The 121,451-nt window shown below is 32.9% G+C and overlaps 15 protein-coding genes, 2 long non-coding RNA genes and 1 pseudogene across 22 annotated transcripts in view; 4 read left to right on the forward strand and 14 right to left on the reverse strand.

Annotated features, from left to right (window-relative positions):
* LOC131616208 (fimbrin-2-like) overlaps positions 1 to 1,333 on the forward strand; it is a 4,505-nt gene extending 3,172 nt beyond the window's left edge. The window contains exons 10-14 of the mRNA XM_058887477.1: positions 1 to 25; positions 119 to 276; positions 388 to 484; positions 627 to 718; positions 881 to 1,333. The exon at positions 1 to 25 is cut by the window's left edge and continues 175 nt beyond it. Coding sequence (XP_058743460.1) covers positions 1 to 25; positions 119 to 276; positions 388 to 484; positions 627 to 718; positions 881 to 1,066 — 558 coding nt within the window. The 3' untranslated portion in view covers positions 1,067 to 1,333. The remainder of the gene's footprint in view (positions 26 to 118; positions 277 to 387; positions 485 to 626; positions 719 to 880) is intronic.
* Positions 1,334 to 4,234: 2,901 nt separating this feature from the next.
* On the reverse strand, positions 4,235 to 12,162 carry LOC131616209 (gamma-tubulin complex component 2-like). Of its 2 annotated transcripts, XM_058887478.1 has the most exons (19): positions 11,828 to 12,162; positions 10,340 to 10,477; positions 9,579 to 9,710; positions 8,658 to 8,741; positions 8,476 to 8,574; positions 8,263 to 8,354; positions 7,727 to 7,799; positions 7,479 to 7,631; positions 7,242 to 7,361; positions 7,073 to 7,126; positions 6,432 to 6,515; positions 6,199 to 6,273; positions 5,982 to 6,116; positions 5,775 to 5,900; positions 5,587 to 5,694; positions 5,284 to 5,346; positions 5,065 to 5,139; positions 4,659 to 4,843; positions 4,235 to 4,559 (listed from the first exon to the last, which is right to left on the reverse strand). In XM_058887478.1, the coding sequence occupies exons 1-19, from the start codon at positions 11,885 to 11,887 to the stop codon at positions 4,424 to 4,426; spliced, it is 1,992 nt and encodes a 663-aa protein (XP_058743461.1). In that variant the 5' UTR covers positions 11,888 to 12,162; the 3' UTR covers positions 4,235 to 4,423. The 2 variants fall into 2 exon arrangements, with proteins under 2 accessions (XP_058743461.1, XP_058743462.1); XM_058887479.1 differs by lacking the exons at positions 10,340 to 10,477; positions 11,828 to 12,162 and having other exon boundaries at positions 8,854 to 9,709.
* A 3,989-nt stretch (positions 12,163 to 16,151) lies between these two features.
* LOC131618067 (uncharacterized) lies at positions 16,152 to 18,291 on the reverse strand. Its single transcript, XM_058889337.1, has 4 exons — positions 18,050 to 18,291; positions 17,736 to 17,951; positions 16,683 to 16,838; positions 16,152 to 16,494 (listed from the first exon to the last, which is right to left on the reverse strand). The coding sequence occupies exons 1-4, from the start codon at positions 18,056 to 18,058 to the stop codon at positions 16,441 to 16,443; spliced, it is 435 nt and encodes a 144-aa protein (XP_058745320.1). The 5' UTR covers positions 18,059 to 18,291; the 3' UTR covers positions 16,152 to 16,440.
* A 4,842-nt stretch (positions 18,292 to 23,133) lies between these two features.
* On the reverse strand, positions 23,134 to 26,803 carry LOC131618068 (uncharacterized). Its single transcript, XM_058889338.1, has 5 exons — positions 26,382 to 26,803; positions 25,137 to 25,297; positions 24,756 to 24,786; positions 24,308 to 24,410; positions 23,134 to 23,607 (listed from the first exon to the last, which is right to left on the reverse strand). The coding sequence occupies exons 1-5, from the start codon at positions 26,694 to 26,696 to the stop codon at positions 23,483 to 23,485; spliced, it is 735 nt and encodes a 244-aa protein (XP_058745321.1). The 5' UTR covers positions 26,697 to 26,803; the 3' UTR covers positions 23,134 to 23,482.
* A 3,537-nt stretch (positions 26,804 to 30,340) lies between these two features.
* LOC131618070 (EPIDERMAL PATTERNING FACTOR-like protein 9) lies at positions 30,341 to 31,211 on the forward strand. Its single transcript, XM_058889339.1, has 3 exons — positions 30,341 to 30,509; positions 30,605 to 30,669; positions 30,771 to 31,211. Exons 1-3 carry the CDS (start codon positions 30,437 to 30,439, stop codon positions 30,960 to 30,962), a joined length of 330 nt encoding a protein of 109 aa, XP_058745322.1. The 5' UTR covers positions 30,341 to 30,436; the 3' UTR covers positions 30,963 to 31,211.
* A 1,001-nt stretch (positions 31,212 to 32,212) lies between these two features.
* On the reverse strand, positions 32,213 to 35,751 carry LOC131618071 (asparagine--tRNA ligase, cytoplasmic 2-like). Its single transcript, XM_058889340.1, has 8 exons — positions 35,120 to 35,751; positions 34,631 to 34,867; positions 33,585 to 34,172; positions 33,267 to 33,452; positions 33,086 to 33,150; positions 32,847 to 32,973; positions 32,691 to 32,749; positions 32,213 to 32,593 (listed from the first exon to the last, which is right to left on the reverse strand). The coding sequence occupies exons 1-8, from the start codon at positions 35,573 to 35,575 to the stop codon at positions 32,410 to 32,412; spliced, it is 1,902 nt and encodes a 633-aa protein (XP_058745323.1). The 5' UTR covers positions 35,576 to 35,751; the 3' UTR covers positions 32,213 to 32,409.
* Positions 35,752 to 39,926: 4,175 nt separating this feature from the next.
* On the reverse strand, positions 39,927 to 43,940 carry LOC131618072 (putative disease resistance protein RGA1). Its single transcript, XM_058889341.1, has 3 exons — positions 43,526 to 43,940; positions 40,504 to 43,383; positions 39,927 to 40,270 (listed from the first exon to the last, which is right to left on the reverse strand). Exons 1-2 carry the CDS (start codon positions 43,570 to 43,572, stop codon positions 40,518 to 40,520), a joined length of 2,913 nt encoding a protein of 970 aa, XP_058745324.1. The 5' UTR covers positions 43,573 to 43,940; the 3' UTR covers positions 39,927 to 40,270; positions 40,504 to 40,517.
* Positions 43,941 to 44,188: 248 nt separating this feature from the next.
* LOC131619857 (putative disease resistance protein RGA3) lies at positions 44,189 to 48,160 on the reverse strand. The gene is made up of 4 exons (XM_058890904.1): positions 48,156 to 48,160; positions 48,010 to 48,080; positions 44,875 to 46,611; positions 44,189 to 44,473 (listed from the first exon to the last, which is right to left on the reverse strand). The coding sequence occupies exons 1-3, from the start codon at positions 48,158 to 48,160 to the stop codon at positions 44,888 to 44,890; spliced, it is 1,800 nt and encodes a 599-aa protein (XP_058746887.1). The 3' UTR covers positions 44,189 to 44,473; positions 44,875 to 44,887.
* A 54-nt stretch (positions 48,161 to 48,214) lies between these two features.
* On the reverse strand, positions 48,215 to 51,554 carry LOC131618073 (putative disease resistance protein RGA4; annotated as a pseudogene).
* A 3,323-nt stretch (positions 51,555 to 54,877) lies between these two features.
* On the reverse strand, positions 54,878 to 58,601 carry LOC131618074 (putative disease resistance protein RGA1). Its single transcript, XM_058889342.1, has 3 exons — positions 58,425 to 58,601; positions 55,427 to 58,306; positions 54,878 to 55,193 (listed from the first exon to the last, which is right to left on the reverse strand). The coding sequence occupies exons 1-2, from the start codon at positions 58,469 to 58,471 to the stop codon at positions 55,429 to 55,431; spliced, it is 2,925 nt and encodes a 974-aa protein (XP_058745325.1). The 5' UTR covers positions 58,472 to 58,601; the 3' UTR covers positions 54,878 to 55,193; positions 55,427 to 55,428.
* A 1,469-nt stretch (positions 58,602 to 60,070) lies between these two features.
* On the reverse strand, positions 60,071 to 64,250 carry LOC131618075 (putative disease resistance protein RGA1). Of its 2 annotated transcripts, XM_058889343.1 has the most exons (3): positions 64,142 to 64,250; positions 61,120 to 63,999; positions 60,071 to 60,417 (listed from the first exon to the last, which is right to left on the reverse strand). In XM_058889343.1, exons 1-2 carry the CDS (start codon positions 64,186 to 64,188, stop codon positions 61,134 to 61,136), a joined length of 2,913 nt encoding a protein of 970 aa, XP_058745326.1. In that variant the 5' UTR covers positions 64,189 to 64,250; the 3' UTR covers positions 60,071 to 60,417; positions 61,120 to 61,133. The 2 variants fall into 2 exon arrangements, with proteins under 2 accessions (XP_058745326.1, XP_058745327.1); XM_058889344.1 differs by lacking the exon at positions 60,071 to 60,417 and having other exon boundaries at positions 60,920 to 63,999.
* A 451-nt stretch (positions 64,251 to 64,701) lies between these two features.
* On the reverse strand, positions 64,702 to 69,057 carry LOC131616217 (putative disease resistance protein RGA3). 2 transcript variants are annotated; one of them, XM_058887489.1, is made up of 3 exons: positions 68,544 to 69,057; positions 65,548 to 68,405; positions 64,702 to 65,147 (listed from the first exon to the last, which is right to left on the reverse strand). In XM_058887489.1, the coding sequence occupies exons 1-2, from the start codon at positions 68,588 to 68,590 to the stop codon at positions 65,561 to 65,563; spliced, it is 2,892 nt and encodes a 963-aa protein (XP_058743472.1). In that variant the 5' UTR covers positions 68,591 to 69,057; the 3' UTR covers positions 64,702 to 65,147; positions 65,548 to 65,560. The 2 variants fall into 2 exon arrangements, with proteins under 2 accessions (XP_058743472.1, XP_058743471.1); XM_058887488.1 differs by having other exon boundaries at positions 64,702 to 68,405.
* A 257-nt stretch (positions 69,058 to 69,314) lies between these two features.
* On the reverse strand, positions 69,315 to 79,712 carry LOC131616216 (uncharacterized). Of its 3 annotated transcripts, XM_058887485.1 has the most exons (15): positions 79,582 to 79,712; positions 79,142 to 79,432; positions 77,252 to 77,361; positions 76,160 to 76,222; positions 75,889 to 76,078; positions 75,267 to 75,371; positions 75,047 to 75,177; positions 74,331 to 74,898; positions 74,032 to 74,097; positions 73,815 to 73,891; positions 73,237 to 73,518; positions 71,781 to 72,105; positions 71,549 to 71,698; positions 70,192 to 70,728; positions 69,315 to 69,754 (listed from the first exon to the last, which is right to left on the reverse strand). In XM_058887485.1, exons 2-15 carry the CDS (start codon positions 79,397 to 79,399, stop codon positions 69,566 to 69,568), a joined length of 3,051 nt encoding a protein of 1,016 aa, XP_058743468.1. In that variant the 5' UTR covers positions 79,400 to 79,432; positions 79,582 to 79,712; the 3' UTR covers positions 69,315 to 69,565. The 3 variants fall into 3 exon arrangements, with proteins under 3 accessions (XP_058743468.1, XP_058743469.1, XP_058743470.1); XM_058887486.1 differs by lacking the exon at positions 79,582 to 79,712 and having other exon boundaries at positions 69,316 to 69,754; positions 75,889 to 76,046; positions 79,142 to 79,282; XM_058887487.1 differs by lacking the exons at positions 70,192 to 70,728; positions 79,582 to 79,712 and having other exon boundaries at positions 69,316 to 69,754; positions 79,142 to 79,515.
* Positions 79,713 to 81,333: 1,621 nt separating this feature from the next.
* LOC131619858 (uncharacterized) lies at positions 81,334 to 86,817 on the reverse strand. Its single transcript, XM_058890905.1, has 13 exons — positions 86,795 to 86,817; positions 86,537 to 86,663; positions 85,867 to 86,100; positions 85,720 to 85,770; positions 85,201 to 85,329; positions 84,647 to 84,943; positions 84,310 to 84,528; positions 83,921 to 84,190; positions 83,484 to 83,804; positions 82,998 to 83,366; positions 82,404 to 82,919; positions 82,121 to 82,289; positions 81,334 to 81,983 (listed from the first exon to the last, which is right to left on the reverse strand). Exons 1-13 carry the CDS (start codon positions 86,815 to 86,817, stop codon positions 81,334 to 81,336), a joined length of 3,375 nt encoding a protein of 1,124 aa, XP_058746888.1.
* On the reverse strand, positions 85,888 to 87,863 carry LOC131616222 (uncharacterized). Its single transcript, XM_058887495.1, has 4 exons — positions 87,573 to 87,863; positions 87,167 to 87,289; positions 86,537 to 87,075; positions 85,888 to 86,100 (listed from the first exon to the last, which is right to left on the reverse strand). The coding sequence occupies exons 1-3, from the start codon at positions 87,660 to 87,662 to the stop codon at positions 86,818 to 86,820; spliced, it is 471 nt and encodes a 156-aa protein (XP_058743478.1). The 5' UTR covers positions 87,663 to 87,863; the 3' UTR covers positions 85,888 to 86,100; positions 86,537 to 86,817.
* Positions 87,864 to 92,156: 4,293 nt separating this feature from the next.
* On the forward strand, positions 92,157 to 94,642 carry LOC131616227 (uncharacterized). Its single transcript, XR_009288071.1, has 3 exons — positions 92,157 to 92,396; positions 92,475 to 92,554; positions 94,079 to 94,642. It is a non-coding gene; the product is annotated as an uncharacterized LOC131616227 (long non-coding RNA).
* Positions 94,643 to 97,309: 2,667 nt separating this feature from the next.
* LOC131616228 (uncharacterized) lies at positions 97,310 to 99,499 on the forward strand. The gene is made up of 3 exons (XR_009288072.1): positions 97,310 to 97,426; positions 97,505 to 97,584; positions 99,167 to 99,499. It is a non-coding gene; the product is annotated as an uncharacterized LOC131616228 (long non-coding RNA).
* A 3,624-nt stretch (positions 99,500 to 103,123) lies between these two features.
* LOC131616221 (auxin-induced in root cultures protein 12-like) lies at positions 103,124 to 104,025 on the reverse strand. Its single transcript, XM_058887494.1, has one exon. It carries the CDS (start codon positions 103,953 to 103,955, stop codon positions 103,221 to 103,223), a length of 735 nt encoding a protein of 244 aa, XP_058743477.1. The 5' UTR covers positions 103,956 to 104,025; the 3' UTR covers positions 103,124 to 103,220.
* Positions 104,026 to 121,451: the final 17,426 nt, after the last annotated feature.

Raw genomic sequence — 121,451 nt, forward strand, 5'->3', positions numbered from 1 at the left:
CAGGGAAATAAAAAGTTAATACTAGGTAGGTATATGCTTTTGTTACTTGTTGTTGGTACTAATTAATCTATTGAGCATAATCAAACTGAATCATTTGGTCATATACATCAAATTTTAGCTTATCTGTGGCAATTGATGCGATACAACATCCTACAACTTCTAAAGAACTTGCGATTTCACTCTCGCGGGAAGGAAATAACCGATGCTGATATTTTGGAATGGGCTAACAGCAAAGTTAGCAGCACAGGAAGTCAAAGCAGTATGAACAGTTTTAAGGTATTGCAAATCCTTTCAATATATTCAAAGAAGCTTTAAGAATTGAAATTGTATCTATGTTACATTTTTCATTATTTGACTAGTACCGTCTACCACGGTTTCAAATTTCAGGACAAACGTTTGTCCGACGGAATATTTTTCCTTGAGCTTCTTAGCTCAGTGCAGCCAAGAGCTGTAAATTGGGGACTTGTGACAAAAGGAGTAACTGGTATGTTTTCCTGTAACTATGATTTCAACGTCGCACCCTCTGTAACAACGACACCTCTAAAGAAAGACGTGTTTGTGTCTGTGTCTGTGTCTGTAACACTCCTATAACAATTGTATAAACAAAAATCTCTTGCTCCATTCAGATGAAGAGAAAAAGATGAATGCCAGCTACATCATCAGTATTGCAAGAAAGCTAGGTTGTTCTATATTCCTGCTTCCCGAAGACATCACTGAGGTAATTTGGAAGAACCAATATTCATTAACTTGCGTCGTTTCCAACAAGGATTGTTTTTAAAAAACATGTTATAGTAAAAAGACTCAACATTTTGTTTAGCGGTTACTAATCGTTTATGTTTTTATTTTTTGGTTCTTGACAATGTTTGTTATATAATTTCAGGTGAATCAAAAGATGATTCTTACTCTAACAGCTAGTATAATGTACTGGTTCCTAAAACACCCTCATGAAGAAAGAACAATTGGAATTTCAGATAGTGAGAGTGGTAGTCAATTGGAGACTACATCAAATTCAACACTAGATGATTCTGCTTCTGATTCATCTGTTGATGAAAATGGAAATGTGTAAATATGCCAGAAGGGACCCATTTTTTATTTATCAATATGATCTTTATTTGAACTCATCATTATAGTTGATCAAAAGGTCAACGTGTAATTTATTGGTTTCAAAGAAAATTTTGTTTAAGCAACTGCTGTGTAAATATTGTTTTTTGGTTTGTTCCCTAAGTTTGGTACCTAAGTTATGTGAAGTTATGTGGTGTGCCTTGGATTAGATGTTACAGTAATCACTTCTGTCACAGATTCAAGTTGATGAATGAATATCAATCATTTCATATATGCAAGTATGTTGGTTGATCCATTCAATTGATGAGTATTTGTTAATATATCTGTTAGTTGATATCCACAAGAACTGTAGGTTGTAGTTTTCAATCCACCATTCAATTTCTTTTAAATGAAATGTCGGTCAATATGTTTAGTTATGTCGCGCTAAATAAGATAATGTACAATACTAATAGAAGATTTATTATCACAAAACAACTTAATAGGATCTTCAGATTGTATCTTTAAATCTGATAGTACATTAGTACTTATTACAACCACTACACTTTCATCTTATTCATTGAAACTATAAGGTTTCCACACAAGAAGATACAACAGTTAGAAGTATATCTTCGATCACTTACTAAACATGTGTAATCATCAATGCATGTCTTCATACTTATCCTTCCACCTCTTTTAAACAAGTCATCCCCCATAGTGCATTTGAGATATAGTAGAATTCAATATATAGTCGGCAAATGTATTGTTTATGAATCATATATGAATTGACTCATTACACCTATGAAGCACCAACACTTCTAAAATCAGGTGTGTAGGTGTCCGTGTCGATGACGGACACCTGCACCAACACTTACAATTACATTTAATTTATTTATTTTTTCAAATTATTAATGGTGTCGCCGTGTTAGTGTCGGAGTCGTTTTAGGGGTGTCCGTGCTTCATAGCATTACACTAACCACATAAACCAAACATGACCTAGTGTGTGTGACAAGTGATATCGTACCTTATTAATTTTTCATTTTTGTCTACAAAACTCATCATGTGATTTTGCTCAAATAGAATACATGTAGGTTTGCATCAAAGCTTATTTGTTTTATTCAAAAGATCAAGTACATATTTTATTTGAGATAAAAATATCTTTTTTAGTATAATACCTCAATTCCCAAAAAAAAATATTTGAGTTAACCAAAACTCTTAATCTCAAACTCTATTGTTTTTTTTTCTTATTTGGATCTTGAATTGCATATAACGTAATGTCAAACTCTTATGCGTAATCTTTACTTGATTTATGCTTCTTGAATCTTCTAGTACCGCCAATCTGCTCCAAACCTTCTTGTGCAGCAATCACCCTTTGATCCTACCGATTCTCTGAACGATGAATTGTTTTAATATTTGAGAACTCTACCTTATATGTAACCTTCGATGCAGTCATTACCAAGGTAATTTGGAGAGAAGAAGCTTCTTCTTTTCAGCACCAATGACAACAAACTCAAACTTATAAGTTTCCTGAAAATCTCAACCAAATATAAATCTCTCATTATTAAGGTCTAAAATCAAATTAGAGGTTGAAGATGAAAGAATTTTCATTGCAAGGGTTTTTTTAACTTTCAAAAATGAGAGGAAGTTGATTTCACAAAATCACAATACAAAATGATGTAAAGTTGTGTAGGGTTGTATTTGAAAAATGATGACAAAAAGATTTTATATGTGCTTGAGATTAAGCATAAAAATGAATAGAAAAAGTTAGTTAGATTCTAATCAAGAACATTTCATGATTTGAGTCAAATGAACAAGAGAAATGGAATAAGAAAGAAAAATGATTTTAACCAATTTGTTATATGATTTGAATCAAGTGTAAAGTCTTATTCGAATCAGATAGCTCGTGATTCGAATCAGATAGCTCGTGATTTGAAAAAGTGTAAATTCTTATTCAAATCAATTCAAACAGAGCCAAAAGAAAATGTGAAAAAATTGTCTAATTCGTATCAGTTGTAAAGTCTAATTCGAATCAAATCAAGCAGAGGTGACTTAGATCGGCCTGATTCGAATCAAGTGTAAATTCTGATTAAAAACAAGGTGTTTGAAAAACTTGGTTTGCCTTTGTTCAATTTAATTAAAGTCAAGATATGTGCTTAATTTGAATCAACCACACAAAATCTCAAATTTTCATATTTTTAAAATACTTTGAGATTTTTCTTTCTGCCTAACTTGAATCAATATCATCATGATTCTTATTCTACTTACTCATGCAATTGACTAAAAGCATCGTGATAAAGCTCAAATATAAATATTGATTTATGCATACTAAAAATGAATCAATTCAAACTTGATTCAAAGATGTGCAATCATAAAGAAGATTCAATAAACCAAAATGAAAAGACAAACAACAAAATAACCGTATTGGATATGTTCCCTTTGAATGTATCAGGGACATGTTACTTCGGTCTCTCTTTAGGATATGTAACTTCATAGGATGGATAAAGTTATACCCAAATAAAATTATCCTAAAATAAATGAACATTTTCAATTTTAAATATAATATTAATTGTTTTTTCTAATTCTATCATCTAATACTATTTTTATCATTTCAAATATTTGATAAAGAATACTTTAATAACATCATTCTCTCTTTCAATTATACATTTTTCTTAATTTGTATGAAATGGTTAACTAAATCGCTCATTGTAGGACAAAGTGATCACTATAAGACGGAGAGAGTATATTTATCATTATAAAGATTAATCACATAATTTTATGTTTGAATTTGTTTAGGGATTTATCTTAAAAATTACAAAATAGTTCAAGGATCTTTTTACAATGTTGTTCTGTTGAGTTTATATTCATAAATAAAATGTTTTCAATATTGAGAAAAATGAAGATGCAAATAACAATAACTCAAATGATATACATTCATCTCAAATGATTTCACTAAATAGTGTGAATTAATATTTTTTTTTTAAAACATTTGTCTAATTTTTAATTTTTCATCAGTTTTTTAAGAAACGTATTCTGTTAGAAGTTACTGTCTGTAACTTACAATTTACAATGCTGTTACTCTTGAATGCTATCCATTACAGCCACACGTAGTGTTTGCAATAGGTGAGTAGAACCACTATAAAACACAATGTATGGATGTATCAAATGAAAAATTGTTTGCTTCATTTGGAAGACCAAATCACAAATTGCCAAGGCAAAATTTGGCAAGAACATATTAGAAAAACAAATAAGAAAAAATATTCTCAATATTGTCATAAAGAAACCTAACCACAACTTCACAAGAATGTAAAATACTCACACTCCAGACATTACAATAACCTATGCACACTAAATGCTCAAGTTTAACACTGCACTCCTGAAAAACCCATCACAAACCATTATGTTCGAGTTTGACACCAAGAATCCATTTTGCAAGATGGGCCAAATATGGCTCTGCCTGGGAGCTACTACTCAAGATTGATCCAAGACTCTGAAGCTCGGTATCAAAATCCTTCTCAAATTTGCTGCAATTATTTATTTAGGTCAGAATGCTCACATGACATGAAGTCATCAGTATCTACGGACACTAATATAATTATAAATAGTTTTGTTTTTGGACTTACAGAATAGAATCAGTGACCGCTGAATTTCTGGTGGTGGACTTCAGGACCTGACCTGATTTTGATTGTTTAGTTCCGAGTGAATCAATTTTAGATTCATCTGGACTATGTAATACGATAGAAGATGATATAAGCCACTGAGTTGCAGCTGCATATTGAAGGCACATGGATTTAAGCTTCTCCACCTTCTGCAATTAAGAACCCAATAAAAACCAATCATGAGAAGTGGTCAAACTTTTCACAATTAACTGATGGCAAATGTTAAGAAGGTTTGACAAAGAAGTGAGGCAGATAATAGTTTTAATTAATAAATCTATCAAATACCATTAATGTTTCTCTTAAAAAGGTCCAATACACAACAGCATAACCATATATATTATATTTTATAAAAACAAAACAGAGAACTAACCTTCAGCAACTCAGGTAAAAGTAGTAAACACTCTCTCAGACACTTATCAAGGAAAAAATCATGATGTTGAATAACCTGTTTCAGACAGAAAATGTTACACTTTCTCAAACATCCAAGCCCCCCACCCCCTTATAAAGGAGAGAAATACTCTAGTATCATGTATGTAACATGATTTATACATCACCAGTTTTGCAATCTATGACGACAGAAATAACTTACCTCATCTATGCTATTTGCTGACTGAAGTCTAGTATACATCACGTGCCAATTGGGTTCAATAACCTAAAATACAAACCAGAGTCAGAAAACCAAGAACTAGCATAACTGCTCAGTTAAGGAACCAAATTTATGAAAAAGAAAGCGAGAAACCCAGATCCAATCCTATCCACTTTGAAAAGTCCCGACTACAATTATCCTTTTGCTATGCAAATTGGTCATAAAAATATGATTTGAGAACTGATTTGATCTGGTTTTGAGGAAGTAAAAAGACAATACATGTGTAGTCAGAAAAGAAAAACTTGCCTCAAATGTAAGATAGTGCAAAAGGCTATTGATAAATTTAAGCATACTTCGACACAGAAGAGAAGATCTAGAGATAGCAGTTCCACGTGTATTGAGAGCACGAACTCCCTACAATATGAGACCAAAGATGAAGGTAAGACGAATTAAACACAAAAGACAAAGTGAAGCAAAGGCAATCATAGCCATACTTGATGTGTTTGCCAGGCTCCACATAGCTGACGGTCAACATGTTTGCAGTGGAAAAGAAATCGAAAAATTAACTGGTAATTTGTAAGGGCTTTACGTGATAATACTATAGACAATGGCCAGTGCACCTGAAAAGAGAACCAAAAACAACAATATGATGCGACTAACTAAAAGCATACTTTCTCAGAAACTTGTAGAGAAAAAAATACCTTATAACTTAGTGAAAATGTTTCAAGTCCGGTGATGCTAACAGGCTCTTCCAGAATATCATTATTACTAGAATCTCTCTGGCTAACTTCAGTGACATTAAATGTGCCCAACCTTTTAAGCAAAGATGATCTTTCCTGAAAGTATAAAGTTCGCATCATGTGAGAATACTGAATTTTACAGCTCCAAAATTTCTTACAAGATGTATAAGTTACTTGCCACGATACAGGTTAAGCCTTCGTGATAAGGATCGACAGAAGCTGCTGTTGTACGCAGAGCAAGGTCTAGAAGAGACTGCGTCATACAGGAAGACAGCCAAAGCAAACAAAAGATAAAGGAAAGTTAGAGTAAAGCCCCCTTTCAAAATCAAAATAGGAAGGTGACGAATGAAATTTACTAGAAGAAACAAATGTATAGTAATTAGTAAAGTGAATAACATCCCATAACTATACCTGCAGCTTCTCAACTGATACTTCATCAGGTTTTTTGGCCAGCTCATCTCGAGCAATATCCATAAAATGCACTAAGAAATCCCCCTGTGTAATCATGAACATATATAAAAAAATATCAGTCAACAAAAAGTGTTTCTTAAGTGTACTTTATCAATGAGTATTTGTGTCCAAGAGGAAGGAGAAAATCACTTTGATTTGCATCTATAGATTCTATATAGCTGTATGCTCTAGGTAGGCATGTCAAACCAGCTCAACATCCTCTTACAGGGTCCCCCCTTCAATGTGATCACGTAATACAAATATTCCATGGGCATTTAGGACTGTGTTTATTATTGTTTCATTCAAAACCATCATATGCCTTCAGACTACAAACAGTAAGATCTCATGTCACATCTTTAAAGTTGCTACTAGGAAAGCAGAAGAGAGGGAATACTTAAGTTAAGGATGGGGTGCATTTGATTTGTTTATGTATTCATCAATAATTGCAAAAATACCAACTTATTTTCACGTTTCCTGTTTGTTATACCATTTTATTGGCAAATTGTTGCAAACAGGAAACAATGTAAGGTAGTGTTTTAGCTTTTCTAGTGTTGCAAGTTATTGTCTCCAAATTGAACAGTGTAAGATGAACATGACCGTACCTGATCAAGAAGAAGATAGTGTTTTATAGACCGCAATTTTCCTGTTAAATCATACTAAACATACAAACACAATTCACCATCAGAACTTGGGTTTTTAACAATAACAACTATTGCAGAAGCATTAAACTGTAAGCTGAAAATTTAAAAACCTAATCGTATTAAAAATCACCTTTTCCTTAATGAGATTCACAAGTTCGCCACTTGCGAAGTTATAAGCAGCCTTAATACATTCAAGATAATGATGATTTGAGCCAAAGCTCATTAGTTTTGAATTTTCTGATGGAGGGACCTAAAGTAACAAGTAACTGCATTTAGTGAACAATAAGTATTTCACAAGCACACTCCAACTTGAATGGCTGAGGATCATATAACTTTACTCTAAATACAAGTATAACAGTAACAACACCTGAACATTGTGTCCACATTCTCTCAGGACATTTAGATATTTTCCTGTGGTCAAAATTGTTCCCGCAGCATTGGCAAGGAAACTAGGAATTCCATCTTTGAGGCTGTAACGCTGTCGCCAATACTTAGCATCATAATCTTTAGTAAGACTCTCCTATAGAGAATATGAAACTTAGGTCATACGGAAAAAAAAAACAAGTTTTGATATTAATTTTGGGCTGTATTAAGTGACTAAATTTTATTATGTACCTTTTGAAGAGATTTGTCTTCTGCGATGAAAAATTCACCATAAGGATCATCTATTACTCCTTCATAGACCCATCTTTAGGATTGTTTGATTCCCAGATGGATAATAAAATGGAACATTAATTAGAGATAACTCAATAATAAGAGTGCACAACAATCTAAACCACCACAATATTCAAGGTTATTAAACTAGTATAATAACAATTATAACTGACAAATGTAATAGCAAAAAAATACACACTCAAAAGTAGAGATTTGTTTGAAGGTAAACAACATCGAGCACATTGTTCACATTTTTTTATGCATCCGATATCAAAAGAAATCAAGCTAGTTCTATGATTAATAATACAAACAAAAGATTATAAGATAATTGAAAAAAAGGGACTTGGATAGAGATTCTAAACCCCAAAAGAAGGGTGACAGGGCTTATAATTATTTAGTGATATATGTAAAAACCAATACAAACAGTATATTTGAATATCCATTTGATTTGGTGTATGCCTATGGACTTAATACATATTAAAGCAGAAAATAGAAACCTTTCTAGTATGCTCATGTAGGCTCTACTTGCACATTGTGTCATTTTCTCCAGCAACAACCTAACTGCATTATCTCCAGCCATAGCTTTTGCCTACATACAATGGAATCCATAGTGGAGAGAGTCAAGTGCTTGAGAAACTAAACTAAACAGAAGTTTTTAAACATTGTGCAGACTTCAGAGAATGGTGACAATCACAAGTGAGATTCATTACCTGGCTCTGTAGTAAGTTAAGAACGGCAGAACCAGAAAAACTATTGGCTGAAGCCTTCTGTATGACAGTAGACAATGCCTGCATAGACCTCAACATGGGCTGAAACACATCATTGAAGGTATTATCAGCAATGGTTAGACAAACATTTACTGATTTACATTTAATCCAAGACGAAAGCATACCTGACAGTAGAACCACAATCCTTGAAGGGAAAGTCTCCCAAGCCGGAATTGGTGCTCAAGTTGTGCCACCAAGGCCTGGTAATCCTGGTAAACATAATGACATGCCTTAATGGTAAAAAGTACATTCTTATTCAAATTGCATATTCTAATCAAAAGATACTGTAAATGCAGAACTGCAACAGAGGTGAACATTTACTTTGCTAAATAATGCCATGCTACTAGTTTTTGCTCAATAAAGTAATCGGCAAGTCAAATATTTGCATGGCTCCTGCATGAAATTCCAGCAAGGCCCAATAATATGCAGATATTGGAGAAGGAAACTGCTCAACAGAACCTGGGTTCTAAGATAAATAAGATTAGGATTTATAAGAGTGTGAAACAAACTGTTTTGCTTCAACAAGAAAGGGCTATGGTCTTTGTAGAGGGATTGCACTTACGGACACTGGCAACTGTGACCCATCGAAGTTCCACTTTTTTTATCTGGAAGATACCTTATCCTATAATACCCTTTACCAAAATATTTTGAAAATAAAAACACTATTGTAAAAACTAAACTAGGTCTGCACATCCATAACAAAATACTTCACCCTAAAATGAGTTTGAAAGTGCAAATGGGTACAATACTAAATAAAATTTTAGACTTGGCCTTATGAAGCGCAGAAACAAACACAACATAGCCACGTAAACACCAATAATGTCCAAAATATAGCACACCATGTGACACAATGTCAAAAATATAGCACACCGTGTGATCCTATATATCTATAATCTAGCAGACAGTAACATGCTACTAATAGAAGTTAAGGGGCCAACTATAAAAGTGAGTGTATATGTACACAGACAAACATCTTTTCAAGAAGCAAACAATCACTTCATGTGAAACGTAAATCAAAAACTGACTCACTATTCAGAAAAACATACGAGAAGGAATTCCCTAAGGGCAGCAGAAAAGGCATGATTAACTAGCCCATTCTGGAACTGAGACCTCGATTCCACAAATTGGTTGATCAACAGAAAACTCCTACAAAGAGGGAAAATCCGTTTTGCCAACTCCTGCAACAACAAAAACTGACTCAGACAGAACTCTATCATTGTAATGTTATATTTCATTATTGCAATGTTGCATTTCATTATATTGTCCATTATCTAAAGTTATACAGTTATAGCATAGGCCACTTTACATTCCCTGTCAGCTTATTTGGCAGAGACCTCGAAAAAACACAATTTGGCGGCAGAGTTATGGTTGAAAATCACAATTTAAAACAATGGCTGAATATCTAAACATGATTGCAGAAAATAATTTTCTTAATTTGGGTTGCTGCCAAAAGAAGAGAGAAAGTTTAAGTAAAATGCATTGTATTATTTGAATAGTAAGCTAGATGTTTCACATTCCTTTACAGAAGTTTATAAAAACGAATTAAGAATACAGAAACATTGAAAGAAAAACCTAAATGGGTTTAATGAACCCATTAAGCATTAGGTTACGATACTGAACATTTTGAACTCATAATTTTTTTTCTCAAAAAATTGTATGTAAAGCATTTCTATTGCTGATATAGCTTGGTTTTCTATCTTAACTTCCTATCATAACTATCACCATAAAGCAAAAGGTGAAGGTTTAACAGCTATAATCTTATGATTGCGGCTCAAAACATCGCAGTGAAAAATTATGCAAATCTCACCTGCAGTGCCAAATCCATAGATGGGTCCACCAGGAAATTAATAATCTCATCCTTCTTTCCTCGAAGTGTTTTGATTGAAATGTAGCGTCCTTCAACTCCAACCATAGCAGAGAGCACTTCATCAATAACAATAAGCTCCTACATTTCAGAAGAACAAGATACTAGCTGAAACCTTTAAAGCTTGTTGACACCCTAACACAAACTGGATTATGCATAGAATTGTACACATGAATACATACATACACAAAAGCCAGTCCTTAAAATCCAATACAACACCACTCATCAATAACAATAGGGAGCCAAATAGTATGGAAGCATATAGAGGATATATTACAAAGTGAAATCAAATAACTAAAAAAACCTAATCCCAATGCAGTTTTATGAACAAGGCATAGTCAGTACCTTAATTTCTTATAAATAATAATCACATAGTTCACTTTGCCTAATTTGTACAAATAAAATATCTATTCAGCCAAATGTTCAATCAGCATCATTTTAATTACAAGCTTTTATGACACCATCGTTGTAAAGCTTTTCTTTACAATGCCAATCATTCATAACTATCTTATCATTAAAAAAAACTTACGGTTAATCTTATCGGCTCCTAAAGTCAGACAACAAATAGTACATTTTCTTAGTGTAAGTTTGGTTTAGCTTTTGAGTTTAAACGCAATTTTACACTAAAATTATTGTTCAATTGACTTTTACATAAATGTATCCAAACATAAATCATTTAAGTCCAACTCACTTTAACTAAAATCAATTATAAAAAATCACTTCCCTCAAAATCAATTCTCCTCCCCGCAGAACCAAACATACACGTAATTCCGAGCAATATTCCTTAAGGCTATGTTTGGGAGTTTGGAGGGGAAGGGAGGGGAGGGCTTTAGAAAATAGAAGGAATTAAGTGAAAAGGATAAAAAGATTTTGAGTGGGAGGGTTTTGGAGGGTTTGAGTTTATTCATAACACCAAAAACCCCATAAAATGGGGGAACTCAAAAATTGTATTGAAGGAGGGTTTTGAAGGGCTTACATAAATTTTCCAAATATTTTTTAGGTTGTTATACTATTTTGAAAATTAAAAATTTAGTAATGATAATAACTCTTTTATCATTCTAAACAAATTCATTTTTTCAAAAAATGTCAAATATTTTCCTATATTTTTTTAAAATTTTGTTTTTGGAAGCCTTCCCCTCCCCTCCCTTCCAAACTCCCAAACATAGCCTAAATAAAAGCTTATATATACACGTATAGAATGCATTCTGAATTGAAATTAGGTTTTCTACCTACTATAAATCTTAGGTCAAAATTGAATAGAATAGAATAGAATAGAATAGCATCAAAAGCAATTAAACTAGTGAAGAACACTGCAGCAATCACATTAATAGAGAGAAAATGGAAATGCGGAACAAGAACCAGAGTTTAGAGAGTGAAAAAAAAGTAACAGATCTGGGAATGCTTCAACGAGAGAGAAAGAGAAGAACGTACTTGAACTGGAGGTTCGTAATAGCCGATGAGATTTTCAAAGCCCGCGGCGGTTTGAGTCATGTTGAAATAAAGCAAACGCGGATCGGGAGAAAAAGCGCTTTTGAGAATAATCGATTGTTGGAAGATGGAAGAGTGACGAGTGAGAATCTGTTGTCAACTGATAAGTGATTATGGGAAATGCATAGAGTGAGTGAGTGTCTGAAGTTGTTACTGGATGGTCTTAATTGTTTCTCCTCTCGTGTATTTTGAATTTTGTTTGCGAGGGTTTCTTTCCTTTCGGAATCTCTCCATTCTTGAAACTTTTTTTCCGTTAATGATTGATTTTTTTTAATATGTTTCTGGTTAAAGTTTGTGATAGACTAACCATGTAAAATATGTCAAATATTACAGTGATAATAATTATTCTCTAATTTTATGTTTTATATTTTTAATTGAGTTAAATAAGTTTTTTAACTTTTATAAGTATTTTTTATTTTTAATTTTAATGAAAAAAATAAAGTTGCACCAACATAAAAAATAAGACAAGGCTTTTAGTACTTTAACTTATTTTAATTTCTTGTTTTAGTTATTTAACTAAGAAAATATTGAAGGTTAGTCTCTTAACTTCATTTTCATTATTTAATAGTGTCTCTTTCATCAAATTAAGGCAAAAAAAAGTTTAAATTTTGGTGATGTGGATGTGTAATAAGACTCAAGCTCTAAATGCGACTCAACAATGGTATAATAATGCAGGGTTTCCAATCAATAAGATAAAAAAACAAGCCCTAGTTAAAGAAGATGAACAATGTTAATTTAAACAACTTAGTAGAAACTATATTTTTAGAATCCGTATAGTGCGCACGATATAATAAAAAAGATATAATAGAATATAAATTAGAATAAGAATAAGATATGATATAAACGGGATATCACTTATCCTATCATGTGTTTGATTCACACAGGATATCAACTATAATAAGGTTATATATATATATATATATATATATATATATATATATATATATATATATATATATATATATATATATATATATATATATATATATATATAATTTTGTAAAATATTTTAATATTTATGAATAGGTAAAAAAATTATAATAGAAAAAAAACTCACACTAGTGAGTAAAAAATTTAAATTTTTCTTGAAATAAATCGTGAATTCTATTATATATAATAGATAAGCAAAATAAAGTAAGCATATATAATATATAAATGATAAAATTAATTTTTCAAGAAAATATATTTAATTTTAAAAAAAATTATATTTTTAAATTTTAATAATTATTTTAATTTTAAATATTTTAATTTATTAGGCTTTAATTTTTTTATTATATAAAGTTAAAAAGTTGCCCTTATAACAAACATACATATTTTTTTTAAAAATTATTTGTTAATATTTTTAATTTAATATCAAATTAATTTATATTTATATTTTTGTCATATTTAACTTTTTATTTTAAATTATATTTTATAGGGGTAAATTAATAAATTATTTTCTTATCTTATTTTGTCGGATTTTAACCCAGCTCATATTCAGAATAACAATTTGAACTAGTGAGACAGGATAGGATAAGTTCAAGATTAACTTGTCATATCAAGTTGGTCATCAAACACTGAATTGCGATAGGATATAATACAAATATCTTATCATGTCTCTTATCCTACACATCAAACGGACCCTTATGGTGTAAATGTGGAGTCACATTTGGTAAGGGTGGCAAAACAGGCCCGACTCGTTGGGCATATTCCCATTTTACTTGCACTTTAGTGCAGAGCGGATCAAGGTTTGAGGCCTCATCCTTTAATGTGACCGTCACGCTTTTTATGCGGGCTTTTGCGGGTATGAAAATTAACATATATTTTTGCATTTTTAGGTTTAAAAGGTGTAGTGTCTGCGGGCTTAACCTGCTCCGCCCTCACTTTTTTGCAGATTGGGCCAAGATTTTAGACATACACCCTTAACTATGTCTGCCCCGTCCTATATTTTTGTTGGGTGGACATGTCTGTTTGCCACCCCTAACATTTGGAGTTTTGTTGTACATCCATGTCATCCAAACTTTACATTTTTTTCCGAATTTGATGGAAGAGACCAAATAGAATAGTATAAGTGAAGTTAAGGAGCAAACTTGTAACATTTTTAGTGAAAGGACTAAAACGAAACTTAAATTAAGTTAAGAGACTTAAGGACTAAATATACCACAAAAGAATTGTATTTCATAAAATCATTGACATATTTTAGAATTAATTATATGACATGTTATAAAGATGATTTCTTTATTCATTTACCACTATTAGTGATAGAATATGAGAGCCAATTTCTTAGTGAAGATGTCAGCTATTTGATAACAAGAAAGGACATGACGAACACGAACCTCTCCACGTGCAACTTTTTCTCTAACAAAATGAATATCCATTTCAATATGCTTTGTGCATTAGTGTTGAATTGGGTTTCCCAATAGATAAATAACACTCACATTATCACAATATACCAATGTAGCCTTTCAAACTGGACAATGCAGTTCTAAGAGAATATTGTGAATCCAATAGGAATCAAAAGCAACATTAGTCACCCCCTCTATATTTGGCCTCGGCACTAGAACGAGATAGAGTAGGTTGACGTTTGGATGACCATGAAACCAAATTGACACCCAAAAATACATAAAACACATAATATCCTAATGTGGATCGTCTAGTATCGGGACATCCTCCCCAATCTACATCAGCATAGGAGACAAGATCTGCAACCAAGGACGGATAAAGATGAAAACCAAGATGAAGAGTGCCCTGAACATTCACCACCGGACTAAAGGTTTCACCACAATCAATGTCGACATGTTGAGTTTTTCCATCACCTATAAGACGAGCTTTGTGCCTCTCAAAAGAATCACCAGACTTTTCTCTATGAGTAAAAATCCACATTGATTGAATAGCATTCACACCAAATGGACGGGGTACTAAATTCCACGTCTTATTTTTAATAAGAGCATTGAATTCATCATTCATAGCCAATTTCTATTTCGGGTCACGAAGGGCAGAAAGAGGGATATGGGAATTGGTGATCTTATATCGATTGTATAATGAGCTTGGTTTGAGGTGTATCTTGGATTGGGCTTATAAATACAATGTTGGCTTCAAGTTACTGGATGTGGTTCAATAGGGGGCTAATGTGAAATCACTGTGGACGAAATTGGTGTAAGTTGTATTTGGGTATGTGATGTGGGCTGATGTATATGGATCATGGGCGTGGAAGATATTAGGAGAATAATTATTATCAACAAGGGAAGTTGAACCAGAATCTTACTTTGCTCGCTCCAAAAGGGTGGTCTCCTCCAACGCGAGTTTGGACCGTGCCATAACAAAGGTAGATAAGGTCTTCTTGTTCATCACGGTGTCAAAATTTGAATATTGTTCCACAAGCCTTGAAGCATCTTCAAAACCACATTCTAATCACTGACTGGAGCCCTAACATTGACTAGTTTATCGCAAGACTTTTAAGACGATTGCAATAAGCATGTGTCGTCAAAAAATCAGCAAGGTTTGTATTGGTAAATTCATTATTAAGGTACATAGCCCTTGAATTTTTATTGTCTTATCCATGATCAGCAACAATTTTTAAAGCATGTTCAGCCGACTCATCGTCAATGAGAATGAAGGTGAATGTCGAAAGAGATCGTGGTATAAATCCACTGCAAGACCACTGCATCAAGCCGCCTCTAAAGAGCGAGATCAACGACTTTGGTCTTCTCATATGCAGCTTTCTCCTATGCATCCATCGGAAAGATGATATGTTCAAGCATGTCATGGACTCGCGCTTGAAGTTTGAATAACGCCGACCAAGAGCGATACTGGCCAGATTCTAAATTCAATGTGATCGGAATAAGGGATTTCACATTGATGATTGACAAGGCAGGATGTAATTTTTGAGTTTCAAACATAGTTTTCACATTAGGTGATGATGTTGCAGAGATGATTAAGTAGAAAAAAGGATTGCAGAAGCAAGAAATAGGAAAGGGTGAGGACTCGTAATAAAAGAATATAATTTCTTGATATTTCTATTCCATAATCAATCAATATAATTCCTTGATAAAAGAATATAATTCCTTGATATTGCTACTCTTATGGTTTCTTATATCTCCCATTTTTTTATTAGTTGGCTTGATTAGATAGATGACTCATTGAAGATCGCTTTGTATCTCATTGTTTATTTGGATTAATAACATATATCTTACTAAAAAATAATAATAATAATAAATAATAATAATAATAATAATAATAATAATAATAATAATAATAATAATAATAATAATAATTATAGAATGTTATAGATTAACTTTTAACTTTTTTCTCTCTTTAATTTCAGGTCACATTGCCTTTACAAACAAAGTTCAAAATCCAAGCAATGATACCCAAAAACACATCAAACACTAAAAACTTTAAAACAAAAAAAAACTTTTAGGTGGAAAGAAAAATACTATAATATGATAGATAATCTTCTTGGTCCTTAAATAATATACTATCAAATAAATATCATCCAAGAGAATATCTATCTACTAATCAACAATGTCTCCATTGAATCACTTCTATATACATTAATCTCTCAAATTTTTCTTGTCTCATGCAATGCAAGTTGGAAACAAGCAACTTGGAAAGAAACACAACCCTCTTTTCTGCAATAAAAATTAAAGTCATATTAGAAAAGGAAGTTTATAAAATAAAACTTTTGGTAAAGAAGAAAAGAGCAAAAGTATGAATAATTGAATATACACTAATAAAAAGACATTTATAAAAGCAAAGTAATAAAGTTAATGAAAATTTAATTTTTAGTGGAGAAAAAAGAAAAAGTAGTGTATAATACCTTGGTAGTTTTGACATAAAGAAGATCTGGTGAAATTTTGTACAAATCTTCATCAACTGGTTTTGGTGTTGGTCTTGACATTGGTGGCTCATTCATCACATTGTTCACCCAATTTTGCTTTTTTTCATCTTTTTCATTTTGGGAACGTAGCTTTTCCTATAATGTTAAAAACAAATTAATAATTTTGTTGGTACTTTATAAAAAAGTCTAATTAATGTCTACACTACATAGTGTGCTATGTTTCATTATGATTTAATTTTTCATGCTAGTGTCTATGTTTTTGGTGACTCATTAATATAGGTGATAAAGGCTAAAGTTAGATTCATTATTAAACAACTAAAGATAACATCATAAATTAATATGGTGTTTATGTCAGAAAGCTCTTGCTTTAATAAATTGTCACGCTAGGCGTGAATCATTAATGTCAATTAAATAGGAGGCTCAATTATAAAGTCATGTGACCTACCATAGACAAATTAATTATTTTTCATAAAAAAAGCTAAGTTGTTCTCTTTATCTCCCACCCACACTCACTCACTATCTAGAGAAAAAAAATCTATAATCACTAACTATGATGCAAATATGAAATGAATAAAACTTTGAACTTTCTACTAGTACTTCTTCTCCTAAACTCTTAATTAATTTAATAATATTTATGTTATTTATTTAATATAAACTCTTAATTATTATTCAATAAAATTTATGTTATTTATTTAATATAAACTCTTAATTAATTTGTAAAAATATTTTAAAATATTAAAATTCAAAATTAGTTAAAATACAATAAATACTCCATTATTTTTAAATATATTTATCAACTACATTTTTTAAATAAAAAAATGTGAAAAATACAATAAATACATCTTAAATATAAATTTGTCCTATAATATATAAAGTTACTAACTGATAATAAATTTATTGAAAAATTGTAGTATCTAATTTTATAAATTTATACTTAGTAAATAAAATTAGTTAATATATATTAATTAATTAAAAATATGTATAATGATGAATATATAAAACAAGAAGAACAAGAGAGTTAAGGTAACATACCCTTCTACGAGGAACAACAATCATAGCAGGAGTAACAACATGGTTATCATACAAATCACCAGCAACATAGAGATCTTGATCTTCAGTTTCAGAGTTGTAACTATAGTGAAGAAAACCACCTTGTCTTGCAGATTCAAAGCACTCTGTGAATGGAAGATTATCATTCCAATCCCAGCTTCCAAATGCTGGCACATGGTTCCTCTTAAAGTCATATTCCTATTATATTTACACCCCCCACAAACAAACCAAAAACATGATTAGAACATGAAGTTAAGGTTAAATAATACATGTAACATAAAGAATGAAAGACTCACTTGATCCATTTGTGTGGTTGGAATGAAACAAGTGTTGAGTGAAAGAATGTAGAAGATGATTGAGGGAGAAGGTTTGTGTCTATGTGTTTTTGAGGTGGTTGGGAGCAATATAATTATAGACAAGAGAGAAAGAGAGAATGTGAGCGTGTGAGGTGGAGAAAGAAAAGGATGAGAGAGAGTGTAAAGGGTTGAAAATGATGAAAAGGGAAGTAAGGTGTAAATAGTAAAAAGAGATGAAAGGAGAAAATGAAATAACAGAGTAAGAGACAGAGGAACAAAGAGGTAAGACTAGGGATAGAGAGTAGGGTGAAAAGGAAAGTACATAGATAGGGGTGCGGAGAATGTATGTTCTCTCTTTTTCAAATTTCACATTATTTCCAATTAACTTACTATTCATCTTCTTTATTTAAATTATCATATCTACGTCTTATTCATCAAACAACGACTTATTCATAAAACAACGAAAGATCACATTTTATCTAAAATCTTAAGAAATTAGGTATGTATTTGAATTTTTATTTAATCTTGTTTAAGTTAGTTTTGTTATATATAATCGATTTCAATTCGAATAAAAGGGGAGAGTTGTGTTAGACATTCGACAATCAACGTAAAATTTTGTTGAATCTCTATGACATAGATCAAATACTCACAGAACACGTTTAAGAGTTAGCACCAAGATACATGTTTTTTGTAGATGATATATACAGTTCTTCTTGAAGAGTCGGATGAAGATTTAAATGAGAGGTTATGAAGAAGAACTTTATAAATATATGGTTCTCGCCTAAACAGAAATAAGACGAAATGTATGGAATGTAAGATCAAAAGAATAAGTGTTTCGAACCTTAAGGTGAAAGTTGAAGATCATATTATCCCTCAAGTCACACGACTTAAATATCTTGTGTATATAAGACAAAATGATAGAAAAATAGAAAGGGATGTAAACCATCAAATTCGAGCTAGGTAGTTGAAATGGAGAAAGACGTCAATTGTTTTATCTAATGCAAAGGTACATCTCAAGTTGGATAGAAAGTTTTATCGGACTGCGACAAGATCTACAATTTTGCAGTGGATGTATGGTAAGACTCGACAGAATAAGTATAAAATTATAAATGAGAATATTATAGAGAGTGTCGGGGTAGTGCCTATAGTAGAGAAGATGGTGGAAAATAGACTTAGATAGTTTGAACATGTAGAGAGAAGACACGTAGATTTTGTAGTAAGGAGAGTATACCAGATGGAGAGAATACAAACACTTCGAGGAAGATGAAGACCAATAAAGAATATAAGAGAAGTAATTAAGAAAGATCCGGAGATTTTTAATTTGGATAAAACATGGTCCTTACAAAAGATTAAGCGAAAGTTGATCCATGTAGTCGACCCCATTTGGTGGGATAAAGCTTAGTTGTTGTTGTTTGAATTTCCATCTACTTGATCAAAATCACATTAAAAAATCACATCAATTCAAAAGCTTCAAATAGTAGTGTCATAATGTTCATGTTTTTTCATTGAGATTTAATATTTTAATGTGATTTGTTTTTAACACGAAACCAATCACATACTAGGTATGTTTCAATTTCGACCAAAATCTAACATCAACAACGTGGATTCAAAGTATCTCATTATTCGTACAATTGCTCAGAGCCTTCGAAACATAAGAGACCGTTGGATATCCACATATGTTCTCTAATATGATTAAGGGTTGTTGTCCAACATAGTTTTTGTTTCTTTCAATTCCATGTTTAAGTATGTTGTTATTTACACAACTGCCTAAGGTCTTCAGACTCATCGCCATTAGTTTACCAACACTCATAACTATCATCATTAAAGACAACTACAATCTGAACAAAATTACTCTCGCTCCTTCTTTAGAGACAATTCTTCTTGAAGTGCCTAATTTTATGGAAAATTGATGTATTTTAGCTTTGACATATCAAAATCATTGGATTTAGACTCTGAGCTTAATTCCTCCCCCTTTTGATTTCCTCTACTCTCGCTTCTTCCTCTTGAAACACCCTAGTGTTCACCACTATTTTCAACTTTCAACTCTTTAATATTAGTTAACTTCTTGGTTCTTATAGTCGATTAGACATCCTCAAATGGATCAACATGTTAGCTTTGTATTCATTGATACTACTGTGGTATATAAGCTCCATAAAGCCTTGTATGACTCAAAACAAACTCTCAGGAAGTGGTTTGTGAGGTTCACAAACACCCATATTCTCGAGGATTTTGAATCCAAAAAACGTGATCCCTTACTCTTTATTTTTAATTCCAAGGCTTCTACTGCCTATCTCTTGATTCATGTGGATGATATTATCATTACAAGCAACTCTTATAGGATATTGACCTTACTAATTTTCTAGGTTGTGTCACTATTCTTTTTCATCTTTTTAACCTCGTCCGTATTTTATTATTTTCTTTTTTTGATTTTCTACTTTATTTAAAGAATCTACTTGATTAAATCTCCATCTCATGTGAAAGGAACTTCTTCCACATTATGTGATATCAGATATGACTTCAGAGAAATTAGCTTTCTCTAACTTCCATTGTTATCTGAGCATAACTAACTTAGAGTTATTTATGACTAGATGTATATTAAGATAACATTTTGTTACACAATTAGGATATCTATATAAGTTTTAGTTTAAATTTAGTAACACTGTGAGCCACCGTTGTCGCACGTTCAAGGATTTTTTCACTGGAATTCTGAGATCCTGATATTTAAAACTTGTGTGCAACCATGATTTTAAATTTTTTTCAAACAATGACTTAATCTACTCTATAGCAAATTTGAAAAAATCAATTACAAAATTTGCAAAGTAAATGATTCAATTCCCCTTCTCTTTTCTCTCATCTTACATACATGAAATATTCAGATTTAATCCAAATATTATCATAAGTAGATAAGTAATTGGGTTAATTTACTTTTTAGGTAAAGGAGGTTAATGTTATTGAAGTTTAATACTCAAGTTTTGTTTTCGTACATGCGTTTTTAATGGTGGTAGATAGAATTTAAAGAAATGGACAAATTGAAATCAATGCAAGCATGATTTTACCTATATGACAATTATAAATATATAAGGATTATGATCCTGTCAAAGCATGCATGAAATCCTAAAACTTTATTTTCAAACTTTACTTAACAATACTAGTAAGAGTAGTGTTTGATGACTTTTATTTTTCATTAAACAACACTAGTACTACTACTATCCTTGACTCACTGATTAGTTTTGTTTTTATTCAAGGGAGGGGTCTGCAATATGTGCAATGGCAGTACCATTTGGCCTAATATGTCGCTGAAGTGATGAAACAAAAAACGTGTATTCCAATGCATACTGAGAAAAGTTCCAAAGTTTGTTGCTTCTTTGTTGGGGAACTCCAATCTCAATACTCATATTTACCAATAGAATTGCTCGTGAGATGTGTTTTAACTTTATCTACATCACAAGTCACACGCGTACCTATAGGTTTCAGATCTTTGTGCTTTGTGCCAAATACTCATGTGACCCTCTCGACCCTCTCTCTGCCTTTCACCTAGTAGTACAATATTCCCCAACGACCATCACTCTACAACACAATAAATATCTATGCTACTACTCCATTAATTTCTATTAACAAAAGTAAATGTTTTATCAACTGAAAAAAGAGAGTAAATGTTTAATTTTTTCGTTAAAGTGAAAAGGCTAAATTTTCTATAATTATTGTGGGCGCGTTATGAGGTCAAAAGCAAGCATGCACAGTTTAAGGATGTAAAATTTCAGCCTTTTATGGTTGTAAGGTAGGCATGTTTTTCTTTTCTTTTGATAAAAAAGCTAGGCATGTTTTCAAACTCTAAACTTGTGTAGAATGATATCATAGGTTTAGAATAAGGCCAATAGTAACAAAAGAGGAATGGGGGTATTGGTTTACAGTCATAGTTAGACAAACAGATAAATACAAAACACAAGAGAATAAGTAAGAACTTTGGGAGTAACTGACAAATCCAGCCAAAATATGCAGCACAGTTGACCTCTCAGTAAGTTTAGTACTTAGCCTAAAATAATCTCTTGAGTAAAAAAAGTAAATAATTCTTTCGTCTCAAATGGTCTGTCATGTATTGGAGAGATAGAAGTGGATACAAAGTGAAAAGAGATAAAAATATGAGAAATATATTGTTTGTTGGTTAATATGTGATAAACTACTTTCTAATATATATATATATATATATATATATATATATATATATATATATATATATATATATATATCATTTATCAATTTTTTTATAAATGTATGGATTTTCAAACCATTAAATATAAACTTATTTTTTATATTTGACAAACAAGCCCAAAGTAAATAATTAGCATTATTTTGGTAGTATAAATAAAGAAAAGAAAATTAGAAGAGAAATAAGTTTTATTGTGAAAATTAAAGATTTTATTTTTGAAATGACAATTAGTCATCAATAAAAATATTAACTGCATATATATGTGAAATACTTTTATAACTAAATAAAAAAATTAAGATTAGATGAAAAGACAAATTCTGAAATTGTTTAATCATGAATATGATTAGCTCAGTAAAAAATGCGATGCAACTTAAACAGATTTAACCTCCAGTGGGGCCATGATTCCCTGCTGTCACTATTTCCCGCATTTATGCATTGAATCGAGATAGGATAGTACAACTTTTAAGTTATATATATTCTTTATTTATAAAAATTCAAATTTGGATCAAAACCAAAATCAGCAACCCAGTGAAATACTAATGTAAAAAATACAAAAAAAATACAGTGGAACACTAGATAAGGGAAGAATATGCATCGGGAAAATGTATTTATATTTCCATTCTAGAACAGGGCCATTAATAAGGATGAGCCCAATCATGACTCGATTTGGTACAGTGCAAACACAACCTGGAGTCCGATACTCAATCCCCATCTCAGGCGATTGATCACTGTTTGATATTAGTATATTACCTGTTGAGTCGCAGGGAAACATGAGGCGCTTCTAAAGAAACTAATCAGATTATTAATCGCACTCGTCTGTTTAGATATGAAGGATGTTTGTCTAAACCAGAAAAAGTAAATAACAACCTCAACAGACTTTGAAAAGTAGTATATATCTACACGTTAAATGAGTTTAGTAGTTACAAGTTACAACATCTCATCAGTGTCGTGTTACTTCAATTTTCTTTACATTCTCACAAGTCACAATAATCATCCTTTCTGGCAGAGATAAGGTCAGTGGTTTAATACATCATCATGTTTCTATTCAAAACAATTTCATCTTCCTAATTGAAGGAGCTTTAAACCAAAAAAACACCCATGTAATCTCTGTCAATCATTTTCTTAGAAACTGCTGTCACATGCAACATAGTATTGAAGATAAATGGACAGAAATGTGAAGAGACAAGGAAAACTATCCCACCTCTTTGCATCATGGTAGGCACAGTTCACTTATTCTCCTCCTCTTGATACCTTTCTGTTTGGCTAAAATATCGATCGGTATTTAGAGGTTGGTTCCAGCCTTCCGAATCATGGGAGTCAGCCACAAATCCTCCATTCATGGGAGCAAATGCTGCAAAGAAATAGATAAGGATGGATGAAAACTGAACCCTTTTTCATTGGAATAGAACCCAACAAAACAAAATTATAAATAAAAACAAGAGATGGTTCATGGAGCACGAAAAAAGCTACAAATGATATGAAAGAAACTCTTCCTAGATAAATGCCTCAATTAGAAGGCTAAATATGTTCTAACTTCTAACAGTGATACTATGCAATAACATAAAAAAAATTACAATATACATAATGTGATAAAAATGATTGGATTGCTTTCAGAAAAAGGAATTAACGGGAAACTCTTTTTGGCCTTCAAATTTGCTGTTGAAAATTTGAAATTAGAATAGTATGAAAAACAGACTTCAAAATATTCACAGCAACTATTAGCAAGCTTCTTAATAGACTACAGCTAGACTAAACACAAACAAACCATTAATGTCCAAAGGTCTTAAGGTATCTACTGTCTTACTAGAAAAAGCCAAGCAGTTGGAGACATTTCTAATAGATTCAACTTTTAGACTAACTTGATTTATAATTAAATAAGCAAAAGTTATTTTGCATTGAACTCAATTCACTGGAGTATGCTCAACTCACTAGCTAGTTTATACACTCGCATGTCCAATAAAAATGTCCATTCGAAAAGGCAGTATGCAGGGAATACTAAAATTTGTGAAACTGTAAGAGAATGATAGTAAAAAAGTAGAATCTTAACTAACCTTTCTCCTTCATTCTTCTCTCCCTGTCATACTCGAATTTATCGCGTATAAGGCTAACTTTATCCCAGCTATCAGATTGCCTGTTTCTATCAAAATTCTGGTCCTGAATTACAAGAACAATACAAGCAATCATCAGAGAAATAGCACTACACAGAAAAATATAGTAAGGAGAATTTTGATCTTAAAGATTAAAACCATCTTATACAATCAGATAAAAAGTGGGCCCAGATGTTAACTAGTAATAACAACAGAATATAATATACACAATATCATCCCTATCCCATCCATCACCTCTCAAAGATGATTTGGCAACTTAAATTAAAAATCCAACGGTAAGCATAATTTCCTAAAGAAATTTATTCTGCGCAGCTCACTCATTAAACAATATCCTTAGCAAACTGATGTACTACTCATTATCAAGTATTTATTCAAAGTATTTCAATTGTACCTTGCTATACTCCATCTGGGGTCTTCTATTCCTGTAAAGCCATAACAGAAAATACAAAATTAGACACCATCTCCATGACCCCCATCACTTAATGACAGGTGAAATTTAAACCATTAATCTGATTGACCAATAAAAACAATGTAATATACATGCACAAAATTTCAAACAGAAAATCCAGCACCAAGAGAATATATAGATAAAAAAAAAAGGCTCATCAAAATATTCAAAGAATAATTGCCACTCAGTTCCTTACTTCAGCAAGAAAATCTCAATTTTATCAGCAGACAAGCTCATGCACATGCCATTAACAACCATTATATTCTTCCAAGAAGAAAGCAGAAATGAACTATGCAGAAATAAAGAAAAACAATGGAGGCAAACCTGTAAGGAGAGAAATCTTCATCATCATCTTCAGCGGACTCATAGTTCGCATGATCCCGAGCAAGCTTATTAGAGTAACCCTCGTCCCAATAAAGTCTCTCCCAATTTTCTCGAAGTTCATTATACAATTCCATATATCTTTTGCACCAAGGATCGTGTTCCTTTCAATATAATACGCACGTTTTATGAAAACAATTAAGACTTTAATTTAACACGTAAATAAAAATATAAATCACAAATTGACACCACCGTTGTTTCAACAAGTAAATCAACATGGCCTAAGTATGAACAGACACATCACACATCATATTTCCCAATCACATTACGAAAGAAATTACCAGGTAATCATGAAAAAAACAAAGCATACAAAGATAATGACACAATATAATATCAATTTTAGGCTTAACCCTATAATAATATAATTCCTTTATTTTGTTTTTAAGACAACATCAAACCAAAAATAAACAAACAGATAAATTTAAACCAAAGCACACTCAACCAAAAAGGGTTAAAATCCAGAAAAGATTAAACAATACTCAAATAGCACAAAATAAGATAATCAATTTTATTATTTACTCTCGAATATTGAAAGTTATGGAAATTATGCTAAATTGATCCTTTGAAAGTTACCCTATCTTCACACTACTCTTAAACATTGGGAATTATGCTAAATTAAATAAGGCCGTATATAGATTAATAACTTAAATAAGCTTTTATTTACACGCTGATTTCATAAATTATCCTAGAGAACTTATGGAAATAATTTGAAAACAACTTATGACCATAAAATAAGTTAAACTCTATACGGCAAGACCATATTTTGAGCTTATATCATAAAAGCTCGTATGTTTACAAAAATTGTGTTTGGTAACCTTAGCTAGCAACCAACAGCTAGCTTATAAGTTATCAACTACAATTTCATCCGCTATAAGCTAACTTATCAATCACGAGCTATTCTTTTTTCAAACAGAGCCTTACTTTTACATGTTCTCCATCAAAGTCTCATAAGCGCTAAGCAAATAGATAATCTCAAAACAAGTCAATCCAAACAAAGTCCTAAAAGATACGTTGATTATCAAATTAATCCTAAATTTGAGTTTCAGATTCTACTAATTTGAGCAAGCAACACTTATACATACACATTGAATTACAAGCTTTATATTTTAGTAACTAGTTATAGTTATTTAAATTTCTAATGAATCAAACAAAAATAGAAAACGAAAAATAAAAATCCGAGGGACTAACAGATTCCTTAAGAACGAGGCGAGTCCTGCGCATGAACTGTTCTCTCAGCTGCTTGCGGCGCTTGTTAGGAATATTCTCTCGAGGAATCACAAACCGTTCACGTGGTGGCACGTTATCTCCTATTTCGTGCATTTCACCGTCGACGATCCACCATTCTGACCTCTCCTCCGGTTTTTTCAGCGGAAGAGGCGGAGACTTGTGGCGCCGCCTGGAGTGGGAGGCGGCGTCGGGTCGTGGAGAGCGGAGTTGGTGGGAGCTGCGAGAAAGGAAGGGTGGGAATGTGAGAGAGTGAAGGCGTTTGGCGAGAGATAGCATGGATTCGATTGGAGTGGGATTGAGTCTGTGCTTCGAGGTTTAGGGTTTAGGAAGAAATTTTAAATAATTTAAGTTTTATTTCATCTACATCTAAAACAACAAATATAGATTCATGTAGTAATATTATGAATGTTGAGAGCAAGATTATTAACTTTTGAGATAAGTGGTGTTTAAGTTGAATTATTAGATATTAACACCCCTTCTTTTTTTCGTTCGCATCCCGACTTACATAGTAGATCGACTAATCCGGCTCGTTTTACGGAGGCACGTGCACTGGCCAAACGTTGTTTCTGTCAGGAATCGAACTCGGTATTCTTCGAATATCGTCCTTTAGTGTTATTTTGATATTTTGTTGATTTATTGGATGGATTTTCATTAATGTTATATGAGGATTGTGGTATCGGAGGGTATGTATCCTTAGAATAGAGGGTAATGTCTTTGAATTAAAAGTTGCGGAATTAAATAAATATAATTAGTTTTAATTATTCATTTGATTTAATTTATTAAAAATTAGATGATTTAATATGATTGAAATAAGAATTATTATTGAGGTTTAATAATAATAATAATAATAATAATAATAATAATAATAATAATAATAATAATAATAATAGAGTAAATGAGTAAATAGTTATTGACACTATGCTCTGTTAGAATGAGGAATAGTGGAGGTGTGTTTATTAGGTTCGTTAGGGAAGTTAGAAGTTAGTAAGGAATTAAATAAAAATAAGAAAGAAAATAGAATGGAAAATTGAGAATTTGGAGAGAACGTTTTCGTGAAAGAGGAGAAGAGGCACAAAGAGGTTAGGGCAAATATTCCATTAAAAGAGTAGAGAACTTCAATCCAGGGTAAGGGTGGAGTTCTAACTCTATAAGATTGGGTATGATGATTTGTATGTAGGAATGAGTTTTGGGGTTTTTGATAACTTAGGTTTTGAAGGAGAATTATATGATTGATGAAATTAATGTATGTTAGTGATGATTCTTGTTGATATGTGTTGTACAACTTATATTGCATAAATTTTGATGTTGTTGTGTATGTTTGTATGATGATGTTTTGCGATGACGAAAAAGTGAAGGCCTATATTTGCGTTTGATGAAGGCTTATGCCTTGTGGTTGCATAATTGTTATCGTTGATGTTGTTGCATTTTATGATGCCGCATTATTGAGTCGCATACATTGCATTTTTACGATGCCCTGGACTGGCAAACACGTTGGCCGGGATTGGCAAAAACACGTTGGCCTGGAATGACAAAACTATGATGGCTTTAATCTCATTGTGTGGATAGAGGGCAAATTGTGATGAAGGTGTATGCCTTGTTGATGCCTCTATTTATTGACAATTTTGTGATGAAGGTGTATGCTATATTGGTACCACATGCATTCGCATAGTCATTGGTCTAGTTGCATTTTACATGATGATGAATGATGATGAGTTGTTTGATGATGAATGATGATGAGCTGTTTGGTAATGAATACTTGTATAATCAATGATGTGATGATGGGTTAGATGTTGTAAAATAATTGTATACTACTTATTAATAAATGACGCAGATGTGTTGTGAAGTGGTCAATCGTGTATGACTCTATTCTCATATACTTGTTATCATACGTTTTCTTATATCGTTATGATATCTCACCCATTCTGTTTGAATGTTATCCCTATGTTGGTAACGCACAGGTAACCTGAAGTAGCTTGAAATTGAGGTTAGCCGAGGAGATTGTCTCATAGTGAGTAGAATGAGTCAGTGTCAGCTCTGATATGTAACATTGAAGTTAATTGCGTCTATTTTGTTATGTTGGGAGTAAAACCCTTGTAGAACTCCACTTTATTGTATTTATTTGATGATGTTTGTTGAATATTGAATTATGATGATTATAATTTATGTTGAAGAGTTAAGAGTAAATATTGTTGATGTCTTTCCGCTGCGAGTAAATGAAATGAAGTTTAGATATGATGAATATATAATTATGTGTTGCATATATTGTTATATGAGCATATGTGATGAATGAAGGTCACATCCTAATTGTCTAATTGTTTTAATTCCTTCTATTTATTTTAAAAAATTATCGTAGAAAAATTAGGATGTTACATTAGTGGTATCAGAATATCGATCCGTCCAGCCAAATTGTTGAGTCAGTAATGTAGTTTGATACTGGAATAGTGTTCACCTATTATTCCTTAGTATGCCAAATAAAGCTTAAATTTTTCCCTTTTGTAACAAATAAAAGATAAGAATTTTCCTTAAAATAAGACATTTGATTAGTACTAGCTAGCTTGAATTGTGATACGCTTTTCATTTTTTATTTTATAAGTCTTTGTATGGGAGTTTAGATAGTAGGGAAGATAAGACTTTCAATTTTTTTTAAATATTAAAAAATAATTAACATTTATTAAAGAATAATTTTGTATATAATGCTCTCTCTAGTCCTATGTATAAGAAAGAGTTCATTTTTTTAGATACATTGTCAACTATATATATTGTCCAATACATTAGTTATTCAATGTATCTAAAATGTAGATTTTTTCTTATAAATAGAACCGGAAGTACTAATAAATAATATCATTATTTATTATTATGTTTTTAATTTTTAATATATAAACTATCTAAAACCCTCATTTAATATAAATTTTAAATTTATTTAAATTACAGAAATTTTATGTTATAATGAATAAAAATAAATAATTTAAAATCCTCCTCACTTAAATTTTTCTATTTTTCATTCAATTATTTCTTTTTTTAAAATAAATTTTCTCATCTCTTTCTCTCTAAACTCTCTAACCAAATCTAAGAGAATAAACACATGCATGAGTGTGTGTTTGACAACCACCATTGCAAAAGTTAGGCTCCCATTGGTGGGAATGAATTCTTTCAAGTGTGACTCTAAAATGTGATTTACACTTGAGAGAATAAAGTGTAATCTCTTCCAATAAAAATTATTTTCTCTAAAATTTTGAAGTGTTTCTCTTTCACCATGTAAGTACTACTACTACTATACTACTAGTGGGAAAACAAAATAGAGAAACAGAATTCAGAACCACCATTTCCTAAGCATGTATTTTAACTAGTTACTCATTGAAAATTGAACTTATAATTATATGATTCAACCATGCACCATTGACCAAATTGAATAATACTTGAATGATGAATCCCATATGAATTGTACATCCATCCAAAGATCCAAGATGACTCATTAGAATCTAAATGCATATCCAAACTCTGAATATTCTTTTCAGTGGTTGAGATATAGTTCATCTAATTACTGCTTTTCCAATTGATTCTCTGACAATGTGATTTCTCATTTTCACCTACTCTCACCATACCATATTTTAAGTTCATATTTACTGTTCACTCTAATTTTACATAAATGTAATTAAAAAATAATAATTTTATGAGTTCGAACATGTGCCTCTCTGCATCAGATCAGATGTCTTAGCAAAATTATCAACTGAGTTGACTTAACGAAAATGCAAAGATATGTTCACACTGACATTACTTACTACAGTAATTCTGAGTTAAGTCATAGAGTGACTGAGCCACTGAATGAATCTGTCTGTGTAGTAAGGTCCATAGTGTCCTTTTTCTTATTTCAGGTTTCACCAGTTTATCTTTTTGTTCTCATTACTTGACCACAACATACACCTTCTTTGTCTCTACTTCTTTTTCTGCATATTCTCTTATATATTCTGTCTATATATTCATAAACCCTTCAAAGTTTTGCAGCACAAAAGAGGAGAATGAGAATCACTAAACTAGCCAAACAAGTTTTGCTACTTTTGGCCTTAACCTTTTCTATTCAAGTAATACAAGGTCATTGTCAAGTTTTCTTCTAATACAACAATTCTAGTTTCAATTGTATTTCATAGCAAGTTTTTTACTCATCATTATATTGTTACAACTTGCAGGTATTAGAACAGAAGATTTGGTGTCTAAGAAATCCATTCAAATCTTTACAGAACAAAGATTAAAGGTAAACCAAACGCAAGTGTTATCAAATTATAATTGCTTGGAGTATTTTTTCTCTCTCTGGATGCTTAAATTTATCTTTTGATTACGTGGAATCATATATAGGGTAGTAGCAGCAATGTGGCAATGAGAATGAGGAATTCTAGGAGATTGATGATTGGATCCATAACACCAACCTGCACTTACAATGAATGTAGAGGATGTAAGTACAAGTGTATGGCTGAGCAGGTGCCTGTAGTGGGAAATGATCCAGTCAATAGTCCATATCACTACAGATGTGTTTGTCATAGAGGATAGTTTCTGTAGTGCTGACACTTCAGATTGTAACCTTGTTTGTGTATCCGACCTTTGTCTTCGGTCGACATTGTTATGAACATTATACTTGGTGGTTACATACAATCACTTTTTTCTCAAATAATTACCAGTATCTTATGAGTTTGCCTGTGTCGTATCCGATGTCTGTATCTCTGTGTTATTAATTCATAGAAGATTAATTCATAGAAGATAGCAATAGATAGGCTATAGGACAGTGTAATCTTTGGTTAAAGCAGGTGTTGGTTTTTAGTTATCAAAATATTGTCTTTGCTTACTATAATTCTGCTTTCCAATTCTAGAATCAGTTTTAAATGCATATACTTAAAACAGCTATAGCTTTGCATTGTTATATTGTCATTCAATTAAAGATGAGAAAACAAATGATTTAGTAAATTTTTCCATTGTTATGATTTTACTCATTTGAAACTATTGAGTAAATGACAATGTAACAAGCACAAACATTGTGAGTGATTAAAAACATTGATTTTGAAGGAGGGGAAGGAGCTTTAACTACAAAGTCCATTTCAATTTCAATTTCACAAGATAGAAAATGTGAGGTTAGTTACTAGTGGGCCCATTAAAGTGGTCCCATTTCTAGACATGAACAACAAAAGATCACATGAGTAACTTTTTGAATTTCACATTTTCACTAAGTGGCAAAAACAAGAACTAAACTAAACATATCAAGCATACAAGGAGGGAGGTCCCATTTGAAACATTAGGTAACTTAATAGCACGTGATTTAATCCACGGAGCACAAACATTAACACGGACACCAAACACGACTCTGACTCAAACATGTCGGCATGGGTAAAAGTTTATAAAAATATGATGTATTTGATTGTAATCTAATGTGTCGAGAACATGTCAGACACTGACATGTGTTAGATACCAGACACGTTTTCTATTAGAAGAGTTTATATTAATGCGACTTTAACAATTTAGTGCAACTACCTTGGACTAGAGACATTAATCTTATTTGTTTCCTTCTTAGTGCAACTACCTTCAATCTATAAACTCACTTAAATTTAAAATTAAATCTCCTATTCTTTCTTAGGCTACACTTATGATATATAGACAAAATCTTTGTGAAGTGTGATTCATCATCAATATTATTGTCAAACTACTATCATGAGAAAGAATCATTCTTTAGGTCATCTCTTCTTAATATTATAATGTTGTGTTGTTCGACATGGAAATATGAACTCTCATTTGAAATTTAAGGCAGAAATCAATTTGAACTAGAAAGAACTTCACAAGATTTGTATTAATTTAATTTCAATCATAATTTTCGTTATATACAATTATACATTGCGTATACATGTAGTAAATTGATATGCTTCACAATCAGTTTCATGTTTTCCTCCTGCCATAAAGATTGGAATAGAAATAGCCTCAGAGCACAACTTGAATCTTAGCCAAAACTTAATTAGTTGTTGGCCTTGCCATGGCTTCTTGGAAAAGGGATAACATCCCTAACATTGCTAAGGCCTGTTATATAAAGGATCATAAGGTCAAAGTTTAGAGTGAACCCGGCGTGCTTGACCGTTCCATTTCGGCAAAGATCCAAGTACCATTCATACTTCTCTCTTGGCAAACGCAATTCTGTAATTCTGCCATACAGTAAAGAAACAGCATAAGGGTTATTTCATATTTTACCAAGAAAATAAGCATCCTTATATAACTAAAGGCATATTAAACAAGTAGTACCTGGAGCTTATCACGGTAAGACGATCCTCATTTTGGCTGCCAGAGATTATAGTTCCAACCTGCAAAGATTTTTCAAAACTTTAACACTGAACAAAACTGCACCACACTGTCACTGTCCACACGCAACACCTCAATAGCAGCCACTTTAGATCATACCTTTGGGACAACGAGATCAAATGCAGAAACAGTTTTATCATCATTAACTCTAACATAGAATGGCTTAGCTTCTTTTGGATAACTGTGAATTATAACTGGCCCCTTGTAGACGACATCAGCCAGATAGCTGCCATGAAACAAACATAATCGTAACTCGGTAAGTAACTAGAACTGGCTAAGGCATTACACCTCCTGTTATAAATTAAAAATATTCAGAATATGACTATAATATCATATACCTTAGGTGATCTGAAGTGAGTATAGCACCCGAATTGAACTTTGCTTCAGATTTCTTATCTTCGGCCTTGGAGGACAACCAGTAACACATAAACAAACATATTTGTTATCTTTGAAATGAAAAGGAAAATGGGTGGCGAAATTCAAAACGATACGTTCAGGAGCATTTGGTGAAATACATACCTTTCTAAGAACATCTAAAGCTTCATTATAGGAAATTATTTGAGGAGAATCTGATATAATTTTCCGAAGACGATCAATGCAAGTGTTGTCAATTCTTTTGCCAACAAACTTCACATCATCAGAGTGATTTTCCAAAACCCACTTACATAGATACTTAAACAAGTCATAAGCACAGTTGATAGAGTCCTGTAAGTATCACAATGCACATACAACATGCTATTAACTGATAGAAAATCTTCCAATTAGAACACATGAAATAATTTATAAATTTCCAAAATTTCTCATATACAGTAATTTTGCTGAGGGAAAAAGTGATACCTGTAATTCAGCAAAAGCCATTTCAGCCTCAACCATCCACATTTCTGCAGCATGTTTTGCAGAATCTGTTTTATCTGCTTGAAATCTAGGTCCAAACGAATACACATTACCAAGGGCAGATGCAAAACTCTCCAGATGTAAGCGACCGGAGACAGTCAAATAAGTTTGGGTATTGAAAAAATCTTCAGAAGAGTCTACTCTGTCTTGCTTCAATAAAGTTCCCAATTTTTTCTTTTCTCTTGCTTCCAATTGTGATTCCAGTTCAATAGTTTTCTGCAGATCCTGAATTGCTGCCGCCAGAGCTTCCTTATTGCTTTCACTTCTTTTTAAAGTTTCAACTAGTTTGCTTTTCTCTTTGGCAGCTTCCTTCACAGTTTCAAGGGTAATACCTTCACTCTCGTAAATAGTACTCAACCTCTCCTTGTCTGCTTTCTGATTCCCAGTAGTCGTAACCTGGAACAAGTTGCTAAATCCTTTGGAGTCTGTAGTAGTTATAGTTGGTACTTGCACATCAAAAAATGCATGATCCTTGAAAAATGAGTGGGTTGCAAACGACAGAGCACTGCGAACTCGCATGACAGTTGCCACCTAATATATGAGCCAAGCGTCACTCAATTAAAGAACTGGAATGCATCAAATATGTAATCATCCATCTCATACAATTTATATACATGAAGAACAAGGATCTATGTCATTGCAATTAGAAAGCATCAAATATTGTTCCCAAAATTTAGTCCAAATCTTACCGATTGTCAAAATCATTCCTAGGCATTAAACTTACATGTTTACATTAGAATACATACTAAAATCCTCTAGAATGTAACAAGTTTCTATAAATAAGAATATGGGGTAAGGTTCACCACCAAGAAGAACCAAATAATGAAAAAGTAGTGCGTCCGAATAGTAAAATGTAGCACTTAGTTATAAATGTTAGTAGTCAGCAAATCTAATATTGTAAACCTGGAGAACAATCAAGTTCTGGCTAAAGCGAAATATAATAAGACATATATAGAATGAGAAGATATCAAATTGATATATAATTTCACCGTAGTTGTTCGAGGCCGAAAATGAGCGTAATCTCTTAACATCTCCAGTGGAACTCGCTTCTTTGATAACGGATACTTCCCAACGTCTACTGTCCCAATGTGAAGAACTTTGTCAGCCTTCAACTGAATAGCATGCTTCCCTTCTGCGGACGGCCGCTCTAATCGACCTTCCACTAATATACAGGTTCCAGTAGCCAAAAGCCGGCTCGGTGTAGCTATCGAGGATTCAACCACAACCTACATGTTTCAAATAACAATGAGAATCATGAAATCAAATCAAATTTTGAAAACCTTCATCTTCTACAATTCAAGCACATAAACATGCATACAAATCAAAATTTCTCAAGCTAAAACATCCGATTATATATTTCAGTTCCTGAATCCTAACATGTCAATAAGTTATTTTCAGCTTATTTCTATAAGTTCTTTATAAACCACTTATATATTTCACATAAACAGAGCTTAAAGAGATTGAAAAAACGCAAGAACCTGAAGTGTGGCAACGCATGAACCATCGGTGAGAAGAAGAAAAGCGGTTGAAGATTTGGGAGGAAGAGTTTTAGGAATTGGAGAGTCACGTAATTTCTTGCGAGACACGTAACTGCTTCCTCCCAAAACTTCCATAATATTCCGAATCAAAGGAATTCGAGACTGAAAAATCTCGACACACGATACATCTTTCGCCGGAATTTCATTTTCCGGCGCCGGCGACGACGGCGGAGGAGGAGGAGGTGAAGATTTCTCAACTTCCTTCGATGACTTCACCCACCCGCCAACGACCACAGTCTGTCCTATAAACTCCGCGCCACCGTCGGTTCGGTTAAGAAAAAGCGACTTTAATTGAACCCGGTTCGAGTATTTGAAGTTACTCAAGGGTTGAGAATTGGACCCAAGTGAACCGGGTTCTTGGGTTTGGGTTTCAGTTTGTTGGTTTGGTTTTGCCATGTTAGTGAACCGGTTATTATAAGCAAAAGTGAGAGAAAGAAAAAGCACTTTTGTGTTTGAGTTGTTGGAAGGGGATTGATGAGAAACATGGTTGAAAGTGTGTGATATATACAGTGGAATGAGAGAATGATGCTTTGCTTTTGCTTGGAATGAGAAAATGAAGATTGGGGGAGAAGGAAAAGGATTGTTTGGGAGTTTTGGATTAAATGGAATGGAAATATAATAAATTATTATAAGAGGTATTGTATTGTGTTGGGTTTGGTTTGGTATTCTTTGGTTTTAGGTAATAGCTTGCTTTTATTGTATTTGTAGTATTTGCCTATCTTTCTTGTTCAAAATGCACCAAAATGAGGTCATACCAAGAAACTCAACTTTGGATAATCTATTAAGGAATCCATCAATAAATCTAATAAGATAAAATCAAATTAAATTATTTTCATATAATTTATAAGTTATTTTTATAAACTATTGTAAAAAATTGTAAATTATAATAGGAGGATAAATTAGCTTAAATATATAGCTAAATTTAAACATAATAAATTTATATAATGGACATTGTATTAATAAATAAAATAACTACAAATGTTATGATTTCCTTCGAACCAATGAATGTATATCAATTATTTCAAATTTTTAAGTTGGTTGAATTGTTTTGCTGATAATTTTTTGTTAACACATATACCAATTGATACATAAAAGATATCGAGGTTGTAGTTATCAATTTATTGTTCAACTTTTCTATCATGAAATGTCAATCAATCTCAATATATTTTGTTCTGTCATATTGAACCGAATTATGTAAATATTAATGGTTGATTTACTATCACAATAACTTCGTATGGTCTTCACATTATATCTTTAAATCTTGTAGCACTTGTTTTATTCATAATAGTTCACACATTTCAAATGTCCTAGCTCTGAATTTTGACTCAGTGTTTGATTGAGCAACAATACTTTTCTTTTTACTCCTCTAAGTAACAATGTTTCTAGACAAAAAGGTATAATAATTTAAATTACATCTTCTATAAATTAATAAACATGTATAAACAACATTTGTGTACGCCTCCATGGTTAGACTTCCACTTCTTTCAAACAAGAGTCATTTTCCTAGAGTAACTTTGACATATTGTAGAACATAGCCAACAATGTCTCACATTCGAATTATGCATGAATTAGCTCACCACGCTGATTGCATAAGTCAAATCTAGCCTAGTGTATGTCAAGTTAATTAACTTTCATACTAACCTCTAGTATTGATCCTTGTCAACTTTAAAATTTTCCTCCTCATAACTCATCTTATTATTTTGTTCAGTAGGAACACTAGTAGGTTTAAATTCAAGTTTTCATGTTTCTTGAAAAATATCAATCATAAACTTTCTCTAAGAGGTAAAAATGTCTTTATTTAATGGGCTACCTTAATTCTCAACAAGTACTTGAGTTCTCCAAGGTCCTTCATTTCAAACTCTATTGATAAATTCTTTTCAAGTAGTTGTAACTTAGTTACTCATCTCATGTAATAATAATATCATCAACATATACAAGAAGTACAATCGCCTTTGCTTACCCGCTAAACAATGTGACCACTTTCTCAACTTTGCATCGGAAACACCATACAACATATTTTTCTTAGTCAAAATACTCAAACCTTTTTCACTCATATGATCCAAACTCTTGTGCCATAATTCGGATGAGCTATCATTGTCACAAGTGTTGATGTAGCACTTCGAAACTCCAAGTTGGACGACATACAATTTCAAATTTCTTTTTCCTTTAGCAACCACCATTGAGCCTTTCTTTAACCTCCATTCATTGCCTGAAAAATAATTATCATATCCTTCATTATCATACTTTCCAACGGATAAAAGATTGAATCGAAGTTCCAGAATGTGTTTCACACCTTTGAGAACTAGAATAGTCCCATTTCTAGTTTCGACACAAATATCCCCATTCTGATGACATTACCTTCCCCATTATTTCCCATACAAAACAACCCCAAAGTTACCGATCTCGTAAGTTGAAAAAAGATCACGTCTTGAAGTTACATTAGTAGAAGCACCACTATCAACCACCAAATCCATCTCATCACATGATAGATTGACATTCTCTACACAACTATCACAAACAGTAAAGAAATCATCAAAAATAGCAACATATTCATTATTGCTACCTTCCTTTTTGTCATTGTTGTAGTTCTTCTTCTTGTTTTCCCTTTTCAATTTACGACAATACCTCTTTATGTGTCCCTTTTCCACACAATGTTAACACTCAATATGAGAGAATCTATTAGATCCTGCTTGTGATTTACCACGTGAAGTATCGCGATTACTTGACATACATTATAATTGGAATCATTCAAACTTACCATCCTAGATGTGTTTGTCTCAATCGTTACTCAAATCAAACCACGACTCGAGATACCACTTATTAGGAGAAAATCACAAATGCAACAGAAAAATCCAATAAGACAAACTCTCCCAATTATCACATGTAACTTTGAGACAATCAACAAAAAACACATCAAACAACACAACCCAATTATATCGTGGAAAAACCTCCATTGACTAGGAGTAAAACACATAAAGAAAATCACAAACCATGACTCGAGATACCACTTATTGGGAGAAAATCACAAACGCAACAGAAAAATCCAATAAGACAAACTCTGCCAATTATCACATGTAACTTAGAGACAATCAGCAAAAAACACATCAAACAACACAACCCAATTCATTAGAGAAAATCGGTAAGTGAAAATCTTTCACATAAAGAAAATCTTCATTTTTCCTTTCCATAAATTTTAATTGGAATCATTCAAAATTACCATCCTAGATGTGTTTGTCTCAATCGTTACTCAAATCAAACCACGACTCGAGATACCACTTATTGGGAGAAAATCACAAACGCAACAGAAAAATCCAATAAGACAAGCTCTCTTAATTATTACATGTAACTTAGAGACAATCAACAAAAAACACATCAAACAACACAACCCAATTTTATCGTGGAAAAACCTCCATTGACTAGGAGTAAAAAACCACAGGACCAGCAGGCCACTTAAAATATCCACTATAATTAACAATGAGTACAAACAAGATTCTCTCTAACACTAGTTAGAGGTATACATCAATATCATCAAGATTTGCAATCAATCTTGAAATACAACAAGAATCAAAAGAGACAAAACCCAAAAAACACCAAGAAATTCTGACCTCAAAGATGGACTCAACAGACTGACTTAGAAAGCTCTGAATCCGATCATCACCGTTAAGAATGTGCTCTTATAAGTCACAAATGTTGCGTTAAAATTTTAGAACGATCCGACCGTTGGATTTTGCACAAGCTTCAATTTTCTGGGACTGATTTGTGTAGAATTGGGGTTGCAGAATTTCACTTTTCTCTCACATAATGAATAAATAACGTAATTCTCTTTGCTGTGTGATAACAAAGGCTTACACACATATGGATCACTAAATCACTTCTAATTGGACCTCTCCAAATAGGAGGGAAAACCCAACACGATTAACAACTCTTTTACATTAATTTTACTACCCACTGTTGTTATTACTATATGAGAGTTTCTTAATCCACCCCTTGATACTCTTAGGCACCTAGCGTATTTCCATTTATACTTCCTGTTTTCGGAGATACATATCCGGAAGCACCTTTTTTGACCAAATTTTGGTTTTTTCCGGAGCTACATCTACGACATATGTCTTTCCTGAGTAAAAAAAAGTACGTCCGAAAATACATCTCCGAAATAGAAGCATATTTTTAAAAGCGAATATGGTGCCTAAGAACCCCAAAGGATTGGGTAAGAAACTCTCTTATGTACCCTTAACGAGAGAGTGAAGAATCATGAAAGAAATTAAAATGAAATTTATTTTTATTAGTTTAGTTTATATCTTCTCTAGTGTAGAATTTTAAAAAATTTCTATTAATTTTGATAATGCTCTCTTTTACATCCTATCACATCATGTTTCATTATGTTTCTTTTCCTAATGACTTGCTTTAGATTTTGGTTAAAGTGATTGTAATTTGTATGTTTCTAATGTGACAGAAATCCAATTTTCTTTCTACCTGAAATCTAAGAAACAACTTCAAGGATTTAAAGGGCTTATTAGTGATCCGAAATGGATGTGAAGACTATCACCAGAGTGGTCGAGGGGAAGCAATATCTCTCATTTTCTTTACTCAGTGATCCAATTAATATTCCTTGTCTGAGAAATTTCTTTCCCTCTAATTTGGACAGAACAATATAATGAAATTTCTATCCCTTGTATGAGAAATTTTTATAGAAGCCTATAAGCAATATATTCCTAAAACATTGAAATGATCATAGGCTTTGCTCCATTCAATCCTTAACGATAGAAAGCGAATCACACAGAAAGCATTAAAAATATACAACAACTTCTTATTACCATTACAGCGGCAAGCAACAGAGTTTGCATTAACCGATACTATTACATAAAATACTTTCAGACACAACACCAATAAACACAATAAGAGCACCAATCCTTTTTAGAACAACTAGATCAATTGTAGCTGCTAGTCTGCTACATTTCCACAGTGGCTAAGTTGGCATGATGATAACATCCATGATTTCAACAATAGCATGTTCCTTCAAGCGTCGTTCATCCTTCAACAATTGCATCAGTACAATGTTTATCAAGAGAAAGTGTACTGACACATTATTACCTAAAAATTGGGGTGAGCAATATTAAAATTCGGAGGCATGCATATGAAATGAAACTAGCTAAAAAAGTTATTGGCTGAGAAAACAAGTGCAATAACAAATTAAGACTCAAGACACAATCCTATCTAACTAAGCCATTTACAAATAATGGAAGCTATATACTTGTGAAGTTCTAGAAAATCAAACAAACGACACCAAATAAATTTAACAAGTGGTTTTAAGAGGATATGGGTACCTTTAGTAAGAATATCACTCTAAGATTATGGTTGGGATGTGAGCAATATTGGCCCATGTTGCACTTGTTTCTGTCTGGCATTCTTCAATTAAACTGGGGCAATGAGTGATCTCTAGGGTTTGTAAGTTGGCAAGGCGACGCATTCCATTGGGCAATGAAGCTAAACATGGACAGAACAGAATGGAGACATATTGAAGTGAAGAAAGGTTGCAAATCCAAAATGGAAATGCTTCTAGAGAACAATCAAAAATTACAATCTTTTGCAGGGAAGGAAGATAGTTGAGTCTGTCCTTAAACCAAAATTCAATTTCTTGAAATGCTTGATTTCGAAGATTGTAAAATGTAAGATGCTTGAGAGAAGTTAGATTTTGCATCCAAGTATCTGGGAGTGTTTTAACATCCAGCTCACGTCCGCTAAGTTCCAGGTGTTCGAGCATGGAGAGTGGAGGGAATACAATCGAAGAATTTGATTTTACCATGTTTACTGTTTCTTCCAATGGGTCCATATTAGAATTCCTGCAAACCAATTTCTTGTCGAGGTTTGGAAAAGTAGGCATGTGAGTCAACAATGGACAATCAACGATAGTTAAGGAAGAAAGACAAGGAAAAAAGGAGAGATCACATGATTGAGAAGAGTTATCATCATAAATGATACCATCCCTTATCCTCCTCCATCCCTTCAGATTTTTACAACTAACAATTTCGAGGTTTTCCAAAGAAGGGAAGAATTCTTCGGACAAATGAGGTTCTTCAAAATATATGTACTCCAATTCATCAAGGCCGCCTATAATTAGGGACTTTAGAAACGGAAGACGTTCCATGGGTGAAAGAAAGTGCACACCTTTGCAGTTATAAAGAAACACATAAACAATGTTTGTGAGTGAAGAAAGCCACTTGGAAAAAGTTAAACACTTATACCGCTCCCATAGGCTTAATTTTCCAAATCCACACGTTCTCTTCTTCTCTTGAAACGCATTTAAATTATCAATATAAAGATATCTCAAATTGATTACACTTAAGAAATCTTTTATAGAAAATTCAAATACTTGACTCCCAGTAAATATAAATGTTTGAAGACAAACAATGCTACTTATAGATTTGAAAATGCCTTCTACTCCTTCACAGTGTTGTAACTTAAGAAATCTTAAATGCTTCAAATTTCCAATTAAATCACACAACTTAATTATAGAACAATTCAACAACTTCAAAAAGCGTAGGTATTTGAATTTGGAAATAAGAACCAATTCTTTCTCATTCCCATTCCTTAAAAAGCTGTTGTGGAAAATTAAAGTCCGCACCCTACTTGCATCCACGGACTCTAACAAACCAATAGAATCACTTTCCAACATTACATGCATGGGACATCCTACAAGTCTTTTTGTCTCACTATCCAAGTAACAACAATCATTACCTGTTACTTGCATTGCAATATCATGTATTAAGTCATGCATTTTAAAGCAATATAATTTATCACCAACAAACTGAGCATCTTGGAAAAATGACTTCATCAAGAAAATATTGATGAATTGGTCACCAATATCTTCCATGGCCTGCTTTTCATTTGAAAATTCAAGATAACCTTGTGCAATCCATAGTTGTATCAATTCATCCTTCTCAATTTCCCAATCCTTGGGATATAAAGAGCAACAAGAAAAACATTGTCTTAGTTGAGGCGACAAGTTTTGGTAACTTATTTTCAACACTGGCATGATGCTTTCTTCATCTTCACATAATTTCCAAAAGTCACCTTGTAAAACAGTAATCCATTCCTTTTTTTCACTTTTACCCTGTAATAGACCTCCCAACGTTCTGATTGCTAGTGGAACACCCCTGCACTTTTCTGCTATCTTCATTCCAATCGGCTCAAGATTTTGATTCACTCCTTTATTCTCATCCCCAAATGTGATAATTTTCTTCAACAAACTCCAAGATTCTATTGGATTCAAACCATTCAGAGTATAAGGGACACTTACACCCATTGTTTGTGCTACAATTTTGCTACGAGTTGTCACAACAACCTTACTGCCTTGAGCACCACACATCAAGTAAGTCCTCAACTGAGCCCATTTTTCAAAACTCTCGTTCCAAATGTCATCTAGGACTAACAAGTATTTCTCACCCGTTAAATTGTCACGAAGCATATTTTGCAACTCTTCCAGTGATAACTTATCATAGTCTTTGCTATAGGTTAATGACTCCAATATTTTCTTAAGAATAGTTTTGACATCAAAGTTATCAGAGACACATACCCACATACGTTTTTCAAAAACATCTTTTACTTCAGCATCATTGTATACCAACTGAGCAAGAGCTGTCTTCCCCAAACCACCAATCCCAACAATAGCAACCACAGAGACATTTTGATTTCCATGTGGTTTCCTCAACAAGCTTATAATCTTGTTTTTATCATCTTCTCTTCCAATGATATCTGATTCTATCACATATGAACTAGTATCCCTCTTTACATTGTTACTATGTTCAACCACCACAACCTTTCGATTTAGATTCAACTCAATCATATCTTTCTTAACATCATTAAATTTCTTTTGTATTTTTTCAATCTTATGAGCCATTCTACTGCGAAAACAAATCTTATTTGGAAAGAAGGAATGAAGTACCTGTGTCAGTTTGTTCTTATGAGATTCATCAATTTTGTGTCTCATATCTTGAATAAAAAATTCATCTAGCAGATCATCTGCAGGGTGGAGCACATCATCTTTGAGTCTTCTTATCCAGATCTGTATGGCACGATTTTGTTGTTGCTTATCCTCGGCATCAAGGATCTCAGCTTTAATGGAGTCAACAGTTTTTCTAAGACTTTCCAATTCATCCAGAACACCGTAAATCCTTCCAAATTCACGAAAAGCAGCAGAAGCCAACCTGACAAGATAAAAATTATCAGCATACCAACTTAGCCTTGTTTTTATTTAGATACTTTTTTGATAGTAATAATAAACAACTATGTATGATAATTTGAATGTAAGAAATATTAGATAAATGGTTGAGAATGAAATCAAGTCACCTGTTAATGAGGTTTTCGGCAAAACCAGATACAATTTGCTCAGCCATCGTTCAAAAATAAGAAAGAAGTATCAGATCAATGCGGAGTTTGAGAGTGGCAAAGAAATGAAATCTATGAAAAGTGTTGGTACATGATTGTAGTTATGTAATGGTTGGACTAAAATAAAATCTAAGAAAAGTATCAGAATAATACTTTACTTGACCAACGTATAGACAAAAATGAACTCTAGGAAAAGTATCAGAATAATACTTGACCAATGTATGGAAAAATTTGAACCCTAGGAAAAGCATCAAAATAATACTTTACTTGACAAGCGTGTGGATAAAAACGGAATCCAAGCAATGGTGCGCAAAATATCCGGTTATTAGACCCAAATCGATTTTAAATATATGGATTTAATTAAGTGGTTAACTACTGGTTCATTTTAAATTATCCTTCCATATTTTATTTTTGGATCAGTTTTTATCCAAAAGCCCAAAATAAAAACCGACAGTTTTCTATATGCTTTTAATTGAGAGATGGTGCTCATTTATCATGTATCTTTGTGAAATATTATAAAAGTTGATGATTTTTATTGTACATTTTCAAACCTCTGATGCCTCGGGTTAGAAAAGAATGTGCATCTAAAGCTTATACATGTTCAAATTGAGAAATATAGAGCCTTAGATAACAAATTACAACATTTAACTCATTATCATTTAGAGATACAGTAGCAACTATTGAGATACACTAGCACCATCAACAGCTATTTCAAGAGACAGTGGCATCGAAGGAGGTGAAGCCATATCTCTGATTTCCTTTACTCAATGATCCAATTAATACACGCATGTACTAATCCATCCATACACAGCACAAAACTAGCAGCAACTTCTAGCCACGCCTTTGGGATTGATTGCGGCTACATTTCCATCAGCATTCGTGAACATATAGATCGCATCAGCTAGATAACTGTCATGCCACAAACGCAAAAGTAAGTAACTAAAACTGGTGAAGACAATAATTTTGCTCTATAGAATCATAAGTGACATAGTATTGGCCAGACATTGTCACTTCAACTATTCTTCCACGACTTCAACGATAGCACATTTCTTCAAGCATACTTCACCAACAATGAAACTTGGTAAAAAGTATGTATTGGTCAAGAAAATAAGTGCAATAGCAAATTAAGACACAAACATAATCGAAGAGTGAGAAGGCGTTTTTTGAGGTTAGAAAGAAAATCAACCTGCTAGGACATTGATACATATCCAACAAAGCCATTTACAAATCTATTTACTTCTGAAGTTCTAGAGAATAAAACAATGGACACCAAATAAGTTTAGCAAGTGGTTTTAAGAAGATATTGGTACCTATAAGAGAAGATCACTTTAAGATTATGTTTGGGATGTGAGCAATTTTGAGAGATGTTGCACTTGTTTCTCTCCTGCATTCTTCAACTAAGAGGGGACTTTGAATGATTTCAAGGGTCTGTAAGTTGGTAAGACGAGGCATTCCATCGGGCAGTAAAGCTAAAATTTGACATTCAGAAATGGTTATATGCTGAAGTGACGAGAGGTTGCAAATCCAAACTGGAAACACCTCTAGCTCGAAACATTGAGAAATTTTAATCTTTTGCAGGGAAGGAAGATAATTGAGTCTTTCCTCAAACCAAGCTTCAATTTCTTGAAATGTTTGATTTGGAAGATTATAAAATTCAAGATGCTTGAGAGAAGTCAGATTTTCCATCCAATCATTTGGGAGTGTTTTCACGTCCAGCTCGTGTCCGCCAAGAATCAAGAATTTTAGCAAGGAAAGTGGAGGGAATCCAATCGAAGAATTCGATTTTACCATGTTTAATGTTGCTTCTAATGTGTCCGTATTACAATCAAAGAAATCCAATTTCTTGTCGAGGTTTGGAAAAGTAGGCATGTGAGTCAACATTGGACAATCAACAATAGTTAAGTAAGAAAGACAAGGCGAAAAGGAGAGATGATATGATTGTGAAGAGTTTTCATCCCTTATCCTCGACCATCCCTTCAACTTTTCGCATCTAAAAATTCTGAGAACCTCCAAAGAAGGGAAGAATGCTTCAGACAAAAGAGACTCTTCATAATATATGTACTCCAACTCATGAAGGTCGCCTATAAAAAGATACTTCAGGAATGGGAGACGTTCCATTGGTTGGAGATATTGCACACCTTGACAGTTCCTAAGAAATATTTTCACAATGTTTGTGAGGGAAGAAAGCCAGTTGGTAAAAATGAAACCCTTATACTGCTCCCCCAGGCTTAATTTTCCAAATCCAACCGTTGTTTTCTTCTCTTTAAATGCTTTTAAATTTTCAATATGAAGATATCTCAAATTGATTAAACTTAAGACATCTTTTGTAGAAAATTCAAATACTCGACACTCAACCAATATAAGTGTTTGAAGACAAACAATGTTACTAATAGATTTGAAAATGCCTTCTAGTCCTGCACAGTACCACAACTGAAGATATCTTAAATGTTTCAAATTTCCAATTGAATCACACAACTTACTTATAGAACAATATGACAGCTTCAAAAAGCGTAGGTATTTGAATTTTGAAATTACAGACAATTCCTTCTCATACCAATTTCCTGAAATGTTGTTCTCGAAAATTAAAGTTTGCACCCTGCTTGCATCCAATGATTCTAACAAACAAATAGCATCGCTGAACATTACATGCATGGGACTTCCTACAACACTTGTTGTCTCACTATCCAAATAACAACAATCATGGCCAGCTATTTGCATGGCAAGATCATGCATTAAATCGTGCATTTTAAAACTAGTTAAATCACGGTCACTATCAACTTCAGCATCTTGGAAAAATGACTTCATCAATAAAATATTCACAAAATGGTTACCGATGTCTTCCATGGTCTGTTTTTCATCTGAAAATTCAAGATAACCTTGTGCCATCCAAAGTTGAATCAACTCATCCTTATCTATTACCCGATCCTTAGGATATAAAGAGCAATGAGCAAAACATTGTCTTGGTTGAGGCGACAAGTTTTGGTAACTTAGTTTCAACACTGGCATGATGATTTCTTCATCTTCACATAATTCAATCTTTTGGGAATCTTTTCACATCCAGATCAAATCCACTAAATTACAAGTATTTTAGCATGGAAAGAGGAGATAATTCAATCAAACATTTTGAAGTGTCGATGTTTAGTGTCGCTTCCAATGCCTCCACTTTTGAATGTGTAAAACTCAATGTCTTGTCAAGTTTTGGAAAAGTAGGCATATAAGTCAACCTCAAACATAGATAATTCTCTAATTGAGAAAGACGAGGAAATGAGAGAATATATAAATGTGAAGAGTTACAAAGATCATTAACATCGTCCCTCATCCTCTTCCATCCCCTCAAACTTTAAGTCGGAGAGAGTTTTAGAGGAGTTTAGATGTTTACAGAATGCAAGTTGTACCTTTCACCTGAGTGTAGGTTCTTTTCTACAGGTGATGTGGAAGGGACCCTGGGTCCAAAAACAGGCTATGTAGTTGAGGTTCACCTCCTAATTGTCATTAGCGGGTCATGATTCGATCATGTGATCTCATCATTGGAGTAACTGGTTACCGTGTGGTCCATGTGACTATTAGTGATTTGTTCGTGGGATGAGCCACATTTGTGAGATGGATTTACTGATTTAGAGTATTTGAAAGGTTATAATTATTTTTTAATGAGAAATGTTCGTAAGCTTTGCTCCATTCTGCCTTGAATGTAAAGTTGTACATTCTTGTATCTGCAAAGCGTAAGGGAGATATAAAAGACTTTTGTTTATACATAATTGTCAAAAACAGTGGAGTACATCCAGGATGCTGAATTGGAGTCGCCTATTAAATTGCAACAAAAACCAGTGGCTGTTTTTGATATTAATGTTCAACAAAATACAGTGAAAAATGGTTATGTTTAATTACATTGGAAACATATCTATTTCATAAACTAAAATACCATTGTATAAGATATTATTACATTAACAAAATACCACAAGAGTACCAATCTTTTTTCCTAATTACTACCATTACAACATGTCAAGATACAGTAGCATCATCAAGTATCAACAACTATTTCAAGAGACAATCTCAATTCTCTTACTCATTGATCCAGTTAATATTACACACATCACAACACTAGAAGTCCCCTTTGGGAATGATTTCAACTTTATTTCAATCAGCATTCAAGCACTTATAGCAACTTCTTACTACCATTACAGCAACAAGCAACAGAGTTTGCATTAACCGGTACAATTACATAAGCTATTTTTAGATACAACACCAATTAAATACCAAAAGAGCACCAATCATTTTTTCCCAATTACACGAACATTACACTAGCATCATCATCAACTAAACAAACTATTTGAAGAGACGGTGGCATCAAAGGAGGCGAAGCTATGAAGCTATATCTCTCATTTCCTTCACTTGATGATCCACAGATGTAATAAGCCATCCACACACAGCGCAACACTAGCAGTCACCTTTGGCTACACCTTTGGGATCGATTGCAGCTTCATTTCCTTCAACATTCATGCATTTATAGATACTTGCCCTGACACAAACACAAAGGTAAGCAGAGAGAATATATGACTCACCACAGACATACATGGGAAAATATATGACTCACCCCATCTGTGAACTATACAAGCAATATTAAACTAAGAATTGACTTTAACATTAGCAAGATAACAACTATATGACTCACACAGCATCAAACTTAGCAGTACATTTTAATCATATAAGCATCACAACATCCTTCAAATAAGTATTGTCAGACATTCTCACTTCAATTATTTTTCCATGACTTTAACAATTGCATATTTATTCAAGCCTAGTGCACCACTCAACAATTGCATCAGTATGATCTTTATTGAGTCAGTGTGCTGACACATGTTTACCTTAAAATAGGTGCAAAAGCAACAGACACCAAATAAATTTAGCAAGTGGTTTTAAGAGGATATTGGTACCTTTAATAAGGAGACCGCTTTAAGATTATGTTTGGGATGTGAGCAATTTTGGACCATGTTGCACTTGTTTCTGTCTGGCATTCTTCAATTAAGCGGGGACACGCAATGATTCCTAGTGTCTGTAATTTAGAAAGGCGAGGCATTCCGTCGGGCAGTGAAGCTAAAACTTTACAGTAGTGAATGCTGATATGCTGAAGTGACGAGAGGTTGCAAATCCAATCTGGAAATGCCTCTAGATCGGAACAATCTGAAATTTCGATCTTTTGAATGGAAGGAAGGTAATTGAGTCTGTCCTTTAACCCAATTTCAATTTCTTGAAATGTTTGATTTGAAAATTTATAAAAAACAAGATGCTTGAGAGAAGTCAGATTTTGCATCCAATCATTTGGGAGTGTTTTAACGTCCAACTCTTGTCCGCCAAGAAACAGGTCTTTTAGCTTGGAAAGTGGAGGGAATTCAATCGAAGAATTTGATTTTACCATGTTTAATGTTGCTCCCAATGTGTCCATATTAGAATCCAATAAAAACAAATTTTCCTTGAGGTTTGGAAAAGTAGGCATGTGAGTCAACATTGGACAACAATTGATAGTTAAGTAAGAAAGACAAGGCGAAAAGGAGAGATGATATGATTGTGAAGAGTTGTCATCACAAATGATATCATCCCTTATCCTCCGCCATCCCATCAACTTTTTACATTCATAAATTTTGAGGACCTCCAAAGAAGGGAAGAATGTTTCAGACAACAGAGGCTCTTCATAATATATGTACTCCAATTCATCAAGGCTACTTATAATAAGTGACTTTAGGAATGGGAGACGTTCCATTGGTTGGAGATGCTGCACACCTTGACAGTCCCTAAGATATATTTTAACAATGTTTGTGAGTGAAACAAGCCAAGTGGAAAAAGTTAAATTCTTATACCTCTCCCCCATGCTTAATTTTCCAAACCCAAACGATGTCTTCTTCTCTTTAAATGCTTCTAAACTTTCAATATGAAGATGTCTCAAATTGATTAAACTTAAGACATCTTTTGTAGGGAATTCAAGTCCTACACACTTTTCTAGTATTAGTGTATGAAGACAAACAATGTTACTTATGGATTTGAAAAGGTCTTCTCGTACTACACATTCCAATAACCTAAGATATCTTAAATGCTTTAATTTTCCAATAGAATCACACAAATTACCTAAAGAACAAAATGCCAGCTTCAAGAAGCGTAGATATTTGAATTTTGAAATAACACGCAATTCATTCTCACTCTTACTCTCTTGATGGTTTGGTAGCAAAATCAAAGTCCGCATCCTGCATGCATCTACTGACTCTAACAAGCCAATCATATTAATTTTCAGCATTACATGCATGGGACTACCTACAAGTCTTTTTGCATCACTATCCAAGTGACAACAATCATTGTCGGCTACTTGCATTGCAAGGTCATGCATTAAATCATGCATTTTGAAAAAAACTAATTTACCGTCATCACCAACCACAGCATCTTGTAAAAACGACTTCATCAAAAAAAATATTTACGAATTGGTTGCCAATATCTTCCATGGTCTGCTTTTCATCTAAAACTTCAAGACAACCTTGTGCCATCCACAAGGGAATCAACTCAACCGTCTGCATTTGCCAATCCTTAGGATATAAAGAGAAATAAGAAAAACATTGTCTTAGTTGAGGCGACAAGTTTTGGTAACTTAGATTCAATACCGGCATGATGCTATCTTCGTCTTCACATAATTTCCACAAATCGCCTTGTAAAATAGAATTCCATTCCTTTTCTTCATTTTGACCCTGTAAAAGGCCTCCCAGCGTTCTGATTGCTAGTGGAACACCACTGCATTTTTCTGCTATTTTCTTGCCAATTGGTTCAAGAATTTGATTCACTCCTTTAGTCTCATCTCCATATGCAATTATTTTCTTCAACAAACTCCATGATTTGATTGGATTCAAACCATTCAGAATATACGGGGCACTTACACCCATTGTTTGTGCTACAATTTTAGAACGAGTTGTCACAACAACCTTACTGCCTTGAGCACCACACGTCAAATAAGTCCTCAATTGAGCCCATTTTTCAAAACTTTTGTTCCAAATGTCATCTAGGACTAACAAGTATCTCTTACCAGTTAAATTGTGACAAAGCATATTTTGCAAGTTTTCCAGTGATAGCTTATCACTAATTTCGCTTTCCGTTAATGACTCCAACATTTTCTTCAAAATAGTTTTGACATCAAAGTTATCAGAGACACATACCCACATCCTCTTTTCAAAAATATTTTTCACTTCAGCAACATTGTATACCAATTGAGCAAGAGCTGTCTTTCCCAATCCTCCAATCCCAACAATAGCAACCACGGAGACATGGTGATTCTCATCATGTGATTGCCTCAACAAACTTATGATCTTGTTTTTATCATCTTGTCTTCCGATGATATCTGATTCCAACACGGAAGAACTAGTTTCTCTCTTCACATTGTTACTATGTTGAACCACCACTTGTTTTGGGTGCAGATTCAACTGAGACATATCTTTGGCAACATCATTACATTTCTTTTGTATTTTTTCAATCTCGTGAGCCATTCTACTGCGAAAAGAAATATTATTTGGAGAGAAGCTATGAAGTACCTTTTTCATTTTTTTGTTGTGAGATTCGCCAGTTTTGTGTTTCAGATCGTGAATAAGAAACTCATCTAGCAAGTTTTCAGCAGGATGAAGCACGTCGTCTTTGAGTCTTCTTACCCAAATCTGTATGGCACGATTCTGCTGGTGTTTGTCCTCGGCATCAAGGAGCACAGCTTTGATGAGCTCGACAGTATTCTTAAGCCTTTCCAATTCATCCATAACACCATAAATCTTTCCAAATTCGCGAAAGGCTGCAGAAGCCAACCTGACAAAAGAAAAAAAAACATTATCATGACAAGTTAGTTAGTTAGTTACTCATGTTTTATAGTAGTAACATAATATTACACATGTATATATTGAAAAAATAAAATGCAATGACATAGTCACCTCTTAATGAGACTCTCTGCAAGACCATGTGGAATTAGCTCAGCCATTAATAGTAGCAGATTGATGAAGAGTGAGTGAGTGAGTGAGTTTGAGAATGGTGAAGAATGAACTCTAGAAACAGGTCATTATATGGAGTAAGGATCCTCTCCATTTCTCAAAAGAAATGGAGGTGTCCATTACTAAGGTTTTGGTGTATAAATGTGTAATTAATGTCACCACTTTTAAAAATACGTGCATTTATATCATTTATTTTCTCGAAAACTATAGTAATGGACACCTCCATTTCTTTTGAGAAATGGAGAGGATCCTTACTCCATTATATGATTCTTGTTCACCAATGGAAGGGGTCTTAGAAATATTGAGTTTAATACTCTTTGTGCACACAAATCCACTATGTTCACGTTCTCCATTGATTCAAACAAGAAATTTTGATACTCTTTGTGCACACAAATCCACTATGCTCACGTTCTCCATTGACTCAAACAAGAAATTTTGAATAAAGTTGTTTCTTTTTTATGTTTTCTAGATAGTGCTGTTGTCTGAAATTATTTTTTATAAAAAGATGTACTGTATTAAATTGAATTTTATTAAGCTGTACTCACATGCTAAAAAATTTTAAATTAAAATAACGTTGGCTTCCAACTTCCAAGAAAATATTTTTTTTATATGCTAACAACACTCCAACAAAGATTCTATTATAATAATATTAGTTTTGAGCCATAAATTGATTTATCTTAGATCTAACGTCGACCGTTTAATTTTGTTACATAGTAAATGTGAAATATATTCCATTTTTATAATGATGAAAAAACATTTTAAAGTATGTTGGATAAGTGAAAAATAAAGCAATAAAAAACTACATGAATTTTATACTCTTATTTTACATTTTTCTTTTTAATTTTGATGTCTTATATATTTTTTCACTTAAAATTGTATTTTTTTTTAATACTCTCTTCATCTTATTGTCTTAACTTATAGAGTAGACAAAATTAAAATATCTAATTTAATATTACTTAAATAATTCATCTCAATCCCACACATTGCGCGAGTCTTAATCTAATATATTATTAAATGTCAAAACACTATGTAACAGTTTTATAAAGGGTTAAATATACGTTGCCCCTACCATTAGAGCGAGTTTTGTTCCACACCCCCTATGTAACAGTGAGGATTTGTGATATAACATGAGACAAAATTATTCAGTGGGAATAACTGTGGCTCGGGCATGGAACGCAAGGTTGATAGCAAAGAAGATAATTGAGGGAGATACAGACAATCAATATGCTATCCAATGGAGATATGCTAATGAGTTGCAAAGGGTAAATACTGAGAATACTGTGAAGATCAACATTGATAGACCAATCCCAACAATCGAGTTAAGCTTTGGTTCTTTTTACTTTTGTTTTGATGGATGTAAAAAAGGGTTCATAAATGGTTGTATACCATCTGTTGGGGTTGATGGGTGTCACTTGAAGACCAAATATAGAGGGCAACTCTTAATAGTTGTTGATAGGGACCCCAACGACCAATATTTCCCATTGGCCTTTAGTGTCGTGGAAACTGAAACAAAGGATAGCTATAGGTGGCTTATACAATTGTTAATGAAAGATGTTGGAAAAGACGATAGATATGTCTTTATTTCAGATCAACAAAAGGTTAGTAGTCATTAGTTTTCAATATATTCTCATTTACAAATGTTTATTGAGAGACACTTGTTTGCAAATTTCTAGAAGATGTTTGGAGGTGGTTCATTGATAAGAGATCTAATGATGGGTGCAACCAAAACAACTTATTATCAAGCCTGGATGCAAAAGATGAATGAATTGAAGCAAGTGGATCAAAAGGCTTGGTCATGGCTATTGGGAGTACCTCCTAAGTGTTGGTGTAAGCATGCATTTAATTTTTACCCTAAATGTGATTTACTAATTAATAACATTGTCGAGTCTTTTATAAAATACAATTAAAATTATAAAATTATTCAATATGAAATAAATTTCTTTTACTTACCTCACCGAACCATAAATGTCGAGCAATATGATGCTCGTATTTTATCAGAAAAGACGTATCTTACAACTCTCATAGATAGTCATCTGGCCGTGGAGTGGATCGAGGTGCTGCCAACATCGGTGGAACGTCTCGTCATAAACTACGATATGAAATGCAACCGTCCTTGCCTCGTGTTCGGCCACTGTCAAAATAACAAAAAATACATAAAAAAATTAAAAAATAAACCCAAACCGGAATACTTTGTGAAGGAGTTATGGCATGTAAACTTCACAAACCAAAAGAGTTTTCCAAAGTGGTCTGGATCAAAACACAAAACCAAAAGACTGGGAAAAGTGTTATGGTTTAAAGTATAAAACCGAAAGACTCGCTTGATTTGTTCTGGTGTTATTTCAGAACCGGAAGAGTTGTGAAATCTGCTATGATTTGGACGAGTTTTTTGTGAGATTCGGAAGAGTTCTAAAGCGTGGGGGTGTAAAAGTGATTCTTTTTATTTATACGAGGGCATTTTGGTCCTGGGGTATGAGGATAATTTATGGAGTATGAGAAAAAATTACCATTAATCTTTTAGCATTTGGGCCTTTATTTTTCTATTAGTTTTGATAGTGCTCTCTTTTAGAGCCTATCACATCATGTTTCCCTATGTTTCTTTTCCTAGTGTCTTGCTTTAGATTTTGGTTAGAGTGATTGTAATTTGTATGTTTCTAATGTGACAGAAATCCAATTTTCTTTCCACCTGAAATCTGAGAAACAACTTCAAGGATTTAAAGGGTTTATTAGTGATCTGAAATGGATGTGAAGACTATCATCACCAGAGTCGTCGAGGGGAAGCAATATCTCTCATTTTCTTTACTCAATGATCCAATTAATACTCACAGCACAATACTAGAGGTCACTTTTGGCCATACCTTTGGGATTGATTGCGGCTACATTTCCATCAGCATTCATGCACATGTTGATGACACCAGCTAGATAGGTAAGGTAAGTAACTAGAAGTTGTGAACTCAATAACTTTTCTCAATTTAACAATCAGTATATCTATTTTATTACATATTTCTTCGCATCTGGTTTGGAAAGAACAATGGTATGAGAAGTTTTTATTGGGCCATAGCCGGAACAGTAACTTTGTATAGGGACATATTTACAATTGCAAAAGTGTTGATAGTTAATAATGTCACTGTATCTAGTTCAATACTTCCTTTTCAGTCTCCTTGATACTTTCCAAAAAAGTTATGAAATGATTTCTGGTTTTGATTCTAGTTCATAAGTACAACCTCAAGTATTTAGCATAATAAGTTAATTTTGACAGTATTTTGATTTTTAAACTACTGAAGCCTATAAGCTATGTATTCCTACAACATTGAAATGGTCACAAGCTTTGCTCCATTCATTCCGTAACAATACAAAGAATCACACAGAAAGCTTCTTACTACCATTACAGCGGCAAGCAACAGAGTTTGCATTACATAAAATACTTTGAGACACAACACCAATAAATACAATAAGATCACCAATCCTTTTTAGAACAACTAGATCAATTGTAGCTGCTAGACTGCTACATTTCCACAGTGGCTAAGTTGGCATGATTTCAACAATAGCATGTTCCTTCAAGCGTAGTTCATCCTTCAACAATTGCATCAGTACAATGTTTATCAAGAGACAGTGTACTGACGCATTATTACCTAAAAATTGGGGTGAGCAATATTAAAATTCGGAGGCATGCATATGAAATGAAACTAGCTAAAAAAGTTATTGGCTAAGAAAACAAGTGCAATAACAAATTAAGACTCAAGACACAATCCTATCTAACTAAGCCATTTACAAATAATGGAAGCTATTTACTTCTGAAGTTCTAGAAAATCAAACAAACTACATCAAATAAATTTAACAAGTGGTTTTAAGAGGATATGGGTACCTTTAGTAAGAATATAAGAATATGTTTGGGATGTGAGCAATATTGGCCCATGTTGCACTTGTTTCTGTCTGGCATTCTTCAATTAAACTGGGGCAATAAATGATTTCTAGGGTTTGTAAGTTGGCAAGGCGACGCATTTCATCGGGCAGTGAAGTTAACAAACTACAGGACCGAATGGAGACATGTTGAAGTGAAGATAGGTTGCAAATCCAAACTGGAAATTCACGTAGCCAACAATCAAAAATTACAATCTTTTGGAGGGAAGGAAGATAGTTGAGTCTGTCCTTAAACCAAAATTCAATTTCTTGAAATGCTTGATATCCAAGATTGTAAAATTTAAGATGCTTGAGAGAAGTTAGATTTTGCATCCAATTATCTGGGAATGATTTAACATCCAGCTCAGGTACGCTAAGTTCCAAGTGTTCGAGCATGGAGAGTGGAGGGAATACAATCGAAGAATTGGATTTTACCGTGTTCAATGTTGCTTCCAATGGGTCCATATTACAATCCCAGAAAACCAATTTCTTGTCGAGGTTTGGAAAAGTAGGCATGTGAGTCAACATTGGACATTGAATGATAGTTAAAGAAGAAAGACAAGGCAAAAAGGAGAGATGACATGATTGTGAAGAGTTATCATCATAAATGATATCATCCCTTATCCTCCTCCATCCCTTTAGATTTACACAATTAATAATTTCGAGGTTCTCCATAGAAGCGAAGAATTCTTCAGACAAAAAGGGTTCTTCAAAATATATGTACTCCAATTCATCAAGGCCACCTATAATTAGGGACTTTAGGAACGGAAGACGTTCCATGGGTGAAAGATAGTGCACTCCTTTACAGTAATAAAGAGACACATAAACAATGTTTGTGAGTGAAGAAAGCCACTTGGAAAAAGTTAAGCACTTATACCGCTCCCCTAGGCTTAATTTTCCAAATCCACGTGTTGTCTTCTTCTTCTCTTGAAACACTTTTAAATTTTCAATATAAAGATATCTCAAATTGATTACACTTAAGAAATCTTTTATAGAAAATTCAAATACTTGACTCCCAGTCAATATAAATGTTTGAAGACAAACAATGCTACTTATAGATTTGAAAATGCCTTCTACTCCTTCACAGTGTTGTAACTTAAGAAATCTTAAATGCTTCAAATTTCCAATTAAATCACACAACTTAATTATAGAACAATTCAACAACTTCAAAAAGCGTAGGTATTTGAATTTGGAAATAAGAACCAATTCTTTCTCACTCCCATTCCCTAAAAAGCTGTTGTTGAAAATTAAAGTCCGCACCCTACTTGCATCCACGGACTCTAACAAACCAATAGCATCACTTTCCAACATTACATGCATGGGACATCCTACAAGTCTTTTTGTCTCACTATCCAAATAACAACAATCATTGCCGGCTACTTGCATTGCAATATCATGCATTAAGTCATGCATTTTAAAGCGACATAATTTATCATCACCATCAAACCGAGCATCTTGGAAAAATGACTTCATAAAGAAAATATTTATGAATTGGTCACCAATATCTTCCATGGCCTGCTTTTCATCTGAAAATTCAAGATAACCTTGTGCCATCCACAGTTGTATCAATTCATTCTTCTCAATTTGCCAATCCTTGGGATATAAAGAGCAACAAGAAAAACATTGTCTTAGTTGAGGCGACAAGTTTTGGTAACTTATTTTCAACACTGGCATGATGCTTTCTTCATCTTCACATAATTTCCAAAAGTCACCTTGTAAAACAGTAATCCATTCCTTTTTTTCACTTTTACCCTGTAATAGGCCTCCCACCGTTCTGATTGCTAGTGGAACACCCCTGCACTTTTCTGCTATCTCCATACCAATTGGCTCAAGAATTTGATTCACTCCTTTATTCTCATCCCCAAATGTGATAATTTTCTTCAACAAACTCCAAGATTCTATTGGATTCAAACCATTTAGAGTATATGGGACACTTACACCCATTGTTTGTGCTACAATTTTGCTACGAGTTGTCACAACAACCTTACTGTCTTGAGCACCACACATCAAATAAGTCCTCAACTGAGCCCATTTTTCAAAACTCTCGTTCCAAATGTCATCTAGGACTAACAAGTATTTCTTACCCGTTAAATTGTCGTGAAGCATATTCTGCAACTCTTCCAATGATAACATATCATCAATGTTGCCTTTGGTTAATGACTCCAACATTTTCTTAAGAATAGTTTTGACATCAAAGTTATCAGAGACACATAGCCACATACGTTTTTCAAAGATATCTTTTACTTCAGCATCATTGTATACCAACTGAGCAAGAGCTGTCTTCCCCAAACCACCAATCCCAACAATAGCAACCACAAAGACATTTTGATTACTACGTGGTTGCCTCAACAAGTTTATAATATTGTTTTTATCATCTTCTCTTCCAACGATATCCGATTCCAACACAAAAGAACTAGTTTCTCTCTTTTCATTGCAACTTTGCTCAGCTCCCACAACATTTGGGTTTAGATTCAACGCAGTCATATCTTTCACAATATCATTAAACTTTTTTTGTATTTTTTCAATCCCACGGGCCATTCTACCACGAAAAGCAATCTTACTTGGAGATAAGGAATGAAGTACCTTTGTCATTGTGTTGTTGTGAGATTCATCAGTTTTATGTTTCAGATCGTGAATAAGAAACTCATCTAGCAAGTCATCAGTAGGATGAAGCACACCATCTTTGAGTCGTCTTATCCAGATCTGTATGGCATGATTTTGTTGTTGTTTGTCTTCAGCATCAAGGAGCACAGCTTTGATGAGCTCAACAGTATTCTTAAGCCTTTCCAATTCATCCATAACTCCATAAATCCGCCCAAATTCACGAAAAGCAGCAGAAGCCAACCTGACAAAAGAAAAAAAAACATTATCAATCATTTAGATACTTCTTTTATAGTAATAATGATAATAATAAACAACTAGTTTTGATATTAGATCAAGAGTTTAGAATGAAATAAAGTCACCTGTTAATGAGGCTTTCAGCAACACCATATGGAACTTGTTCAGCCATTGTTCAAAAATAGGACAGTGAAATGAACTCTATGAAAAGTGTCTGTTGTAGTAATGGTTTGACAAAAATGAAGTATAGGAAGAGAGCATCAAGATAAGATTGTACTTTTGTAATGGTTGGACAAAAATGAAGTTTAGGAAAAGCATCAGGATAAGATTAAATTAAAAAGCAATATTTTTCAAAAAGAATCAAGATTGACTCAATAACATAAAAAAAAAGACTTAAAATGTGTTAATAATTTATGGAAATAAAAGATGAAAGACTATATGGAATTGCCTTTTTACTTCTCCTTTTATAGATAAATTTAAAAACATTAAATTTAAACTGAATGCGCGTACAATTAAATGGCCGAAATTAGTTTGACTGAAGGAAAAAAATTGTATTTTTCCTAGATGCGCCTATCAATCGTGTACCAACGCGGGTACCAAACGGAAAAGAAAAAAATACGGACTTGATACATACCATACGGGAACCATATACAATCGTGTACCAACGCGGGTACCAAACGGAAAAGAAAAAAATACGGACTTGATACATACCATACGGGAACCATATACGTACTTGGTACTAGTACTTTGCCTTAGACGTGTACTTGTGCTTCACATGTTGGTCTAGTCCTTTGGAGCAACTCATGTGCTTTAAAGTTAAAGATAAACAATAATTTAGTTTGTACATTGAATAAAAGTTTGTAGACACTCAAGTAAGCACCAATAATGATACAAGAAATTTAATTATTTTTTGTACAAATATATTTCTACTATTCATTATAATGAAATGTCGTATTTTCATCAAGTTGTTCAACCTCTAAGTATCGGAAGAGAAGGACTGGAATACTAACGATGGCGAGGTGGAATACTGGCGTGCAACAATGATGAAAACAAATAAAGAAGATGAAAACAAACAGAGAAGATGAAAAAACAAAAAATACGAGTTGTTTTTATAGTGGAGAAATGAAATACAAAAGATAAAAAAAACATTTTTATTTTTTTTAAATTCTGAAAATTTTGAGAGGTTGATGTGTTCGTTATTTGAAATAGTTTGTCGTATCCGTGTCCGTTACATTTTTATCTTCATTTTCCGTTGGATACTTCAAAAATGTGTCTGATACGTGTCGTACGTGTGTTGGTGTCCGATACATGTCTGGTACAGAGACGCGCCTCCTGATTGGCGTGTCGGAGCTTCATAGTTCACAGCACAATACTAGAGGTCACTTTTTGGCCACACCTTTGGGATTGATTGCGGCTATATTTCCATCAGCATTCATGCACATGTAGATGGCATCAGCAAGATACTTGCCATGACACAAACACAATGGTGAGGTAAGTAACTAAAAGTTGTGAACACAATCATTTTTCTCAATTTAACAGTCAGTATATCTATTTTAGTACATATTTCTTCGTCTCTGGTTTGGACGGAACAAGAGAATGAAATTTTTATCCCTTGTATAATAAGTTTTTATAGGGCCATAGTCTGAACATAAGTTTTTAAAGGGACATAATTACAAGTGTTGAGAATTGCAATCTCATAAAAGTGATGGCTAATAATGTCACTGTATCTGGTTTGGATTATAGGGCCATAGCCTGAGCAGTAAGTTTTTATGAAATGATTTCTGGTTTGGATTCTAGTTCAGAAGTACAACCTCAAGAATTTACCATAACAAGTTAATTTTGACAGTAATTTGATTTTGAAATGATCAGAAGAATGTGAATCACACAGAAAGCATTAAAAATATACAACAACTTCTTACTACCGTTACAGCGGCAATCAACAGAGTTTGCATTACAGATACTATTACATACAATACTTTGAGACACAACACCAATAATCCAATCCTTTTTAAGCCACACATTTCAGAACAACTAGATCAGTTGAAGCTGCTAGCTAGTTGCTACATTTCCACAGTATTCATGTGAATGTCTAAACGGCTTCTTGAAGTTTCTGGAATCCTACAAGTAATTCAAAAACTTTCAACAAATTAATTTTTTTTTTATAGATTTGACGTGAAGATTATAAGTGACAACTTATGGATCAAAACCAAAGAAGCCTTATTCTATTTTGCATGTTTAGAAATACTAATAAAAAATTAAAAGGAAAATGCATGCAAATTCGAACCATGTACACCCAAAACCTGTTAAATATGAATATAAGTATATTTCAGGCTATAGGTCGAAATGTTGATACAACTTGTTGCCATGCATAGTCACTTTGATGTGAAACTGAAATATGTTTAACAACTCTTTTACGTTAATTTTAAATAAAGGTTTGTTTAAAGAGCATATTTTGTGATTTAAAACGAGACATAACTTTGGAGATGCAATTTTTCGTTTAAACCAAATCGAATGACACATGAACCATTAAAAATTGGTGAACAGTATTGAAATTCGGCAGAAAAATAGAAGGCACACATATGAAATGAAACTAGCTAAAACAAAGTTATTGGCCAAGAAATTAGTGCAATAAGAAATTAAGACTCAAGACACAATCATATTTAAAGAGTGATAACGCAGTTTTTGAGTCTATAAGGACATTGATGCATATCTAACTAAGCCATTTACAAATAATGGAAGCTATTTACTTGTGAAGTTCTAGAAAATCAAACAAACGACACCAAATAAATTTAACAAGTGGTTTTAAGAGGATATGGTTACCTTTAGTAAGAATATCACTCTAAGATTATGTTTGGGATGTGAGCAATATTGGCCCATGTTGCACTTGTTTTTGTCCGGCATTCTTCAATTAAACTGGGGCAATGAATGATTTCTAGGGTTTGTAAGTTGGCAAGGCGACGCATTCCATCGGGCAATGAAGCTAAAAATAGACAGAGCAGAATGGAGACATGTTGAAGTGAAGAGAGGTTGCAAATCCAAAATGGAAATGCCTCTAGAGTAGAATCAAAAATTGTAATCTTTTGCAGGGAAGGAAGATAGTTGAGTCTGTCCTTAAACCAAAATTCAATTTCTTGAAATGTTTGATTTCGAAGATTGTAAAATTTAAGATGCTTGAGAGAAGTTAGATTTTGCATCCAATTATCTGGGAGTGTTTTAACATCCAGCTGACGTCCGCTAAGTTCCAGGTGTTCTAGCATGGAGAGTGGAGGGAATACAATCGAAGAATTTGATTTTACCACGTTTAATGTTGCTTCCAATGGGTCCATATTACAATCCCAGAAAACTAATTTCTTGTCGAGGTTTGGAAAAGTAGGCATGTGAGTCAACATTGGACATTGAATGATAGTTAAAGAAGAAAGACAAGGCAAAAAGGAGAGATGACATGATTGTGAAGAGTTATCATCATAAATGATATCATCCCTTATCCTCCTCCATCCCTTTAGATTTACACAATTAATAATTTCGAGGTTCTCCATAGAAGGGAAGAATTCTTCAGGCAAAAAAGGTTCTTCAAAATATATGTACTCCAATTCATCAAGGCCACCAATAATTAGGGACTTTAGGAACGGAAGACGTTCCATGGGTGAAAGAAAGTGCACACCTTTACAGTTATGAAGATTCACATAAACAATGCTTGTGAGTGAAGAAAGCCACTTGGAAAAAGTTAAACACTTATACCGCTCCCCAAGGCTTAATTTTCCAAATCCACACGTTGTCTTCTTCTCTTGAAACGCATTTAAATTTTCAATATAGAGATATCTCAAATTGATTACACTGAAGAAATCTTTTATAGAAAATTCAAGATGTAGACTCCCAGTCAATATAAATGTTTGAAGACAAACAATACTACTTATAGATTTGAAAATACCTTCTACTCCTTTACAGCGCTGTAACTTAAGAAATCTTAAATGCTTCAAATTTCCAATTAAATCACACAACTTAATTATAGAACAATTCAACAACTTCAAAAAGCGTAGGTATTTGAATTTGGAAATAAGAACCAATTCTTTCTCATTCCCATTCCCTAAAAAGTTGTCCTCGAAAATTAAAGTCCGCACCCTACTTGCATCCACGGACTCTAACAAACCAATAGCATCACTTTCCAACATTACATGCATGGGACATCCTACAAGTCTTTTTGTCTCACTATCCAAATAACAACAATCATTACCGGTTACTTGCATTGCAATATCATGTATTAAGTCATGCATTTTAAAGCAATATAATTTACCACCAACAAACACAGCATCTTGGAAAAATGACTTCATCAAGAAAATATTGATGAATTGGTCACCAATATCTTGCATGTCCTGCTTTTCATCTGAAAATTCAAGATAACCTTGTGCAATCCATAGTTGTATCAATTCATCCTTCTCAATTTGCCAATCCTTGGGATATAAAGAGCAACAAGAAAAACATTGTCTTAGTTGAGGCGACAAGTTTTGGTAACTTATTTTCAACACTGGCATGATGCTTTCTTCATCTTCACATAATTTCCAAAAGTCACCTTGTAAAACTGTAATCCATTCCTTTTTTTCACTTTTACCCTGTAATAGACCTCCCAACGTTCTGATTGCTAGTGGAACACCCCTGCACTTTTCAGCTATCTTCATTCCAATCGGCTCAAGATTTTGATTCACTCCTTTATTCTCATCCCCAAATGTGATAATTTTCTTCAACAAACTCCAAGATTCTATTGGATTCAAACCATTCAGAGTATAGGGGACACTTACACCCATTGTTTGTGCTACAATTTTGCTACGAGTTGTCACAACAACCTTACTGCCTTGAGCACCACACATCAAGTAAGTCCTCAACTGAGCCCATTTTTCAAAACTCTCGTTCCAAATGTCATCTAGGACTAACAAGTATTTCTCACCCGTTAAATTGTCACGAAGCATATTTTGCAACTCTTCCAGTGATAACTTATCATAGTCTTTGCTATAGGTTAATGACTCCAATATTTTCTTAAGAATAGTTTTGACATCAAAGTTATCAGAGACACATACCCACATACGTTTTTCAAAAACATCTTTTACTTCAGCATCATTGTATACCAACTGAGCAAGAGCTGTCTTCCCCAAACCACCAATCCCAACAATAGCAACCACAGAGACATTTTGATTTCCATGTGGTTTCCTCAACAAGCTTATAATCTTGTTTTTATCATCTTCTCTTCCAATGATATCTGATTCTATCACATATGAACTAGTATCCCTCTTTACATTGTTACTATGTTCAACCACCACAACCTTTCGATTTAGATTCAACTCAATCATATCTTTCTTAACATCATTAAATTTCTTTTGTATTTTTTCAATCTTATGAGCCATTCTACTGCGAAAACAAATCTTATTTGGAAAGAAGGAATGAAGTACCTGTGTCAGTTTGTTCTTATGAGATTCATCAATTTTGTGTCTCATATCTTGAATAAAAAATTCATCAAGCAAATCATCTGCAGGGTGGAGCACATCATCTTTGAGTCTTCTTATCCATAGCTGTATGGCACGATTTTGTTGTTGCTTGTCCTCGGCATCAAGAATCTCAGCTTTAATGGAGTCAACAGTTTTTCTAAGACTTTCCAATTCATCCAGAACACCGTAAATCCTTCCAAATTCACGAAAAGCAGCAGAAGCCAACCTGACAAGATAAAAATTATCAGCATACCAACTTAGCCTTGTTTTTATTTAGATACTTCTTTGATAGTAATAATAAACAACTATGTATGATAATTTGAATGTAAGAAATATTAGATAAATGGTTGAGAATGAAATCAAGTCACCTGTTAATGAGGTTTTCGGCAAAACCAGATACAATTTGCTCAGCCATCGTTCAAAAATAAGAAAGAAGTATCAGATCAATGCGGAGTTTGAGAGTGGCAAAGAAATGAAATTTATGAAAAGTGTTGGTACATGATTGTAGTTATGTAATGGTTGGGCTAAAAGAAAATCTAAGAAAAGTATCAGAATAATACTTTACTTGACCAACGTATAGACAAAAATGAACTCTAGGAAAAGTATCAGAATAATACTTGACCAATGTATGGAAAAATTTGAACCCTAGGAAAAGCATCAAAATAAGACTTTACTTGACAAGCGTATGGATAAAAACGGAATCCAAGCAATGGTGCGCAAAATATCCGGTTATTAGACCCAAATTCATAACTAAATTCAAGTCTATTTTAAATATATGGATATAATTAAGTGGTTATCTACAGGTTCATTTATAAATTATCCTTCCATATTTTATTTTTGGATCCGGTTACAATCCAGTTTATACCCGAAAACCCAAAATAAAAACCGACAGTTTTCGATATGCTTTTAATTAAGAGATGGTGCTCATTTATCGTTTATCTTTGTGATATATTATAAAAGTTGATGATTTTTGTTGTACGGGTTAGAAAAGAATGTGCATCTAAAGCTTTAACATGTTCTAATTGAGAAATATAGAGCCTTAGATAACAATATACGACAATTTCTTACTAACATTACACTGGCAACAAATACTATTACATAAACTATTTATCCAATTACTAACCATTACAACAACTCATTATCATTTTGAGATACAGTAGCAACTACTGAGATACACTAGCACCATCAACAACTATTTCAAGAGAGAGTGGCGTCGAAGGAGGTGAAGCCATATCTCTGATTTCCTTTACTCAATGATCCAATTGATACACACATGTACTAAGCTAGCAGTGACTTCTAGCCACACCTTTGGGATTGGTTGCGGCTACATTTCCATCAGCATTCGTGAACATATAGATCGCATCAGCTAGATAACTGTCATGCCACAAACGCAAAAGTAAGTAACTAAAACTGGTGAAGACAATAATTTTGCTCTATAGAATCATGAGTGACATATTGGCCAGACATTGTCACTTCAACCATTCTTCCATGACTTCAACAATAGCACATTTGTTCAAGCATACTTCACCAACAATGAAACTTCGTAAAAAATATGTATTGGCAAAGAAAATAAGTGCAATAGCAAATTAAGACACGAACATAATAGAAAAGTGAGAAGGCATTTTTTGAGGTTAGAAAGAAAAATCAACATGATAGGACATTGATACATATCCAACAAAGCCATTTACAAATCTATTTACTTCTTGAAGTTCTAGAAAATAAAACAATGGACACCAAATAAGTTTAGCAAGTGGTTTTAAGAAGATATTGGTACCTATAAGAGAAGATCACTTTAAGATTATGTTTGGGATGTGAGCAATTTTGAGAGATGTTGCACTTGTTTCTTTCCGGCATTCTTCAACTAAAAGGGGACTTTGAATGATTTCAAGGGTCTGTAAGTTGGTAAGATGAGGCATTCCATCGGGCAGTGAAGCTAAAATTTGACATTCCGAAATGGTTATATGCTGAAGTGACGAGAGATTGCAAATCCAAACAGGAAATGCCTCTAGCTCGAAACATTGAGAAATTTTAATCTTTTGCAGGGAAGGAAGATAGTTGAGTCTTTCCTCAAACCAAGCTTCAATTTCTTGAAATGTTTGATTTGGAAGATTATAAAATTCAAGATGTTTCAGAGAAGTCAGATTTTCCATCCAATTATTTGGGAGTGTTTTCACGTCCAGCTCGTGTCCGCCAAGAATCAAGAATTTTAGCAAGGAAAGTGGAGGGAATTCAATCGAAGAATTCGACTTTACCATGTTTAATGTTGCTTCTAATGTGTCCGTATTACAATCAAAGAAATCCAATTTCTTGTCGAGGTTTGGAAAAGTAGGCATGTGAGTCAACATTGGACAATCAACAATAGTTAAGTAAGAAAGACAAGGCGAAAAGGAGAGATGATATGATTGTGAAGAGTTTTCATCCCTTATCCTCGACCATCCCTTCAACTTCTCGCATCTAAAAATTCTGAGAACCTCCAAAGAAGGGAAGAATGCTTCAGACAAAAGAGACTCTTCATAATATATGTACTCCAACTCATGAAGGTCGCCTATAAAAAGATACTTCAGGAATGGGAGACGTTCCATTGGTTGGAGATATTGCACACCTTGACAGTTCCTAAGAAATATTTTCACAATGTTTGTGAGGGACGAAAGCCAGTTGGTAAAAATGAAACCCTTATACTGCTCCCCCAGGCTTAATTTTCCGAATCCAACCGTTGTCTTCTTCTCTTTAAATGCTTTTAAATTTTCAATATGAAGATATCTCAAATTAATTAAACTTAAGACATCTTTTGTAGAAAATTCAAATACTCGACACTCAACCAATATAAGTGTTTGAAGACAAACAATGTTACTAATAGATTTGAAAATGCCTTCTAGTCCTGCACAGTACCACAACTGAAGATATCTTAAATGTTTCAAATTTCCAATTGAATCACACAACTTACTTATAGAACAATATGACAGCTTCAAAAAGCGTAGGTATTTGAATTTCGAAATCACAGACAATTCCTTCTCATACCAATTTCCTGAAATGTTGTTCTCGAAAATTAAAGTTCGCACCCTGCTTGCATCCAATGATTCTAACAAACCAATAGCATCACTGAACATTACATGCATGGGACTTCCTACAACACTTTTTGTCTCACTATCCAAGTAACAACAATCGTGGCCGGCTACTTGCATGGCAAGATCATGTATTAAATCGTGCATTTTAAAACTAGTTAAATCACGGTCACTATCTACTTCAGCATCTTGGAAAAATGACTTCATCAATAAATTATTCACGAAATGGTTACCGATGGCTTCCATGGTCTGTTTTTCATCTGAAAATTCAAGATTACCTTGTGCCATCCAAAGTTGAATCAACTCATCCTTATCTATTACCCGATCCTTAGGATATAAAGAGCAATGAGCAAAACATTGTCTTAGTTGAGGCGACAAGTTTTGGTAACTTAGTTTCAACACTGGCATGATGATTTCTTCCTCTTCACATAATTTCCAAAAGTCGCCTTGTAAAATAGCAATCCATTCCTTTTTTTCACTTTTACCCTGTAATAGGCCTCCCAGTGTTTTGATTACAAGCGGAACTCCGCTACACTTTTCTGCTATCTTCTTACCAATTGGTTCAAGAATATGATTCATTTCTTTAGTCTCATCCCCATTTGTAATAATGTTCTTCAACAAACTCCAAGATTGTAATGGATTCAAACCATCCAGAGTGTAAGAGACACTTGCACCCATTATTTGTGCTACAATTTTAGTACGAGTTGTCACTACAACCTTACTGTCTTGAGCACCACACTTCAAATAAATCCTCAATTGAGTCCATTTTTCAAAACTCTCATTCCAAATGTCATCTAGGACTAACAAGTACTTCTTACCCGTTAAATTGTCACGAAGCATTTTCTGCATGTTTTCCAATGGTAACTTATCGCTAATTTCGCTTTCAGTTAATGACTCCAACATTTTCTTAACAATAGTTTTGACATCAAACTTATTAGAGACACATACCCACATATGCTTTTCAAAAATCTTTGCAACTTCGGCATCATTATATACCAATTGAGCAAGAGCTGTCTTTCCCAAGCCACCAATCCCTGTAATAGCAACCACGGAGACATTTTGATTTCCATGTGATTGCCTCAACAAGCTTACGATCTTCTTTTTATCATCCTCTCTTCCGATGATATTTGATTCCGGCATATAAGAACTAGTTTCTCTATTTACATTGTTACTTTGCTCAGCCACCACAGCATTTGGGTTTAGATTCAACCCAATCATATCTTTCACAACATCATTAAATTTCTTTTGTATTTTTTCAATCCCATGAGCCATTCTACTCCGAAAAGCAATCTTATTTAGAGAGAGGGAATGAAGTACCTTTGTCATTTTGTTCTTATGAGATTCATCAGTCATATCTTGAATAAGAAATTCATCTAGCAAATTATCAGCAGGATGAATCACATCATCTTTGAGTCTTCTTATCCATACTTGAACCGCATGATTTTGTTGTTGTTTGTCTTCAGCATCAAGGAGCACAGCTTTGATGGAGTCAAGAGTACTCTTAAGCCTTTCCAATTCATCCATAACACCATAAATCCTTCCGAATTCTCGAAAAGCTGCAGAAGCCAACCTGACAAAAGAAAAATTAGCATCATGCCAACTTAGCCATGTTTTCATTTTGATACTTCTTTTATAGTATTAGTATATATATTAGATAATTTGAATGGAAGGAATATCAGATAAAGGGTTAAGAGTGAAGTGAAGTCACCTGTTAATGAGGTTTTCAGCAACACCAGATACAATTTGCTCAGGCATGTTTCAAAAATAAGAAAGAAGAATGAGATGAATGCAAAGTTTGAGAGTGACAATGAAATGAAATCTATGAAAAGTGTCGGTACATGATTTTAGTTGAAATGGATTAGTAGGATAAGAGTGTACTTAACCAATGTATGGTTTTGCATCTCTAGTACGGTTTGAGCATATTATTGGTTAGTGTTGGTCTAATCCTTTAGAGCTATTGTTTTGTAGATCAAAGAAAAATGTGTACGGACTCAATCATGTACCACGATAATGATACAAGAAATTTGATTATTTTATGCATAAATCTTTTTCTCCAAATTAACACCAAGATATGTCACCTTCACATCAAACTATTCAACATCTAGATTCAAACTTGTTCTTAATCCAATCACAACTTGAATAGAAGTCATAAGTGAGAAAAAAAATTCAAAAGCAATATTCTTCCTCCAATTAAATCCTTTTATAATCACTAATATTTGGATAAATGTGAAAGAAAGGAAAAAAATCTCAAATCTCACATTGTTAGAAAACTATGTGCTTGCTTGTTAATAATATTATAGAAGAAAAAAGAAAAATTTTCAAGTCTCACAATACTTATATTACGTATCTTGGTTAATTTATTTCATTATATAACGAATTTGTTCTAAAGAAACGGAGCGGGTAATCATCGTGACAGCTGTGACAATGGGTTGAAATTTACACCATAAGTAAATAAATAATTTTAAAATAAAAAACCTAAAGACAAAATTGTTCACACACAAAAATGTATTAGGCTGAGCCTAAGACAAATTCATTTGAAATCATCCCCTATTCCAATCTAATTACACTGAGGCATAAAACTGGAGGATTTACATTAACAAATTAATATATGGGTGGCCATATCTTGCTATATGACAGAAAGACCTAGTAAAAAAAAATATGAACAAGGGTAAGAAAGAATTCAACTTCTATTAATAAGGCACCAGGGTAATTATGAAAGGAATTTGGTCTTCAGGGCTTCCTCAGCGCCGATGCTGCCCCCATTACAATCGCCAGGACAAACCCAAGACCAGCCCCAAGGGATGCGCCGACGGCAGCAGAATTCAATGAAATTGCCTTGCCTACACCATTTTTACTTCCATCATTTGATATTCTTTGTTCTCTCGCTAACTCCATCATTAGTCTATCTCTGGCAAGTTCCTGTGATATTATAAGCATTAAAAAAAGGAATAAAATTAAGTGTGCATTATCATAAGAAATTTGAAATTTTGCAATAAAGAAGATCAATAGATAGTGAGCGTCAACAAAATGTTTATTGATAAAGTAACAAAGTTTCACTTGAAACAGAATCCCAAAAAATATAAACAACTGAGCTTCAAACTCAAAAGTTTCATTGTGATTAGCGTACACCTATCAGTAACTCAATAAATTCATGTAGATTCATTAAACTAATGTGTCCCGTTTTCAAAGTGGTGGAACAAACATAAACTTCACCCTATCATAAAGTGTTTGGACAGTGTTAAAGTGTTACGTTAAACTAAAATTCCCTACTACTACTACTACTACTACCATCTTGGAATCAACCAAATAAAGGAAAATACAATATATACAAAACCATGAAGTTAAGTTTTCTCCACCTGAAACGAAGACTCTTCGTGACTGCGAAGAATGCGATGGATTTGCTGACATAGCGCGGAGACACCTTCAACTTGAAGAACAATCTCCTTTTTCAGAAAAGGCCTCCTAACAAAATTGATAGGAGCAAATAAAAGCTTTTGAGCACCCACCCTATTATTGGATTCTGCATTAGTTGCATCCCATGATAAAGAAGTCCCAGCAAAACCAGGCATAACGTATGGGCAGGAGTTTATAACTTCAACTGAGGTAGGAGATACTTGGTAAGCTTTCAAAGCAGCATCAATTGCTGCCTTTTGATGGTGAGCACTAACTGCAAATTTATTTGTTATTGCAATAACCCAAGGAATTCCAAGACATTTAGCTTCATCCAAGAAAAGTGACAGGACTGGCTTCTGTTGAGTTCCATTTGAATCACTATATCGAGGTATAGTATGGGATAAGTTATGAACAAGAACAATTAAATCTGTCTTTCTATTTAGATCTCGAATACCAGCCCACAGTTCATCCTTGAAGCGAGAGGTTTCCGATTTCAGTTCCTGAAAAACAATTAAATGAAAAAGCAAATGAACATCACTACTATATATTTTAACCAATTCAAATTGCACTGTCTATTTTCCACCTAGCACCTTTTTAACAAAATGTTGCTCTGCCGCTAAGCCAAGCTCTTAAAGCCAACCATGAACGCATGAAACATTTACTTAACTACTATATTTGGCACCATCTGACTATAAAAATATTTTCCTTCTATTAGTAAGTATCTAGAATCAGCACAAATATTTATCAATTAAGAGCAATAATTTACTCTGAGTTTTGGCATCATATTAACTCTTGGTAAAAATGGTAGTCAATACTAAAAAATTGCAGCACAATAAATAATTGATGATAAAGACTATTTTTTACAAAAATATAGATGTATAACACCATAACCTTCCTGGAAAAAAATGTTTTAGGAGTGTTTCGACCTTCTAGTATCCATAAATAAAGGGGCCAGACCATGTTAATACTAGAAATAAAAAAGTACGATGAAGTAGAATTGATCAATTATTACAAAACATCAACATAGAACAACAGTAGTAGCTATCTCCTACTTGTTGGGGTCAGGCGGTCAGCTACATAGAAAGATTATGCGACACCATTTTGTCCTATTGTGATTTTTGTATCTGGTACTAGCATATTTTAATTGAAAACATGACCAGATTCTACAGGCTAATATTAGGTTTCACTCAAAGGAAAATGAAACATGAGAAGAAGAATATATTGTATTTTCTTCTATCAATAGTAATAAAATTTTAAAAATAACCAAGTGTATCAAGCACGGGCCCACTTTGTAGGGAAAAACAAAGACCAAGAGAAAACCTGCATATTTATTCCGGCAGAGTCACAATAGCACAAACCATCAGCAATAACTTCTTGCACGTCAATATCTGAAACTGCATCATCATAAGCTGCAGTGCTTGGTTTACATTTATTCATGATTGCCTTTAAAAGAGTAGTTTTACCCGATCCCTGCATATAAGCCAGCTCATGAAAGTAAGTAGATGAATAATAAAAGGAATCACACTTTGACTCGAGAAAAATTTGTATATACCTCCAGCCCAACTAATCGTACTCTACGAGTTCTCAAATGAACCTCTTTGGAAACAGTTGTAAAATCACTGGTGCAAAATATTAAAAAGTTATTTAAACTTTCTGGACGGACACACTTATCCTTGTCAACAGATGCTGAACTACCGGCAGTCTTTGAATCAACAGAGGTAAAAGCAGGCATCAAAGAGTCCAACACTGTTTGATGTTTTGGAGGCGTTCTTTGCGGAGCACCAATTAATACTCTCATCTTTTGTAACTCAGGCTGAATTTCTTGATTTGAAGAATAGTTTGGTGCAGAAGGAAAGGATTCAACGGTAGTTGAACACCTAAGTAAGATATAAGTACACTCAGTACATCACACACCTCAAGATGCGAAGGAAATTATTTTATAGGCAATAAACATGAACTGAGAAACAGAAAAAGCGACTTGAATGTTTATATATTTCAATTTATAAGTTGCATGGCACTGTGCTATTAACTCCTTGTCCTATATCACTAATCGAGGAATCTGTATAATGAATATACGGTTAGATTAAATGGGAAAAGTAAACGTCAAGCACATTGTCTAATTTGCAGATTAAATGGGAAAATTAAACGTCATGCACAAGCCCATTCAGGAACTGCATTATTTAATAGAAGACAGACATCACAAAAACAATTCTATTACCATAATACTAGCTTGATGGCTTTAGAAACCTATTTGCTCAGACATCACTAGACCATGCCATAGTCGGGGGTCGCTTAGTGAAGGGCCAGATCCATTTGGGTCTATTGTAGACAACTTTATTTTGCATTTGCAAGAAACTAATTCCACAACTTGAACCCATAACCTTATAGGGAATGTTGTATAAACTTAATTAAATGCCTACTCAGTAATCAATTCTCATATAAGAGCTTATGCATAAGCTGTTTTTACAAATAGAGAGAAAATAGAAGTAAATTTTTTAAAACCTCTCTATAAACTATTTTTATAAGCTATCATGGGGAGCTTATGAAAAATAAGCTTAAAATAGCTTATTAGCATATCGGAGATAGTTGCTTTTAAAAAAATGGTTTCCACTTTTAGTAAGCTCCTCAAAACACTTATGCCATAACTCATAAGATAACTCCAAATAGCCTCTTCCAACCACCCCCTTAGCCACAAAGACGCAACTCCAACCTCTACAACATGGCTTCCCTTTCAAAACATATTTAATTAGTCGTCATAAATTTATGAGGTAAAATGTTAACACCAGCCTTGTGGTATTAATAATACACATGTTGAAAGTTCTTATTGGAAAAGAAAACACTTGTTACATTGGAAACACAACAGTGCAATAAATGCTTTCTTTCCCAATAAAAATTTCACTCACCTTAAGTATTCTTAACACTAGTCTTAAGGACTGGTATTAATCGGACATAATTATTTATAAGAACACTACGTCTGTAAGTAATATTTTATTGGGTAATGACAATACCAGTCACCATTCACTTGAGCGTGAACAAGTGTACAGAGATGCAATCCGAAACCAGTAATATCAACTTTCAGAGGTTCTCCATTTTTTGCTCCAGGCACACCATTCCATCCTAGAGGAACAATAGAAGTTGCAGTACGTATAGTAGGAGACTCTACTATATGCCCGAGCTCAACAGTGTCTGCAGCTGCAAGCCCGAGCCATTGTTGTAGATGAGAAACCTGTTGCCATTGCTCAATCCCTAAGAAAGATGACGCATCGTCATTCATACATAAGTCAAAGATTCTGCAACCATAAAAGGGTAAAAGAAGAGGGATTACTTGGATTCAAAACATAATCAATTAGTAATGTTAAAAGTTGCCATCATGCTTCAGTAACCAATAAATATCCCACTGAGCCAGGATTCAAGGAGCTGTGAGGATGTATTATTGAAATAATACACAATAGGCAACAAGGAAAATTAGTTTAGATATGATCTGGTCTTGGGAATATGTAGGCCAGTATGGTCATTTAAGTGTAATAATATTCAAAACTAAAATTAACAACTCTATTATACGCAACATGATAAGAAAGATGATTACCTCTGAAACCGAGATCGGTATGATTTCATTGAATGTGATTGAAATCTTTCCCTCAATTCAGCAATCATTGATTTGACCTGAAAATGCCTTTGCCAGAAGAAAGCAAACAAAATGAGAGAACTTACACTATTGCACTCGTAAAGACGACAAGGTTTGATCATATATGCTAAGACCAAAATGGAAAGGACTTTGATAAGCAGTAAAAAGAAGTTCATACCGATGTCAACTTTGAGTACTCTGCACCTGATAGTGACTCTACAGAGGAATTCTCCAATAAATAAAGCTGTCTTGCATAAAACAGGTTTTGATGAGAAAATTTTATTCAGACATGGTAGCACCACTATCATGCTATGCAGGAAAAGGATAAAACAACAAAAAATAAACCAAAATAATACTAAAAACAAACACAAGAAGGAGATTATAAGCAAAGCACAAACAAACTTCTATTAAAAAAACTTTAGCATCTTTGGTGACAGCAACAGAAACTGTAATGAATCATATGTTCCTAACATCTACCTGTCCAAATGGTACATATGATGGTAAATAAGGTACTTTGTGCCATTTTCCTTCATCACCATTTGTGGCATTGGCCTTTGCATTTGTTTTCCCATTTGTTGACACCTCCAATGAATGTTTATCTGTTTCAGGAAAAGGCTTGAGTGATATGCCATCAGAACCCTCTTGTATTTCAAGTGACCGCGGTTGAACCACTTCATCCTCAATCAAGGTATTGGCAAGAGAATCAGGCAAAGAATTTGTTTCAACAGAACTTATTCTTCTTTCTTGATGCTTACTAAATTGCCTTCGCAATCCTTCTAAAGGAACTAGCCTTGAGAGTCTCCAGAAGGATCTCTGCACGGGACCTACTCCCAAAACCAGCTGTTCTCCATTATTGACTTTTGGCTTTTCTACCCCTTCTTCCTGTTTTCTCAATAATAAGCTGTTACTTTCACTTTCAGAAAGCTCTGGCCCAGACTGAGCATTATAATGGCTGAAATATGCGGGAGATAAAATACGGGGGACCAAATCTTCTGGGATACAATAACTTCTGAAATAATGCCGCCAACCTTTTCTATTAATGTAGCTGAAACAGAAAAACAACAAACAAAATAACTAATAAATATTCTAGTTTTTCATGTTCGAACAAAATATCAGCGGCTAACAACTTTTTTTCAGTGGACAAGCAGCTAACAATTTAAGAATAGAAGAAAAGAAACACAAGGAAAACCTACTCCTTCAAAGCAGCATTTCCAACAGGTGGTTGAGAAAATGTGATACATTTAATAGAGACATTCCCATTTTCCTTTGATGAAGATGAAGCAGCCATTACTCTCAAAATGGCAAGAGTAGCTAATGCTGCTACCTAAGTAGAATAATAGGAACTTAGTATATGCAAATTGCTCAATCACGTTAAGTAATATTTTGAAACTAAGATGAATGAAGCAAACTCACTGCTCCTCCAAGTGAATGGCCACACAAAACAAGCTTGCGTTTCTTCTTTTGAGCAAGCTTGTATAATTCTAATGCAGGTATTCCTTTGGCACGGGCCATGAAACCCTGAGAAATAATGGGGGAATTTATTTTAACAGGAAGACATAATTTACATAAATGGTCTATATATTACAAAGTATCCAGAACAAAAAGCAACAAAAATCTATAATGACTAGATGGCATTAGCCATATGGATCAAATAGCACCATAACACCATGTCATATTGTAAACCATGCCCAATGACACTAGTTAAATTTAATTCTTACTTCATGATTTTGCCTATAGTTTTGCTACATCTTCCTCTATCGCTAACTATAAGAACAACTTACAATAATTAAGGCAATTGAAAGTTCAAAAGGGGTCTTAACTCCCTATAGTTTTAAAAAGATCAACTATTTGAGTCTGCATAGGCTCAAACAGTAAGATGGATTCCAGGACCCATCACAACTTTTTGAAACTATTGGGTCATAATTAAAATTCCCAACTATAGTCTATAAATCTTATTTGTTATTTTCCAAAGAGTATAAGAATCTAGGAATTAATACAAACAAAAATATATAAGATAGAGGACAATATTATTTACCCTATGGGCAGCAGGTTTATATTTACTCTTCGTTTGTTTAGACCTGGATTCTAGAGGATTCCACATGTATTCTTTTCCATTTTGATTTTCTCCCTTATCAGATTCAGTTGCTGCATGTGCATCTGATTCTTCAGCAACATCTTCATGAAAGATTGCACCTTGAAGTATATTTGCATCAGCAATTACATCCCTTTCAGCAAAATTAAAAGGTAAAAATTCCAGAAGCTGTAATGAATTTAAATGATAAGACATAAGTATATGAAAAACTAACTTGTATTGCTTTGTTCCAATAAAGGAAGCAAATAAAGTGTCCCCAGTCTCTGCCAATAAATACCTGTGACAACATAACTAATTAAATAAGTATGACAGTTCAAAACATTCAACCCTACACTGCAAAACATTATAGACTTACAAGAAAAACCACAGGTTAAAAGTGGAATACAAAATTCTACTTTAAAAGACAATCCAAAAATCTAACTGATTACAAATAAAGAAATTGCAATTATTTAATAATTTCTTCTTAGCAATGTGAGCTGTTGAGAGACTCACATGCTAGATCGTCAAAGAAACAAAACAAAACAAACTAACTGAAACCAGTGTTATCAATCCCCAATTACTGATAGTGGAATGGAGCGGCCAACCATAAAAAGACTAATGGTGTAGGTATTCTGAAATTGTTTATAGATTACATTATGTATATAGACATAAATTCTCAAAAATGATAAAACCATTCAAAGCTAATGACATTCATAATTAGCAAGAAAATTAGGTGGCTTAAAGAGTCACGGGGAGAGTAAAAAGGAATCACAGGTAGCAGGTCTTCGGAAATGGCAGCAGGTTGTGCCCAGGATCTCCGGAGAGGCGGGAAAGAGAATAAACAGAGAGCAGCAATAGACAGCCACAAGAAAGCGTGAGAGAGACAAGGAAACAAGCCCTGAAATCTCCAGAGATGTTCTGATGTGTTTTTAGGCGGAAATCCATAAAACACCCCACAAAAAGCCCAAATGTTTAATTTCAGAGGGCATTTCTGGGCATTTCAGCACGCACTCATGGGGCGGTGTAATAGTTCCATTATTCCCCCTATATTCACTGCAAAAGTGGCGCAAGGTTTGCTGCAGTAAGAGCAACGCAGACGCGGGAGAGGATGCTGTAGTGACCAGCCTTCGTTCTCCTCACAGCTATTGTGCACTATTGACAACCCCTCACTCTCCTCTCTCTCTCTATCAAATAAAATCTGATATAATTATATTTTTTTTCAAGAAATAAATGGTGAACTTTAAAAGGAGGATCAAAACCACTACATGTCAAAAGACGTAGAGCCGTATATGCAATTAATACAATATCAAAAGGGTGAATGACAAACCTATGAGGAACATGATCTGATGAGGGTTGCACCCGCTCCAGAGCAACAATTTGTCCTCCAAAATCGGCCTTAAATTTATTTACAGCTCGAATCATCTCAGTAGCAGGCCTCTGAGATATAGAGAAGTCACAGATAAATGTAAGTTTATGTTGGATTGTAGCCAACGTACATTCAAGCAAGCATTGTACACATAAAAACTCATTAAAGTTCCTATGTTATTTGTAGTACTTGTATGAGTCTTGAAGGACATATAATATGCAGGTAATTCCAAAATTATTGTTTACCAATATATTTTCTAATGATAGTTGCACTCAGCTAAACAGCAGTCACCAATATATTTTCCAAATCAGCCTACTTGCTAATGCCTCTACAAATGCGAGATAAGTTTGTCTTATCTACAATAGACCCACAATGGATCCAACTCTTAGATTTTACCATGGCCATTGGCCAGTGCTTTGTAGCACCAAGTTCCAGTTGTTCTTAATTTTATTCACTTGAATAATGTGGAATGAATTGTCTACATTACAAAATGAAAATGTACAGATATATATACATGAGAGAATCTCTCAAAATAAGGAAAACAGGGAACTGGCCAAGAGTTTGTGAGAAAACTATAATAAAGGTAATAGAGAGAGAATAGTCTTAATAATGAAAATATGCAACATATTAAACTAAACCCCCCAGGCCCCAACATACTAAAGCTCGAGGAGTGACCCTAAGAACATAGAGAAATCTCTACCAAGCTTGACACAACCCAAATGAAGTAGAATAAGAGTGGCAATAATTACGCCCCACGCAATTCAGAGTACCATTACATGTCGATTGCAATCAGAGCAAGTATAATATTTTTTTTCCATTTTTACAGCATAACTTGAAACGACTGAATATTTCTACTATAGAGAAGAAATTCCTATTTGACGTCAACTTTTTATTTTCCTATGATAACAGCACAAATGGTGAGCTTAATTATAACTAAAAAGTAGACCAAAATCTTTATCTCAAATCAATCACAAACACCCTTCAATTACAGAGTTCATACTTCTACGGAACTTTTTCAAATATATTTTTGCAAATGTATTGCGGTTTTCAAATTTAAAATATAGTTGTTGTAGCATCAATATCATTAATAAAATGAATTATTTTCTTTATACCTACATTAAAGATACCTCTTCTGATTCACTACCGTGTTTAAAAGCAGTTCAAAACAGTACTTAGATTTAAAACTGATACAAGCAAGACATAATCCTCTTTGTCAATAGCGCACTATAGCGGAATAGCGCAGTGGTATGGTCAGTGCAATGTTTTTGGGCTGCAAGCCTCCGTCAGCAATAGCTTTCGTTGCGGCTGTAATTATATCCGCTATTTTAGGGTTTTGGGACGAAATTCGTCAGATCCTTTTTTTTATCAAAATCCCTTGTCAATTTGAACTCGGTTAAGGGTAATATTATGTCCTTTGTGGAATTATGTTCTATCTCACAAACAATCGCTTCGTCTTTCTTCCTACTTTTAGTTTACTTCCATTAAGTTCTTCTTCTCTGTTTAAGTTTTATTGCTCTTTACTTTAAATTCTTTAATTATGCATATTTTTCTATTAATGAGTATTTATGTTTACTTAAACTGGCTCTTTAATTAATGTTTAATTTTGCATATATCAAAATCCCATCGCTAACTCCAACCTCATTCTCGTTAAAACTGAAAATTTTCTAATATTAACTATCCACTATGAAAACAAGACCTCCATACATCAATTATCAAAAATCATCAGAAAATTTGGTTTAATTTAATCTAAGCAACTAATTCACAGTCTTCTACCTAAAAACTGCAACTGAAGCAATGAATCACAAACTCAACAACATGAATTGAACACAAACAATGAAATGGAAGAAAAACCTTGTAAACGCACTCGGAGAGAACCATGCAACAGAGAAGATCCTGCAAATCTGACAGAGAATCAGTCTTAAGCGCTAAACAGAGATCGTTAAGCTGCTTCCGTCGCCGCTCATACTCCTCCTTGATCCGCTTCTTCTGCTCGCGGTGGTTAGTCCATGGCCATCTCATCCGCCATTGGAGTGGGCCCCAGGAAACCTTCATGAGCCTCGCTCCTTGCTCTCTCATCCATGGCTCCACGCGGCTCTGGATGTACTCCATTGCCGGTTGTGAAGGGATTTGGAATGAATAACCCTAATTGGATTTTAGAATTCACGAAGTTGGTTAAAGTGCAATGAGAAAATGAGAAAATGAAAAAATGAAAAAATGATTACTGTTATTAATATTAATAGTTTAATAATGGAATAAAGTAGAAATAAATAAAGAGAATGTGATTCGTTTACGGTTAGATTAGATTTGAGGATCCAGTTTAGTTCTTCTTTTCCAAGTGATGATGATGACCAGGAAATCTAACTACTATTTTTTTTTATTATGACAAAAATTTCAAGTGTTATTAAACTGGGATTAGTGTTAGTTTTTTAATAAATGATTAAAAATATTTTGTTGTATTTGTAAAATTAAATTTGATTCTGAAAAAAATTATTGATTCCTGTATTTGATGCGGAATACTTGGATAAAGAAGGGAATATCCCAATTTCCATTCTTTTATGTTTACATCATTCTTTTTTTTTTTTTTTTTTGGAATGTTCTTCTTCGTTTTATTTTAATGAGTAATTTTTTTTTTAAGAATGGAAAGATATGGATTGGATTACACAGAGATAGGAGACAAATGATATAAAAAAAAAAATTAGTAAAAGTTAATTTAATGTGATTAAAATCGGATTTGATGACCGATTCAAACGATTTATTGAGAAGAGAAAAAAAGGCTTCAAGAGTGGGAGAAAAAAGGCTGTCTTGAGAAGAGAAAAAAATTTCTGCTAAAGTAGATAAAAGCTTATTTACTTATTCTGTCTTCTTAGAACTCAATCAAGTGTAGAAGTGTACTCTTAAAGTTGCAAATTGCAATTAATATTAACTCAAGATCTGTTTGGACCATTTATGCAACAAAAACATTAGATTTTATCATTTTGGTGTTTAAATGAAATAGTGACATTAGACCATCTCCAATGGTAGTTCCTTCTAATAAGTTCTCCACCTAGACATGTCACATCATAGTACCATTGCATTGCAATGCAATTATGAAAAAATTGTGGTACCCAATCAAATTAGTTTATGAGGTAAAGTTGTGGGCCCAATAATAACTTTTTAGAATTATACAATTAAAATAAAAATTATAAAAATTATTTTAAGATGATGTGGCTAGTGGGACCCATAAAGAACCCAAAAATGGGTTGCACCATTGGAGATGCTTAGAGTGTTACAGCAAAAAACACAGCTTACATTTCTGACCAAGGTTTCTACCGATTTGACTAATTCTCAAGGCCTAGAGCAACACAGAAACAGTGCCTCTCATATATGTAATCAGCGCACTCTATTAAGAACTCTTGTAATTTAACTAAATTTAAATAAATGCTCTTTTAACATTTTAACATTGCATGTTCACTGCTACATTCACCTGACTTTGCAGGTCATTTTTCTTCCACTTCCATGTCGTTGAGGAACTTGTCTGTTCGCTAGAAGCCACTCTAAATTTACTTACCGATTAGCGCAAAAAGTGAAACAAACGACGAAAAGCAAAGTATACGATATTTGTATCCGACCATAAAATTATGTGCTAGCATTTAGTATAACTACTAAGTGCTTTTTAAAATAAAAACCAGTTTGGATTAGATGCAATTTGCAAAGAGACTTTTGCACCAAGTCTCAAATTGGATATATAAATGAATTTTTCAATCCTAAGCCAAAACTTCCAAACTCACAGAAGCTCATTCATAAATCCAAGTAAAAATAACATTCATAGGTCAATTTGGGAAACTTTTGTTACCCTCGCCTACATCTTGACCCCATCTTTGATCAAACAAATCACTTGAGCACCTTCTATGTCTGCATTGCGTGCCCCCAGAAATATCATGAACAAAGGTAACAAAAGGCCTCACAATAGTCTTCAAAATTCTGAAACCAAAATTAATTGTTAAATAGTTAATTTTAAAACCATAGTAAAGGAAACTATAATTTTTTGGAAAATAGTTTTGCTTTTATAGCACTTGCCATTTATACTCGAGGAGAAGACAACTGGGAGCATCTACAGAAGACGACTCTGTTGCAGAAGAGTTACCGAGCACTAATGAAGACGACTCTATTGCAGAAGAGTTACCGAGCACTAATGAAGACGACTCTATTGCAGAAGAGTTACAGAGCACTAATGACCGAGAAAGCTGAGAGGAGCCTGTAATGCCAGCTATCTGCTTACAACTTTTAGATTTGGGGGCAGTTGATGACTTGCTTGCTTGCAACTTCTTAGGGGAAGCTGATTTCTTCTTACTAGATGCAGCTTGGGATTTCTTCTTACTAGACGAAGCTTCAGATTTCTTACTAGTGGCACCTTGAGTTAATAATAGAGGACAAGACAACCCTGTTGCTTGTAGCAGCTTCTTAGGAGAATCTGGTTTCTTCTTACTAGTGGCAGCTTGAGATTTCTTCTTACTAGAGGCAGCTTCAGATTTCTTCTTACTAGTGGCACCTTGAGTTAATAATAGAGAAGATAACCCTGTTCCTTGTAGCAGCTTCTTAGGAGGATCTGATTTCTTCTTACTTGTGGCAGCTTCAGATTTCTTCTTACTAGAGGCAGCTTCAGATGTCTTCTTACTAGGGACAGCTTGAGTTAATAATAGAGGAGAAGACAATCCTGTTCCATAAGAGTACGAGCACCTTGAGAGGATAATTTTAAACAAGACAACAATGTTTCACAAGAGTGATCAAAACTATCAAATTTGATTTGAAAATTAGAACTACACATTATAGATTCTTGGATTTTATAATTACCGGAACCTAATGACCGAGAAGGCTTAGAGGAGCTCGTCGCATGACTTTCTTTAGAGCTATTGCATGTTGCCTTCTTACCACTTGTAGTTTTCTTCTTACAAGAGACTGTTTGAGGAAATAATGGAGGAGAAGGCAATTCCATATAAGAACTAAACATAGTAAAAGGTTCCTGCAATAAAGCATACTTATCACATCAGTGTAACCTTTTGAAAATATGTCAGTGTAGTCATTAGAGTAATGGCCATCAACATTAAATTTAAACTTATCAAAAAATAAAGATTACCTGATTCATGGAGGATAAAGTACAAATATTAGGTGACTTCTTAGCTCTTTGAAAATTAGTGGAAGTTGGTGGCTCCGTGGCCTCTGGATTTCGAAACAAACCATGGTTTTTTGAACCAAACCTAACAGATTGTGTTGGAGCGTGGAAGGGATTCGAAAACGTCTTTGAGTTAGATGATTGAGCACGTTGTGGTGCAGCTGATTTCTCTTTACTAAGAGCAGCTCGGGAATATAATTGAGAAGCAGACAACCCTATGCCAAAAGAGTGATCATCATTATCCATTTCGATTTGCAAAGTAGGACTACCCATAGTAGATCCCGGGGTTTTGGAGTGAGCAGGCTCTGATAACCGAGAAGGTTGAGAGGAGGCCATCAAATAACTATTTGCAGCCTTTGATTTTGTGCCATGCCGAGTACTACTTTCAATTGTACTCTTCCTTGAACCTAGGTTAGATTCAGGAAATGAAGTAAAAGGTGGCTCAATTTCACGAGATATATTGACATTATCCAAACGGGCCTGTAATAAAGCATAATTTCAGTATAATCTTCTGAAAAAAGAAATGTCAATGCAGTATGAACTGAAAATGCTAGCTACCTTTTTAGCGCTTTTAAAATTAGCGGAAGTTGATGGATTTTGTGCAATAGATTTCCTCTTATTAGGGGTAGCTTGATGAACTAATGGAGGAGGAGAAGACAAGTTTATCCTGGTAGAATAATATGTGATATCTATTTTGTTTTGCAAACTTGAACCACCCATAGTTGATCCTTGATTTTTGGAGTTGTTGCGCTCTAATGACCGAGAAGGTTGAGAGGAAGTTGTCAAATGACTGCTTGTAGTTTTTGATTGTGTGCCATATTGAGTACTACTTTCAAATGTACTCTGCCTCGAACTTAGGATAGATTCTGGTAACAAAGTAAAAGGTTCCTCAACTACACGAGGTATATTAACATTATCCAAGCGTGCCTGTAATAAGGCATAGTTTCAGTATAATCTTATGGAAAAAGAACTGTTAATGGAGTCACTAGAGCAAATATAAAACATTTCCTAATTCATGGAGGATGAACTGAAATTACTTGCTACCTTTTTAGCACTTTCAAAGTTAGTGGAAGTTGGCGGATTTGGTCTAGCTTGATAATATAATGGACGAGAAGACAAGAAAGTTGTCGAATTACATTGTAAATTAGAACCACCGGTAGTAAATCCTTGATTGTTGGAGTTGTCGTGTTCTAATGACCGAGAAGCCAGATAGGAAGTTGTCGAATGACTTTTTGTAGCTTTTGATTGAGTATCATATCGGGTACAACTTGCAAATGTACTCTGCCTCGAACCTAGGTTAGATTCTGAAAACGAAGTAAAAGGTGTCTCAACTCCACAAGGTATATCAACATGATCCAAGCGTGCCTTCAATAACGCATAAGTTCAGTATAAATTTATGGTAAAAGAAATGTCAATGTAGTCACTAGAGCATATACAAACATTTCCTGATTCATGCATGATTAACTGTAATTGCTAGCTACCTTTTTACCGCTTTCAAAATTAGCGGAAGTTGATGAGTTTGGTGCAGTTGACTTCCTCTTATTTGGAGTAGCTTGATAAAATAATGGAGAAGGAGGAAACAAGTGTATCCTCGTAGACTGATATGTATTATCTATTTTGTTTTGCAAGTTAGAAGCCCCCATAGTAGATCCTTGATTTTTTAAGTTGTCGCGCTCCAATGATTGAGAAGACCGAGATGAGGTAGTTGAAGAACTATTTGAAGCTTGTGATTGTGTATCATTCAATTGTGTCTGTGATAAAGTGTACTTTATAATATTAGTAGAATCTTCCGAAAATTATAAATATAGTCATAAGAGCAATGAAGGACTATAAACATTGATTATACAAATATCAAAACATAAAAATTTACCCGATTCATGGAAGATGAGTTGCAAGCACTAGCTACCTTCGTAGCATTTACAAAATTATTGGAAGTTGGTGGCTTGCTTGGATTGCTATTTGTAGCTTCTGATTGAGTATTATACCGGGTACTACTTTCAAATGTACTCTTTAAACCTATGCCAGATTCACTAAACAAAGTAAAACGTACTTCAGTTCTTCCTGGTATATCGATATTATCCATGTGCACCTGTAATAAAGTGAACTTATCACATTAGTAGAATCTTCCGAAAACTATCAATGTAGTCGTAAGAGCAACGAATGACTGAAACCATTGATTATAAACCTATCAAAACATAAAAAATTACTTGATTCATGGAATATGAATTGCAAATGCTAGCTGCCTTTGTAGCACTTTCAAAATTAGTGGAAGCCGGTGGCTTGTATGGATTGCTAGCTAAACCATAGATTCGGGAGTAGTTGGATTCTAATGACCGAGAAGTCTGAGAGGATGTCGTCACATGACTATTTGTAGCGTCTGACTGTGTATCGTGCAAGGAATTACTTTCAGATGTATTTTTCTTCTTTGAATCAAGGTCAGATTCTGGCAACAAAGTAACAGGTGCTTCAATTCCACACGGTATATCAACATTATCCAATTGTTCCTGTAATATAGCATACACACCTTCATCAGAATAATCTTCCAAAAAGTTATCAGTCTCTACATCAAAGTCATAACCATTATATTGAATTGTTGATTAAAATAATATGATACCAAAGCGTAACCAACACTGGGCTAACAAAACATATAATCAAACACATCCTAGAAAAATATTCCAAGCAAAACGATAAATCATTTAACAAATTAGAAAAGATAATATCAGTATGCTTCAATATATCACAAATAACATCTTATACAAACCACTGCTTGATGAATGGTTTCAATGGTCTTCTCCTTTTTACTTTTACTAACTTCATCAATTATCACTAAATCATCAGAGTCGTCGTCGTCATCATCATCATCAATGTCCATCACGTCGTGCACAATGACCTACATTGTAAATTACAATATGTGAGAAACAAATAAAGAAGACTATGGGACACATTCATGTGGTAACTTTAACACCAAAAAAAAAACAGAAAACCATTGTAAGATCATTTGTCCTTCATTGTCACATCATACAAAGCACTACTTTTAGATGTACTCTTCATCAAAACTAGGTCCTATTTTGACAACCAAATAAAATATGCTAACTTATGGAAGGTATATCGACATTATCCAAGGGTTCTTGTGATAAAAAATATGAATCTACGTTGTATATTTATACCAAAACAAAATTAATTCATTTCCGTTATATGATAGATAAGAGTCATGGCAATCAACATCCATTAAATTATGTGATACCAAAGAGTAACAACTAGAAGACTCAATTCCACTTACTGATCCAAAACTTTTCACAGCAGACTGGCAAGAAGTATAATCAGACACTTCCTGAAAGGGATTTTGGTCAAAATGTTAAAATCAGTTATAAGTAAGAAAGTATAATATTAATCTAGTACAAAAAATAACAGATAACATTAGACACACCACAACTTGATGAAGGGCTTCGAGTTGTTTCCCTTTGTTGCTTTGACAGACTTCTTCACCAATTATTACTAAATCCTTACAGTTGTAACCATCTTCATATGATAGGTCAGAGCCATGACAATCAATATTGATTAAATCATGAGATACCGAAGGGTAACCATTAGAAGTCTCGGTCCCACTTACTGATCCAAAATTTTCCACGTCAGATTGACAGAAACTACTATTAGACACTTCCTGAAAATGATTACGGGCAAATTTTTGGAATCATTTTCAAGTTACAAAAGGTTCTATCAATCTACTGCAAGAAAGGACTAATAACATTCTATATAAATCACAACTTGATGGATGACTTCAATTGTTTTCCCCTTTTTTTTCTTTTACTAACTACTTCACCGATTATAACTAAATCCTTAGAGTCATAGCCATCCTAGTATGATAGATAAGAGCCGTGACAATCGATGTTGATTAAATTAAGAGATAACAAAGGGGAGCCTTTAAGAAACTAAATCCAAAATACTAGTCCAAAATTTTCCATGCAAGGCAGAACCCTAAACTCTAAAATCAAACACTTATTAAAAGGATGTCGGGCAAAATGTTAAAATCATTTAAAAATAAAAAAATGACAATATCAATCTACTGCAAGAAATGAAAAATAGCAACTAATACAAACCACAATCTGATGAGTGGCTTCAATTGTCTTTCCTTTGTTACTTTTACTACTTTTTTCACCAATGATCACTAAATCCTCAGAGTCATCACCATAGTCAGATGACAAATTAGAGCCATGACCATCAACACTAATTGAATTATGTGATAGCAATGAGGAACCATTAGAAGACTCAATCCCAGATATTTGTCCAAGCTGAGAAATAGTATTATCAGAAGCTTTCTATAAAAGGATTTCCAGAAAAATGTTAGTATCATTTACAAATTAGAAAAGATAATATTCATCTACAACAAGAAATGACAGCATCGGGTACATACCACAATTTGATGAATGTCGTCAATTTTCTCTCCCTTATTACTTTCACAAGCTTTTTCACCAAGTATCACTAAATCTTCGCCATCATCACGTGATAGGTTAGAGCAATGACCATCAACATTGATTTGATTATGTGATATCAAAGAGGAACAATTAGAAGACTCGATCGCAGTTATTTGTCGAAACTTTTCCACACCAAGCTGACAAATAGTATCATCAGATGCTTTCTAGAAAAGGATTTCAAGTAAAATGTTAGAAAAGAAAATATTTATCTACTACAAAAAATTAAAAAAATGACAAATAGCATCGAGTAAATACCGGAACTTGATGAATGGTTTCAATTTTCTTCCTCTCGTTATTTTTACTAACATTTTCCCCAATTATCACTAAATCTTCAGAATCATCATCATTGTCAATGTCAAACACATCATGCAAAATGGCCTACAAAAGTAAAATACAATTTTCATATATATATGGATTCTATGTGGTTATTACATCACACTAGGTTTTAAAAACAACCGCGTAAAGACTTTCGCGATTTCGGTTGATATAGATGTCACGACACTGATCGTCATGATATGAATTAACTACAATTTGTTTTCTAACATAGCAGTACATGTCAATATTGTTTAATCGCAGAAGTTTTCAGCGTTTGATTTAATTTATGTATTGTAATATATAGTTTAAACTGATTCAATCAAATTCAATGGCGGAGATCACTTACTTTGTTCAACAGCTTGGCTACCGCCGCCGATTTAGGAATGGCAGCGGTTGTGTTCCGTCGTACTCCACCTGGTTGGTGTTGGCGGATCATTTCTGAAGGAAGAAAGGACGAATACAGTTACAGTGAGTTCTTCTTCAAACTTCAATCCAATTCAATCATCCCTGAACTGAACGAAGCATAATCGATTTTCCTATGCTTCACGCGCGTTTGTTCATTTTTCTTTCAAATTTTTTTGTTAACGTTATTAATTATTTCAAAAATTGGGCTGATAATAGTATTTTTTTTGGCCCATAAATTTAAATTTGTTGATTTTCTTTCACCTTATTACGCGGGATACGAGTACTTGCACTTTTCAGGCAGGAAATTGAATATTGCAACTTTCTTTTCGCATTCGTGCCTTCAAGTTTTTTATTACCAAATCCTTATTACAAGTTTTTTATTTATTTTTTAAATTGAAATATTAATTTTGATATTCTATAAAATAAATATACATCATCATCAAAAATTAAAACATAGTTAAAATAGCAATTTTTAAATAAAATATATTTTAAAAATAATTTTTATAAAATATTATTTGAAATAGCTCCAAAAAATTAAGTATTATAAAATGAGTTTAATGGTTATGCACTGACACTGTAAAAAAAATTTACACTGTCATCCAATTAGAATATAACGTTCTGCCATCTCATACAAGTTTTTTTAAATTTTCAGTATGACTTGTCCTGATTCATGATCGTCATTGGTTGACAGTGTAAAATTATTTTACACTGTCGGTGCATATCCATTTTTTCCTTATCAATCAAATTTAGCATCTCTTGCTAGTTACATTGGGACGTGCTGGTGTAATCGAGTTTGGTGTCCACGTAGTCTTAGTTGGGTTGTGTTGGTTGGGTCACGAGTGGACGGACAGGTCAGTTGAATTGGGGCATTGATTTATTTTGGAAACGAAGCAATGGTTGTTGTGGTGTTTGAAAAACATGTATTAGTTGGGTGCTTTTGCGATGTGATGTTAAGGTGTTTTAGGTGTAGGTTGGTTGGATGATATGGTAGGATGTGGTGGTACCATATGCCTCATTGGTGTTATGGTAAGATGTGGTGGTGACATATGTTTCTTAGTGGTATGAGTCATGTTCTAGGTTTTGTGTTTGGGTGTGTGACATAAATTGGTCGCGAGTTTATGTGATGTGGTTTGGTAATCATGTTTGGTTGGTTGTTGGATGTAGGTGTGTTGGTAATCATGTTAGGATTGTTGGGGGTGTAGGTGGATTGAAAATTTTGTTGGCGATGTGATGTTTAGGTGGTTGTTGCGTGTAGGTGTGTTGGTAATCATGTTAAGCGTATGATGATGAAACTTGTAGTCGTGGATCGATCAAATACCTTGGTCAGAAACAAACTGGGTTGTTGTAACTGATCTATATAAATTCATATAATTATGAGTTGGTTTATATTTGTATGGCAGTATAGATTTGTTTTGTTAAGTAGTTAATCGATTAAAGTAGTTAGAAGTTATTTATTTTGTTGGGTAGTTGGGTTAGTTACTTAGATTACAAGTAACAATTTGTATATAAGTGTTGAATGCAGTATAGGGAAAGCAACAAAAAAGATTTGGAAATATTGATCCGGGAACTATCGTCCTCAGAGATGGAGAGATGCCATTCAACAGTTTCTACGATTTCGAGCTCGGGATTGAATGAGCAAAAAGTAAACAAAGATATAGACAAGAAAAGAATAAACACATTCTTAGAAGAGAAAGAACTTATCAGGAATGTAAATATATTCACTCTTCACAAACATACACTTACCAACCCGTTATACTCAACCTACGATACTCATCTATGTCATCACATATCTCTCACATAAGCGTCCATCTCTGGAGCACAAACGAGATCATCTCACAACTAAGGTTATCAATAATGCAAAGTCGCGAGAACATCCGTATTCTCGCGTCGGCGATCTCTCGCGCGCCGCTCAAACACGAAAGCATTAAGTACAGATACCCACAGTGAATGCTAGCTCTAAATCTATCTCTAGAGTTCAAAACCAACAGATTATCATCCTAGATAAGGATTCAAGAAGTTTATCTGTAAAGCAACCCAAATCCCCATAATAGAGCAAAAATCCAGAACAACATCAACACGGATTTATAAAGCAAGTTAAATATAACATTATAATCGGTAAATATACATAAGATTCAAGTAAATATACAAACAAAACCCAACACAAAAGAAATACACAAAGAATAGAAGAGATAAACCAAACATCTCACGGGTTGTCAGCTCCGATTGATGAGAAATCCACCTCCGATCTTCCAAGTGCATGACCCGGTGTTGTTTTCTAAACTAATCCTAATCTAAGAATGAAAATGATGGAGTTGGAACCAAAAACTCTCCAAAACCATACCCTAGAAATGTTACAAATGAAGAAATATAAACACAATTTCTGCTACGGCCGCTTAGCGGCCAAACCTCGCTGAGCGGACTACACGTATTACAAAAATATCTAGAACAGTAAACAGGGCTCCGCTTAGCGGCCAGAGCTGCCGCTTAGCGGCCAGGAAAATTGGTTCGCCACTGGAAAGCGCGCTTAGACGCCGCTAAGCGGACCTCTCTGCACAAATCTTGCTTATTTGATCCAAAATCGCGCAATCGGAGCCGTGCCTTCGACACTTTATTCCTCGAGGCTCCAATAAGCATGAATACCTATAAAAACAAAGGAAAAACTATTAAACGGTATATAAAACATATGAAAACTAAATAATGTGAATATATACACTAAAGTGGGGATTTTATTACAAAAACGGAATGAATAGAATCGATAAGTGCCACAATTATATACTCAAAATAACAACATTTTGGCACTTATCAATAAGTGTAAAGTTGAGTTTCTTTATATACAACTCTCTCCAATAATAAAAAGTGTCATTGTCTTACAAGTCTAAGGCATCTTGAACAACATGTTGCACATTCTCTTTCTTTTCACCAAGTGCATTTGCACTAACACGTTTATGACCCATTGATGACGACGCTTCCACCGATGACACACATCCTTAACAAAGTCTCTCCAATCAATAAAATTTTGTTGGGTTGTTGGGGTTTATGTCATTGTTCAAAATGCGTCGGGAAGTTGAGGTTTGTGGAAGCATGCCAAACTACAATTTGATGCGTTCACTATTGTGCATCTGCATAATAGTGAACCTGATGATCGTTGTTTTTGCAGTTCAAACTAGAACCTCTTCAGGATTAATTTTATGGTATAGACATAGATATGGTCTCCAGATAAACTCTAGAGAAAAAAGATATTATTAGATTAGTAAATTATTAATATTAAAACTAAATTAACGATATGATGAGTAGTTTATTTGTAATACATCGTTTGGTCCGAGGTGATCCAAAAGATTTATATAGACCGTTATACAATGCTTAGGACATTTGTTGTTGTTCATCCTTCAAACGGACCACATAAACCAAAATAGTGAAAATAAATTATTTATAGTTATTTTTAGTAAAAAGTAAGTAAATGAAATAATGTGCTAAACTTACTCTGTCGCGTAGGGGAATGTGAAGCTATTCTTGTTGGCGGGGGCTAGTGAAGGCATTCTCGACCAAGCCCATGCTTGGAGCAAAAAAGTGCAAGAATAAAACTTACAATAATCTTTGGGCTTCGGCCCTCCCTTTTACCCAAAAAAAAAAACTAACAAGTATCCTTATATGCGTTTTTACAAAAATAACTATATAGATGAGACAAAACAGTTGAACCCTAACTATATGTTCTTATTTTAGTTATGTCTCTTAACCAAGATAAATACATATTATTTACAGTATTACCAGTAGTTTTAAGAAGACTAAATACCCTTTTTGGTCCTTTACCTATAACTTTGAGTCTATTTTGGTCCATTTTCTTTTAAAACGACCAATTTGGTCCTTTATCTTTTAATAACATAGCACGTTTGTCCTTTATGTTAGAACCGTTAGTCAAAGTCAAAGTTGTGTGCCAAATGACTTTGATTTTATCAAGGTGGAGGCCACGTATTTGTCATGTAATAAATAAATTTTATTTAAAAATGCAAAACAAATGAAATCAAATAAAAAATGAAAAATTGCTATAATTTTCCAAAAAATGAAAAAACTTATTGTCTTCTACATATCATGAAGACATAGTTTGGCACAACAAAAATATACAATGGAAGAAAAAGGGTCGCCCTAACAACACGAGTATTCGAACCAAAATGGATTTGGCTGACAAAATGGTAATGGTATATATGCCATCAACACCAACACACACGTAAATGTTTTCTCAATCTTTAAATAAGTTCCACAACATAATTATTTTGCATAATTGATGTGATGATGTAACATCCCGATTTTTATTAATATTTTTATTAATTATATTAGTAATTATATTGTTTGGTGTTTTTAATAATAACTTATTTATTTAGTTATTATGTGATATAATAATTATTTAAGTATTTAATTATGTGAGTGTTTGTGTTGTTTGACTTAATTGAGTTATTAGAGAGATATAACTAAATGGGTCTAAGTGATAGAAACATAATGGATGGATTGGTGGGTTAAGCCCAATTGACATAAGTGAGATAGTAAGAGAAGGTTAGGGTTTTAGAGGTTACTATTTTCATTTGGGGGAAAAAATAGGAAGAAGAGAAAAGAGGCAAAAGGGAAGAGAACAATGGTGGAAGAGAAAAGCTAGAAGAAACCTCATTTTCGCAGCAAGTTTCAGCATTGAGTCACCTTAGCAAAACGGATGTATCTCTCAATCCAACCGTTGGATCGTCGCGTGGTTTTGACACAACGTTCCTGACTCATAGAGGTAAGTTCTGACCGGAGCGATTTTGATTTTGAGGATTTTAAATTCGTCTGATAAGCTGATTTCCGAACTGGTTTTTAGGTGTGTCTCCAAATTATGTTTGAAGGATTTATTTTGGAGAAAAGCTTAGAACTATGGTGAAAGAGTTCATATTTGCCAAGGTAACGGTGAGGTTCTTTCATGCTAAAGGGTTGTATGATAGTATGTTATAGTGGGTTTAATTCTATACTTTGATATCCATGTTCTTCTATGTTGCAATTTTGGGTATTTGATGATTTGTTGGAATGTGATGATATAAATGTGATAAGTTGTGTGCAATTGATAATCTATGTGTATTAGATTGTTATGTTTGTTATGAGTAAACCATTGATAGTGAAATAATGGGTTTTGTTATAGAATTGGAAAATAATGGAATAGAAATATAAGAGTTGAATTGAAATTAATATAGTTTAATTATTAATTGGATAGTTAAATTATTAGTTGAATTGATTCCAATAAGTCTATGTGATTGGAATATACTTGAACTTGGACCAATTATTCGGTTTATCGGTAAATTACGGTATTTTGAGAAATTTTTTGTAATTGTGTTTTGGCTTGAATATGTATGTTGAGAAATATATATTGTCATGCCAATGATGTTGTTTTGATATTGATTCTTTATGGTTAGTTGGTTAGCATTAATTCTAATGACTAATTGCTTGATGTTGAAAATGTGTGTTCATGTATAATTGACAAAAATGAGAATTAACATGAGATAGTATGATTACTAGTGTTAATTGGATTGTGTGAATCGTAATTGATTAATTGGCCTCTCATATGTGAATGATGTGTGTGTGTTGTGAATGTTGTGTACAATTGGTGGATAATTCATAGAGTTGAATTGTTGTGATATGTGGAAAGTTAAGATGGTAGAGATGATCTTAATTGCATATATTTGTGAGATTGTACATACATTCATATCATAGTGTGCCTTGAAACATAGGTGGAATTGCTTTGAAACACAAGCGTGGCTTGGATTCTAGAGTGAATCGGAAAGCGGTAAACTATATGTTTACATTTGGTGGCTTTGGTCTTGTCCGGATCTGAAGCGTGGCTAGATTCTATATGAATCGGAAGCGGTGGAACTTTGGGTCCATATTGGGTACCACATGCATAGAGTCACATGTCTTGCATTGAGTTACATTGGAGTTATGTGATGTTTGAATATATGTAATTATGTGATTAGGGGATTGTTATGTGTGCATGAGATGTGATAATTAAATTTGGTGATGTTTGATACATGATTTTGGTGATATATGTAAATGAAACGTATATGATGCGAATGCAAATATATATATATATATATATATATATATATATATATATATATATGTATGTATGTATTAATGATATATGTATATATGGGGAATATATGAACCATGTTTTGCCACTGTTGATAGTTGTATTAATTTACGTTGTGATTATGAAGTATATGTTATTATGTGCTTGAATGACATACTTGTAAACTTGAATACATTGTTATAGTTGATAGTTAACATTATTGTTGTGATGCAAATTGCTTATATTGAGAAGTGGTGAATTGTGTATGATTTTATCTTTGCTATATGTATTATCATACTTTCCTTTATAATGTTTGATATCTCACCCCTTCTGCTGATGTTTCCCCTGCCATGGGAAATGGGCAGGTACTCAAGTATAACTGTGGAAGTTTGTAGATTCATCGTGTCTGGTTGGTGTGTCGCTCTGATACGTAGCACTCGGGGGTTGTCTATATTGTTGTTTCTATGTTGTTCATGTTTTAGTTGTTGAGTTCCAAATTGGATAATGAGAAGTACTATGATGTTTGAAGTTGTTTCCGATTAAATAAGATGATTTGTTTATAAATTCGAATGTTATGATTCCGCTGCATATTAAAATGAAGTTGGTTTGTCTAAGAGCTGTTATAAGTTGTTTTGTGCTTCTCTGAGATTAAAGTGCTATGTATCTGTTTATGAGTTGTTTATAGGAAGTAAATGTGATATCCCAAATGCTTGTTGATAGTTTTTAAAATACTCTGATTTCTCGCATGATATTTTTGGGTAGAATTTGGGGTGTTACATTAGTGGTATCAGAGCAGGTCGGTCCGTCCGGCCAAGTTGTCGAGTCAGTTGAGTTGTGTGATAGTTGAATGCTGTCAGTGTTTTATTCCTTAGTACGCGACATGTGTGTGAAACACTGTTGGTACTTGTTCGTTTTGTTGCAGGGTTAGTTTAAGCGAAGTAGGGGAGAAGCTGTGCTTCTCGGATATGTTTCAGTTGTAAATTATTGGTGTAATATATTGCTTAAGGAGACAGAACAATCAATGTAGAAGTTTGTTGGTTCCGAATTCGAAGGTAACATGGATTTAAGATTTTGTTTGTTTAACAAGTCGGATCATCTTGGAATAAGGATAATTGTTATAAGATGGAATTTAGGAAGTTGCCATATTCAGCATTATTAGTGGACTGTGAAGTTATCAATTTAAGTAATCGTTGCGTAGGATGTTGACTTAAGAATAATGATTAAGCGACGGATTACGGTAGACCTTGTCAAGGGATCCTTGGCAAGAGATTGGAAAAGTTGTCGAAGTTGTTGGAACGTTCAAGTCGGAGTTAGAAATGTGAAGGGACGAGTATGATTCCAAGAATAAAAAGTGTTGATAGTGGTGTAAAGGAATTATGTTATAATGTTATCACAAGGTGTGTGTTAGCATGTTCAGATGATTTTGGGAGTTAATGAAGTATGGTACTTTTGGTGACGTAAAGGATTCTATTGCAGTTAAGTAACGATGGTTTACGCTACCATTATGGTTGTCGGCTATCTATTGACAAATTGAGGAACTGATCACCCTTAATCTCTTGTTGATAGTAGACGGAATCGTATTGGAATGAGATAGATTTGTCTTACCAGCTTGATAATATTGGAAGTGAATAAGTCTGTGCAAGATGGTGCGATGTTGTTTAGGTTGTTTGCAACTTTGGATGTTCATGAGGAAATAACGATTGGGGGATTATCGATAGTTCGCGCATTTGCATTAGTGTTTCCTGAAGATGTAAGTGATTTACCGTCAGAAAGAAAAGTTGAGTTTTCGATCGATTTAGTTCCTGGAACTAGTCTTGTATCGAGGACTCCATATAGGATGTCTGCTTATGATGTTGAAAGAGTTGAAGAGTCAACTTGAAGATTTGTTTGAGGAGAGCTTGATTCGTTCGAGTGTGTCGTCTAGAGGTGCATATGTTTTTGTTGGTTAAGAAGAAGGGAGGTTTTGCAAGGCTTTATGTTGAAATAAAAAGGACAAGTTGTAGCTTATGCTCCAAAGCAACTTAAGATTCATGAGAGAAATTATCTGACGCAAGATTTTGAGTTGGCCGCCGTTGTTTTTGTTTTAAAACTTTGAAGGCAATACTTATTTGGATCGAGATTCGATGTGTATAGTGACTACAAGAGTTTGAAGTATTTGCTTGATCAGAAAGAGTTGAATATGAGACAGAGAAGGTGGTTGGAGTTCTTGAAGGACTAGGATTTTGCTTTGAATTATCATCCGGGAAAAGCGAACGTTGTAGCCAATGCATTGAGTAGGAAATAATTGCATATGTCTATGTTGATGATTCAAGAATTGGAATTGTTGGAATAATTTCGAGATTTGAGTTTGGTATGTTGAAGCTTACTTGTGGTATTCTTGATGAGATTAGAGAAGGTCAGAAATCGGATTTGAAATTGGTTGACAAGATGAAATTGATTGATTGAGGATAAGGTGATAATTTTCGGATTGACGAGAACGGTGTCATGAGATGTCGTGATTGAATTTGTATTCCAGATGTTTCGGATTTGAAAAAGAGAATTTTTGGGATGAAGGGCATCAAAGTGGTTGAGTAATTATCCTGGTGCTACTAAGATGTATCAAGACTTGAGAAAGTTATTTTTGTGGCGAGGTATGAAGAAGGATATTGCGGAATTTGTGTATTCGTGTTTGACTTGTCAGAAGTCAAAGATTGAACATCAGAAACCGTCTGGTTTGATGCAACCGTTGTCCATTCCTGAGTGGGAGTGGGATAGCATTTCTATGGATTTGTTTTGGGTTTTTCTAGGAAATCGATTAATTGTGAGGCAATTTGGGTCATTGTAAATGGATTGACGAATTTTGCTCACTCTATTCCGATAAGCAGGGATTATCCGATGGAGAGACTTGCAAAGTTGTATTTTGAAAAGATTGTGAGTTGGCATGGTATTCCATCGAGTGTTGTTTCTGATAGAGATCCGAAGTTTACTTCTATATTTTGGAAAGTTTTGTAGAGTACTTTGATTATTAAGTTGTGTTTGAGTTTTGTTTATCATCCGCAAGCTGATGGTCAAACGGAGAAGACGATTCATTAACTTGAGGATCTTTTGAGAGCTTGTATTTTGAAGCTTTGTATGGTTGAAGGTGTGGAACGCCTTTGTGTTCGTGTGATTCTGGGGAGAGTAAGTGTAGTTTTGGAGATGAGATGGTTGAGTCGATGGTATTTTCGAGGACGAAAATATTCTAAGTGGGGGAGAGTTGTAACATCCCGATTTTTATTAATATTTTTATTAATTATATTAGTAATTATATTGTTTGGTGTTTTTAATAATAACTTATTTATTTAGTTATTATGTGATATAATAATTATTTAAGTATTTAATTATGTGAGTGTTTGTGTTGTTTGACTTAATTGAGTTATTAGAGAGATATAACTAAATGGGCCTAAGTGATAGAAACATAATGGATGGATTGGTGGGTTAAGCCCAATTGACATAAGTGAGATAGTAAGAGAAGGTTAGGGTTTTAGAGGTTACTATTTTCATTTGGGGGAAAAAATAGGAAGAAGAGAAAAGAGGCAAAAGGGAAGAGAACAATGGTGGAAGAGAAAAGTTAGAAGAAACCTCATTTTCGCAGCAAGTTTCAGCATTGAGTCACCTTAGCAAAACGGATGTATGTCTCAATCCAACCGTTGGATCGTCGCGTGGTTTTGACACAACGTTCCTGACTCATAGAGGTAAGTTCTGACCGGAGCGATTTTGATTTTGAGGATTTTAAATTCGTCTGATAAGCTGATTTCCGAACTGGTTTTTAGGTGTGTCTCCAAATTATGTTTGAAGGATTTATTTTGGAGAAAAGCTTAGAACTATGGTGAAAGAGTTCATATTTGCCAAGGTAAGGGTGAGGTTCTTTCATGCTAAAGGGTTGTATGATAGTATGTTATAGTGGGTTTAATTCTATACTTTGATATCCATGTTCTTCTATGTTGCAATTTTGGGTATTTGATGATTTGTTGGAATGTGATGATATAAATGTGATAAGTTGTGTGCAATTGATAATCTATGTGTATTAGATTGTTATGTTTGTTGTGAGTAAACCATTGATAGTGAAATAATGGGTTTTGTTATAGAATTGGAAAATAATGGAATAGAAATATAAGAGTTGAATTGAAATTAATATAGTTTAATTATTAATTGGATAGTTAAATTATGAGTTGAATTGATTCCAATAAGTCTATGTGATTGGAATATACTTGAACTTGGACCAATTATTCGGTTTATCGGTAAATTACGGTATTTTGAGAAATTTTTTGTAATTGTGTTTTGGCTTGAATATGTATGTTGAGAAATATATATTGTCATGCCAATGATGTTGTTTTGATATTGATTCTTTATGGTTAGTTGGTTAGCATTAATTCTAATGACTAATTGCTTGATGTTGAAAATGTGTGTTCATGTATAATTGACAAAAATGAGAATTAACATGAGATAGTATGATTACTAGTGTTAATTGGATTGTGTGAATCGTAATTGATTAATTGGCCTCTCATATGTGAATGATGTGTGTGTGTTGTGAATGTTGTGTACAATTGGTGGATAATTCATAGAGTTGAATTGTTGTGATATGTGGAAAGTTAAGATGGTAGAGATGATCTTAATTGCATATATTTGTGAGATTGTACATACATTCATATCATAGTGTGCCTTGAAACATAGGTGGAATTGCTTTGAAACACAAGCGTGGCTTGGATTCTAGAGTGAATCGGAAAGCGGTAAACTATATGTTTACATTTGGTGGCTTTGGTCTTGTCCGGATCTGAAGCGTGGCTAGATTCTATATGAATCGGAAGCGGTGGAACTTTGGGTCCATATTGGGTACCACATGCATAGAGTCACATGTCTTGCATTGAGTTACATTGGAGTTATGTGATGTTTGAATATATGTAATTATGTGATTAGGGGATTGTTATGTGTGCATGAGATGTGATAATTAAATTTGGTGATGTTTGATACATGATTTTGGTGATATATGTAAATGAAACGTATATGATGCGAATGCAAATATATATATATATATATATATATATATATATATATATATATATATATATATATATATATATATATATATATATATATATATATATATATATATATATGTATGTATGTATGTATTAATGATATATGTATATATGGGGAATATATGAACCATGTTTTGCCACTGTTGATAGTTGTATTAATTTACGTTGTGATTATGAAGTATATGTTATTATGTGCTTGAATGACATACTTGTAAACTTGAATACATTGTTATAGTTGATAGTTAACATTATTGTTGTGATGCAAATTGCTTATATTGAGAAGTGGTGAATTGTGTATGATTTTATCTTTGCTATATGTATTATCATACTTTCCTTTATAATGTTTGATATCTCACCCCTTCTGCTGATGTTTCCCCTACCATGGGAAATGGGCAGGTACTCAAGTATAACTGTGGAAGTTTGTAGATTCATCGTGTCTGGTTGGTGTGTCGCTCTGATACGTAGCACTCGGGGGTTGTCTATATTGTTGTTTCTATGTTGTTCATGTTTTAGTTGTTGAGTTCCAAATTGGATAATGAGAAGTACTATGATGTTTGAAGTTGTTTCCGATTAAATAAGATGATTTGTTTATAAATTCGAATGTTATGATTCCGCTGCATATTAAAATGAAGTTGGTTTGTCTAAGAGCTGTTATAAGTTGTTTTGTGCTTCTCTGAGATTAAAGTGCTATGTATCTGTTTATGAGTTGTTTATAGGAAGTAAATGTGATATCCCAAATGCTTGTTGATAGTTTTTAAAATACTCTGATTTCTCGCATGATATTTTTGGGTAGAATTTGGGGTGTTACAGATGACACTAGTGATAAGTGAAAATTTTGCTTGATTTACATAAGCCCTTATTAATTAAAATCATAAGTAATCACATACAACAACTCCAGTTTATTATAAAAAGATGATAAAACACCTGGGTGAATTTTTTGAAGGCAAAATACTCTTTTTGGTCCCGTAAGTTTACCTCAAGGTTCAATTTAGTCCCTTAACTTAAAAAATATTCATATTGGTCCCTTAACTCTTCAAAATGTTTCATTTTAGTCCTTTTTGTCTTATTAGCGACAGAGAAACTTAGAAATCGTCCGCTAAATTCGTCGCTAATTAGACTAAAAGAACTACAATGAAACATTTTGAAGAGTTAAGGACCAATATGAATATTTTTTAAGTTAAGGGACCAAAATGAACCTTGAGGTAAACTTACAGGACAAAAAAGGGTATTTTGTCTTTTTTTAACTATGTTATTCTTAAGCACATGTGAAAATGGTCACTGAAATCGTAAATTTTATCAAGCAAAGGTACATAGATCTCGTTAGGCGAAATAGGGACTCGCATAGCGAAGCAAAGTCAATACACCTCGCCAAGCCAAGCTAGAGCTCGCTCAACCAGATACAGGACAACACATGCAGAGATATACTCGTTAAGTGAAGGAATTAGTTTACTAGGAGATCTAACGTGGGACTAAAGGATTCAAAACTTTATTCAAGATCAAGTTACTTCATAGGAAAGCAAATGGTTTCTCGTTAAGTAAATATGACTATCTCGCCTAGCAAAGGAATGTGCTTTGAGAGATTCCTTTTAGGTCAAGTAACTCAAGGTGAAGGAAGACTGGCTCGCTAGGTTAAAACAATACCTCACTTAGCCAAGAAAGGCGACAAGGCCCACTTGCATAAGCTGGAAATCAATTTATGGTGCAAAAAGACAAGCTTGTTAGGCAGGTTAAATGTCTCACTAAGCAAGATATATGTTACAGACCTCTATAAATAGCAATTTGAACCATTCATTTGAGAGTCTTTGGAGAGGACTTGTACTATATTCTCGCTAGAAATACATCAATACAACAAGGGAGGAATAGAGATAAAAATATTGAAGGTGAAGCGTTGTCTGAGAAATCGACACAGATGCTATTCAAATTCTTTCTTCTAGATCATCATTGTACATCTACTATGAGTAAGAGTAACTAGTTTATCTTTTCTTGGTTTAGATGTAGTCATTTGAATATTCATATATCGATCTTAATCATGACTTTTTTGTAATTCTAATTCTACTTTAATATTGATGATCATCTTCATGTTTAATGTTTGTTTTAGAATAGCTAATATGATTTTGAAGTGATATTTAGAAATAATTTTCATTATTAGATCAAAAAAATTTATGCATTAGATGTTAAATTCTAGAGATAGATTTAGGTTTAGCATCCACCGATACTATCAAATCTTAATATTATCGTATTGGTTAATAGGCCGAGAGATCATCCATTAGGTAATACAATTGACTTCAGGTTGTTGATTTAGAGATAAACAACGAATGCATAACGATGGGTGGTAATATTAATTGCTAATTAGAAATGCACATTACTGATCACAATAACACATAAATACAGGACGATAAAATCTAACTCCAACAATTTTTCTCATCTGTCAAAACATTTATCTCGTTTACCGTTATTTCTATATTAAGTTGTTACAACAAACAACTTCTGCTAACCTTTCATAAATTAATAAGAACTGTTGAACGACTTTTGAAATCGCATCAGTCCTTGAGGAGACGATAATCGTAAATACTTATTTATCTGTTAACGATACTATGTGGACAACAAAAAATAACGTCGTTATCTAGGGACTGGCGTTTAGATTTTAAAAAGAATTGTGATAATTTTGATTGTTTTTAGTATTTGTTTTCATATTTGTGCAATATTTAATTTTATTTTGTGTAACAAAAAGTTGTTGGCTAGTTTTGTTACAATTTGTTTATTAGATATAAGATTCCTAAAAATCAACTCTTGTTTGATCCCGAAATTAGAATAACCGCACACAAAAACAATAGCAAAACAAGAAAACAGAAATAACTAGCCAAGACAAAAGATCAAACAACAATTTTTGTTTCAACATCTTTAGTCAAATCCGAAGAAATGACATATCTTGAAAACAACAACAATAACAATGTTAATGATCCAAATGTAAATAACAACATTGGAAGCAATGGAAACTAGAACAACAACAATGGTTACCTTATCACAACAGTGTGAGACATCTAACACATATAGTCACACCTCAAAGGAATGCTCAACATGCTGAGATGAAAATTTGATTGCTACAAATTTTATATGCTAATCCTTTTACATTGTTCATTCACGAAAGCCATTGAGTTCGCCAATGAAAAAAATTGATACAATTTTTAGTTGAAAATCAATTTTGTTGCGGGGGTACTCGCTTTCACACCTCCTTTTAAAGTGCTTTGGCAAAATCGCACCAAATGTATTACCCATGTAAATATCACTTCACATTTACTTTTTTGATATATATATATATATATATATATATATATATATATATATATATATATATATATATATATATATATATATATATATATATATATATATATATATATATATATATATATATATATATATTAATTAATTTTCACATATTTCCAATCTACTTAGGTCTCACTATTACCAATTCAGTCCATTTTAACTTGTTGCGTTTAAATTTAAGAGCCAATTTTATAAAGCATAGACTAAGTTTTTGTTTCCCAATAATAAAAAATTTGTATTATATCCTACCTTTTTTTCTCTTCATTTTCATATATTTAACCTTATTAAAAAAAGAAAAAGAAAAAGATAACAAGTCTACGATACCATACTATCGCTTAGGTCGGTACCCCATAAAAGGGATACTTATATACATGCTAGAGTACTACTAGTACTACTAGCGGTTAAGAAAGAAATCACATCAAACATTACAAAAATTCAAGTGGACGAGTTTAATTCTTTAACGTATCCCCCCCCTCTAAAGAAAGCGACAATAACATTACAAGTTCCATCTCTCACTCGTAGTATGCCATAAATTAGGAAAACGAAAACTGGCGTGTCAATTATATAACACCATAATTAAACACCTCAACTACTCAATATTAACTAGCCTATTTTTAATCTAAAAAATTTGAGTTTATAATAAGGAAAGTGGAGTTCTTCAACGTTCAGATGAATCTCATTTTGAGACAATTTTTTATAATTAAAGGTGAAACAAGTTGGACATGCCACATGTTTGGCACAATTGTTGTCTTCTTTTTTCAGATGAAAAGCAAATTGTCTTGAAAGGCAGAAAAAAAAAACTTTTTGTCAATTCTCTCCAACTTTATGGAGTACTACTAAGAAGTAAACACTCATATTAAAAATAATTAATATAAAGATTTTGTATTTAAAACATAAATTAATATTTTCCGACATTTAAAAAAGGAATCTGTAAAAGCTGAATTTCTAAAGTGATACAAATTACAAAAGGACTAAACCAAATTGAGATCTGAAAACAAATTTCAGATTCAAAGAAAGAGATGGTGATGAACTGATGATAGACATGATATATAATAAATAAAAATAATTATTGTTCAAGAAAAGAGAGTGAAATGAAAAGAGTCACATGAAATCATTCTCTCACTCACATAGTAATTAAACTCAACAACATCATCAAAACAAATCCCAACCCAGATGCTACTAAACTCACCCCACCACTCTTTTCACCAGCAGCAGAAGGAGCAGGTGCGGTGCTATTCCCACCTCCAGTAGTGCTATTCGCACCTCCAATTGCAGTGGTCTCCACAGACAATTTCGCAAAAGCGTTCAAGTTATCCTGCGTTGAACCATGCTTCGCTGGCCTTCCACTAACGACGGGTCCCACTTGCCAGACCTGAGTAATGTTCACATCCGTCTTTTCCGGTAATATAACCGTCGCGAATATCGTTATAACGCCGTTAGCTTCTTCGCCGGAAACCGCCGATGTTGCAACGGAGAGATTGTTGGTGGCGGTGATAGGTCCGTATGAACTGATATTGGAAAGCTGGACTTGGACTTTGTCTTGATTTTTGAAAGCGACGAGTGCTTGGGTTCCGACCATTTTGCCGCCGGTGGGGTTAATTCCCCATGCAACCCAACCGTTTTCAGGCGGTGTGGCGGAGTACGCGACGGAGATGGCGCGGGTGGTGTCGTTGTAGGTGTAATGAAGAGTCGCGCCGAGAGTTGGGAGATCTGTGCAGTTTGCGAAGGTGTGGTTTGGTGAAAGCTTCTGAGTAGCACATGTGAGAGCTGAATTAGTGGGGAAAAGAGAGATGAAAATGGAAACTGTGAGTGCCAAAACGAAAGGTGAAAAAAGTAATGAAGAAGATGAAGAAGCCATTGTTTAAGACAGTAACAAAGAAAGAAGAAAAAGAAGAAGAAAGAGAGTGGTAGTAATGGTTTTCAACTTTGTGGTTGGAAGTAGCAAATATATAGTAAAAAAGAACGTGTGGAGAGCAAAGGAGTATTATTAATTTTCTCTTTTTTCTCTTTTAAAAAAATAAATAGTGTCAAGTGGAATATTGTCTTTATTGGTATAAAATTTGGAATTTAGGATTTTTTTTTTTAATGGGATAGAAACGAGTGGAATTTTTGTATTTTAGGTATAAAATATGTGTTTTATTATAAAATAAAGATATAGATATTTTTCGATATTTATATTTATATATAGAGATGGTTGGATATATATCAATTAAGAATTACAATTTTACTATGTAATATTATTATTCTAAACAATTATAGATATTAAAACAAATCATGGATGAAGACGTGTAAGACTTATTAACACATTTTTTCTATATATAGAATAAATTTATTATAAAACAAATTATTATCAACATAAAAAGGTTTGAGATTAAAATGATATATAAATAAGTAATGTTATTCATGCAAGATTTTAATTAAATAGAAATTATTAAAATAAATTTTTTCTAATTAATCAAATTCGGCCAAAGTAATAAATTTTATTCCAAAAGAAAAACAATATAAATTATTTTATAAGAAATGATGCCTATAGTACATAAATTGATATTTTTATAGAAATACTTGAAATATTTGCTGACTGTAAAAATTATATGCAAAATATATTAATAAAGTAATTCACTCATAACATGACCATATTCATAATTTTTAAGAATTGTTCATAAAATATTAAAGTAAAAAAATAATATTTTAATATAATATTCAATTTCTAAACCATATATTATTCACACAAAAAGTTCATGTATTATATATTTTTATATAATAATTAACAATACTTTTTTAATATAAAAACTCATTATTGTCGACCATATAATACTTTGATGACTGACTTTGACTACATTCATAATTTTTAAAACTTGCAGATACAGTAAGTTTCAAACACATTATTTTAATATTATTATTGAAAATATGTATAAAAAAATTGAATTAAAAAGGAATATATTAATTCAAAAAAGCATTAAGTACAATAGCAATCCCTAGGGATTCAGCCCCTTTCAGACATTAGGAATCTAAAAGTTACCTACATCATCAATTGAGTTACGTGTTTTCTAATTTTTTGTGACATCCAACTTCTATAAATAATGTTGTCCAAAATTCTATCTATAACACTATATTGGGTAAACTTCTCAAACACTATTGCATTCCTATAATTTCAAATTCCATATACAGCTTCAGTACAAGCTATTTTCAAGAGGCTCGCCTTCGTACCCTTCTTCTTTGTGTTCTCAACAATCCACTTGAACTTTTCATTTCAGCCCTTTGGTTCCCTGTAAATGTTCATCCATCCAAGGATAGCTTTCCAAATATTGTTGGTAACCCTGCAGTCAAAGAATACATGATTGATTGATTGATTCATCAGCCTCTTTACACAAGTTGCAGATACTTTCAGTAATAAACCCAAATCTTGTCCTTAGTTGCCATCTTGCCATGACATAGCAGCCATAATGTGATGAGTGCTCTAGGCCTATCATTGTTCCATTTCATAACTCCTTACCAATCCACATTTATGTCACCTTTTATCAAAACAACATACATGTTACTCATTTTAAACCTGGGCCTGCTCAGAAGATTGTGGGAGTTTAACCCATATTGGGAGGGTTCGCAACATCTCTTACATTTCTTATCATATATGGTCCTCGCATCATCACTGCATCTCTCTCCTCCTCATATTTGAAGCGAAGGAGGAAGAATCCTTCATCATCATGATAGAACAGATCAGGCAACTGCACAAAGTTCCATGTCTTCGTCATAAAGTTTTTCATAGTGTTCATGCTCAAATCCTCCCCAAAGACATAGAGTATTAGCGTGTTCTCCCAAAACTAAATTTCTGATGCAATGTCATCTGCTTCGATCTCAATCTCCACTGTCCCATCAATTACACTCGGTGGAACGTATGACATGACCATCCCTTTCGCCGGGTTACGGTTCTCACTCAGTACATCAACTTAGATTTTACGAACCACCTTCTTCTCTTCCCCATCATCCTCTAGGTTTTTCCCCATTGGTGCACCTTCTTCGGAGACCCGTGTTTCAGTTTCGTTGCTTACACACAATCGCTTCGTTTCTCTGGAATCGCCCCCGTATTTAGTGTCGGTGACGATTAATTTTTTACTATATAATATTTTAATAGTAATATTTTGCATGAATTTATTTTAAATAATATATTTTAAATATTATTTTTTCAGTCCAAAAAACTTCAAGTATTTGTATGAAAAACTTCAATTAATGTACTATGCATCATTTATTTTCAAAGTATTTTAAATTGACTTTTTCAGTTAAAATTATTTTTGTCTTAACCAAATTTTTATGATGTAAGAAACTTCCATTCTAATTATTCTAATTTATTCAAATTCTCAAAATTATGTATAAATGATACATAACCCACTTAAACATTGTTTTGATTTCTAGAAGAAAAAAAATATTGTTTTGATTTCAAATCTTAGAGTCACTCATTAATTTGATCTAATAATTAATAGGTCAAATGTATTTTTTTTCTTCTTTTATGTAAGATATTTACAAAAAAATTAATTCATTATAGTTTTTTTCTTAACAAATTAGTTCTTTTAGTTTATAAATATTTATCTTAATATTCTAGGGATGGCAAACAGACTCAAACCCGCGGGGTCCACCCGCACCGAACCCGAATCAACGGGTGAAAACCCGAGTTGACTGGGTTTGGGTTTGGGTTCGGGTGCCACCCGATATTTCGGGTGCGGGTTTGGGTAGTGTGAAACCCGCGCCCGAAACCCGAAATCACACCCGAATATATATATATATATATATATATATATATATATATATATATATATATATATATATATATTATATTATATATATATATATATTATATAATATAATATATTATATAATATATTGTATATATATATATTTATATATATATATATATAATATAATATATATATATATATATATATATATATATATATATATATATATATATATATATATATATATATATATATATATATATATATATATATATATATATATATATATATATATATATATATGGGGACGACTCAAGTGAGAACACATGGTTATTATGAGAAATGAGAACAATGAATCACGACCATTAAATTTGATTTTAATGGGCTGGATTGGTTTCTCTTTCAATGTTAATTTAAAATAAATATTAAGGATCATAGAAACAGAAACTAATCCAGTCCATTAAAATCAAATTTAATGGTCGTGATTCATTGTTCTCATTTCTCATAATAACCAAGTGTTCTCACTTGAGTCGTCCCCTATATATATATATATATATATATATATATATATATATATATATATATATATATATATATATTTTATGGAAAGTTCTAAGAAAATTGTAGGAAAAATATATTTTATGTATTTTTTTTGCGGGTTTGGGTTTGGGTGAAAAATCCGAACCCAACGGGTTTGGGCGTGAGTGTTATTTTGTCACCCGAATAGCTTTTGGGTTTGGGTTCGGGTTCGGGTGGTAATTTCGGGTGTGAGTTTGGGTAGTATAAAACCCGCACCCGCGGGGCACCCGTTGTCATCCCTAAATATTCTCTCTGGTCCTATTTATAAGAGATATTTTACTTTTTAAATTCATTAAATAATCAATATATTTGAATTGTATCATGTACAATATACATTGATTATTCAATAAATTTAAAAAGTCTAATTTATCTTATAAATAAAAATAGAGAGAATAATCTTTAAGAAAAATTATAAAATCCTTCCCTAAGGTTTGGTTAAATGTCACACACCTCCCCTCTAATTTTAATAAAGGAAATTGTTTATCCCATTTATCTTAAATGGTGAAAGAACACTTTATGAGTCTTATGAAAAGTAAAAAATGCACTTTAAATTTTAAAAATATATTTTCGGACACATCCCAAATAGTTTTAAATCGAGTTTTATTTTATTTTTCTTAAAATTTAGTTAAGATATGCATATATGAATTCACCCAATACGTACTCTATATATTCATAACTAAGACAAACTCATTTTAAGATAAATTGATTTGGAGATACATTTCCTTATTCACAAGACATAATTTATAGGCACATATTGACGGACAATATATAAGTAATATGACATTGCTTTTGTCATCCAATTTCCTTCTAGTAGCATCTGGAACATGTTTGTAATAAACATAACTAAATACCTTCAGATGGCTCATATTTGACTTTTTTCAAATTCATTTCTTCAAAAGAACTATTTCCTTTAACTTCTTAGTTGGACATCTATTGAGCATAGTAATATTAGTTGCAGTAGCAACAATTTCTTTCCAAAGTGTGTGAGGTTGATTTTTTTTTTCAACATATTTCTTGAACATGTCAAGTAGTTTCTTCATTATTTATAATATAAAAATATACTTAATCTTAAAATTATATTTCAAAAACAAAAAAATTTATTTTCACAAAAAAGAAAATTGGACAATTTTTAATACAAAGTTCCCTTGCTTAGAATCCCCATTCCATCAAAGCAAATTTTGTTTCTTCCAAAATCAAGGTTGGGTACTGCAAATGCGACTTTTTGTCATGCTTGTGGAGAATTGCTAGTTTACTAACGTGTCCTTCATTGATTGGCTAACATAACTTTCACTGTACACTTTGAGCAAACTGATTGGTTGACCATGGAACTTAGTTGATCAGATTAAGATATTAAAATTTGTATTGGGGAAGTTCACAATTCACAAACAAACACGACCAGATTCATTTATATTGTTTTTTAATGTAGGTAACAATTTTGGCTGAATCAGCACGTGATAGTGAGAAAAATGCGATTACCCCATGTGAATGATAGTGAAATATTTGGAAAAGTTTTAGTGATAATTGTCAAATATACACTTTTGGTAATAGTGGGTGTAAGCCATAAGCAATGAGAAATTGTATTGCCTTTTTGAATCATCATGCTGACGTATGGGAATCATTTTATTTACTTTTGTTTCTTTTAAAAGATGTTTTTAAAAAAGAAGAATATAAAGTGGTTGGTAAAGTTGCTTATTATAGTCGGTAAAGTTAATTGGATTGATGAGTCAACTTATTTCCAAGAAAATGTAGTACTAGTTATGGTTATTCGGCAATTATCTATATGTGCATTTGGTTTTTTTTTTTTTTTTTTTATACTTTTAAACAAGTGACAAAGACAAGGAATCTTGAAAATGAAAAGAAAAAAAATTTGTGAATTCTTATTTACTCAACTCAAAAAGTTGGGTAAGGTTACCCTTAGTGTAAAAAGTATTGAAAACAACAAATAATTATACTATTTAACAAATGAATAAATATGTACAAATCAAATGGTGTTATTTGATTGGTTGAAGGTACACTACCCATCTTTTTGTGATGAGTAGAGAAATTGTCCTAAAAAAAATATTACATTCGTCTCACAATGAGTGACTCAGTCACCATTTCACACAGTTTAAAATAGAGTGTTTACTATATTATCCTTATCATATATTGAGAATGATGAAAATTTTATTAATTAGAAGGTATAATTGAAAAAACTGTATTGAAAATTAAAATGAGTCATTTATTTTGAGACATCATTTTATTCTAAATGGATCACTCATTGTAAGACGGATGGAGTAACGTGTTAGCTTATCACTAATAAAATGGACCCAAATTTCATGTAGTGAAAAAAAAACTCCATTCATGCATTTAAACATATCTGATTGTCTGATAAACATCGAATAATTTTGATTTAAAATTAATAATTAAAAAAAATTAAATATATTTTTCTGATCTGTGTGATCGAAATCAAATGTTTAATAGCAGTTAAACATCATGAATGCGACAAAAATACTACGTGAATAAGGACTTTTTGTGTGTTTGTTTAAGATAATTAAAAGATTTAATGTATCTTTTGATCTCTTAATTTAATTTAAAATTTCACTTTGCTATCTTATTTAATAAACGTTACGTTTTAGTCCTTAAAAAACTACTATTATGCTACCCAAAATTTAATCTATTATGTTAACGTTTAGCATTAAATGTCTTAGGTGAAACAATATTATTAACTGTCTATAATTGGGGTCTAACACCTCCTCATAACCAAGCCCGTGAAACCAGAAACACAGTTCCTCACTCATCATTGTCTCGCCAGGAGAAAGAGAACTCAATTTGGTGCGGTAGGAATGGACATCCCAGTTGAAGTGAGATGAAGATAAGCAATTAAAAAATGAGCTCTTACAAAAGCGATAAGACTCGACAGGAGAGTATCACAAAGTGAGATTGGCCTTCGGCGTAAGGGGTCCCACCAGAAAAAATGCCCCCAAAAAGTCACCCCAATCCAAGTTGACTAGCCATCCCTTATGTCCTGTCATGTTATTGGAGCATCTTAAATCTACTTACCATTGTTCACATAATAGATATGCTTCACATGTGGTGGCCATGAGTAACACCGCAACTGATTCAACGTCATCATGTGCTATGTTGGCCTCTTCATTATCTTTCTGAATTTTTTCCTTTTTCTTTCTTGTTCCATCATTCATTTGCGAAGTGACCATGTTTCCCACAATTATAGTATTATATCTTACTTTTGTCAAAGTCTTTCTTCTTGAACTGATTCTTGCCACGACCTCCTCATTTTTTAGAATATTCAACATTTTTTCACTTCTTTTCTTTGCAGCATTGTACCAGCTTGGATTGTCGGGACCTCTTTGCCTTTCTTCTTGAAATTCCTTTCAACTCCATCTTTTTGCATGACTCGATCCTACAATGCTTGTTTAATCTCTTTTAGTTTCTCTATCAATTACCATCAACTCATGTGCTTCTAATGAGCTTTGCAAACCCTCAATATTCATGATCTTTAGATCTTTAGATTCTTGTATTGCAACAACTATAAATTCAAATATCTCATTACCTTCTCAACTACTTGCTAATAAGTGTCTCCTTCACCACATGTCTTTATTTGATGGACCAAAGCAATCGACTTTGGGAATTAATCACGAATTTTTTATTCTCCACCATTTGCATAAGTTCATACATTCTCCTTTGTGACTGCAACTTCACTTGCTTCACTTTCTCTCCACTATCATGATATTTCTCTAACACATCTCATGCTTATTTTGATTTTACGGCCTTTGAAATCTTCTCAAAGTGGTATGAATCTACATTTTGCTGAATGTAGAACAAAGCTTTGTAGTCAGTCTTTCTTAATTTTGTGAAGGTTGTTCATTGAGCATGATATGCACATAATTCTTCATACCATTCTTGCACGATTTTAAGCACATTTTGTGCTCAAAACAAAATGATTTCATTAGGGAACTACACCTTTCTCAATTGCTTCCATTAAGTGTCAAGATATTGGTTAAGAAACCACCATTTGCATTTATTTTTCTTCAATTTCAAGAAATCTCTACTAATTTTCTTCACTCTTTATTTCCCTTTGTTTTACCAACACTTCACTGGTGTTTTTCTTATGGATCAACTCCAACCCACTTTGATGTTTCAACCAAATTTTGATACAATTAATGGTGCAACAAAAGCAAGTACGACATACATGGGAATGGCAAAAAACTAGAATATATATATATCATGTTTTACATTTTTTATATAAGATCATACTACTTATCAATTTCTAGTTAGTAACCACATACTGAACTATCAATAATTAGTTAATTACATACGGATCAATAACCACATACTAAAAAAACTGAATTACACAGTAACCAACTCAACTAACTATCTAACCAACTCCTAGTTACTCCTAGTTAGTTATAATTCTCATTTAAAATTATTATGTAAGTATTTACCTATCCCGCACATATTAAACAAAATTTAATAGTTAAATAAAAGAGAGATGAATAATTTTTCTAAATTATCTTGATTAATTATTGATATATTCTAATTATATATACATAATATTAATCAGATGACACTTTAAAGGAAATAAATTTAAATTATATTTAATACTAAAAATGACATTTATTTTAGAATAATTAACTTTTAAAATGTTACTTCTCTTTTGTGAAAGATTAGAATTTTAAATTGTATATTTGCAATTGCCAGATAAAAAAATTACTTTAAAATTAAAGACATTTATTTTACATGAGATTAGAGTTTTAATGTATTAAAAAAAATTATAATTTTTAAGATACAAAGTACTCTCACCGTTTAAAATAAGTGTTGTTTACAATTTTTTACACAAACTAATATAATTATGGATAGTAAAATATTCCACTTTTATTAATCTAATAAATGTGTAAGAATTTAAATTATATTAAAAATTAAAAACAACTTTTATTTTAAAACAAATTTTATTTGACAAAACGATGGAAGGAAAAAGTAATTTACTTGTGTGCTAGTACAAATTTAATTATAAAAAATGTAAGGAATATGAGTGTACATTGTTGTTAGTGTCCAATGTCTAAATTTAGGGTGTGCAAAGCGGGCTACCGTCCAGGGCTTCAATTTTTTTACAGTTAAACTATTTTTAAATAGGGTCTCATAAATTGTTGTCACTATTAAAATGGAGTTAAATAGGGCCCCTGTTTATTTTGTCATAGTTGAACCATGATTAGTCTACACAGGGCCTCCAAAAAATTGTGACGGCCTTGTCTAAATTAATTGTCATTAAATGTTATTGGTTTGGTTCGGTTCTTGCGCGAATTGAAAAATATCCAACCCAAATGATATAATTTATCGAATTCTGATTTGGTTCGAATTTACCCGAAACACTTCTATCTAGCGGGTAAAAGTTTGAACATAATTGCAGCTAGCATTGTAAAAGTTTGAACATAATTGCAGTTGCATGGATGCTAATTAATCCATCATCATCCATCACTATTCACTAGTATCATTATGTGTTAATTTGGCTTTTATTAAAATTACTACTAGCTAGCATCTAGAAACTGAATGATGATATTATGGCTGGGATTTTTCATTTGCTACGGCATGCATCATGCATGTGATTGAGAAGTCAAATAATTTAATTTGTCCCACTCCCCATCAATACGGAATGTAAATGTTTTGACTTTTTATTGTAATTTTTCATGTTAGGTCGGGTTGTGTGCCCCTCAACCCTAGGAAATTTTAAACTTTAATTATGGATTTTGAATTGCGTGGAAATGACCTTGTTTAATTTTCTTCAATTTTAATTCTCACAATATGTTTAGTCAGTAGATTGTTATAAAGTCGACTCATGTGTACCTTTCATATTTTAAAAGATTTTTTTAGTAGGTTAAAACTATTATGAACATCAACATCAAAAATAAAAAATTCAAGCTTAAATATGATTTTCAAACACAAAAAAGAAAATGTAACTAAAATTATAGAATTTTTAAATCTACAAATCAAAATTTAAACTTAACTTTAGTCTATATAAAGACTAAACTAAATCAGAATTTAATCAAATTTTAAATTAAAATTTAAATCTACAAATCATTTGTAAAGTTGGTGACATTTTGATTTATTTTGATATATAGACTAAAATTATCGATAAAATATATTACTATAAACAATACGCGTTGAATAATTCTTTCAAATATTCAAAACTCATGTTTTGAATGTGTTTTTTTGTTTTGTTTTAAATCTCAACAAATTCATGCCTTGAGCATGGATCAATCATGTCTTCAACAAAATTTAAAATTGTAAAATATATTGGATTGAATGATTTTGGTTTATGACGTTTGAAGATGCAACCCCTTTCAATAGTGTTTATTAGAAGTGTTGGAAGGTTCAGATAAGATGGATGTAATATTAACAGAGATGGAGAAGACAACAATGATAGAGAAAACCCATAATATGCAATTATCTTGTGCTTTGGTGATAAGGTTCTGAGACAAGTTTCAAAGAAAAAGACTGTTGTCGGAAAAATGGTCAAGCTTCAAGATTTGTACATGACAAAATTCTTGAAAAATCATCTTTATCTAATACAAGCTTTATATTACTTCAAAATGAACGTAAATAAATATTTAATAGAACACTTGGATATGTTAAACAAATTAATTCTTGATTTGAAAAACATTATTGAATTTAATATTGACGATAAGGACCAAACCTTGTTGTTATGTGCTTTATCAAAGTCGCATGCACACTTCTAAGAAATGTTGTATGAAATTTTTTTTTGATTTTTGAAAAGGTGCAAACTACTCAGCATTCTAAGGATTCGAGTGAGAGAAATGAGCTTAAATTTTCATCTATGGATAAAGAATTGTTCATGAAAGAAAAATACTCACAAAAAGATAGCAAGAATGATAAAAAGAAAGATAAATCACATCAAAAGACTCATGGTGGTGATGTTCGTTCTATAAGGCGTTATCTTTATAAGAGGTGTCATGATAGGAAGAACAACAATGTTGAGAAAAAAGGATCATGGTAATGTAGCCATTGTCCTAGATGAATATGAATCTTTTGATGTCTTGGTTATCAATAACTATGATGAAGAATGGATCATAGATTCTAGATGTACTTGGCGTATGACTCCCAATAAGTCATTGTTTGAGGACTCATATGATCAAGATGGAGGATCAATGTTTTTTTGGGAAATAATGAAGCATGTAAAATTGCTGGTATTGGATCTTTAAGATCTGAGTTTCATGATGAAATTGTGAAAATTTTCATTGGCGTGAGGTATATATACCCGATCTTAAGAGAAATTTAATTTCTCTTAGTAAACTTGATAAGAAAGGATACATGTTCAAAGGTGAGTAGGGTGTTATGATAGTTACGAAGGGATCGATGGAAGTCATGAGAGGCATTAAGAGAAATAACTTAGATTATCTTAAAGCTGAAAATGTTATTAGTTTAGTTGCTATAACATCTAAAAAAAAAGGTGAATTATTATCTAACCATCATAAAAAGTTGGGTAGAGTTACCTTTAGAGTAAAATGCATTGAAAACAACCAAAAAAATATGCTATTTAATAATAAATTAATTAGGATCAAATTAAATGTTACAATGTGATTGGTAGAATATACACTACCCAACTTTTTATGATGGGTAGAGAAGTTGTCCCCTAAAAAAATCCTTGACAGAACATGCAACTTGACCATGTTAATGAAAAGAGTATAGTTAAATTAGGAAAGAAATTAAAACCTGTTATGTGGTGATAAGGTTGGGAAGCTGAGATTTTGTGAACCTAATGTGTGTTGGAAAAGCTTGAAAGGTAAATTCCAAACAACTTATGTTTGTGTTGATCTCCAGGGACCTTTACAAACTCCATCACACTCTGGTGCAGGATTTTTCTTGTTCGTAGCTAATGACAATACTTTGGTGGAGGGGTTTTCTTGTCCATAGTTGATGACTATTTTAAAAAATTATGGATTTATATTCAGAAAACCAAAGATGAAGCTTTTGGTAATTTTAAAAGTTGGAAGACTCTTGTTAAAAATCAAACTTATAGGAAATAGGCCTAAATTACACTAAATGGGTGAAAAAGTCTATCTTAAGGATACGAGTAACAAAATAGGACACAAAATACCTAGAGAGATAAGCAAACTGAGCATCTCTTCTAGCTCCTCCTTATAAAATATCAAATTTGATTTTCTGATCCAAAATATTTATTAAATTTAAGTTTATTATGAATAAACTAATTGACTATTGAAATAAAACACATAAAAGTTTTTTTCTTTTACTAAAACATCTAAAGTTAGATTTAGATTAAATGTTTATTTTTAAAAAATATTACTTGAATTTGGCAAAAATTAACATGAAAGACTATTTTTTCAATGAGATATTTTTTCCTCGTAGTTTACTTACTGAAAATAATTAAAAAGTTAGCTTTTTTTATTTATAATTACAATACTAACTTGTGCACTTATTTTAAAAATTATACTAATTTATATAAAATACTTAAATGTTATTTACTGTTTTAATTTAATTTGTATACATTGACATAGTTAATCGTGACCGTTAGATTTAATTGAAATTTGATTTTGATTGTAAAAAAATTTATACTGATTATACATAACCATTAATTTCTTACTTATTTTAACATTGATTTTTAATTTATGAGTTTCTTAATACTTAGCATGAACTTTCAAATACAATAAGTTTTTCTCAGTTGAACCTTGAAATTAAATACCATGTGAATTTTTCCAATTGAAAGTCAAAATAATTCGCAACATCCATTAATTAATTTGTTGACTACTATATTGTTCATTAATACCATTAACTACAATGTCTTATGGTTGACATAAAAGTCTATCGACTTCTATTTTGATAACTTCTTTAGTTTTTTATGATGCAGTTTTGGTACTGAGCATGATCCATGTCTTTTAATTTTTGGTACCTAGCATGATTCATATCTCATAGTTTTGGAAGATGGAATTTGGACTTGGTAGGAACTTTAGCCCAACCTATTAAAGATATTGGACCCATAAGACCAAGTCCAGCTAGAGAAATATTATTTTAGTCAATTTTATGAGAATTGAATTTGTCATTCCCAACTCATATCAGACACCTCTATACATTGAATACATTAAATAAATTTATCATATTATCTTTCACAATTTTATCATATTTCAAATTCACTCAAACCTTTCATATTTATTAAAAATTGTTGGGCGATATCAAAAAATTGCAAATTCATATCGGACATTTCATCCAAAGTAAGTTTTTTTTTCTAACTTTCATGATTTATACCGACAATATTACAATTTCTAGTAAAAAATCATAACTTTCACGAGTTTTTGCCAAAAATTTCCAAAATTTTGATAAAAACTCATGTGTTTATATCGTAAATTTTAAAAAAGTAGGCAAACAAATATGAGTTTTTATCGACAATTTCAAAATTCTCGATAAAAACTCATACATTGAACAGATTTTTGATTTTTTTCTTCTATTTTTTAGTGAGGACCAGGGGAAAGGAAGGCATTATTGCTTCAAAGATCACATATATATAGGCAACAATGACCCGTGCTAGGGAAGTTAACGCAGTGTCATCGCAACTATGGGCGGGGAGAGTATTTCCAATTAGTTCTCACTAAAAACGGCTGGCAAAGTAGTCCTTCCGCACACCTCGTAGATTCTGACGCTGTGCTCTTAGAGCTGGCGTACATCCCAAAGATGATGCATACGAGTAGGTTGTTGAGGGTGCTCATGGAGAAGAGGTGCAGGGTCAAGCTGTTTTTGACCCATCTAAGGTGGCCGAGACAGACGCGACACTTTTTGCTGATGAGGTGGCAGACAAAGATGCAATCCATATTGTTGATGAGGTGGCCGACATAGACGTGACCCATAATACCGATTAGGTCAAGACAAATGCGTTCCCTATTGCTGTTGAGGCCGAGACAACTGAAGTCGAGGCTACTGCTACTACTTCGATTGAACCTTTTGTGCACATTGACATAGGGTTTCCTAGAGGACCCAGTGACCGATTACTGCTTATAGAATATGGCGTCACTGTGGCATACCGATTATGAGAGGGAGAGGTATATATATAGTTTATAATTTATTTAATATTGATAATTGTTTGAACTTTGTTTGTCACAAGACCGTCCCACGCTGAAGGTGACATCCCACGAGTTAAAGATGAAGAACTTCAGTAAGGTTCCGAGGCCTGAGCAGGTCAGGCAGATTGTTAGTTATTTAAGTCTTCTATCAATAGTCGACTGCTCGCTCACCATGTTTGTCACTTCACTCCTGACTGTCTTTATTGAGCGATGGAACAAATATACATCTTCTTTTCATCTTCCTTTTGGGGAGATGACTACCACTTTGGATGATGTCTCCTCACTATTCCTTCTCCTATTTACCGATATATTTTCCCTCGCTCCTGTTAATAATTTGGAGCTTGTATGTATCACAACTACATGGGATTTATAAATTACTGAGGAGGTCGTGCTTGAGGAGTTTGATTTCTGTAAAGTAGCTCACTTTTAAATGTGTTGGCTTTTGGGATAGGTATACCGAGCTTGTGAAGCGGAAGATGTATAAGGCAACCACAAAGGTGTACATGATACATTTAGTAGCATGTCCTATCTTTGCGAATAAGTCTCATGTTTATATTGATGCTCATTACTTATGACTATTCAGTAGCTATGAGCATACCAGTTAGGCTTGGGGTGCGCTGCATTGACTAACATATATGCATCACTTTGAGTTGCGAATGCCTTTGACTCTAAGTACCTTTTTGGCTATTTGAGTCTATTCCATGTATATATATTAAAAATTATTATATGTAATTTAATTCTTATATATATTTGTTCTTTTATCAGTGCTGGATATAAGAGCATTTTCCCACCATTTTGTGATAGGAGGGTACAACATACCCTTGCTGACTCTCCACGGGAAAAGAGATGGAGGGATATGCAAGCACGTCCAGGTGGTGTTACAAAGTACAGGATGATGCTTAATGTGTTGACAGTAGAGGATATCATTTGGGCACCCTACAGAGATCTAAGACAACGATGCGTCTAAGGAGTCAGGTCATTATACCATAATCTATATGTAAAAGAACATCAAATGAACGATGAAATGCATGCAATCCGAAAACAATGGTTTGTTTAAGTTGTGTGTCTCTTACAAAACTACATAATCTTACACTATGTATCAATGCTTCCTTATGAAAAACTCCTCCAACATTAACATGTTCTCATAATTAAACGAATATTTATTTTATATTGTTAATAAATTAGTCGAGGTTTCTTCAAACTGTAAGTTGAGTTTTTATATATTCAACTATGTATAACCTATGTAACATAATTTTTTTAATTTTAAATAATTAATTATTTAGTTGATGATTATGTTTCGTCTGCAAATTAATTATATGATATTTAAAATATAAAAAAAATTAATGAGCAAAAAATCCTGTAATTTATATTACATTATGTTTCAAAAGAATTTTGAAGTAAAAGGGGTCACATATGAAAATTATAACGAGAAATAACTTAATTAATTTGTATGTACCTTGTCTAAAATGAAAAAAGAAGAGCACGAAGATCTTAATTTATAGTCATATTTTAAAATAAATACAAAAGTATCAAATCAAGAGATAAGTTTTCTCATATATTTTAATTATTGTATACGGTGTTCTAAATCATGGAACTAAATCTATGGTTAATTGATCATGACATATACTATAACTATGATTTAATTTATTATTGTTTTGCTTATAAAGAAAGAGATAATATTTTTATGGAGATTATATCATGAACCCATAAAATGTAGTATTAAAATTTTAGTTATAGACAAAAATAATATTTTAATTAGTTATATTAATTAAAAAATTTAATTGAAATATACGGATAATATAAAATATTTTTATAGTGACAGTAAATCGTAACTGTTCAGATCTTAAATTATATTTGAGTTTTATTTTAATTATATAAAATAATAATTATAAATAATTGTGATGAATTATCAAACATAAGCGCTCGTTTGAAAATTGTAAATAAAAACACCAAAATCTATTTAGTTGTTAACTTTTACTTATTGAATTTTCTTTACTTTATTGTAATAGTTTTTGTAACAATAGAAAAATATACAATCCTCGTTTGAAAATTAGTCATAATCTTTTAGTTTTGACCATTGAATCATAAAACAGCTACCTATATTGAATCATAACACACAGCTACATACATTGAATCAATGGAGCCCTTATGGCCTACATAGCTCCTTTTATTGAAAGTAAATTGAAAGTAAAGGTGTTTTTTCTAAGTAAACATGATAATTTTTCACCCCTACACAATGTTTTCACCCCTTACACAATTTATTCATGGATAATCTAAGTTTTCGTGTGTAATAATTGTCATGAAAACATAATTTATCGAAGAATAAGTTATGGGAATTTTCGAAATTTTTTTGTTACAAGTTATATAGTAAACAATTTGTAAAATTAATTAAATAAACAAGTTTATTCACACAAAAATTATTTATCCACAAATATGGTGCGGGTAAAGTTCTATAAATATTTTTTTTATAGGTTATTCATTAATCAATTTGGAAAACTTGGTTATCTGTTAAACAAATATGACACACAAAAACTTATATTACCCACAATTAAGCTTTGAATAAATTTTAATTTTTTTTTTTGAAAAAGTTGTATATATAGGTGGAAAAAATTAAAAGCTAACTTGATCTGGCTGCTGTAGAATCTTGGTGGAAACCCAATTCGTTGTGGGTTCGTTGGATACAAGCATATTATATGAAAAACAAACACTTGATGGAATTTGAAGTAAAAATAAAGCATATTTGGATAATGAAGGCAATTCTTAGACAAAGAGAGGTTGGAAATTGTATGGAAGAGTGGGATGATATTTCAAAGTTGGAAAAATTCAACATGAGAAAAATCTATACAATTTTGCAAAACTGTGAATCAAAGGTTAATTGGAGGCATCTAATATACGGAAACAATGCACGACCTCGTGTCTACTTTACATTATGACTTACCTGCCATGAGAGATTAGCTACAAAAGACCGTCTATTTAGATTTGGAATGATTAATAACACAAAATGTTGTTTCTGTTCTGGAAAAGAATCAATAAATCATCTCTTCTTCAAGTGCTTTACTACTAGGAAGATTTGGATGGAAATCTTAGACTGGATTCAAAGTCAACATAGCCCTAAAGATTGACATAAAGAGATGAAATGGTTAACACCGCAGACAAAAGGAAAAAGTGTAAAAGTTGTTATCCTTAAAATGACGATTACAGAGATGTATGCAATTTAGAATCTGAGAAATAACAAATTTTTTGGTGATGTTGCAGATAACACGAATATCGGGAAGAAAATTATATACACACTTGTTTATAGAGGGTAGAATAATAAGAAGATTAGAAAGTATATTGTTATTCTAATGCTAGAGGGTTAATAGTTTCATTTGATAGTATTGATTCTTTTAAGTCTATTTGATATGTTGGTAGTTGGATCCATTTGAAATCGCTATTTATTAAGTTCAAAAAAATTTAAATTTGAAAAGATACCGTGAAATACAAATATTCATAGAAGATAGTCAAGTTGACATTCAATAACACTAAATCGATACAATGAAGTAGTCAATTGGTGTCTTTTTGCCACAACAATCACCTAAAATTCAAATAAAAATCATTCTCAAATTATCAAGGGTTCAAAGCTAGAGCCTTACAGGCCTCAAATAATGTTGTTTTTCAATTACTCCTACCTCGTCGACGGAACCATCCCCTCTAAATCATGATTTAAATAAAACATCTTTAATCGTCCCATCGTCATCAAGAACTAAGTAACCACTCTTTACTCCCTCATATAATTGAGTTAGAGACATTTGTTATAAAATTGACCTAAATCCAACCCATCATGCATTATCAAGTCCATATATGAGTCATCCTCCTCGCCATTACAGATCAAAATGAGACAAAGGCATAAAAAAAGTAGACACAAAAAGAAGATCATATCATAACTCCAAATATAATTTCAACCTCCTTGAAAAATCAATATTTTGA

The sequence above is a fragment of the Vicia villosa genome, linkage group LG7 (assembly GCF_029867415.1).
Source record: "Vicia villosa cultivar HV-30 ecotype Madison, WI linkage group LG7, Vvil1.0, whole genome shotgun sequence".
In the NCBI taxonomy this organism is placed as follows: domain Eukaryota; kingdom Viridiplantae; phylum Streptophyta; class Magnoliopsida; order Fabales; family Fabaceae; genus Vicia; species Vicia villosa.

Bases quoted from the DNA above. Each gene is read 5' to 3' on its own strand.
- LOC131619858 (XM_058890905.1), bottom strand. From the start codon at position 86,817: ATGAATATTATCTTTTCTAATTT. The intron at 84,191-84,309 runs GTAAATTTTTAT...ACTTTATCACAG, and splicing joins ACTCATCTTCCATGAATCGG to ACACAATTGAATGATACACA. The intron at 81,984-82,120 runs GTAATTATAAAA...CTTATGGAACAG, and splicing joins TTCTCGGTCATTAGGTTCCG to GATTGTCTTCTCCTCTATTA.
- LOC131616222 (XM_058887495.1), bottom strand. From the start codon at position 87,662: ATGATCCGCCAACACCAACCAGGTGGAGTACGACGGAACACAACCGCT. The intron at 87,290-87,572 runs GTAAGTGATCTC...TTACTTTTGTAG, and splicing joins TAGCCAAGCTGTTGAACAAA to GCCATTTTGCATGATGTGTT. The intron at 87,076-87,166 runs GTATTTACTCGA...ATCCTTTTCTAG, and splicing joins AAACCATTCATCAAGTTCCG to AAAGCATCTGATGATACTAT.
- LOC131616221 (XM_058887494.1), bottom strand. From the start codon at position 103,955: ATGGCTTCTTCATCTTCTTCATTACTTTTTTCACCTTTCGTTTTGGCA.
- LOC131616209 (XM_058887478.1), bottom strand. From the start codon at position 11,887: ATGACTCAAACCGCCGCGGGCTTTGAAAATCTCATCGGCTATTACGAA. The intron at 10,478-11,827 runs GTACGTTCTTCT...TCTGAAATGTAG, and splicing joins ATTACGAACCTCCAGTTCAA to GAGCTTATTGTTATTGATGA. The intron at 4,844-5,064 runs GTTAGTTCTCTG...TCTTAATTGCAG, and splicing joins TTTTACCTGAGTTGCTGAAG to AAGGTGGAGAAGCTTAAATC.
- LOC131616217 (XM_058887489.1), bottom strand. From the start codon at position 68,590: ATGCCTGAGCAAATTGTATCTGGTGTTGCTGAAAACCTCATTAACAG. The intron at 68,406-68,543 runs GTGACTTCACTT...TTCTTTTGTCAG, and splicing joins GCTGAAAACCTCATTAACAG to GTTGGCTTCTGCAGCTTTTC.
- LOC131618068 (XM_058889338.1), bottom strand. From the start codon at position 26,696: ATGCTATCTCTCGCCAAACGCCTTCACTCTCTCACATTCCCACCCTTC. The intron at 24,411-24,755 runs GTACAATTGAAA...CTTGTAATTCAG, and splicing joins CCCAGATGGAGTATAGCAAG to GACCAGAATTTTGATAGAAA. The intron at 23,608-24,307 runs GTTAGTTAAGAT...ATTTCTTTGCAG, and splicing joins GAGAAGAATGAAGGAGAAAG to CATTTGCTCCCATGAATGGA.
- LOC131616216 (XM_058887485.1), bottom strand. From the start codon at position 79,399: ATGGAGTACATCCAGAGCCGCGTGGAGCCATGGATGAGAGAGCAAGGA. The intron at 75,372-75,888 runs GTAAATAATATT...ATTATTTCTCAG, and splicing joins ATAAACCTGCTGCCCATAGG to GGTTTCATGGCCCGTGCCAA. The intron at 70,729-71,548 runs GTTTTCTCTTGG...ATTGTTTTTCAG, and splicing joins CTGCCGGAATAAATATGCAG to GAACTGAAATCGGAAACCTC.
- LOC131618074 (XM_058889342.1), bottom strand. From the start codon at position 58,471: ATGGCTGAACAAGTTCCATATGGTGTTGCTGAAAGCCTCATTAACAG. The intron at 58,307-58,424 runs GTGACTTTATTT...TTCTTTTGTCAG, and splicing joins GCTGAAAGCCTCATTAACAG to GTTGGCTTCTGCTGCTTTTC.
- LOC131619857 (XM_058890904.1), bottom strand. The intron at 46,612-48,009 runs GTGACTGCTAGT...GGATGTGAAAAG, and splicing joins TCCCAAAGGTGTAGCCAAAG to ATTCCCAAAAGATTGAATTA.
- LOC131618067 (XM_058889337.1), bottom strand. The intron at 16,839-17,735 runs GTATGTTACCTT...TTAACATTATAG, and splicing joins TTGTTGTTCCTCGTAGAAGG to GAAAAGCTACGTTCCCAAAA. The intron at 16,495-16,682 runs GTATTATACACT...TTTTTATTGCAG, and splicing joins TTTATGTCAAAACTACCAAG to AAAAGAGGGTTGTGTTTCTT.
- LOC131618071 (XM_058889340.1), bottom strand. From the start codon at position 35,575: ATGGCAAAACCAAACCAACAAACTGAAACCCAAACCCAAGAACCCGGT. The intron at 33,453-33,584 runs GTATCACTTTTT...TGATACTTACAG, and splicing joins TGGCTTTTGCTGAATTACAG to GACTCTATCAACTGTGCTTA. The intron at 32,974-33,085 runs GTATATGATATT...GTTTCATGGCAG, and splicing joins CTCACTTCAGATCACCTAAG to CTATCTGGCTGATGTCGTCT.
- LOC131618072 (XM_058889341.1), bottom strand. From the start codon at position 43,572: ATGGCTGAGCAAATTGTATCTGGTTTTGCCGAAAACCTCATTAACAG. The intron at 43,384-43,525 runs GTGACTTGATTT...TTATCTTGTCAG, and splicing joins GCCGAAAACCTCATTAACAG to GTTGGCTTCTGCTGCTTTTC.
- LOC131618070 (XM_058889339.1), top strand. From the start codon at position 30,437: ATGAGAATCACTAAACTAGCCAAACAAGTTTTGCTACTTTTGGCCTTA. The intron at 30,510-30,604 runs GTCATTGTCAAG...TACAACTTGCAG, and splicing joins TTCTATTCAAGTAATACAAG to GTATTAGAACAGAAGATTTG. The intron at 30,670-30,770 runs GTAAACCAAACG...AATCATATATAG, and splicing joins TTACAGAACAAAGATTAAAG to GGTAGTAGCAGCAATGTGGC.
- LOC131618075 (XM_058889343.1), bottom strand. From the start codon at position 64,188: ATGGCTGAGCAAATTGTATCTGGTTTTGCCGAAAACCTCATTAACAG. The intron at 64,000-64,141 runs GTGACTTGATTT...TTATCTTGTCAG, and splicing joins GCCGAAAACCTCATTAACAG to GTTGGCTTCTGCTGCTTTTC.